The sequence below is a fragment of the Lytechinus variegatus genome, chromosome 4 (genome assembly GCF_018143015.1).
Source record: "Lytechinus variegatus isolate NC3 chromosome 4, Lvar_3.0, whole genome shotgun sequence".
Lineage (NCBI taxonomy): Eukaryota > Metazoa > Echinodermata > Echinoidea > Temnopleuroida > Toxopneustidae > Lytechinus > Lytechinus variegatus.
Genome location: NC_054743.1, coordinates 21198036 through 21306901, shown reverse-complemented (window position 1 = coordinate 21306901; position 108866 = coordinate 21198036). Strand labels below are relative to the sequence as shown.

Here is a 108866-nt window from a genome sequence, read left to right as displayed (position 1 = left end):
TTCCTAGGAAAAATTTGACAAGCAAAAAAAAAGGGTCTTCATTTTCAAAGGGGGGCACTGGGCACATTTGTGGTTTTAACGGCATTTTAACATTCCAAATTTTAATTGTGCCTCTCGAAGGGGAGGGTGCACGGCCGGCTATGACCCCGACCAATTTACGCTAGACTAAAGGATAATTTTGATTAATAATAACAATAATAATAATAGTTGGATTTATAAAGCGCTTTTTGCCTGATGATACAAAGCGCTGCTATTATTACCCCGGCTTTAGCTCGAGCTACATATAATGTAATGTCAAATTTATTACCATATTTGAAAGGTATTTGAAACATACAATATTAGATAATGAAATCATTTTACTCGCGTCCACCAGCCTCATAGCTTTTGCATGAAAGCCAAATAACCTAGGAATTTTAATTGAATTGAGCGCGGAGCGTAGGGACCGCACGATAAATTTTACGTGTTTTAATAGAATATAAACTTAGGTAAAAACTAAAAAAAAAAACGAATCAACGCAGTATTAACAGCTTGTAATAATTTTTTGATGAATAACAAATATAATAATCTTCTCTGTCTTGAAAAGTGTGTGTGTGTGTGTGTGTGTGTGTGTGTAGGGGGGCACCCCCGGGTTTACGCCAGTGGGCTCAATTTACGAGTACTACTCTGTGTTTTGTGGGGTTATGTCACTCAACTCTAGCTTTATGGGATAAAACCAAAATATTCTGGACTTTGCGGGGACCGGGGCACCGACCTGCCCCCCCCCCCCCCCCGTTTCTTACATTCATTCTTCTTCTATCATTTAATGCATTGTAATTAAATGTTTATAAGTCTTCAGGGCCGTGGCTCAATAATTTACCAGTGACATTCATAAGTTCTTAGTGTATGCGAAACATCCGCCTCCGCGCGATAGCCTCCAAATTCCAAAAATTCTAAAGACAGATGGATTGATAAAGCCGCCTCGAGCCTCAAGGCCGCCGATCGGCCGAACGACATTCCTGATTATGGCTCAATTCTCCCTACTCAAAGGTATTTCCCATAGTTCCACTGGATACCATCCGTGGGAAACAAACTGTGTGTAAAATAAACGGAGGTAATTTGTGTAGATTTTGCACATGTATTGTCTATGCGGAACAAGATCGATGGATATGCCGTAATTACGTGGAGGAAATTACTCCGTTACACAGTGAAGATCGGTACTTGACTTCTTTGGAATCCCGTGGAATCACTTGGATATAATATTTAACGGAAAATTATCTTCTATTGATATTCGAATTTGACGAAAGCGTCAAAATCTTATTCGGAGATGCGAGGAATGTGAAGCTACCTGTTTCACTTCAGTGTTTGGCGATCGTGTGGATTTCTGCGTGTCGTCGTACACACACAAGTCGCGTTGTGTGTGAATTCGAGTGAGCGGTGTGTGACACAACAATATGGCCACCGACATCTGCTGTGGAGTGGGAAAACATGCATTGTTTATGTTCCATACTCATCAGGCATCATGAATTTCAGAGCAAACTTGAGAGTAGCTTCTCCCTGGTTTCCCCCGTAAAGATTTTAGGTGCCTCATAGTTAATTCAGATGTAGATATTGATAATATTTTTAGGTGAGATTTAGGTCTTGTTTTAATCATTTTATTTTTTAAATTGGATCAAAATTGGATGTGCCAAATTTATTTTTTCTTAGGGGGGGTCTAACTTTTATTTTATATAGTTTTAATGTAGATAAAATGCAGTCATGTCAACGGTTCATGTTTATTTTCTCGGGTCTCAGTGCTTTCACCGTCATAAATGGCCTATGCCTAGAGTTTTACTTCGGAGTCTGGGACTAACAAATTATTTGCTCACAAAAGTGGTTGTTATGTTGTTACCTTTACGGTACTTATTTCATCTTCTTAGCATGTAACGCTGTGTTTTCTGAACACCTTGATTTCGCCACCCGAGGTAGAGGGGGTCCTAAAGCTACACACTCATTTTATCATGCAGAAAAATAGTATTCCCTGTGCCTTAATTTCTAAAATTTGTTCATATTATTATTAGGATAATAAATTAAAGCAAATATAACTCCAAACAGATGTGAGTTTTCTCTGCATTTAGAGATTTACTGCAGCCTCTGTAAAAAAATGGAATAGGAATCATTCATCGCTCTGCAGTCACAATTTCACACACAGAGTGCGCATTTGCCATTAAAAACTGCACGGGCGATGAGTGGTGCATAGCTTTTCAGGACCCGAATAGCCTTGGGGCCCCGGCCCCTACCATACCTGTTGTTTAATAGATTATCATCTAGCCCATCCCTCCCTCCAGGATAGGGTCCTAGGGAAGTGGGAGGGGTTATTATGGCAGTAGGATAACATATAAATTTGGTAAAGTGAATTGTTGCGCAGTCTTGGCACCATTTTCAATCTGAAAATTTTTTATGAGATTTTTGGCACACAAGAATATACGGAACATTAGCAGCTGGATTTTTTTTGTGAAATGAAATAAATTCTTGTTAAATCAGTGCTCCACACTTATCCTTTTTTCTACTGGTCCAACCCACTCATTCAATGAACGAGGTTATGATATAACCTTGTTCTCAGTTACATCTCCATGTGTGGCAAAACCTGTGGCAATGTTTGGCTCATTTTCTCCTTTTTTTATGGGACAAATGCTTGATTTTCTTACACTGTCAGATTTTATTACAGTTATTCATCATATAACTTGGCTCTTCTGTAAATTTAATTTCTTAAATTATTTTTTTCTTGATTAAAAATAGATATTGAAAAATGAAAATTTTCTTGCCATATTACTTTCCACCAATAGAGGGTGTTCACAAAAATATGCCCAAAATTCAAGTTTTTGAGCACTCTGGTGAATACAAAAATTATTCCCAAGTTACTAATGAAAAATAAATTGCAACTGTATGGAAATTAGTAATTTTAGTCACAAAAGTGATATTTTAATGATTTTTTAAAGTGTGTGCCAATACAACATTGGCATAACATAGTCCTACCTGGAGATTCTCCACAGGCAGGATGGTAGCAGTGAACAAGTGGTCCAACCTGATCATTTACCAGTACATGTACCCAGTTTTTACTGGACCGAACCTAAACCAAACAGGACCGAATACGAAATATTGAAAATTCAATTTAATTTGAGCAGGACCTTTCATTATAATTTCTATGCACACCCACTCAACTTGCTTCTCTTAAGTGTGTTCAACCGTAACCATCCAAATCTAACAAAGTTTCCTCAAATTTTAATTGATGGGAAAGAAATTTATAAAATCCAGACAGCAAAACTAAATCTTACAATGTAGAATAACATCAGACAAAATATTCCTCACTACTATAGATTAGACTTTTTTTGTTTAATGCAAAAGAGAATCATTAATTCCATTATCAAATTTTGCTTCTTGCTGGAAATATGAAATATGAAGTATTCACCCAAGTGAGCCAGTGAGGTGAATGGGTACCTGGCAGGATTCATTCCTTGATTGCATTGACTTCATGAGTGCTGCTAATGAAGCAGCAGTTGGAGTCAAGGATAATTATAGTTGCCCATAATATCTCCAATGGCAAAGCATTGCAAATCCAGCTATCAGTACTTGAAATCACTTACATTTCATTGAAAACCTATAATGTTTCTTCTTTTTATCTTTCAACAGGTCACTGCAGTGCAGTAGTTTCACTCAGCCGCACTGACACATGGATTTATACTCTGGAAATATTATAAAAAGTGACTTATATGTAATTTCTCATGCTGCCTGTGGATTAACCTTACACTCAAGAGAAGAAGAAGGAAAAAGACTTCATAAGACTTTTGCAGGTTTGTGACAACTGCGTCAATCGGGGCGCAATGCAGAAGGGGGCGGCCAACTCCAGGCCGCAGATTTTCGTAGGGAGCCATAAAAAAATGCTGCAGAACATCTCGGAGAGTCTACGTCACCTCCAGGTCAACCAGTCTAGTGATTCTAGTGGTAGCGGGGCGCAACCGCCCTTGCCACAAAATGGCAACCATGCCAACGGGAGCAACTCAGGGGGAGGGCAGGGTGCCCAGGGGGATGGGGTACGCCCTGGAGATAAGAGTCGGAGGGCATTTGGGGGACACAAAGAGAAGCTGGACAGAATTAGAAACAGTCTTCTTCAGGCCCATGAGAATGGATTCGATGGGGAGACAATAAAGACACAGTATCACCATCAGCAGCCTTCACCTATCCCATATGATGAAGTAACTCAGGTAAGTTTTATGTAATGAGTTATTTAATAACCACACTTTCAATTGAACCCTTTTGATAAGTTGGTTCAGAGATGACTAAAAAAAAAGTCTTCATCATCAGGACATCAACTCATTTGACTATTTGATGTCTCAGTGATCACAGAAAGGTCTGATATGTAAATGGAATAAAACTCTTGAAATCATTTAGATTGTCCAAAAAAATCGAAAAATCATACTATCTCACTCTTTTACTAACTACATACAGGTGACTGTTACTGTACTTACACACATGCCACCCTTGTTCAAGCATTTACATGCAATTCTCCTTCAATGATTCATAACCATTCATGTATGACCACCTGTGTATGACTGATCACAATTTGAAACTACATGTAGGTGAAAAGTAAAGGTTATATTTTTCTTCTCATATACATGTATACACGTTGCCAGGATAGGAATTGTTTATTCCAGTATAAATATTCCTTTTTGTTTCCCTTTTTACAGCTGGTGCATGAACATTGACCTGTTTTTTGATTTCTCAACTCTGAATTTGTTTACATGTACACTGAAGGTAAACTCTGTTTTAAAGTTGTGGTTTAACTTTGGCCAATTTGTAACACAAAGCTCTCAGTCTGTGACACTCAAGTCGTGCATAACTGTCTTGGAATTTTAATGTTCTTCTCCAAATCCCCAATACAATACATGCAGAAAGAGCACAGTTACTGTACATGACTAGCATGACAATACATTGTAGTTACAGTTGTACAAAATATTGACATTTTGGGCTTCTCATCATCCTAGGGTTTAGCAGAGTTACAATGTACATTGTACACTAGCCTACTACTGCACACATGCTGATCTCCTATCACTTAGGCAAGGCACCACAATAACTTTTTTCTTGGTGGCCCAATTACATGTAGTCCATCAAAATCATCAAATTCATATTTTTGGTAGCCTGGAAAGCATATTTGGTGGCCCTAAAACAATATAAAACATTGCAATTTGTAAAAACGCTTTTTTTTTAATTTTTTATTTTTGGTTGCCCCGGGCTACTGCTAATGTCGAGCCCTGCTTTAGGCCCTACATGTATATGTTTGACGTACTGCCTCTCTGCCATGTCATGTTGTGGCTGGCCCATTTTTAAAAATATGAAATTGAGTAAATAGCAGACCCGACATACACATTACATACTGTACAGTGTATATTTGTACAAGTGTAATGCCAACAGAATTAAGAGTTTGGATATTAACTTTTTAAAGTGTACAGTACATGTACATGATGCTCAGTATACCAACAATTTTTAAGATGAATGAGGCTAGCCTAGGAATCAAAAGACTTATTGATTTTCTTTGACTTTTTCTAAGAGCACAAAAATTCCAAGAGGATTAGGATGATCAGATGAGCAATCAGCTAATCTTCTTTTGTTGCAATCTTTTCAAGCAGGAGGTGTTTTTAAGAAAGAAAGACAGCTTGATGAGCTGTTTTTACCTTGAATTGAATGACACAAATCTGTTTCAGTTTATTTTCTTATGATGTATATGTACATATACATGTAATTGTCCATCTGTTCCATTGCTATTTTAAATTTTTTAAGTATGATTTGATGTTGTCTTCAGAAGGAATGAACTTGTTTTTATCAAGATTGTTGAATCACTGCATTTGTAATTAAATATTCAGGATTATCAGGAATGTTTTTCTTACACTTGTACATTTAAAAAATTTACAAGTAGACATACATGTACAATGTACATTAATGTGCAAAGTACAGATATGAATCTGAATTACAATTCTTATACATGTAAAGTCAATGAGGGAACAGTACTGTTCATGTACATGTATACTAGTCAGAAATTAATTATTTCATTTTCATTGGGCCTTTACAGACATGTGCAAAATAAGTTTATTATGCATACTAAAAAATGAAATGATGTGACCACTTCACATACATTTAAAACATCCAGACTCTACAGAGTATGGTACATTGTACGTATAGATCTTATATTAGGAATTAGGATGATGTACAAATACATTGTAAACTGCTTATTGACACAGCAAGATCACATTTGTGTTTGATTAGAGGTATTTAGTTTGATGTGAACATGCACAGTTAAATTTACGTGTACATGTAGCTCAATTATATTGTGAAATTTTGTTTGACGCTTAATGAATCTGAAGTATGAATAAAATGGGGCAAATGAGGTCCTTTGATTAAAAACCATTTTGTGTTGCTATGTTCAAAGTAAAAGTAGTTCTGTTGGTTTGATACAATCACCGAACAGTTGCTTGTAAAAATCACAGGATTACTGTAATATTCAATTATTTTCCCAAAGGAACTGTCTCAAATACCATTCAAAGCAAACGGCAATCCCTTTGACACTGGTACATTGTACATGTATACTTGCGCAGCCAGCTTAAAACTAACTGGGACTTTATTTACCCCTTGGCCTCAGTTAATGGAAACCAAAACCCAAGAAGAGAATCAATCTTATTGGAAAGAGTAAAATGAGAGGAACAATTTACAAAAAGTTTCATCAAAATCGGTTATGAAATAAGCAAGTTATGGAAGATTAAAAAGTCTTGTTGTACTTTCTACATGTATGTGGATCCTCAAATTGGCAAATGTGCTTCAAAATGGCTGATTTTGTGGACAACTCTCCATTTGTTTTGTACACATATTTTCAGATTTTCCCCTTTATTTTACATATTTCACATTATCACCTCCTGACCTTGACATACATGTATATGGTGTGGATTATATTTTCCCATGACATATGTTGTGCTCAGAAGGAGGCAAGATGCAACTTGAAAGATAATGAGGAAAATCTGAAAATTTGTGTACAAAACAAATGGAGAGTTGTCCACAAAATCAGCCATTTTGAAGCACGTTTGCCAATTTGAGGATGCCCATAGAAAGTACAACAAGAGTTTTCAATCTCCCATAACTTGCTTATTTCATAACCGATTTTGATGAAACTTTTTTTTAATTGTTCCTTTCATTTTACTCTTTCCAATAAGATTGCCTCTTTTCTTGGGTTTTGGTTTCCTTTAACCTCACTTTCCCTTCAACATGTACATGTAGGAGAGAGTGGGGGTAAATACATGTACATGTAAGGCCATCTTTTTATAATTCCAATTTATATATTTTCAATGCACACAATACATGTACATGCAGCAGATGATGAAATATAAAATGAAACATTTGGAAATCAGAAAAATCAAAGAAAATGATCAATGAAAGGTTGAGAAAAATCTGACAAATAATGAGAAAGTTATTAGCTTTTGAATATTGTGATCACTAATGCTATGGAGATCCTCAAATTGGCAATGCGACAAAGATGTGTGATGTCACTTGTGAACAACTCTCCCCATTACTTAAGTATATATTTCACTTAAATTACCTCTTTTATTACATCAGTAGATCATGTGTTCTTTTATAGGAAGGCGTGTAATAACGATTTTTTTAAGAATACATCATGGATGAAGAATTTGTATCACCATAAGAAAAAAGAAAAAGAGATATTTTTTGGGTATTTTATAGTCCATCAAAGGGAAAGTTGTTCACATGTGACATCACACATCCTTGTCGCATTGCCAATGGGAAGATCTCCATAGAATTAGTGATTGTAATATTCAAATGCTCATAACTTTCTCATTATTTGTCCAAATTTTCTCAAACTTTCTTTGTTCTTATTCTTCGATTTTCCTGTTTTGACACAAGCCTACTTGTTCCAAAGGTTTCATTCCCCTTTATTAAGTAGACCGACATTACAAACTCAGATGGCCTTATTTACCCCACTCTCCCCTATGTCATCTCCCAAGTGCCAACCTACTCTGTTGTATTTGATTTGAAATGGAATATGAAATTAAAAATTAATTTTTTTTCTTTGATTTGTATTTACAAATGTACATAGGCCTGCAATATAATGTACTCTCTCACTGCACAGCAGCCGTATCACAATTCTTTATGATGACACATGCAGAAAGAATGTACGGTAGTTACAGATGGTACAGTGTGTGTATAGTATGTACATGTGTAGAAACAGAAGTTGATAGTCTGGGTTTGAGGCTACAGCCCAGGGAAATTGAAAGTGTAGTCTATGCATGTGTATGATACATGTACTAGGCATTCACGCAAGAAAAGAATATTGCAGTAATTGCACCTGTAGAAAAAATGGATACACTTCAGTCCATGAAGCTACATGTACATGTTCATTTTATACTGTATGTAATTTCAGTTTAGAATTTAAGAAAATGTGATATGATTTTTTTGTCATTTGTTTGGGTGTCTGTGAAAGTGATGTTAGGAAGCACATTCTTAAAATGTTTCTCATAAAATTGGGATACAACTTTTTTTTTCAAAAATATACATTTACTTGAGCCTACATGTACATGGACATTGTACCACTGTTCAGCAAAGTTTGTTTACTTTCTCTATTGTACATCAAAATTTGTTATTTCTTTTTACGCTACATTTACATTCCTAGGGTGTGAATTATGCAAAAGCCACTTGAGCTCATTTTTTATTCTGCACATGTAATTACAAGTAGGTCATCCAATTTTTATGAAGTTTTTTCAATGCTACACTGTATGCGTTGGAGTTGAAAATATTAACCGATACACTGTACATGTATATCTAACTACATGTAGATAGAGTAAAATAGGCCCCTATTTATAAAGATACTGTACATTATAAATATTTTTTGCCCAAAGTATCCCTTTAAAAAGTTTAAATCATATTTTCAGCCTGGTGCATTCTGTGCTGTACCCTGAAATTGAAATGTGACTCTGCAGCAATAGGGTAGGGAACTTATACAGTGTTTACACAGTGACACGGCTCGGGGGTTTGACACGCGAGCCGTGCTCAACACGGCAATTTTATGCTGTGTAAACGCGATCAGTGTGATCCGCGAACACGGCTTTTTTGATCCGCCAAAATCGTAGGTTTCAACCCGCGAGCCGAGTCAGACTCGGCAATTTTTTCGTGTGTAAACAGAAAGCCGTGTCGAACTCTCTTGACCAGGTCACTGCGCGCGCTTTCACTTTTGGCATTGTTGTTCGCACGGACAAGATTCGATTCCGGCGGTGAATTTCCCGCGTTTAATTTGCGACGTCATAATTCTTCTTCCGTTCGAGATCCGCGAGCTGTGTTGAACTCGCCTTTTTATATGTACGTATAAACGCGATCTCTGATCCCTTCTTCGCAGTGTTCAACCCGGCTCGCGGATTCAACACCCGAGCCGAGTCAATGTGTAAACACGGTAATAGTGAAAGTGAAATACCTCTATTGCCTCGAGGGAATATGAACCCTTGACCAGGTGGTTGCAGACATGAATTCAAGACCAGGGTCACATCAAGCATTTGACCCTGATAGGCTGATAACATGTACAAGATATGGTATATGCCTACTTTGTTTTTACCTGTTCAGTAGTAGTACATGTCCATGAAAAAAGGCAAGCAATGATTTTACATGTGTACAATGTATGCCTACTTCTTGAAGGAGTGAGCTCCTTGTGCTTTTGGTTTTCTTTGTTATCACAGTGGCTATATGTTTATGTATCTTCTTTTTCTTCTTATTTGTTTTCATTATTTTCTCCTTTTCCTTATCCTCCTCCGTTATCTCCCCCCCCCCCCTTCTTCTTGTCATCTTCTCTCTTTCTGTCTGTTTCACTCTGTCTCTTCCACTGCTTCTTTCATCTGTTTTGTTAGTTCTATTGTTCACTCTTTAACAATAGATCTCTCTTTTGTATTGGCAGTTGCATAGCTTGGTGAGGGGGGTTGTGTAATTCTTTTCTTTTGAGGCATCAAACAACTTGTAGCTTGGGATTAGTCTGTGTAAATAGACTGTTTGTGTGTCCTCTTGTAGTGAAGATGCTTTAGTGCAATGTGCATAATAATGTACACGTACATTTATATTTGATTGTCTGTTATACACTGCAGTCCTACATGTCAGCCTACATGTATATGTATTACATTGATGATTGTACATGACAACTACATACATGTAGGCCTACATGTATTTCTTTTCTACTACACTGTAACTTCAAAGAAAATTTATGCCAAAGCCTGCATGATGATATGATTAAATTATTATGACCTACATGTATTGTATTTGTATGTACATGTAGGGCCTACGTGTAAAACCTGTATTTTCCTCATCAAGTATTCATTGAGTGATTAATTTACATACATTAGTATTTGTGGGGGGGGGGCTTTTACAGGTTAAAAGGGTAGGCACTATACACTCGAGGAAATTAAAAGAAAAAAGTGGGCAAAATTAAGGGGAGAACAACGTTGAAGGAAAAGACATCATTTCGGCCTAGAGTAATGTTTAAAACAAACTTAAGAAGTCATACATAGTTGGTTCTTCATTCGTCCAATTGTCCGATGCACCTCGGTCCAGCAGTCAGATGAATTTTCCTGGTTGTTTGTTCATCCAATGGGTCTCCATGATGTAGACTAGGTCTGGATGAAAGGGGTGCAAACCAAATAGGTTTGATCAAAGTCTTGTGGGTCACCATTGTCAACAAGATAATAGGCCCAGGAAACGTGCCACATTCTTGGCATTCTTGGATCAGGACCACTGAATCCTCTGTGTGTGCCCTGTGAGCGTGCAGGCAGTTTGTGTCTGGTTGTGATGTAAAGTGGGTAGAAAATAAAAGACCCATGAGGTCATTGGATTAGTAAGGTTTGATCTTCTCTGCCCATTGATTGAGAGTGCATTTTTGTATATGATTGTAAATAGAATATTCCCCTGATTATCAGTGATTGCATAATTCACAAACCTGTTATACATCTGCATAGGCCTACACTGTATGCTTTTTAAATGATAAAGCCTACATGTCCATGAGCATTGTAGGTCTGTATTTGCATGTTTTTTATGATAATGATGATTTTGAAGATGATGAAGGTGATGATCATGACGATGATAATGATATAAATGATTGACAATGTCAATAAGGCCTACATGTACATATCAGTCATCATTGTAATTAAATATTAAGAATACAGTGATTGTGGTTGAGGAAATATTTTTATGAATGATTTAAAGGCAATTTTTCCTTTCATATTGAGTTGAATTATTTTTTAAATTAAAGGTAACTACTCTTTTTAGCACTCTGCTGTACATGTACCGTATGTAGGCGTAAATTTTTGTATGTTAAATTGCAACATGTAGGCCTACATGTACCTTGTAAATATTTTGGAATATTATTTGTGGAAGATCTTGGGTTGATTCTGGGATAGATTGTGGCCTGAATGGCATTTGGGCTGTGATAAGGGCGAATACACCTGTACATGTATATGTATTACCCTCATGTTACGGTTTTTTTACTTTTTATACAGTACTACATGTGTACTCTACATGTAATAAGAATAAGAGGCACTAGGATACCTAAGGGGGTGCAGACTGATCCCTGACGTACCTCCTGTGAACTTGAAGAATTTTTTTTTTTTGCTTGTCAATTTTTTATTCCAGTAGAAATCCTTTATTTGTGTTTGTATTTGCTTGTCAAATTTTTGGCAGACGAATGAGGTCTTGTGCCCTTGCTGAAGCAACTGCAATGCAATGTAAATACATGTACATGTAGGCCTACTGTACATTTCATGCACTAAAGCAATTTGACATTCACAATCACATTGGAGAGTTAATATGATGTACATGTACATGTATTTATAATAGGCCTCCACTGTAAATCATGTGCATTACTGCATCATACATGTACACTACACTGGACTTGCATGTATTACATTGGAAAGAAGTCCATGGCATTCTCCAAATGTTTGGAAGTGGGTCACAGGCGTATGTGAAAAAGCTATGGCGGAGTGGTAACAACAGAAAGACGGCAGACACAGGATCTGGTCGTGCGCATTCCGGGGATTCCCATTGCATGTTTCAGCACCGTGAAATCAATGCCCCCACAGCCCCCTAGCAAATTCCGATGGGGTTTCTCGCTGGCTTGAGTGGCATCTATAGGGCTCTATCGTTCAAATCTTTAGCTCTTGAAAGGTTAACAAAGTTTTTTTTAATAATAATGATTCTCATATTACATTAGACCTACATTGTACATGTTCATCTGTACACTAGGCATTTTTCACCCCCCCCCCCCCTTGACAGTGCATACATGTACATGTAATCTCCTCATATAATCTAAATACCAGTACATGTATTTCTAAATATTAATTTTGAAAATATCATGCATGGATGAATGATGTACATGTACACCATGGCTGTACGCTGCGGTTGGGAATTTTGAAAACTAAACATAAAATTTACAGAAAAATTAACCAAAAGTCTATATGAAATTCTACAATTTCACTTCAGATATTGCAAAAGTGCCCCATCATCTTAAATGCATAATGTATGAGTTTTTTAAAGAATATTTTGATCCAGATTTAAAATAGAGCTAATTTGAATTTTTAGAAAATGTCTGCTCATGCTTGGAATCACCCACATACATGTTTAGTTGTGAACTTGTGATTGATTAATCTGTTCAATTGCAATTTTTGAATAGTCCGAGTCCGACTCCTACAAGTTGACTATTGGGCAACTTTCTTTGGTTTTGATCGGCTAAGATGCAACATTTGTAACTGTGGTACTAGTGACTGGCAATGGACTATTAAGCTGATGATACTGGTGGGTTTCATAAAGCTGTTCGTAAGATAAGAATGACTTTACGCACAACTGATGATCCTTTCTTGTGCTATGTGATATCCCTATGTAATTGATTTATGACCTAAGAACACGTTCCAGTCGAGCGTAGAGTTGTGCGTAACTTTACGATCAGCTTTATGAAACACCCACCTGAAATGTTAAATTTTTGTTTTAATATCACAAACATGGACTAGTGTGTTTGTTACTGAAAGGTCCTATATCAAACAGCTGTTGGATTGAATTGGTAACTGTCGGATAAAACATTTGACAAGTCCTTTCATGACACTGTGGCTCTCCTACTACATGTAGATCAGTAATCACCTGTGTATGTTTTCAACCCATCATTCAGTTAACAGCATCATTACATCAATGTTTTCATGTCGTCAAGTTCAACTAATTGTACATGATGCCTCATGGTTATACATACTAATAGTAGAATTTACTTTTCTCCTGTTTTGCTGTTCCCTAGCAGGAAGGTGGATTGAAAGTCTCCCAGCTCTCCAGGCTGTATCAACAGCAACAGCAGCCCAAGGGCCCTGACTCCCCAGATAGTAGCATCAGAGACAGTAGTAGCTACGCCAGCAGTACAGACAGTTCCTCAATCAGCAACGGCAGTGGTTTCCGCTCCATCCCAACAGGTGAAGATAAAAAAATTATATTGAAAACTGTATAATTCCGAAAGAGAAAGTTATGAAGATAGAGAGCCCTGATATTAACCAGGCAGGGCTTCATTATAAACAAAGATGACTTATAATGTATGGAAGTTACCTGAATCAATCTAAATACTGTACGTCATAGTCACATCTACAAAACTGACTTCAACCTGACCAATGGTACGTATGTATGCCTCTGGAAATAATGTAATAACATTGTTCAAATCCAGAGTGTGCCATAGTAAATCTAGTAATGATATTACTATCAATAGGTATTTTGGCAGTCTGATGATTTGATATGGTATGAATGATGCTGTTTCTTATATCAATAGATCCTTGTAGAAAAATAAAGAAATAATGGAGAATTTAATGAATAATAGATATGAACAAATATTGCTTTATTAGACGAAGCTCAGCAGTAATTACACAGAAACATACTGAAATGGTACAACTTTACTTATTAAAGAAATCATCAACATTATATGACAGTCGTCTTGAGGTTTAACAAGTATTTATCGAAGTACAGTATGTGACGGGTTATATTTTATTTCCTTGCCACAGGTTATGGGTTGAAGCGGAAATCTAGCTATGATGACAGAGGACAGCCAATGATACAGTCCAACCCACCCGGGGAGACCTTGCAACATCCATCACCCTACGGTCAGCAGACTTCCCGTCAACAGATCTACTTAGCAAGTGGTGGTGACAATGCCCGCAGTCTTTCATCCGTATCTTCAAACAACTCCTTCAGTGATGGCAGGACTTCTTCCATTCAACAGCAGCAGCCACAGACTGCTTATACAGGACGTTCGTACACATCCACGATGGCCCATGGTGACAGTTTGGTAACGAACGCGCAGGCAATGCCTTATGTGAAAGCTGTCGCTCCTGCGGGTGACAGTAGACTTCAACCGCAATGGAATGCAATGAATTACAGTGGTTATTCTGGACATTCAAGAGATAGTAGCGGGCAAATTCATATAACAGCTAGTAGGGCGCCATCAAGTAATCTGCAAAGCACAAACCCTAATAGGTCTGGTGCACCTATGGAAAGGACAAATCTAGCAAATAGGCTACACGTAGGTAAGAATGGTGATGTGATTTACCAGTCGTATGTGAATCCAAATAGAGACAGTTCAGGGTATAAATCTAGCCTGACTATGAATAGGGTGCCAGGGGCAGCTGATACTGGTTATAACCAGTTAACAATCAATCCAGAGGACAGAACTATCAAACGTCAAACTGTTATCACAATCTCGACGACGTCATCGACGACATACTCAACGGGGAAGACGTTTACCGTATCAGATCCTATGTCATCACACAATCCGCCTCCTTATCCTCAAGGAAGGACTTATAATGTCCAAGCCGCAACGGCAGCTGCACAAGGTCAAAGCATTCCCCAGTCCAATGGATATGACTTGGGACAAAGACATGGAACAATGACGAATGCCACCTATGCAGGGCAAGGCACACATGTGTCCAGTCAGTTGGCAGTTCCACGTAATCCACCAACTGGTTTGAATGCAGCCTACAATGGACAGGGTACCAACATGTCAAATCACCTAAATGTACAACCTAGTCCTACACCTACAGAGCAACATCGAAGCTGTGCACATATAATGATATTACCCGCAGACAATCAGCCTAGCATTTACAGTCCAGATATGATAAGTGCTATGATAAATAAAACTCAGCCTCCCCCAAGTTATGAATTCAGTACCCAAAATCGGCAGACCCCAAATTCAATTCAGACTCAAGCAGGTCATGTCGGTGGGCCTCAGCAAAGAGGAGGCACACCGACCATGACTCAATCGCAGTACAATACAGCAAGACTCACTCCGCAGAATAGTCAGGGTCCTAGCAATAGCAGTACTGTATTCAAGCCAATCCCATCACAGATGGGAGGCAACGTGGTACAGATTCAAACCCAACTCCCGCAACATCATCAGCCTCAGCCGGCAGTTGTGACAATTAGTCGTTTAGAACCAAACAATGATTTACCAGGAAATAGCAAACCACCGCCACCATACAGGCCGGCAGCTACTGTGCAGAATGTGGAGACGAAGGCCAAAGACTTGCATCTCAAGGTTCCAGTTGCTGCTGCAGTAAGTTCAACTGCCGTGCCAGGGCCTGGTTACTCCTCACCACCTTTTCTTCAGTCTGTTAGCAGTACCCCAGTGGCAAAACCTGTCCTTCAGAAAGCTCATGGACCTGATCAGCCACCACCTGCAAGAGGTCCATCACCAGACACGATCAGCACTCAAAGCACTAGCACACAGAGCTCTTCCGCAAGATCAGAATCCCCTCTTGTCAGACCTCCATCTCTTATTTCAGAGATTTCAGATGGTTGTGATTTGGAGAGTGCATCTAGCGATTCCCAGCCACTCGAGAAGAGCAGGATCGAATCTCCTGTGCCTGAGCGTAGGAACAAGGGTAGGCATAAGGAACGGTATGAGCCTCGTGTCAGGGTCTACAGACCGGAAGCCTATAAGTTTTACATGGAGCAACACGTTGAGAATATCCTCAAGTCGCATCGGCAAAGAATCAAAAGGCGGATGCAACTTGAGCAGGAGATGCAGCGTGTTGATCTCACCCCAGGGGATCGCGACCAGATGAGGCGGATGCTTTTCCAGAAGGAGTCCAACTACCTCCGCCTCAAGCGTGCCAAGATGAACAAATCCATGTTCAAGAAAATCAAAACCCTTGGCATTGGAGCCTTCGGTGAAGTGGCTCTTGCCAGGAAAGTTGACACCAATGCCTTGTACGCTGTGAAGAAGCTACGGAAACTAGACGTCATACAGCGTAACCAGGCAGGCCATGTGAAAGCGGAGCGGGATATCCTGGCAGAAGCGGACAACGAGTGGGTAGTCAAACTATACTACTCCTTTCAAGACAAGGAAAACTTGTACTTTGTGATGGACTACATCCCAGGAGGTGACTTGATGAGCCTCTTGATTCGCCTTGAGATCTTTGAGGAGGACCTTGCAAGGTTCTACATTGCGGAATTGGTCCTGGCCATAGAAAGTGTGCATAAGATGGACTTCATCCATCGAGACATCAAACCAGATAACATCCTGATTGATAGAGATGGTCACATCAAGCTCACTGACTTTGGCCTTTGTACTGGCTTCAGATGGACCCATGACTCCAAATACTATCAGAAACGTGAGTTTAATCATTTTATACCCGGCTTTCTTTTAAGATGGAATAATGCTACACAAATTTGAATTTGATGTAATAAACAAATGTCTATTTATAGTTGCCTACTGTATTTGTATTAACATTTTCTAAAGTCCCTGTAGCCAAATGCTGTAATGCATTGTTACTAATGCATTACAGCATTTGGCTACAGGGACTTTAGAAAATGTTATTGCTAATGATATCAGGAGGACGGAGGGACAATTGTGAATATGTTTCATACATTTATTTACCAATATCCAAAGATCAACTCCCACAAAAAAATGCCCCTGGCTTGACATCATTCTGCCAATGACATGTGACATGAGAAAACATTCTTTGTTCTTACAATCAAACAAGTGTTCCTGTCATCACACCAGTCAGTCAGATTAAGTTTTTAGGGGTTAAGTGACATAATTTGCATTATCACTCTACTCCATAATATTCTACAATACAAAACATTGAAACGAATGCATGAAATCCCATTGACATGACCAATTTATTTTCATTCTAGCTGATTACATGTAAGTAGACCCAAAGTACCAACTTTCACACAGCTGAAGTTCCTTTGAGTGGTAAAGTGGTATTTAATGCTGTGTTCAATACACTTTAATCACGTAACTTCAAGAGTGAATATTTGATGTAACTGCTCTTGACAATTCAGCTATCGTTCTACCATTACTTTTAATCCTACGCTACAGCTGGCCACAATAGAACGGACAGCATGGAGCCCTTTGACACCATGGACCGAGGAAAATGTGGGTGCAGTCACCACCATTTTGATGCCAAAGAGAAGGAGCATGACCGTGCCTCTCATGACAAGCGCCCTCTGAAGACCCTTGAGAGGAGAAAGAAGCGTGAGCAGGAACGATGCAAGGCCCACTCCCTGGTTGGAACCCCCAATTACATCGCCCCTGAGGTTCTTATCAGAACAGGTAAGGCTTTATTAACCCATAGAATTTTAAAGACATTCTTTCATTTTCACAGTTCTGCATCCAGATTATCATATGTAAATACAAGTTCAGATTCAGGATACTGCAGCTCGTGTCATCATGGATTACCACCTTGATACAATCTGTTGTCTATCAATTATTCCATGCCCAGAAGGTCTCGACACTCATCAACATCTGGTTCCCTCGTAATTCTACAAGTCTTAAAGGGAAATGAAACCTTTGGAACAAATAGGCTTGTGTGGAAACAGAAAAATCAAAGAATAAGAATAAAGAAAGTTTGAGAAAAATCGGACAAATAGTGAGAAAGTTATGAGCATTTGAATATTGCAATCACTAATGCTATGGAGATCCTCCCATTGGCAATGCGACATGGATGTGTGATGTCACTGATGAACAACTTTCCCTTTGGTGGACTATAAAATACCCTCAAAATGTCTCTTTTTGCTTTTCCTTATGATGATACAAACTCTTTATCCATGATGTATTCTTAAAAAATATGTATTACATGCCCTCATGTAGAAAGAACACATGATTTATGGATAGATGTGATAAAAGAGGCAATTCAAGTAAAGTAAAGGGGAGAGTTGTTCACAAGTGACATCACACATCTTTCTCGCATTGCCAATTTGCTATCTCCATAGCATTAGTGATCACAATATTCAAATACTCATAACTTTCTCATTATTTGTCTGATTTTTCTCAAACTTTCGTTGATCTGTTTCTTTGATTTTTCTGTTTTCACACAAGCTATCTTATTCCAATGGTTTCATTCTCCTTTAAAAACTTTGGGTAAAAATTCCTGTGCTCATGCATTTCTGTGGAATAGCCTCCTGAAGACATCAGAAACTGTATCTACTGTATTTTGAGTCTTTAAAAAATCTCAAATCCTTTCTATTTATTTCTTTATGCTACTTCAGCACTTCATAGAGTGGTTTTAGTGGCTTATGTATAGGTCTTATTTTAATTATTATCTTTGCTTTGCAGGGTATACTCAGCTGTGTGATTGGTGGAGTGTAGGTGTCATCTTGTACGAGATGTTGGTTGGTCAACCTCCGTTCCATGCAGACTCGCCTGCCGAGACCCAGTTTAAGGTATGAAGTTTGTGCATTTTATAGTATATGTGCCATCACCAATGCTCATTATCACAAGCAGCTTGTGGGTTAACCACTTTTTTCTTAGACATTCGAGATAGCACTGGCCCTGAAAGGGGATTGAAAAATCAAAGCAATATCTAAGTGTATGATGAATCCCAATAGCAGGCAGGAATAAGGATTAGTCAGAACTTCCAACTGAATGCCTTGCCATCAAATTTCTACAGAGATAGTGCAATACAAATTGCTATTAATGTGTAGATAGGTACTGTATGAAGTGATTGTTCCCCTCCCCCCTCCCAAAAAAAATAATAAATGAAAATAATGAATACAGTAAAATGTTTGGCAGATTTAGGTCAGTTCTGAAGAAAAAAAATTGTCTTGCTAAAGGAAAGACCTTTCACGATGTTAATCAAATCATCACACAGCACTAGTTTATTTCCTTCGCAACTCTGTATATTACCTTTTTTTCACTAGAAGCATGAAGTCAATTCTTATCCCAACATTTGATTGTATTTTGTGAAACAGGTTATCAACTGGAAGCAATACCTTCACATCCCGTCCCAAGCCAAGCTCAGCCGTGATGCCTCTGACTTCATCCGCCGACTCTGCACAGGACCAGAGGAGCGCCTGGGCAAAAACGGTGTCCTGGACATCAAATCGCATCCGTTCTTCCAGACCATAGACTTTGACTCCAACATCCGCAAGATGAAAGCCCCCTACATCCCCACTGTCCGCCACCCGACGGATACCTCTAACTTCGATCCCGTCTCGCCGAATAAGCTAGGCTCCAACTCCAGCACAGACAGCTGGGACAGCAACCCTACCGAAGAGGAGAATCATCGGCAGCAGACGGATCATGCCTTTTTCGAGTTCACCTTCCGCAGGTTCTTCGACGACAACGGGCATCCGTACCCGCTGCCCATTGACATCGACTCGCCGCCTGGACCTGGTGAGATGGAGAGATCTGAAGGGGATGGAGCAGCTGCTCAGAGCAGCACCGACATGCAAGACATGGACTATGTCTGATAAAAATGAACAACAGTTCATTTCCTTCATACAAGATGACAGCATTTGATATGCTGTGCCTCGTTTGAATTGTCTTTTCGTGTTTTCTGTTGTATGGTATGTTTTCATTAGAATTTCCTTCCCCTCAAAGGGGTCATAATCTTGTTGGTTATGATTATTTTGACTTTCATGATTTTCAGCTGCACCGTAAATATGAAAAATTTAGTGAATTAAATTTAATATGCCAGTGTCAGAAATTTCACCTAAAGATCCATGTGAAAGTGGATTAAAGGCCTTGACAATTTAATGCAATTGCAGTAGATCCTTTTGAAAACTTCCTTCGAGCACATGTGGGTATATATTACTTGGTTAATACTTAAACCTCGCCTCTGAAATTTATATTGATGATCATTCTAAATGCTAGACCGTGTTTTGTATGTATTTTTTTTCAGCCCTTTGGTTAGAGCTACATTACACACCTTTATTGGTTGTTTGTTTTAAGAGGGAATCCATAACATATTCAGTTGCGTGACCTCCGTGCACATCCAAGATGGAATGTGGTGACATTCAACACGCTTGAATTGTCAGACCACGATCCTTGTCTCGGTGGTGTTCACACGGGGAGTTATAGCACTCTGAAATATGTTTTTAATTGACATTTCTGACATATTTGTGATTGGATTACTAAGGTGTGAGGGTTTCTCTGTGGGTTTGAAGACTTTGATGGGAATAAATTGAATTTATTAATTCCTACAATTTGATGACATGCACAGTGTATTTGAGTTGTTCATGGCTGTCAAGCACTTGTTGCTGATGCTATGCTGTTTTAATGGCCTCCTTAATTAACAATTTTTTTATTTTTTTGGGGGGAGGGCATGTTTAAAGGTGTAATTGTTCAATATTACGCATCATTCATGTTTCCAAAACAACAAAAATCAGAGGGCTATGCCTATCCTGATTACATAGTGCCTACGTAACCCTGTGTTATGGGTGACATCCAGAGAGCATATATTAACACGGCAGATTACAGGCATTAGGCATACAATTGTTATCAGCTTTAATGTGTGTATGTGTAGGAGGACACCATTGTCATGGTACATTCCGACATGCCTGGAATAATTGATATTTAAAGACAAGAGTTGAAGAGGTCGGGGAAGTAAGCCACCAGCCGAGTTCAGGGATAGTCATCTTACAAAACAAGACATGGTATGCATAGATATAAGAGCTAGAAGGCCGTTAAAGCAAATTCATATTGTTGGTTATTGCATTAATGAAGGGGGCAAATCCCTTTTTATTAGGTAAACGATATCAAGACAGCATGCAAATGAAACGAGCTAGAAGGTCATTATGGAAATTTACATTGTTCGTAATTGCATTGTAGGGTCTCAAGTGTACCGAAGACACGAAATACAAAAGCGGGCAAATCCCTTTTAAAATAAGAATTTTGTTAATGATATCAGTACATGACATTCAAGAGAAATAAGAGTGGAAACATTGTGAAAGGTTATTGTTAGTATTGGTATTAGGGCATTATGTGGTGTTAACTTGTACCTGAAAGAGTTTGGTGTCGAAAGGGGGCAAATCCTTTTTAAGAAAATTTGGTTAATATTATAAATTATTTCCTCTATTTGGAAATATTAACATTATGGGGAGTTTTAGTAAATTTTGTTACTCTGTCACTCCTGCTATCTGTAGGTTGGTGGGATATAAAAATACAGGATTGCCTCCCTCCCAAGAATTGTCACTAAAGAGAAAGTATTCAGCTCATCATTAGTTTTGAAATATTAACGCCAAGTATAATAGTATAGATTTTCTGGATCCATGTTGCTCATGGGCTACCAAAATATCGTTTCAGGGTGAGGGTTTACAGGGCATTATCATAAACCTACACAGATGTACTTTTATTGTAATTATCTTCAGAGTTGTATCATTGGCACCCCCCCCCCCCCCCCCACACTTTCCCCAGTTAAAATCTCACCAATTAAGCAAAATCCACAATGTCAGAGACTTGATGCTTGTTTAACCAAGTGAGATAAAATCAATGCAATTTACTGCCTCTGTTTTATCAAGGAATAATGGAACATTAGTTGAGTACAAAGTCCATTTCGATTAACATTCTTTGCCTGAAAACAAGACAGATAAATAAACAGAACCTGCTAGTACTTGTTGCTTTTATTGGAAATGAATGCATGGGGTTTAATTGTCTAGGTTTCATAAAGCTGTGTGTAAAGTTGCACACAACTTTAAACATGACAGGAACATGTTCTAAAGTGCTAAGTCAGCTACATAGGGTTATAACATTTAGGACAAGAAAGGACCACCAGTCAAGTTTAAAGTCAATTTTAACTTTATGAAACATCCACCAGTGTAGATGTGTTTTAAAACCCATTGTACTTGAGGTTAAGTTTCAGAGAAAATTATGTATTCATAAGTACTCTTCATACATGAATTCACTTAGTAATGTATTCTCCTTAACGTAGTTGTGTTTTTAAATCATGTTGAGTCAGAATTCAGGTGTATACTGATACTGCATTAATGAAATAATTCAGTTCACATGCAAGTAAAGGTAGAGTTCTCATTGTGAAGGAATAGATGTATTCAGACTATTCTTGTGCTGGAAGTTGAGCTAGAAGTGAATCAACCTGACATATTCAAAATTCTTGAGAATTTTATTTTACGAGTTTAACCGTTGTGCATTTTGAATTGTTTGCCCATCCAATTCCTTGTCTTACCAGAACATTTTTGTGTCACTGCTGTCCAGTGAAGCGCTCTCTGTATATGTTTTTATACACTCAATGAACAGTGGCTTATTTTTAGTAAAAAACACCCATTCTCACTGTAATGATTACCCTCTGGTGTAAATGGGGGTGGGGACATCGAGTTTTATTCAAAAGGGGAATGCCTCGTCTTGTAATGCAGTACTTGTTAACAGTCACTGATCAAAAGGTAAATTATTGAAACTCTTTATTTAAATACAAGGTCAAAAGGCACATGCCTACCTTTACTCCATGATATATCATTTTGGGCATATGTTGAAAACAGTTGTGTGGTATGGAATGGGTTAATGAATTGATGGTAATCTCTATCGAACAACATCACCATTTGTGTCCATCATCTTCAAGTACAAATAATTGTGTTTGGTCAAAACTTGGCAATTTCATAGCAAGATTTTAATGTATTTGTGAATAAGACTATGGAAGATGAGATATCCATTTTGGAAAAAAAAAATGCTTGAACTGCTGATCAAAAGGCCTTGTTTTCACCAGATCCATTCACACTGCAGATCAATTTTGCGTTCTTGTATGTTTTTGTGTCACGTAATAGTTGTTTCAGTTTTGCAATATGGCTGTAGTCACAATCTTAAATCAGATTGTACTACTTTGCTCATCCTACTGTGCGTCAACATTTTCCTTTGATGGCTAAAATCAACTAATTCATACTTTTGGGTGTAACCTTCATTTTAAGAATGCAAGGAATTTATCAGAATACAGCCACCAAAATGGTTCAGAGCTCAAATTTCTGTATCATAATTTGATTCTAATTTACTTGAACACGAGGCAAGTTTTTTTGTGTTGCACGTTTATTTTGTTGGTTTCATGTACGAGTGTGTTGGGTCTTTTGAGATTAATATTGATGATTGGGGCAAATTTATTTCTGAATATTAGTGGATACTGATTGTTTTTGTGTGTTTAATTTTAATCTGGTAGATTTCCGTTGGAAAATTTGAAGTGTAAAGATTAAGCTTGCACAAATAACATCTCTTCTATATTCTGACTTTTAATGTAAAATTCAGTGACCCAAGGTTCTTTGAATATAAGAAGTAATGTATTTTAAAATCCTTACTTTTTCATCAGTTTTTTTGTTCGAGATATGCAGAATCTGACTGCACAACAATTTCAAGGTTTATTCTTAAATTTACCTATTCTCCTTTTTGGTGAGAATTTTCTAGGAAAACTATTCCTGACTTAAATACTCTCGGCAGTCATAAAAATGTTATTATGGGATTTTTTTTAAATGTAGATCTCAACCATTGATTATCATGAAATCATGAGTCATAAATTAGTAATATTGCACCCTTTGTGTCAGTGCACGATTTAGTTTGAAGTGCACCTTTAATATATTACTTACTTTAATAGTGGAAGCACATGGTTCTTTCCTTGCCGAGTCCTCTTTTCCTTCCATTCCTTTTCTCTTTCCATATTCACTCTTTTCTGTCTTCTATATTCAATCAATTTTCTTTTATATCACCCCCCCCTGCCCTTAAAACATATCAATCATATCTGTATATCTACTCTGTTCTTCCCTCCTCCTTCCTTTACAGGGGAGGGTTTCATGACAACAAACATTGATTTTCACTGACAAATTTGTTCTTAGCCAATCAGATGCAAGGATTTTGGTACCTTATTACAGTCGGTGAAAATCACTATTCACTTTCATGAAATGCTCCCCTGCCCACCCCCATTCAATTTCTCCTTATTGCATCACTTTTCAATTCTGCATCATTTTGCAATGTCTCTCTCTCTATCTCTCTTACTAATTTTGTGTCTCTCTGTACTTCCTATAACATTCATTTCACTCAAGAAATAAACCTATTGACAGATCTCTTTCCTTCTACAGCATAAATGCTGCTTGTTCATCAATGTGTGTTCAATTTCCCTTTATATAGGCCTTCCTTCGCACTCGGAGTGTTTCTATTCTATGTACAAGTAACATTTTTGAAAGCTTAAAGTTCTTGAAAGTATATTCAATTTTGATAACAAATGAAGAATTTAAAAAAAAAGATGAAATCTTTGCTGAAACTAACTAAAAAATGTACAATAATACTGAGCCAAAGATTTTCATGTTTTATAGCGATATGTAATTATGAATATATTTAAGAAAATTTCGCCAGAGGCCAAGAAGATCAGTACATACTACTTTTGTCAATAATGTAGAGTTTGTAGAATAAAATAATGAGAGTTTATATTTGTGAAATGTCGAGAACGCCTTGTAAATGTTTTTTAAGTATTCCTATCCCTGGTAGATCTAGCTCCTATCATGACCAAAAAAGAGAAAATAAATGTATATTTCTATGAAGATATATACATATTTCCCTTGCATAATATGAGCGTGATAGGGGTAAAGATGTGTTATATAATTGTGAGCCCCTGCATATATGGTGTTTTATATAATTCAAACTATATGTGCATAATAAAGTTTCTGGGGTCATAAATTGTATATGTGAATATTAGATGACCAAGACATGTTTTGTGTACATGCAAAGGAATTAAAATCAACATGTCCATTGAAAGTATATTTACATCTATGTTGTATTTTTTTTAATTTGTTGTGTTGAAGGAGAAGTTGAGTCTTTTTTTGGGGGGAGGCAGGAATGGCAAAATCAGATTTATTGTCATGAGGTTCCCAGGATAAAAACTCTGACTTTTTTCTTCCCGTTACCTAAGTGCAAAGAGGAAATTCGTGGAATATAATTGCTTAAAAGAAACATTAACATTATTCATGACACTTCTTTTCTTTCCTTCTGTTTTTAGTTTATTCATACCATAATCTGGAGATAAAATAAATCTACAAAACTTTCCAAATTCAAATAAGAATTTTTACAATGAAATAAATATTACTTTTGCCAATGCTAGAGAAATACATCTAATTCATTTGCATATATAAGTACAGTCATTGCCTTGCGAGGACACTGCAAGGCAGTAGGAGACACCTTTTCTCTTGCAAAAAGCCAAAGTTAATGTGAGAGTATGATTTTATAAGCCTTGCCACCATTTTTATGACGGTCAAAGATACTACAAGGGGAAGATCGGACAGCACATAGACCGCGTAATGAAACGCTCAGGAAGAGCGCCCCACAGCATTGAGGAGGTAACCTTTGCGTATTGCGAAATGGTTGTGTAAAAAACAACTGAGGGAAGGGGTGAAGGGAAAAGCAATTTTTACATTTAAGAATTTTTTAAATCAAATTTTTGGTTCCTTAATCAAAGATAAATATATATCAGAGGTTTCTGGGTGATAAAATGTGGAATTATTCCCATACGCCACCCTCGAGCCCTCACCAAAGTCCCCTCTCTCATTTTCCCTGTATGTTTTATACACAGCTGCGTGCCGATGTGCGATGGTTTACTTACTCAACGCTAGTGGGCATCCTTCCATATGAGCATTAATCGAGCGTTTCAAAAAATCGTTGAAGTGTTCGATCTTTCCCTTGTAGTATCTATGACAGTTTGTTTCATTTGAGAATTGATGCATGTCATATTCCAGTTAAGCTCTTTGCATTTCATCTAATATCCACTTTGATTTAACACCACTAAGTCTATATATCAGATGAACGGTGGTGTAAAGAGCCAAAAATTTCGAGGGAGCTAGATGTTGCATAAAATCTAGAGTTGCAAGCGAGCAAAGCAAGCAAAATATTGACATTTTTATTTAAAAATCAAATTTTGTCATTGATTTTGACATAATATTCAGAAAATATCATATTTCACCCTTCTCTCCTTTTTTTTTTTGGTAGGTAGTGAATTTTTTGACCAAACCCCCCCTCTATACGCCACTGAGTATAAACCAAATATTAATTTCAAAAAGGTACCATATATGAAGAATTTTTAAAATGAAAATATCAAATACTGTTGTTTTCATACATTATTTGACATTGTTAATATATTCCATTTGAACATCAATGCCAATATCCATGATAAATTACAGTATTTTGATTGTTAAATGACAATAATACTGGCTGTTCCTTATGTGTTCACATACAGATTTAACAGGAAATAATTATCAGACCATACATATAGGAGCTTGGGAGGAAAGTGACCTAATAATTATTTTCCGAACTGTATTACATTCGGTTGCATGATGAATATTGCACTCATCTAGGACTCGTGCAATATTTGCAAGCTGAATGCAATACATCCAATATACCAATCAAGGGTAGCCAATATTATATTCATTTCATTATCGTATTTCATGAAAAACCATTCAAGATTAGAAAAGAATACTCTTTTTTAGTATATTTATCAATTTTCATGTCACAAAGTGGCATCACAGGGCATATTTGCTGACCATAGTCAAGACTGGTGTCCTGTCATCTCTCACACTCTGTTGGCAGTGAAGACACACTTAATACCCTGGTGTTCTTCCATCAGAGATGGCAGTCAATTCTTCAATCCCAAACATTTCAGTCACTAGGGTTACTTCAGGTGTTGGAAGATCATCAGCTGCCTTTGATGCGAGGGACATCCTTGCCATCTATGACCGGTATCACCTTGAAAGATTGGAAGTATTCCAGGATGTTCTTGGTGTCCTCTAGGTCCATCTTGAAGTCCTGGGCTAGCCTCTCTGCAGGATACTCCTGTAAATGGAACAAGAAGATATGATACTTTGATTAGAAGTATTCCAGGGTGTTCTTGGTGTCATCTAGGTCCATCTTGAAGTCCTGGGCTAGCCTCTCTGCAGGATACTCCTGTAAATGGAACAAGAAGATATGATACTTTGATTAGAGGTATTCCAGGATGTCCTAGGTGTCATCTAGGTCCATCTTGAAGTCCTGGGCTAGCCTCTCTGCAGGATACTCCTGTAACCAAAGGAGATATGACACTATGATTGTAAGTATTCCAGGATGTTCTTGGTGTCCTCTATGTCCATCTTGAAGTCCTGAGCTGGTCTCTCTGCAGGATACTCCTGTAACCAAAGGAGAAATGACACTATGATTGGTTAGAAGTATTCCAAGATGTTCATCAAATAGCCAATCTGTAGTCATAGTAATCCCATTTTTAAAATTATACATTTTGTATTCCTTGTATGATTCTCTCACACTGTCACCATTCTGCTTATTTCTCTCATTTCTTGTCCTGGGAGTAAAACTCAAATAATCAATGTGTTCGATCATTTCAACAATAACAGCAACCTAATACTACTTTTTACATTAATTGAACGTTCACTAGATGTTGGTTACTGATCTGAGCCATTAGATTATCAACAGTACATGGCTATAATCTTTGATATTTGACAACGAAGTGCAAGATAACGAATTAACCTTATGCTAAAATTTAATGAATTCCAAACAATGTGACTCTTTCAAGGCACATTATTGACTGCTGCAGCGGCTACCGTGCATCATTCAAGTGTGTTGATATGCATGTCATAGGCAATGTGCTGGGACACTCAACTGGGTTTGCTCATTCATATGTGTGACCACTGGTATGTCATGCAAATAGGTCAACTTTTGGGGGGATTTCTAATAATGCGGGTATATTGACTATTCAAACAATTTTGTTAACCCTGGTGAACATTTAAATAGAGACAAGGCAAAAGCGATTTTGTGTCTCGCCCACTCACAAAAATAACCAGAAATATCGTGATTTGCGAGGGCACGCAAGAGAATAATATCGAAACTACATTGTGAAGTGACTGGGATGGAATAACACTTGTCATAAGAGCCTTGCATGTAAACTTTAATGTTGACCTTAAAATGACCTTTGACCTTATCATGTGACCTCCGACTGCAGCATAACATGCAGGTCCCCCAAGTCCATCTACCCTCCAAGTTTGGTTGAAAAGTAACTTACGGTTGTGGAGTTATGTGTCATTAGGTTTGTGACGGACGGACAACATTTGGATCCTGAAGTCTCGCCTTCACCTCTGGTGGGCGAGACAAAAAGGGTACTCGTCCCAGGCCTAATCATTTCCTTGCTCAGGTCAAATTCCCCTTTTAAAGTAAAATAATAATAATGCCTCCTGCAACAACTAACAGTGGGCAGAGGTACGAAAACCACATTAAAATAAGAGCTTTGTTTTGCAACATTCTTTATAAGCTGGAACACTTTGACAAGTGAAGTTTATCAAAACAATGCACCACACAGGAGTTTGCCAGTGAAGATTTAATACTAACTTACTTTTTTGTTCCTTTTGTGTCTGGCTAAAAGTTCCAAGGCTTGTTCTACAGATAGTCTCCCTTCTGGTATTTCATCAGGTTCTAAGAACACAGACGGTGAGCCTGGATTGGACTTTCTATTCTGCGGTAGAGGGCGAGGTTTCTTCTTGGATTCGGCAGCATCAGCTTCATTCATCAAACGCTGTAAATACAAAAAAAAGTTACATTGTAAAGCTACCATTTTTATTTTTTTCTTTATCTGATAAATCAAACCTGTATGATGGTGGGCCCCAAGTCTGCGCACCTAACAATTTGAATTAAGATTTAACATGAATTTCTTCTTATTTCACAAAATCTTTCAGTTAATAATGTTCCTTATATTATTATGAATAAGTGTACCAAATTTCTCAATAAAAAATGAAAGAAAATACAGGATTTTCTTGAAAAAACCTCGGGCTGTCCTTTTCAGATTGAAAAAAAAATGGTACCCCATGTCTGCGCACTCATTCACTTTGCACACGATTCAGGGATTTTGTTGAGAAAGGCCGAATTTTGAGGCCTTCACACGAAATGCCCAAATTCATTTTTCCATCATTTTGAGTCGGATTTTTTTATGAATACTTGTCTATGTATTGCATGTGTAAAGTTCATGCTCATGCTTCTTTTACTAGAATCGCGCAGATACGCGGGTGCGCAGACTTGGGAGACCGCGCAGACATGGGGGAACTGACCATACTGTCTTTCCTCTTTGTGTTATATCACATGAAATTTTTCTCAATCAAAATGTTCCTTATGCTCCTCATTCAATATCATCCAATTCCAAAATTTGTATTTTAAAGAATATGTTTTATGATGATCACAACAGGAAATGATAGTGACTGTTTTTAGTTCCTGTATTGATATCCTTGTGTTGCAATAACATTTAATTTTGTTTTGCACTTTTGTTAGCAGAGATTGCATATTAATGCATGTTAATTTAAATGAAATAGAACCAATTTAGTTTTGAAACTCACAGGTTGAGTTTTCACAAACACTACCAGCCAAGCACCAAACAGTCAGTAAAATCAAATATTTGAATTAATTTATTTTACACAGAATCAACTTTTGAAAGAAAAAAAATCAAAGCTAAGATACATGCTTATCAGAGAAGGAATGATTTTTGATAAAATGACTGAAACAAATCTATGCAGAGAGAGCAGCGGTGACTTTCAATGAGGATTTAAATGTTGAAATTTCATTGAAAAAAAAAAATAGATAAATTTTGTAATTTTTCATTGAAATTCAATTATCTTTGGACCACAGAAATCTATTTGAAAATTTTGACTTACAGGAGGTATGCAACACTCAGGCCGGGTCTAAAACAATGGTCTGACATTGGTAAATTAAACTTCAATAATTATGTAAGTTAACCTTTACTCAAAAGGGATAATAGTGTAGCATCTACATATATTTTCTACAGTAACCTGCCATATTCTAAATAGAAACCGTCCATGAGTCATTACTGTTTATATGACACCTAGATACATCCTTGTGGTTTGATTGGTTGTTTGATATCGTTCATTCAGCCCATTTTGCAATCACGTCATCAACCATGCAATTTTGGATCCATACGATTTTGTCCATTGCACGCGTGCACCGAGACTGCTAGCTGCAGGCACCAGCAGTGCGCATGTTATAATGACGTAACAATCAACAGACCGACCTTGCTCTCCATAAGCATGTTTAATATGAACAAAACAAAAATCAATTTTTAGGTGTCATATAATCCAAATGTTTTTTTCATTCGTGCAATGGATTATTATTTCATCTTTCACCTCATGAAGTATTCTGTCCATTGTACTCATAAACATTCATCATTTGTTTAACAGTTTATTTCATTTCTAATTGATATTCCTTTTTCTCAAGGTGATAGCATAGAACCTCCAGGATTTTCTTGTGAATAATGCAATACACTTATTTTATACTTAACGATGTGGTTCCAAACAAATAGAATTAGTTATACAGTATTGAAAGAAGAGGGGGAGGGGGGTGGAACTGGGGTAGTGAACTGACCTTGCCTGCAACCTCTTGAGACATGACCTTGACATCTTTCAGCATTCCAAGAAGATTCTCATCTTTTCTCTTTTGCTGATCCAATATCTGAGGGTTTTCTGATTGAAATCAAGAGGAATATCTTGGTTTAGAATAGACAGGCATACACATAACAATAATGCTGGGGGCAATAATCTTGTACATGTGATCAATGTCTCCAAATAAAATTATTGATCCTGACTTTACGATATCACAGAAACTTTTTGGGTTTTTTTAATCAGGAGCCTGATTATAAAACCAAATCAAGCATAGGATGGGCTGAAAATTTTAATGTATGATCTTCAGATGAAATTTTCGTATACATCCAAATTGGAAGTTACCTCTCCAGTTACCTCACCATACATGTACATCGTTCATCATCTACAATGCAGGTAAATCCTGGACCTCGAACCTCTATAAAATATGTTGACCGCGCTTTTTCTATAATTGCCCCTTCCCTTTGGAATAAGCTACCATCTTACATTCATAATGCAAAGTCTGTGAATCAGTTCAAAACCTACCTGTTTAATAGATGATTCGCAGTTGTGGGTCGGTCAATTGGAGGTGCACACCAGTTTTGAGTTTTGATTATTACAATAGTTGTATTACCTGTTTCATTATCCCCTGCCACTTTTTTTTTAAACCCAAGTACAAACCATAAACAGAACACAGTGTGCTTAGAAACAGTAGTAAGCGCCTTATAAATGTTATTATTATTATTATTATTATTATACACAATTTTCTTTTCAGTATACAAGTAAAACTAGATTTTTAGAAAAATTAATATTTCCAAAAATCATCATAGATCTGAAAAAGATAATCACATTGACCCTTTCATGGCTTTATGAACCAAGGTCATGCAATGGGTTGAAAGCTCAGCCAGACAACTGAATAAAACCATGCAGTGCAACTAGAGTTTAAATGATTTCTTCTATTTTTTGGCAATGTTGCCCATACCTCAATTACAGTTGAATAAGCCTAGTCGAGGCTACTCCCAACGTAGACCAAAAGCTTCGGTCTCTGTTATGTTGGTTGTTCAGCTGAACTCCGTTGGCTTCACTCACCAAATACAGAGACCGAAGTTCTAGCGCGATCTGTACAGGGGACTCAATGGCCATATGTTTATGTACTTAAGATCGGATAAAACAGGGAAGTGAATTTGCACGATAGCCGAGGTAAGTCACTGTTTTTGTTCCTTTTAACTTGATTTTTCTCCGTTTTTTGGCAATTAATGGCAAGAGGGAATATTAATTTTCATTTTAGTCGCGTTAATTTTCAAAATTTTTATTTATTGAAGGCAAAAATTAAAGAGCCCCGACGGGGGGATTTTGCATTGCAAGTCCCCTAATGGTGGCTGCACGATAGCGAGCCGTCTGTGTACGAGGAGAAATTTTAAAAAATGTTTAAAAACTCCTCGAAACAGACGGCTGCCAGCTGTCTACTCCCAACGCAATATGCAAATATTGTGAACAAAAGCATTTTGACTCATGCATGCATGCATGTTCTCTCAAAAAAAATCTTGCCATTTTATTCAAACTTTGGTTTCTAAATTAATTTTAAATTTACTTTTTTAATTTTTGTGTTGGTTTTGTAAAGTGAACCTATGGAAAAAACGATGGAATCCAATGCCAATGGCAATGGTTTTTTCTTAATTTTATAAAAAGAACTAGGAACCATGATTTGATGAATAGAAACCTCTATGAAGAATCAACATAACGCAAAACATTCATTCATTCACTGTTAATATTTGGTAACAATTTTGTTTCTATTTCCCCAGCGATTCTTGACCATCCATGGTTGGGTCACTGAGCTGGGTGGGCTTCACCGTCCTGGGCCTCGCGGCGGGAGAGTTCTCCGGAACTACGGTACCGGTACTCAACGAGCGCTCGGACTCGGACGCAGGGACAGCCTGGCAGGGTTAAAAAATTAAGGTTTTTACCTCTCTGATACTGGGCTATTTTATCAGCTGTCTTGGGGTGTTTCGGGGCAGGTCTTGGCTTCTGCTGGTCCAGTAAACGATGTGCCCTGCTCTCCACATTGAAGTTTGTGGCAATTCTCCTCAGAGCGCCTCCCATTTTTCACAGATTTTAGTCTTCTTTTGCGTCAGGTACCGACACTGCAGCAGCATGACCGAAAATGATTACCCAATACATGTACAAAAAAAGACTGAAGATGGCGCTATACCACTTCAATCTTGCTCGAATTTCAAGTGTTTGACAGGTGTTTGAGCGTCCCCAAGCTATTTACTAGTAATTGAGTAAGGGCAGCTAACCGTATCTTTGAGCGTGTCAAATATGAATAATATTTTTTGAAATATCAGTTGGTACCACGGAGCTGGTCATATTTATCTACTGCAAACATTGCATCAGTCGCAAGGGTCATTTCATCGGCTTTTATTCTCTGTCTACGTAACTACAGACCTATAAAAGATAACTGTCTTTCGGTGACCATCATTTTTGTTGGCTTCAAGTTGGATAGAACATTGGTTGATCTATATAGGGAGAAAAAAAAATTGCCAAACATGGCTAATGGAATGTACTATCTCACATTCGTGATTGCAATTTTAGTGGTGACCGTTGGAATTCTCAAAGTAGCTCCTATCGAACCTGGACATGGTTTTATGGTAAGCATGATTATTATAGACCGGCTCATAATTCTCACAAAATCATAATTATTTATTATACGCAATGTCGTCTGCTAATACGCCTATACAATTAATAAGAAGCAAAATACTCAACCGTTATGTTAGTAATTATGAACGAAAATCATTCTATGGTTTGTGGTATGATAATCTGCTATACAGTGATCATGAACTACCGACGCGATCTTGTTTACATTATAGCTAGTCTGGGAATTAGACTTTGGAATCGCGCGACCGGGGGGGGGGGGGATAAAAGGATTGAAAGCAGGCTTACGTTCACAAAATTTGCCAATCTACATGTAATACCATAATTCGATTATGCAAGTCATTACACATTCCGAACAGATTGCACCCGAGATTGCAACGAAATGTAATTAGTGGAAGCTTCGGAATTTTGTCATTGGAAGCTAAAGGCCCTATAGTGAATTATGAGCCTATAATAATTATGATATGATAAGATTTTGAGATTTTACAGATATAATGTTACCGTGTTTTTTTTTAAAGATGGAATTAATTAATTACTGAGCACGGAAATTTCGTTGTCTATCTTTTAATCCAGCTTAAAGCTCCGAATACAAAAAAATGATTTGGACTCAACAGATTTTATGTGGTTCCTTTTTTATGTCGTTCTTATCTTACACATAATAAATATTTCAAACATTTACAAACGCCTCCGGCAGAAAACAACCAATAATGGTAATGACGTTATTTCGTTTTTAAAAAGTAATGATGAATCAAAGTAGTAATCAAAAGCAAATTACAAATCTAAAAAAGACGATAGTATTTCCCCTGAAAATCTTGTATTTGCATTATGATTAAAATAATATTATACTTGACAGGTATCTTTTTAAGATATGATTTTTAGTATTCAATGACATATAAAGGGGGTCAGGGGTCACGGGCGGTATCCCGGGGGTGGGGAGATGCATCCCCCCACACACACTTTTCGGAGAGGGGGTGGCATGTTAATGTGTGGATTTATCCTTAAACATGTTAAATGCAGTCAAAGTGCTTAAATTGGCCTACTTTTGCATTAAAAAAATTCAAAATTTCTAGCGCGGTCGCTCCACTACCTCGCTCAATCGATTAATTCTTACAAGAATTTGGTCGCGGCGACAGATCCCTCTACGTTTATCTTATAGAAAAGGTAATATCCATTGCATCATGGGAGTTTAGAATATAATAAGTCAATTAAATATGTGATTCCAATGACTATTAAATATATTCTAACTTATCATAACGAATCCAAATATCCTTTGAATACACTCTCGTGAATATGGGAGGGGGGTCATCTGGTATCTTTGAGGAAGCGGGGATGTTGTTTAAAAACAAATATTTGGCCTACCGAATTCTTCAAGTTTAAGTGTACAATGAGTCACTGATATTGATCAATCCAATGCCGTTAAAATGAAACACTATATAATCTTTGTTCAAATTATCGAATGTTGCATCATCTCCCAATATAAAGATTATTCGAAATCTTTCCTTTTCAGACACAATTTCATTGTGATATTGTCACTTTTTTGAAGTTTATATATAAGACCTGTACTGGCCTATGATCATTTCATGTATGGCACCCTTATTCCCGATAATCATGATTTCTTTTTCATTCTCATCTCACTTTAACCACTGAGCAAATGAGTTTTCATATAGAACAAAACTCAACTATCTATCCCTATTTGCTCATTTTTGTCCATTCTTCTAAAGTTTACGTTATTGATAATACCCTTATAAAATAATTTTAAACGACTGAAGCAACTTTTTAAGACGTCCTCGCATTTGATGAAGGCTTATACTCAATTGGAACAAATTGCCGCCAGATACATAATGTAATAATAACCCATAAATGTTCAATGTTCAAAGAAACATTGAGTGCTTATAAACTTTTGCTGTTGTTCTTGTAATCTATTTGCCTTTTGAGTAGGCGTTCCTGCATGGGGCGCGTAAGTGTGCAAAATAATTAATGTGCATGCGTTTACATATATTCGAAAAAAAATTTCTTCAGTATCATGATTGTATCATGCAAGGTTTTACAGTGATAGTGGTAGGACTACGTACCCTGTACAAAGAAGACCGATTAAAAACAAACAATTGCAAGATGTAAGTTGTCCAATTTTCAGGTCACTAAAAAAAAAAAAAGGTCGCGCTTTGCGCTCACATTCTTTGTTCATAGGTACCTCGAATGAATTCCTACAAACAATCCTTTTATGGATATGTTCAGAACAATACTGCAGTTCGCTCATGCCGAAGTTTGTTTAGTGAGATTCATATAATTTCCATCATTTTTTTAAAATGTCATCTTCATTCAAAACAAAACAAAGGGAAGTTACAAACAATGAAAATAAATCCAGGTTACTCGTTTTTTAGGACGAAGTACAGTTAATGAAGTAAAATGATTCTTAGAATGTTCCCATTTCAAGTTAGTATAAACCTTTAAAGAAATAAAGAACTCGCATGTTAGAACCAATTAAGGCTCAATGAGATACCTATTCTCTCCATGAAAGGAGGGATGAAAAAACTACTAAAAGGGACAGTCTTAGACACCTCACCCGGAATTTTGTTTCTTAAATTCGATCGGCCAGAAAATAATATGCTTTTTGCTGCCCCCCCCCCTCCATTCTGTATCTTCCCCTGGTGAACAACCGGTCCAAACCGTACCGCATCACTTTAAACTTCATTCCGACAAGCCTGGGGCCCGTTGCAGAAACAGTTGTGTTTAAACGCAAGTCAAAAAATCGAAGTCCCAAATGCGCCCTGTTGATTGGTTGAAAATCAAAATGCAAGTGATTTTTAGAGTTGCGATTGATTGCAACTTTTTCTGCAACGGGCCCCAGATCTCAGTCGTAATTTCCTTGTTCATTTCTATAGGTATCGAAGATGAACGAATATGCCACGGTGACCCCACTGCGATACATCGGGATTCAACTCTCTGGAACCGGATTTCGAACCCTCATCGCCATCCTCGAGATCGCATTCGGATCCCTCCTTGCGTTCGGCCGTAACGACTGGCCTGTCGTCGCCGGGTTCGTCGCCCTGGCGATCTCGACCAATGGCCTCCTGTGTCAGGTGGCGCTTCGCGAAGCAGCAGCAGATTTTGTGGCCCCCATTGCGATATTTATTGCGATTGTTGTGATGATCTTTGGAAGTGGTGGCCTGGTGGGTCGACGTGGTAAGGTGCATCTCTCTTAAACGTTGGACCCGGGCATTGGACTCTTATATCGTGATACCGACATGATCATCAACTTGGGATATATTCGGACATACTACGGAAGAAGGGGGCAATAGAGACCGCCCTTGTGATTTTACAAGTAGTGAAAAATGGGAATGGTATATAAAAGAGCACAAAACAAAATGGTATTAGTTTTGAAACTATGGCTCTGCAATTAAATTGAGAAAATTACCGCCCCCCCCCCATTCATCAAAATGTCCTAGTGCTGCTGTGGACATGCACCCTCTTCCCTCTGTTGAGGGGGGGGGGGGAGGGAGGTAACCCTAAACCACCATAAACATCATCTTTACAAATAATTGATTTCCGGATATTGAATAGTACCTCCCCCCACCCCTCCCATCTCGTCATGTCAATGTGAATTCCATAAATTGTCTTTCTTCACTGGTCACGGTGATTTTATAAGGCTACTTTTGTCTTATCTAGCGGTTATGAATGATGTCTGTGATATTAATGACCGGAATCAATGACTTGTATCAAACGCATGCATATTGTTCTTTATATAATGAGAACAATGACGTTTTAGGGGCATTATTACATTACTGCTGAGGAAGTGCCAAAAAACTCACAATGTAGAAATACTGTATTTTATTTAACACTGTTAGCATGGTTAGATGTAGTTTTGCCAAACCTTCAACATTTTTTTTCTTTGTGTCTATCTGTTTAAAACTAATTTGATATCAGGATATATGCCCACCCCCCTTTAAGAAAAAAAGATGAGTAGAGCATGGTTACTAACTCAAAAAATATTCCAATTGAATCCTCCGCACAAACACCCGATTGGACACCTATCAAATCGGACTAGACAATGGCCTATAATTTGATCCACTAAATCGATGCCTTATACGATGAAAAAATAAAGATGATAATGAGTGGTGTGAATATTAGGCAATAATTGTTTTGTATGAAATACATATTTTAACGATGAAGATAATGTTCTGGCTAAGATTGTTAAGGGCACAGTAAAATATCAAAATATTTTAGTCGTTTTGTAATGCAGGGTGGTAGTCTAAGTTATTAACAGGATTATATGATGGACTTACATCGTATGTAACCGAATGCAGGGTATACACATTTCTTTCAATTCATTGAAAAAAAAACATCTCAGAAAATTAGAGAGATAAATGAAAAGTGGTGTTTAATCATTCCGAAGAAGACTTGAAGTAAACAAAAAATAATAATAAAGAATTTTAATCTTGAATCTTTAAATATTTAACATTAATCTGTATCTTTTGTATAGAGAATATTTATAGCATGGGGTGAATACTAAAACACATCAATTGGAAAGTATAAGGTGATGATTCCCTCATCAACATGATGAATAAAACTTTTCAATATATAGCGATTAATTATTAGTGGATTTTTATGACGCATATCTTCAACATCAATGGGACCTTTATATAATCATAATTGATTTTAATTATATCAATATAATTAGTGCCTTGTCTATAATGTAGCGATGTACTCGTTGTGACGCATATCTTACACATAAATTAATTTAGATGTTACGCTGCAATTTTGTAAAACATGAACAACGATGCTTAGGCCTATCTCATCGCTGGGAAATATGGATTCGATCATGTCATATCGATTTAATATGAAAACACTGTGTTTACAATCTGATAATGTCAGAGGCCCTCCCCTTCTCTCTTTCAGTCACAAATTAATTTGTACGGACTATACTATGAAAAAAAATACAAATACAAAATCACAATCCATTAAAAGAAATTTTAAACATTATAGAACCATTAATTCAAATTTATGAAGAAGCACATTTTAATAAACTTCGTGATTATTATAATTTTGATACTGTTGAATTATATCCAAATTGGCTTTGATAAAATGCGTAGCTAGAATTTTTTATTTGCAAAGAAAGGGCGTCTTATTGAAACTCTTAATAGTTTAATGGAATTCTTATTACATCGTATATTTAATTTTTTTTCGTATAATTGATGAGGTTAGTAAAGGGCGTGTTTTAGTCATCTTTTATCACAAACAAATAATAAAAATAGACCAAATATCAGCATTTTGGGAACGATTTTAGTCATTGATGTGAAAAAAAAAGGGTCTATTAAATGTATAGACCTTAGTACAACATAATATCTCGACATTACCACGACAAAGGTCTATGATAGTCTACTCAAATAAATACATACGTTTTCAGCGCAGTATTTCAGAGGAGCACATTGTATAATTTTGATAAACCACAAGTATCTTGTCATTCAAACGACTTTCGATTCATTTTTAACAAAAATATTCTGATCTGTTCAAGATTAAGTGCGCCTTTGATTTGGCCAATATTCAAATTTGAAAAGAATGTTTTTTTATAGCAGGGAGTTGATTCATTTTGTCTTATGAGTGTATCATTGATTTGCCATGATTTATTTCATATAAGTTTTGTATAATAATACCATGACATGACTTAGTGTTGTACTTGTCATTATTCTGTGTTTTTTTGTGATCCTGCATTTTTAAAATTTGATTTGATTCTTTTTTAATTGAAACTGAATAAATTGAGATTTAATTATTGACAAAAACATTGCTAGTTGTCCATTACGTTTGTAATATAGGATTTTTGTTGATGATGGCATTGATGATAGTTGTTGCCGTTGTTGATGTTGCTGCATCTAAAGGCTCCCTCTCTCCCTCCGAGGGAGACGTGTCTGTAATGTTGACAAGTTGAAAAGCCCTAGTTCGAGGACAGTCACGGGGATGTTGCTGCAAATCTCCAAGTAGTCGTTGCAACGTTTCGGATTTTTTTTTTTTATTTGCAGCGGCGTCTAAGAGGCGTTCCGAGTAGACAAAAGTATAAGGAGCCTTCCCTCCATTGAACACCAACACTTCGGTGCAGCTCTTCATCGTGTTGTAATAATAATAATAATAATATAGGGTATTTATATTGGGCACATATCCACCTTGTTAGGTGCTCAAGGCGCTCCTATATTACTCGGCTAAGCTATATATGCGTTCATATATAGCGCACACAGATTTTTAAGGAATTACTTCCTACTGGTATCCATTTACCTCACCTGGGTTGAGTGCAGAACATTGTGGATCAGTTTCTTGCTGAAGGAAATTACTCCATGGCTGGGATTCGAACCCACGACCCTCTGTTTCAAAGTCCGAAGACTAATCCACTGGGCCACAATGCTCCACATTTGGAAATACTAATTGATTCAGTGGCGTACCGGTGGATGGAGAGCTCACCCCCCCCCCCAAAAAAAAGGCAATAAATAAATAAATAATAATGAATAAAAATAAGAAGGGAGACGGGTGAAATTTGACAATATTTTCTAAATTATCATGTCAACATCTCTATCACATAATCAGGTATTGGGATTTTTGTAATAAAAATGGCGAAATTTTTGCTCACTCGCTCGAAATTGTTCTCTCCCCACTGATTTTTTTTTTGCTCATTACGCCACTGAATATAAACAAATATTTTAACAATAATCAAGAACAGAGATGATCCTTAGTATGAACATGAATCATTTTGTTACTAAGGAATCTGCATCCATGCAATGCTAGAATTATTTTTAGCAATAATAATACAAATTTAAATGAAAATAATGATAATGGTAACGATAATAATAAAGTGATAATAATAATAATAATGATGATGATACATCTCTTCTATCATAAGCACTATAAGGTCAAAGATACAAAACTAGTAATAGGTCCATGGTTCAATGCATCTCGGAATGCATGTGCTTATGCTTCCATTTCGGAGACAGAATCGGCGTTTAATTTTTAAATGTCGTTTCAGGTGGAGCTCAGGGAGGGGGCAGAGGAGTTTGTGGCCCCTATATTTTGGGATTTATTGTTATCATCACGATGATAATATTCGGACAGAATGGATTACTGAACTGAACAGACAAAAACTACATCTTTCCTGAAATGACATTGGAACACATATCACCCCCACCCCAAGTTGTGCACACCTATTCCAATAAAGACTCATCCATTCTATCAATCGGGGTGTCAATAAAACGAAATGAAAGAAGCAAACAGAAAATTGTCAAAATTGTAAAAGTTCTATTTATTTATTTATTATTTATTCATGTTTTCTTTATAAAAAAGCAGGGTAGTCCCATTCAAGCCAGAGGCCTGCTTTACAATGGTGAGACAACGATAAGAATGCAAATTCATAACAATCGAAGGCATTAAGTCATACACTAATAAACTAATTTTTTGTTCATAATAATTCCTCACACGAAAAATTCATATTTCTATATTATTGTTCGTATTGGCCCTAATTTCAATGAGTACACCGAAAGGTGAACCTGTGCGATATTGTATCCTCATGCAGTTGGGTGTTGTTTTTTCAAGACGATTCCGGGCGTCTGATGCTGTCCACTGACCCCCCCCCCCTCGGTCATTTACATGTAAAGGCCCTAATCCACTTTTTAACAAATCAAGAGTTTATACATTATGCCTTGCCATTCACCCATTGTGATTTTTCGTCTTTTGTAATTGAGTTGAGGATCATGATATAATAGTTTCACTCCTGTAACTATGTTTCGGATCGCATTCTTTGTTCTTTTTCATTTATATGTTTTATTCCCGGTTTTATTGTGTCAACAACGGCCAAATGTAAAGAGAATACAACAAATCAAGCACAATTACAATATTAAAAAATAATCAAGTCATCAGAGAAAGAGAGAGAGAAAAAAATGAATTTATGACAGCGGCTCGCAAAAGTATCGGTCCTTGACATGATTTTTGTTCCACTCGAGCTCCTGCCATTCTCTGTGATATCTCTATTCTGTCGAGAGATGGCGCAATACCACCATTTTCAAATATTGATCCTGCAGCGGCGCGGCGGCACTAATCTGATTGTGAGCTTACCTGGGATTTTGAAGACTGCTTCTTTGCTTCTATTCAACTTGAGTCGGCTTTGAAAGTCAAATTCAATCTCCAAAGATGGGTAGTGCAACATACTATTTGGCTGTTGGAGTAGGACTTGCCTGTGTTGTCATAGGAACGTTGAAAGTTGCCCCAATTGAACCCGCTCATGGAAACCTGGTAAGAAAACACGTTAACGTGGTTGTGGAGCCCGATCCTCACTGCACTGGCGCAGCGCGCAGGGCCAGGCCAGGCTGTGCGTCCGCTAAGCTGCAGCTATTCTTTTGATAGTTTTATAATTAAGCCTGAGTCATATTGATTATTTTGAAAACCGGTGTTCGACAGCTCTAATTTGATCGAACATCGAATATTGAAGGCGGGGAAAATTTAGTCTTTTTGTTTTTGCGTCGATGCAATGCGCTTTGCATGTGCACTACGCACTGACGGTATGCGCTGGCGTTGTTGACCGGGTACGCGGGTGACCGTTGCACAAGCAGATGACAGCAAAGTTCGTATACATTCATAAATTATCTCGGCACGAGCAGACGAGTAAAACTCAAACTATGATATAAATAAAATTCAAATTAATGGTAAATAGCATCATAATTACTCAATCGGTTTCATTGTGGGGGCAATAGAAATCAAGTAAGTAGTAAAGTTGGACATAGTGATATTTTGATGATTGATTGTGTAAACCAAACGAATCGGCCGGCCGACGTATTTTTATTTATTTTTTTCGATGCACCGATTTTTGCAAAATCTGCACCGGTGTTCGATGACATCGATCGAACACCGCTTTTAAAATCGATTCGACTCAGGCTTATTTATAATTATGGGGCAAGGCCTATAAAACTGACAAACGACTGGTCTTCGATCTGATATTTGAACATTATCTAGGCCTATCTTGAGTAGGGCCTACATGTATTAAACAGATTTTGATGATCTTCAGCATTTAAATTCACAACTTGATTAAGCTAACCCAACGTTAATGTGATTATCTTCTTTCAATTTATTCAAATTTATCTACTTTTGCGATGGGGGGGTAGAATGGATTCCTTTTTAATCATCAAAATACTTAGGGACAGTGATTTTCCGCGATCACGGAAATTGGCCTTTTGAAGCGGAATGTGCCTTCCCAAACGAACCCAGGTCATCGGAATCCGAACCCCCTGCTCTACCGACTGAGCTATCACGCCTCGTATGTTAATTATGTTTCTTTAAATATTCTTTGTTCTCCTATCTCTTCCATTACAATAGACTTTAAAATGATGATTAGTACAGTGGGGCATTTTCAAGGTAACTGACGTTACACGGCACAATTTTACGCACTTTAAATTGTGTGTATGATTATCTCTAAAACAACAAACAATGGGAGTTTGCTTTAAAGGCAAACTCCCATCATTTGTTGTTTTAGAGGTAAAAATTTATTGGTTAAATTTAATTAAATTTAATTTATCGGTAAAATTTTGTACATATTTTCCACTTTCCAGACCTCTGGTCTGTATGAATTTGCATCAGTGACAGGTAACATCAGTCGAGCACAGATGGACTGGTCAGCTCAAATCAGCCCTAGAAAATTGTCATATCCTCATCATCCCAAGAAGCAACGTCTGTATTTAATTCCATTTCATCATTTTTTTTCTTTTCATAGGTGTCTTACATGCACAAGTTTGCGGGAGTCTTCCCACTTCGCGCTGTCGGCTTCCAGCCATCGGGTGCCATGTACTGCGCCATGACTGCCGTTCTGGACATCTTCTGTGGCGCTCTCCTGGCATATGGCCGCTACGACTGGCCCGTCATCAGTGGTTTCGTCCTCCTTGCCATATCAGCCCTCTACATCCACGGCATGCTTGCTCTAAGTGCACCGATGGTAGACTTCTTCTTTCCGGTGCTTCTCACCGTTCTACTGGTGCTGCTGTTGTTTGGACGCAACGGACTCTGGGCGGGACGCGGAAAGGTCCATCTTGCCTAAGCTCCCATCATTAGAGTGAAGAACGAGTGCCCCTCGTGGTCTTGTATGGGTGCACTTGTACCCCACCATCTATATACCAAAGTCTTGACGGGTTAAGGGAATTTATTTAAGCATCTATTTGAATACCGTGATCAATTATTGTATTTTTCATTTGCAGTGGATAAGGTCAGGTCTGTTTATTCCAGTCAAACATCTTGCACCTTTGCCCATAACACAAAAGTTACACTAGAATTGAAATTTGAAAGAACAATTATGATTAGTTGTTTGAGAGTATGGCAAATACTTTTTGCATTAAACAATGCTTTTGGTTGGGCATTGTCATTTACCAGAACTTTTGCAAGCTATTGTGTTATAGGGTCAGCTTTCTAAAAAAGGAAGGCAAAGTTGTGTATTTGCAAAGTTGATAAGTTTTCCAATGTATTCGTGCACAGTGTGTCAGTGTGTCTGTTATAATAATAATAATATCACCTTTGAATTGAGACAAAATTAATAGATGAATATTCTCATTTGATGAAATATTTGACTGAATTTATAAACACAGATTAGGGCTTCACTTTAAACTGAATAACATTTTGAAGGAATATAATTCAGATTTTAGAAATTCCTCATGGAATTATATTCAATAATTTGTCACTTCCAATTAGGCCTACTTCCAATGTATTGGCAATTTACAAAATCAATGTTATAAATGAAATGTTTGCAGCAAACCAGAATATTATGCTACAATGTGTGTAGTTATTATTCTGGAAGCATGACTGCTGCATTCCACTTAAGTTAGTATGTTAGTATGCACAATGTAGTAATATACAAATAATGCACAGCATTGAGGGCATTAGCAAGAAATATGCACACCTGGTACCTTTGGAACATAATATACATGTACGTTATAACCATGGGCATTTGGACTGTTTAAAAGTAGCAAGTGTGTGCAATTATTCTATTGCCTCTGCAAAATGATGTGCATTATTTGTTTTATAAGGTAGTAGTGTGGATACTTTGATACCATCCTCATCTCAAAATTAAACCAGTCAAAAGAACTAGTCATAAGTTCCATTATGGCGCAGTCACATGTCGCCTACGATGACTGTTCGGTGAGTTGAAAACAGCCGTTTTTATCATTTTTGTACCAGCTTTGTGTTTGTGGTTCGTACAGAAATCCGTAAAACCGCTGCTTTCAGCTCATCTGTGTTGGCACCGTAGTGGAAATGACTGCAGGATTAGCAACTTCTATAATATGACTGGTCATATGATTGATATCAGCCAATCATATTACGATTCACACCATCATTTTATAACAGTAGTTACTGAATAGAAGATAGAAGAAATCGCATATGATTAGAATTATGTGATGTGACAGTATGTGATGTGACATGTTTTGATTAGCAGATGTTAGCAAACCAATTTGTTTTAGCACATAGCAAGTTTAATGTAAGGTAGTAATTGTGTGTACAATGAAGTAGGACTTCATCAGTAATCTTGTATTTTGTTGGTTGATGTGTATATTTAGCATTCTTTATTTTTATGACTTTTTGATAAAGGAAATTGGACTCGGGTAACATTGAATTTGAATGGTGTTTATAAAACATCAAAGTATTTTTTTTAAGTACACTTAATCATGTATTGGTAATTGGTCATTGATATTTCATTTGAAGATCATTCAATCCTATTTTGTATTTAATACATAAATACTAGTAGTGTGTACCATTTAGAGAATGTGATTTGGACAAATTGAAATGGTTATAAATTGTATGTAGCTCATCACTGGACATATCAAAGCAATTCAGGAAAATTGTTAGAAAATAGTACAAGTCAAGTCAAGACTATTCTATACTACATGTATGTATTTCATTCAAACATAAGTTATGTCAATTGTTCTATGCAACATTTTCTATTGGTAAGAGTGCTCATCATTAAAGTATAGTAGAAGAAGGGATGACAGGGTTAATGTATTCAGTATTACTTTAAATCATATATGCCAAAATATTGCATTGGTTGTTCATACCATGCAAAACAGTAAAAGAAATTTGGTGAAACTGTACTTTTTTGTTTTGATTTTAAAATAGCCAGTGTTGACATGTAAAACAAAATCAAGGGTGGTACCAGGTTTTGTTAGGGGGGGGGCCTCAAGGTGAAAACTTTCTCTCAATTTAATAATTAAGGTAATTAGAAGTAGATAATTTACCTATACCTCTCATTTTGCCACTCTTTTTTCCCCTCCCCCTTTTCTTACCTTTTTTTCTTCTACATAGAGGGCGGTGACCCAGCAGTCACACCCCCCCCACAAACCCTCTGTAGTGCCACCCCTAAATTTGTGAACTTTATAAAATATGGTGCCTTCCAAGTTCCAGGTGATTGTTAGAGGGAAGGTTCAGTCTTGAGTGTGGCAATGCATTTTTCAATCCGACTAGAAGCACACAGCACCAATGGAAAGTCTCTGCACAAGAGATGAATGTTAATAATGTTCAAGTGATGATGATCCACAACAATATGCAAAGACTTTCGGTTGGTGCTAAAGTCTTGTGACTTCAAAGGATATGGTACTCTACAAGTGATGTGATAGGTGTACACTTGTATTTAACTGACATGTGGTGCAGAAGTCACCAACTGATTCATGGATCCCGAGTTCAAGCCCGGTCCACGTCTTTTGGACAGTGGCAAGTCTGTCCCAAGACCGTCAGCACATAAACAATCCACATCCATTGTTTGTCTCTCTACATCTTGGGAATCTTTTCTATTTTGTCATTTTGAAAAGTGCAGAGTATGCCATGCCCTTCTACATACAAATGTTACCAAGATGTGTGATATTAGTCTCAGGTTCAGCTGTTTTTGTATTTAACATTCCTAGCCTTGTGATCATTTTTATATCCCATTTTTCTACCATTTTATTTATACCTGTGTTTAGTGTGCTTATGGTGTCAATTGTATTTTTTTCCTAATAAACTATAACTTCCTAGAATATCGTCTGATTTCAATCCTATGTTCTTATTAGAATCACAGAGCTTTCCACAAGATGTTCCATTTCATGCAGTTTTTATATCAGCCAATCAAATTGAATTATTTCAGTAGCTTTAAAGTGTTATTGTAAATTTTTTATTGGAACAAGTTTTGTGAAATGGGGCCCCTGGTGCTTTATGTGTTAAAGAAGCTTTCTATTATGATAACTTATTCACCATGTGGTGTACTTCCACTGAATTCTTGATTTTGATTGGCTGTTAAGTGTAAAACATTGTTTTTAGGGTACCTTCATTGATTAGATGGAAAATGGCATTAGATGATGTTTGAAGGTTTGCATGGTGGTATGAACAGTCACGGAAGAGGTTAATGGCACATGTGTAAAGTCCAGGGGGGACTGAGATAAAAAGTAGATAGAAATGGAGGTGAAATGGAACTAGGCGAGAAAGTAGAGGTTGGGAAGTAGAGTATTCTTTTTAAACGAGTGTAAACCTTAAAAGGACTGTAAACCAGGAGGAAAGTGGAAAGCTGATTAGTAGACAGGGTGAGAGGCTTGAGTAGATGTGAGAAGGCTAGCTTCAGTCAGCAAATGGAGCAGGAGCTGCTCTTCCTCGCTTTTTCATTTCACCTCCATTTTTATCCACTTTCCATCTCAGTTCCTACTGGACTTTGCTCATGGTGTAACACATGTTGCGAAAATTGCATTAGTAACTTCTATGCAGCACAGCAGCAGGTCACTTGATCAGTGATGTGGTTCTAATTTAATGATTTAACTCATTGACTACTGTAATAGGTGGACCCAGTGCATGGCCTATGGGAATCACAACACCAGTAGACAATTTGTTAATGTCAAATGTTCATGTTCGCACAGGAGCCTTTTGCAGTGTAGCATCAGTGGTCAGATCAGGGGGCCTGTTGCAGAAAGTATCTAGTATCACTAGTGATGCATTTGAAAGCAACTCAAAGAATCAAGCACAAGTCCGTATCATATGCTTTTGATTCATAGAGATATAGATAGAAGGGGAGAGGGGAAAGAAAAGAAGGGAAAGGAGAATAAAGGAAGAAGAGAGATATGAAACAGGTAAGAGATGGAAAGTAAAGAGACTGAAAAGGGGATAAGGTGTGAGAATGAAAATAAAAGGAAAGGAATGTGAGAGGAAAAAAAATCACTAGAGAGAAAATGAGAAATTGAAGGGAAATGAAAGAATAAGTTAATACAGATAATGAAAAAATACCATTAAAATCCACATTCATGCCATGAATATCCCACATATAAAAATAAAGTTTCACTAAATGGTGTACTATCTTGAAGCAAAGATTAATGTTTTCAATAGAATTATCTCGAAAACAACAGATTTAAACTTAATTACATCATACATGTAAAATCAATGAAATAGAGATGGGCTGGCCACCTTGCAAGATCACATGATAAAAGGTGGACCAAACGCATCACAGAATGGAGACCATGGCTAAGATCACAAAGTCGGGGTAGACAGATATGAGATGGGGTGACGAGCTCAAAAAGTTCATGGGCATAAAATGGATTGCATCAGCACAAGACAAGCACCTTTGCCACCAACTTGAGGAGGCCTTTGCCTTGCAGTGGGCTGAACATGGCTGATATGATGATGACATTGTACAGTATGGTTGCACTGTTCCCATGCAATCTGGTTATTTGCAACATACCTCCAGTATTTCAACTACAATTTTGTTTGATTTGCTGGGTCAGTTATTCAGACACAATGGTATTAGCATTACTGTATAAATATTTACTAACTGGTTTGACCAAACTCCAAAAATCTTTGAATAGTTGCTGATTCTAGACTGGCTATAATTATCTTCAATCTACATGTCTACATAAGACTACAACTTGCACAGTATATGCCCTTGATAAAAGTTAATATGATATAATATATTGATAATAAAATTTATTATCAATTTCATTTTACAAGTGACTGCACTGACTGTAGAAGCCACTAAAATTGTGATATAGTTGACAACTATGTGTCCAAGCATTTAATATTTTATTAAGAAAAAGAAATTATATAAAATAGGAAAAAAAAATCAATTTATCAAAGCTAGACTAGAGGTGACTCACCAAATGCTGAAAATAATTTAGAATATGATTAAATTGTTTTCTAATTATTTTCTAATGATGCTGATTGGTCTATAGTGTTCAATAATCAATTTTAAACTTCAATTTTAGCCATGTCACACCACTCATTTTAATATCAGATTTTCTGATCAAAGAGGGTTCATCCTGATAACTTAATTTAATGAAAAATATAACAATAACTGAATCATATCCATTGGTGAATGTTTATCAAAAGTAGTCACCCAATAATGAACCAAGAATAGAATCTGTACTAGATGTTTTCTAGGTTGGTCTATTTGGTCATATATGGTGCCAATGGGACAAGTAAGAATCACTGGAAAGCTGAGGACTTCTTCCATTTCCAAGTAAATTTAAATCAACACATTTAATAAGCTATTGTTACATTAATCTTCTCATTTTTAGTTTACCTTTATTTTGATAAACACTAGCTACTCCATTAAAAGCCATTTAAAGGAGAAAGAACTATTTCCTATGCCTTCGATATATCAAACAAGCTCCAATAAAGAAATAAATTCAATTCTTTTCCTTGGACACCCGTGCATTTTGGGCTTGCATTCAGCTGCAGATTACCTGAACGCAGACAAACGCACAAGATCAATATGCAGACAAAAGCTGAGGTTTGCGTTCTACTTCACTTTAGCTCGCTTTAGCTTGCTTTACTGCCACAGCTTTGTAGTTGAAGCTCGTAAGCAAAAGTGTGATTGCAACCAAATATTTTGCTGCATAGTATGTTGCGTTAGTCTTTACATTGCTTTTGCAGCAATACGCCACTTAAAATGGAAAGGTGTGAGCCAGAATTTATAAGCATACCAATTGTGAGTGAGTGACAAATTTCAAATAAAACATTTTTGTCAAAAGTTTAGCCAAGCACACAACTGAACACATATTTCAAGTTTTTAAGGGCAAAGTCCACTCCAACAATTTGATTGGAATAATCTGAGAAAAATCATACAAACTGACAAAGTCATGAAATTTGAGCATTAAGTAATTTTATACTCCTAGTAATTTTATACTCCTTATAATTTTTTTTTAAGGTGGCACATAGACGTAGCAGATCGTATCACACATTCACTTATTCTTTTTTTGCATTTCATTTTACAAAAATCAAATATTTCAATTATTCCTCCAACATTGTAACACAAAGTTCTTCATTACTAAAGACAAACCATTCTCACTTAAAAGTATGATAATAATAATGATGATGATGATTATAATAATACTACTAATAATAAAATAATACTGATAATTGATTAATTTATCATTCATTCATTAATTCATTACTGTTTACCAATCAATTACTCAATATCAGTTATCACCATCATTATCATCACCATTCACTACCTTGTATCAGCTGGGGGAGGGGGTGGTGTGGCCTACCCCCCCTGTCCACCCCCTACACACACAAAATCACTTTATCACTTCAGGTTCAGTTTTAAAGTACAACCTCAGGAAAAGCTTGGTTGCTTTGCTCCCTCTAATTCAGAACATTACATATTTTTGGCTCCAAGGAAGATAGAATTACCATCAACATCATCACCACTTTCATCATCTAAGGTGGTCCCAAGTATTCTGATATGAGGGGGGGGGGAGGGCAGGGTAACTGGTTTTCCCCTCGTGAATTTCAACCGATACATCTGGGTTTTTTTCCACTCTCCTTTTTTCCCTCATTTTTTTCTCCCCTTTTTTCACTACTAAAAAATAACAAATGGGTGGCTGCCCCCTCCCCCCCCCTCTGTAGAACCATCCCTGACCATCATTCTCACCAAAGCCCCAATCATAATTATTTGTTGTTCAGGCTACAAAATGTACCACAAATATCTTTGAACTTACACTACAAAATAAATAAAACTCACTCTATGCAAATTAGCAAATTTGTAACCTTGATATATATTCTTTTATCATTCTTAAATCATTTCAAATACATTTGATTAAAATTCATAATGGATATTTATCATAAGAAAACTCAAATATTGGTGAAAAAGCTGGTGAAATGAGGCTTTAAATAAATCAATGTCAAAAATGAGTTGTAAGGTGTACGTATATATTCTCTTGCACATATATTAACCCGTCATCAGTTTAATCGAATTGTGATGAAATATATTTTTATTTCACTTTTCATCAAAGTCACTTACTTACAATATTCCTCCATCATAAGAGGAAAAACTCAGGGGGGCCTTTAATCTACAAAAAGGTATAGCAGGACTTAAATTAAGTACTCTAAATACTAAAAAATGTAAGTAACACCAATTCACATATTTCATCAAATTTGGGCATTGCTCACAAATATGCACATCCGCAACTAACACCGTCAAAGATCACCCAAAAATCTATGGTGTTTGGAATGGTCATCGAACATTCATCCCTGAAATACATGTACACAAATATGAAAAGTGCTCTGTACATGAATACAAAAACATGTCAAATTGTGTCTACATCATTCAACTGGATGAAGCATAACTACAATATTGAAGAATACAACCTGATGAATAATTAGGTTCTATCATGTATAGATAAATAAATTTATGCCTTATCCCCCACCCCCTACCCAGGCCCTCAAAAAATATCAAATTGACTACCATTTGATAACTAATACAAAAACAATCATTGTAATTAATTGGAGATGTACAAGCATTGAAAAAATCATTTACCTCTTTCAAGGTGTGGCACATATAGATTAATTCCAATAAATTTCACAGAAATGAATTAATTTCATTCAATTTTACACACAAAATTTTCTTTTCACAATTGATTTCCATATTGTTATTTTTATCAAAATAAAATTATGATAGAGTATCAAAATCCCTGCAATCTGATTGGTCAATTTTTGTGCATTGAATTGTAATGGACAGATGATCATTACTGATGTCATGTCAACCACTGATGCACTCCGGTCTGTGCATTATTTGCATTACTATTCAATATCAAGACAATCATATATACATGTAATAGATTAATAATAATTATACTTGCTTATATAGCGCTCAATACTTACTTTGTCAGAAGTCTCTAAGCGCTCTACAATATATGCAGCATAATTACCCTGGCTTTAGCAGGGTATGCATACATTTGAGAAAACATACAAAGATATCTAAATTTCCATATATTGTAGAGTCATACAAATATTCACTTTGTTAAACTATACATGTGAACAATTCAATTAACTGAATGTATTAAGTTAATTAAATTTCACACGCATAATTTTCTGTTCTTAGTAGAGCGTTGCGGCCTAGTGGATAAGTCTCCGGACTTTGAAACAGAGGGTTATGGGTTTGAATCTCAGCCATTGCATAATTTTGTTCAGCACAGAATTGATCCACAATATGCTGCACTCAACCCAGGTGAGGTGAATGGCAATGGCACAAAGTAATTCCTTAAAAAGCTGTGAGCACTGGAATCGATAGACTAGCTTAGCCAGGGTAATACATGTATAACAGCATCTTGAGTACCTATCAAGCTGGATAATATTATGTGGCTATACAAATAACTTAAATTACTATTACTAGTATCAAAATCAATTTTTGAGATCATATAATCATTCATAACAATTTAGAATCAAATGGCAAGATCAACTTTGAGATGCATATCATTCTTTTTATCAAAATGGAATTACTGTTGAATAAAAGACAATCATAAATTTTATATATATACATGTATATATTTGATGAATAAAAGATATCTAATTTTCATTTCAGAGTCATAAAACATATTCAATACAATTAAATCAATAGATTAATTTCATGAAATGTCACACACATAATTTTCTGTTTACATCACATTTTGTGATGATAGAATCCTTCATAACACAATCATATCATTTGGCAAGATCAAATTGAGTTGCATATCATTCCTTTTATCAAAATAGAATTACTGTTTAATATCAAGACAATCATAAAAGTGATATATATACATATATATATATATATATGTGTGTGTGTGTGTTAGTATGTACATATTTGAGAAATATATACTTTATTTCCATATACTGTACATATTTTCAATTCCATTTTATATGGAATTTGAATGGGTACTACAAACCTTAAAGAGTTAGGCCACATGGAGGTATTTCTTGTAAAGTCATGAAAGCCTGTAGAATAGATTCCGGCAGTGATAGCCTTGACGGCCTTTTCATTTACATTATGACACAGGATGATTTTGGCTATGACGGCCTTTTGAGTTGGCTATGGAAGCCTGCACATAGAATGCATCAGCACGTCTTTTCATGTTTTTTTTAATGTTGGAAAAAGCAAGGTTTAATTTCAAAAATTTTGGTGCTGTTCTCCCTACTATGTACAAACATTCATTGATGAGGACACTGAATAATACCAAAATAAACACGCGAAAAAAAAGCCATTACAGCATACTCTTGTGATCCATAGAGTTAGGCAGATTACCCACTGTTGCGATCCATAGAGTTAGGCAGGGATTACCCAATATTGTAATCCATAAAGTTAGGCAGAAACAGCCCACTCCAACCATTCCATGACTTCTTCTTCATAGTCCTCCATCCATCTGATGTTAGCCCTGGTCTGGTCCACTGCCTGAGCAAAGGCTCTAGAACCTGTTCCTTGGTCCGGGTGGGTCTCAATAAAGTCCAGGAGCTGTTTGGAGAGGTCAGACAATAATCATTATCATCATATTGGTAATCTTTTCATTTGAGCAAATTATCATTGTCATTATTATGATCATCAAAATGGACGATTACTTCATTTTCAAAATACAGACATAATGTAAAGTGATTGCATGGAGAGCAAAACACTGAAATGAAAAATGAAAATAATACTACTAATTTCATTCGACATATTTAGTAAGCAATTGCCAATGCACAAATGGCATTCTGCTTCATCATATCATGCTATTTCAATCAGTAAACCAATTCTTATCTAGAAAATTTAATTCTTTGTTGTAAAAAAATAAAAGTACAACGGCATACAATGGGTTTAACTTCCTGGGGCCCGTAACATCAAAGATAAGCGATTAATCACTAATTTGAAAGAATAATTCTGATTGTTCCTTGTCAGTCTATTGAGCAAAATGCTCATGCAACGATGATCTTGATTGGTCATTTTACTGGGTGATTGATGGCTAACCTTTGCGATACAGGGACCTGGGCCCCATAAGACAAAGAGTTACGATTGATCCGGTCAATCTCATCTGTCTGGAAATCCATCCATACCATAATTTTTTCTTCAGGAAATTTGCACAATGTCCTTAGTAAACAAAGAAAATCACACTGAATCTTCAAGAGCAAAATGAATATATGAATATACATCATACCTAGAAAATATTTTAAACAAGCATGCATTTTAAATGTTGACGTTGCTGGCTTTCCATAGTTGTGGGTGATCAGATCAATCATAACTCTTTGTAAGACAGGGCCCAGATGTGACGACAGTCCTTTTAAATCAAAGTTATGTATCTTAAGATGACAGATGCATCTCATAAATGTTTGCTGCCTTGATCTCATTCCGTTTTGTGTGTCTTCATATCTTATGAAGATCATGTATTCTAAGAATCAACCACTCTATGCCCTGCCCCTTCCATTCAGTGGGCTTTCGTTTAGAACTTAACTGCGAAAGGTGGTTGGTACTGTCAATCAATTTCAACAAGGGAAAACCTACCTCTTGTAATTGAAATTCTGTATTGAAATGAGCCGTCACTGATTCAATCAGATCGGCAAACTGGAATACACTGCTGCCATATCTGATATAAACAAAAAGTTATACAGGAGGCATGAAAATGAGAGATGGAAAAAATCACTGCAACCAACATGAACATATAGGTCCATATTCTGAAGTCATGGTCTAACTCTGCTAAAATTATGGGAAGCCAAAAGTGTCAAAATTTTCATCAAGTTGTAAGTTTCTTATGTTTACTGTGCTCTTTTCTCATTCAACGATGGTGAAGACACTCATCTATTTATACTTCCTACACAGTTATGAATGATTTGCGAGCCAAATGAGCAGAAATATGATATCTCTCTTGTTAGTGATTTATGTAACAATTGGCTGTCCATACTTAAACTTTAAACCTGAGTTTAAGATTAAGCTGACTTCAGAATATGGGCCATAATGTCAGGGTTTTGAAGGGCATTGTGGAGAAAAATGGTACTACATTCAAAACTGATGAAAATCATTTCATGTATATCAAACATCTATTATTCCCAACTTGTGTAAATGTACAATCAAGTAAAAGTTTGATATTGATTTTGGGAGAAATCATTAATATAGACTATTCCTGTTTCATAGACACTTGTACAGCATATAGAAAATGAATACATTAAAAAAAAAAAAACAAGGTCAGTAATTTAAAGTAAAGTTTTCTTTTTGTACGAGGAAACTTGTAAAGTATTTCAAGAATGGTAAACTACAGTAATCTAAGTCAATATTGAAAGTATAAAGGCATCGTTTATATCACTTTCCATTCTTGCATTTAACATATTTTCTTTAAAACATATCTCAACCTCCCCCTTAAAAAGAACCTACAATTAACAACATTCCATGAAACCATTTTATAAATTGCTGTGAGCTCAGTCTTTCACATTATTATTTTTATCTTTTTCACTCATTCTTTTTTTTTCTATTTCACTTTTTTTTTTACTTATATTCAATCACTTCTTGAATGAAAAAAATATACAATAGGAAGGGAGAAAATGAAATATGGAAATAATGGAATTAAAAAAATATTTACTCATTTCTGTAAAAGTCCCAGTTGACCCGGAAGAAGTCCCAAGCAAGGTCATAACCAACAGGATTATAGGCAACGTATCCTGCCACATTCTCCGCATCCTGAGATTTGATTGTCCCGTTGGGGGCGATGCTCATATCTAGGTACCTATGAAATAAATCATTGGGATTTCTCTTTTTATCAAACAAACTCGTAAAAATACAATAATCTGGAGGATAATTTAACTTACAGGGTACCTAAGACATACGTTATAATTTGTATATAGCTCCTAGAGATCTTTTATCTCGTTCATCAGATAGGGTGATATTAAGTCCAGTGTTGGCCTTGGTGTTTAAATTTGGATTGCATTCCCTAGCTCCAAAACTTATTCAGATTTTGTAAAACTGATCCATATCACATTATTGACATCTCAACAACTAGTAAGTAACTTTTTGGGACCATCTATATGTTATGGTTGGTGTTATAATCATGTAAAAATTGACCTAACACCATACCAAAAGGTTGACACTGAACTTGAAATCACCCATTGAATCAGACTATCCTACATACACTCACAGAAAACACATTCTCTACTCCCTGAGAGTATTCCAGCCTATCATCAAATGCCAACTTGAGCACTACCTACATCTATTAAAAAGTTCTAGAAATCTGTAAAATATTTCTGTAAGTTACATTACATGCACAAAAACAGATTCAATCATTAAGGGCTGCAATTCTTAAATTGCAGACTCTGAATTCATACATGAAGTGTACTCTAGCTCTCAAGAGCCAACATATGGCAAATTTTAAGATCCTGACCAATATACTTCCAGCTTTCACACTGAAATCAGTTTACCGAAATGCAGACAGATGGAACATTTAAAAGACTCCTCGAAGGTAATATCTGTGAGGCATAAGTAACTCGGAAATAATCTAACAATTAAGGTAGCAAAACTTACGATTTGAGGATCCACGGTTTCTTACTGCACCCCATGCCAGCCAGAAGGATGTTCTTCTCCGTGGCAACGGGGGTTCGAAGGTATTCTCTGTAAGCAAAGTCCCATTCCTCTTGGCCCCCTGCGGAGATGGCCGTGCAATACACGCGAGATTTCTGATTCGGAGGCACTCTGAAAGTCATGTATTATAGTAATATTCCATTTCAGTCAAAAATTATGAAAAGAGTAAGCATAATAATGATTCTTTATATATGTAGGAGAAATATCATATAAAATGGTTCGCTTTGTACTTCACTACTTGACATGGATCCGGCAAGATTAGACACATTCAATTTCAGGAGAATTACGACCATCGTGCACAAACAATATGGCCCCTGAAATGGTTTTGTATCCAACCAGGCTGGATTTGCCACTCTTGAAACACCTCACAAAGATGCTATGACAGGGAAAAGCTATATGATCATTCTGACTATTTGCAGTCCAACTAATTCATTTCTGTGCCAGTGCATGTGACTCTAGGATGCATCAAGTATTGGTGAAATCTTCTAATTACCTAAAACATACAGCAAGTTTTTAATATAAATGCCTTCCGCATCTGCTTTCAGACATGAGACATTCAATAACAAATGGTAATCTTTCTGAAAGGTAATTATACTTATGTGTACATAACTTTTCTTTGGCTAAAAATTTCAAACATCTCTCTTTGAATTTCAGAGAGAGAGAGACGATTGGTCAATAGTTACACTCTTGTATTAACCAACTGAACTGAACAAGGCACTGTATTTTGTTGTCTAGTTTCCTAATCCATGGCACACTGCAATCGATGGCTGTACTTTCTTGAAAGAAATAATTGGTCAATAGTTCCACTATCTCACTCCTAACCACAATAACAGAACAATACTTACGGATTGCTGTCTGAATCATTCATCCATGTTGCATAGTAATTTATAGCTGTGTTTACACAGTCTTCGTTTCCATATCCACAAGCAAGACTAATCGCTATCACACGGCCTCGTCTAAAAACAAAACAAATAAAAACAATACCAATAATAATAACGTAAAATAGTATAGGTGTACTTTTTAATAGGATTCATAGATTGCACTTGATTATCAACATGACTGTAATTGGTTGGCCTACTCGTTTACATGGTTAGCTAGTCAAAGTTTGCTTATTGACATGGTTGTTGTGGTCAGACATTATAACTAAGTATGGTTGAAGTAAGTTGGGCTGATTATCAAAATGGTTGTAGTTGACTGGGCTTGTTTATTAACATAACAGTAGTTGGTCGAGATTCATTGCCGATTTATAGTTGAAATTGGTTGGGTTTGATTACTGACATCATCAAAGTTTGTTGGGCTTGATTATTGATTTCTTTTATTTCATTGAAGTTGGTTGGACTTCATTGAATGACATGGTTGCACCTGGGTTTGATTATATACTTGGCTTGAGTTGGGCTTTGCTTATCAAAAATTGTCATAATTCTTTTGTAAGAAATAACTCACTGATCAAGATGGGATCCAGCGCTGTCATTCCAACCAACATATTCATAGAAGGGTTCTACTTGTTGTCTCATATAGGTCTGTAAGATATAAAGGAATTAAAATATACCAATATTAGAGCCAGAAGTGGATAAGGATAGAACTAAATTCAGGACTAGTTTACTTACCTCTCCATAAACTTCCCTCATCATTTCCTCTCTCCCCCATCCCACCTGGTTATTTGGTCCAACAATCACCAGTAATCTAACAGTCTTAATGATTTCCACTTAATCTAAAGTTATACCCATTTCATCTCACTGCCACTTTATTATAACTATAAAGTCTTGGATCAGACATAAGAAGTGGATAGGACCAAGAAAGTTTTACATGAATGGGACATTTCTAGGTTCTGGCTGGCACCATAAAAATTGGAAATCTTATTAGAAAGATGAAAATGATGATGATCATCATAATTGCTGGTGGAAGTAACAACTATCATTCACAAAATAACCTTACCGAAAACAATCCATATGCTGGTGACCTGCTGAGCATGAGGTCAACGTACCCCATGACCCTATTGAGAACACTCCATGGAACATACTCTCGTTCGTCCTCCAGGTAAAATGTCAGGTTAAAGGCCGTGACCTGACTGAGTTGACCTGACACAGCAAGGCTAAAGGCATCGCTGATCAGAGCCGCTCGACTGGAGATGGGAATAACCTACAGACAGAAATACATCAAGGAACACTTCTTCTCAATCAGGAACATTGGCAAATGGCAAAAACTGTAAGTACTGGGGCCCATCTCACAAAGAGTTGCGATTGATCTGATCCATCACAACTATGGAAGGCAAGCAATGTCAACATCTAAAATACATGTTTGTTCAAAATTATTACTAGAAATTATGTAAACTCATACATTCTCTGTTTTCTTGACAATACAGTATGCTTCTTTTTTTGTTTTCAAAGAACATCAAACGAATCTCAAAAAGAAACAAGTGGAATGCCTCTGGCCGTCTCACCTGCATCACGCGGTTCAATATAGCAGCAGTGCTGACTTTGAATACTACTCTAACTCGCACAAGATGTTCAGTGATACATGGTTACTCTTATGTCCACTTTTTATGAACTAGACCAATAAACTTACAGAGATATAATGGTTATTCAACAAAAAACCCCAACATGGCCAAAGTTCATTGACCTTACATGACCTTACATGACCTTTGACCTTGATCATGTGACCTGAAACTCGAACAGGATGTTCAGTGATACTTGATTACTCTTCTGTACAAGTTTCATGAATCAGATCCATAAACTTTCAAAGTTATGATGGTAATTCAACAGATACACCCAATTCGGCCAAAGTTCATTGACCTTTGACCTTGGCCATGTGACCTGAAACGCGCACAGGATGTTCAGTGATACTTGATTACTCTAATGTCCAAGTTTAATGAACTAGACCAATAAACTTTCAAAGTTATGATGGTAATTCAACAGATATCCCCGATTCGGCCAAAGTTCATTGACCCTAAATGACCTTTGACCTTAATCATGAGACCTGAAACTTGCACAAAATTTTCAGTGATGCTTGATTACTATCATGTCCAAGTTTCATGAATCAGATCCATAAACTTTCAAAGTTATGATGGGAATTCAACAGATATCCCCAATTCGGCCAAAGTTCATTGACCCTAAATGACCTTTGACCTTGGTCATGTGACGTGAAACTCATGCAGGATGTTCAGTGATACTTGATTAACCTTATGTCCAAGTTTCATGAACTAGGTCCATATATTTTCTAAGTTATGATGACATTTCAAAAACTTAACCTCTGGTTAAGATTTCGATGTTGATTCCTCCAACATGGTCTAAGTTCATTGACCCTAAATGACCTTTGACCTTGGTCATGTGACATGAAACTCTAATAGGATGTTCAGTAATACTTGATTAACCTTATGGTCAAGTTTTATTAACTAGGTCCGTATACTTTCTAAGTTATGACGTTATTTCAAAAACTTAACCTCAGGTTAAGATTTGATGTTGACGCCGCCGCCGTCGGAAAAGCGGTGCCTATAGTCTCACTCTGCTAAGCAGGTGAGACAAAAATCAGACGAGCACAATGCTGAAAATTTTCATCAAAATCGGATGTATAATAAGAAAGTTATGACCTTTCAAAGTTTCGCTTATTTTTAACAAAATAGTTATATGAACGAGCCAGTTATATCCAAATGAGAATGATGTCACTCACTCACTATTTCTTTTGTTTTTCATTGTTTGAATTATACAATATTTCAATTTTTACGAATTTGACAATGAGGACCTCCTTGCCTGAAGCAATGGAATTCCACGTGTTCAGGGAGGAATGAAAATTCATTTCACATGACAATGACGAAAAAATAAAAATATTTCATATATCATATAATGTAATACAAAATAGTGAGTGAGTGATGTCATCAGTTCCCTCATTTGCATACCGACCGAGATGTGCATATAACTGTTTTGTGTAATGAAGCGAAACTTTAAAATGTCCTAACTTTCTTATTTTACATCTGATTTTGATGAAATTTTCGGTGTTATGCTTGTTGAATTTTTCTCTTTTTATTCAAATCAAAGTTTTGTTGGGGTGGACTTGTCCTTTAAATACACATCTCTGACTCTCTCCAGGTGCCTCGGTGTGTTAAATGATAGGACACCACTTATAAAATGGAACCAACTAAAATGGAAGAACTTATTCCACTGGATACAGTGTGAAGGAAGCTATATTGTTTTTTTACTCTCTTGAGCCTTTCAATTTTTTGACAGATTTTGTATGCAAGCAGCAAAATGCTACCTCACCTCATGATCTGCTGTGAGTTGTTTACTGATAAGTTCCCAGTTCTCTGTGTCATAGTTCACCCTATAGAACCCATAGCCATTCACATTAGCAAGAAGCCAGTCATCGGCTGCCGTCCCATCATCAAAAGCAACAGACACTGAATATGATCAAAATAAGAAGATAAAACATGTACACACGATCAAAAAGATTTTAACATCTTTCAAACCAAACTGAGAAAAAATTCAATTTCATTATCTATAAGAAGGTGGATGTTGTCATTCACAGACTGCTCTACTTGAGCAGCATCTTCTGGATAACCTGTGCCAGGAGGAAAAAAAATGGCTTCCTCTAATATCTGATACTAAGGAAAGAACTCATGCCCCTTCTAAGTGTTTATATCTTATTTGGTTATAATCATTTTTCCTTTCTTTATTATATTTTCCTTTGCCTGCTTGTTTGCGCCTTTTGAAACTTTATATGTACTTTCCAAAAAAAATTTTGGGAAAGAAGAGGATGCTCACAGTCAAAACAAAGAGAAGTAAACAACCTTTGCTGATAATAACAGTAATCACAATATATAGGTGTACAGTATTTACCCAGGGAAGCCAGTTCTCAACACTGTTCTCCCAGCGGGCCCTGCCATTATTATTACCCCGGCTGATAAATCTTAATAGTTAAATATTTTTCATTTGAAACAAAAATTTTAATGAGAATTCATTTGAAAACTACCAACCTGACGCCATACTAGGTTCAATCCACTCCAACATTGGTTCAGTGTAGTTTCGAGTATCATTTGTGGTGTACTTAAAAGGGACATACCAAATGTATCTGAAAAGAAAAGAATAAGAAGGAATAAATTTCTTTATTCCATGATATCACTTGGATGCCTATCATTGATGCCAGTATGTTAAGTTGGTAGCGGTCATGGTGGTGGTGATGATGATGATGATGGTGATGATGATGGTTATAATGACGATGATGATGGTTACAATGACGATGATGATGGTGATGATGGAGGTGGTGGTGATGATGATGATGGTGATGATGATGGTGATAATGATAATGATGATGATGATGATGATACTGGTGGTGATTATAATGATGGTGATGATGATGATGATGATGATGATAATGATAATGGTGATGATGATGGTGGTGGTGGTTATGATGATGATGATTATGATCATTATCTCACCCCAAATCATCATAATCTGTTGTTGCATTAGCACCGGGGTTGATAAGAAACCGATCCTGACTAACTGTAAACCCTGTGGTATAATCACGAGTAACATTGATGCTAGGATAGTTCATCTGTTCTGTCCAGGTTCTCATAATATCCTCAACCTTTATGTCTTCTTTTCCATCTTCTTCTGCAGCCTGAGTGACGACACAGTAAAATAAGTACAAAGGTTAGTACCGGTACTTTGTCTATTTCAAAATTAAAATTGAAAGTCAAAATTTTCAAATTGATTCATAAAAGCAATTCACTCTAGATTCGTTTTTTAAGTTGAAATTAGAAATTGATTATTATAGATTTATTTGAACAACAAAAACAGAAAATTGTTCTCACATCCTAAGATGTTTTGTTGTTTGAGCCTTAACCCAATAGGTTCTTGATTCTATGATTTCCAAAGGCTTTATACAGGGACCTCCCGCATCAGTAGGCAATGGATTAATCAACATCTATATTGGTTCAATCTTGGTCCTGTATCGTACAGTACAACACTTATCCATCATTTGATTTGTAATAGTGCAAGAGTAGAAGAGCCATGGTGTAGTGGTTCTGAGTCTCGCCTTGTAAACAGAGGGTCGTAGGTTCGACTCTCACCGCGGACTAGCGTCCTTTGGCAAGGCGTTAATCCACACTTTGCCACTCTCGACCCAGATGATAAATGGGTACCCGGTAGGATGCGAAAGATATTGTATGTTTGAATTTGCCAGCGCCATTATCAGGCTGCAATGAATGCAAGGAATGCTCCCCAGAACTCAATGAAAAATTATATTTTCCTCATTCAAATGTTAATCTTTTTTTATCATCGAAGTTGTTACAGGTGTAACTTCCAAAAGAGTGCATTACAAAGTGACAGCAGGGCTGGTAGAAGAACAATATGGGGTGATAGTTACCAACACCACGAATAGTCTATCCCTCCCCCCTCTCCTGGTTAATCCCATTCTTCTCTCCCTAATAAGCCCTTCTGATCTTTTATAGTAATACCATCAAAATCTGTTTCTATGCATTATACATATTTTTCCATACACAAGAATTGTATATTTTTGTATGATACATTATTTTGGTATGATACACCATAGCTTTGCACATGCATTAGAAGGAAATAAAAAGGAAAAATGAAAATTTGTCTAATTAGGAGAAATTTGATCTATGTTTCAATTTAAATGAACAGAATACAATGTATTTCACTATCACTTACCTGAGTCAACACTCTCCATAAATCTGTGTTCTTTGCGTTAGAATATTCAAACTCCTTGAGGTAATTCTGATAAAGACAAGTATAAAACCAAATACATGACAAATACAGTTCATTGGATGAGAACATCATATATTTCATACCATATGCCTGCATTCCTACACTACTTGTTGCAGCATGTCTAGAGTTCCTTGATATTACAGAGCCTTCTCATACAGTAATATCCCTATCAATCAAGGAATGTTGACATTCCTAGGAGGTGCTTCACAAAGATTTAAGCGTGACTTAAAAACCCCGTTGCTGGACCACAAGACTTGAAATAACATATAGAGGCTGGCATTGAATGATGATGGAAACAAATTGTATTGCTTATTCCACTTCTGGACACCTTTTCAATGTTAATATCGGGTTTCCTTCTTGGTCTAGTTCTTCCTACTCTTTCTCTCAAATATATATCATACTGAGGATTTGGTAAAATTCAACATGACCAAAACAATTATTTGGCTTTTCTCTTCAGAATACATGCTCAAATTTGCTACAAATTCTATGCAAGTAGAGTGAAAATTCCTTCAAGTCAAGGTATCGAGATATCGTTTCATCAACCATGTCTTATCCAATAGACCAGTTTGTAGTTACTTCATGGACAATTTTGGTCAAATGACCTTTCATTTTTTTCATTATGATAGGCAGATTTCGAAGCAAGATATTACGTAAGCATGTCTTACATAGCAGGATGAAGAAATTGAATAGACCAGGTAACTATAGCACATCAATGGACACTCTATGAAGGTATTTGTTGCATTTCTACTTTGAATGCATATTATAGCATGTTGTACAATGTACTTGGCAACAAACTGTAAAATACCAGTCGTTCGTCGACGCATTGTTTTTTGTGGATGTAAATGAAAAACACAATTCAAAAGAATTATGAATAATCAAGACATCAAAGTTGGTGCTTATCTCATTAGATTTTAAACCACCATGTCGCTTTAGTACCAATGACCTTCTTCTGATCATGCGCCGAATCTTCAGATCATGAGCAGAATGCAACTACGAACTGGCTTATTAAAGACATAGAACACAAAATTCTAGTCACACCACCTAAACTTACTCCAGACCAGCTGATTTATAACGTTATTTTCAATGGCATACATGTATATCTTGTGTGGTGAACTTACCGCTAGTCCTTTCTTGAATGTCTCCTCTCCTAAGAAGTTCTGTAACATCCTCAGAATGGAGGCACCCTGAAAAATAGAGGATTGACAAGCCAAATGGGCTACTCAATGCTTATTTCAACTATACAAGGTATAGATACAACGATGTTCAACTACAATACAAACAGTAATTGTATCAGGTTTTTAGTGTAATTTGTTTTTTGTACCCGATGCTGATTACATTATTTGCAATGTGTTTATGATTTTGTCCACAATCCACTCAACCAAAGTCATGTGCAAATTAATGAACAGAGTTACTACATATTACTCACTGGGGGCAACATTAGAGGGAGCAGCGGGGTACCCCATCCCATATGATTTCAAGAAGTGAAAAAAATACAAAAATAAAAATAAACAAAGAAAGAAGGATATCAAAAAGAAAGATCTGGGTCATGTGACTCTATGACATCTATGTTATTCAATTGACAAAACAATTGTTACCTATAGGTCATTAAGCCCCCACCCCTCACAAAATATCTGGGCTCCGCCCACCACCAGCCTCCCCCCATCCACCCTCCCACTGATACTCACCTTGTTATAGGAGATGGTATCAAACTGTTGATTGATATCGTCAGGTGTTTCCACGTCAACAATGATTGGCCGAGAAGTGATGAGGGCATCAGCGTCAAGAGCGGTTTGGAAATCGGCCGCAACAAACTGATCTGTCTATGGATTAAAAGTACAATTGAGCAAACAAGACAATTCAGAATAAGACTGGTGACATTCAGCTTCCCTGTGGTTTCTGTGAACATTATTTCAAATGCTTTTCTGTTCATTTCTCATATTTAACACAAATTCTTGTCTAAAGTTTGTCTAGTGGGTTATTAATTTTCTTTTTTGTTTTTTTAGCAAGCATATAGCACATGACAATAGCATTAAGTGGAACGTAAAACCCTTCTACAAAACTTCAAATTTGAAGCAATTTGAAGAAGTCTACTAGCAACATTTCATAAATTACTTGACAAGTTTGTTTGGCAACGTTATAAGGCATGAATATTTGTGATGCCCAGGCAAAATCAAGTAATAATGATCGACATATAAAAAAAGTATTAACTACCCTTTTCTTTGGGAAACAGTAAAATTCATCATCCCTCAATGATGATGAGTACATGTATAAGCTTTCTATTCTACATTGATATTCAGGCTCCAGAAAATATTAGGCATAGTTCCTAAAAGCAATAGTTTATACCCTTATATGCAACCATTATTTGTACATCAGCTGTTCATACAAATACTCAGATTTTCATTTTCATGATGTTGGTTTGTGTTCTGAGTCAACTGTGTGATTATCACAAAAACTGGAATTTATATGTGATATTACATACCATTCCCCAATCTGGTTCAGCTGCGTCAGCTCCAAGATACTCGACGTAAGAAGCAAAGCCCTCATTGAGCCATGTATCATCCCACCACTCTAGTGTAACCAAGTTACCAAACCACTAAAAGGAGATTAAACGGTTTATCATCACATAATAATTTCTAAAGTGTCTCATGCAATTTTCAAAAGAATCAAGGCATGTATACATACTTCTTGAATATACAGACTTATAAAATGTCATACTACACAAAACTAGATGAAAAATCAGTCTTAAGAAGAAAAACTTTTGAATAGCAGACACGAAAAATACAGATTAAAAAATAATTAACATCAACAAACTTTCACTATATCTCTGAATTAATGTAAACAAAACAATAAGATAACAGATTAATGACCATTTAAAGATTGTGTATAGTTTTGGTAAATCCACCAAAATGCACCTATCACTATTCCAATTCATTGCTAGCTAATATGAATGGATATGCCCTATAACAGTTATGATGTGGAGGATATGAAATGAAAATGTGTTTTACAGGATAAATTTTGCGATTTTACATGGAAATTTAACTTGATCGGGTCACCCGATCAAATTAAAATATCTGTGTTTTTGTCTTTCAATTAAATCCTATTCCAAATCATGGAATGGGCTGAAACTTTCAAGATATGTTCTTTGTCTGTAACTTTTGGATATCTAATCACTAAATTTATAAGATAAGTGCTTGAATGCCCACTTTTTAATTTAAAACAAGCATCGCCGAGAGAGGGCGCTATATATCCAAGATTTGAATATTTGAAATTTTCTCAGAGAAGTGCAGTTGGAAAAATATCTAACAGTCTCTACGCTTCAGTAAGACTGTCATATTAGATGATATTCGATTATCAATCACATTATTGACCCTTTACCAAAGCTATACACAGGCTTTAAGCTACTGAAGTGATATGATTTGATTGGAGTATTAAAAAATTTGCTACGGAAATTGTTGATTTGTTATATCAGGTCTTTATAAAACAGGTCCCTGGGCCCCGTTGCATAAAAGTTACAATTACAGTAGCTTTGTCATCCAATGATAATGTGCATGAATCCTTGATTCTGATTGGCTGTCGATCAGCGTTACCATGGTAGTTACCATTAGTGGGCAAAGTTAACATAAAATTAACTTTGTGAAACAGGGCCGTGGTATTGAAGTTACCTGATGGGCAAGTTCATGAGCAACGATTGCACAGACCCTCTGTTTGTTACTCGCTGAGGATACCCCAGGGGTATAGAGAAGAGCCGACTCACGGTACGTGATAAGACCCCAGTTCTCCATGGCTCCAGCTGCAAAGTCTGGTATAGCTATCATATCTGGGGAATGCATGATAAATAATTACAATTAATTGCAAATTGAGTAGTAGAATTAACCAGTTGTCTCACGATGGATCATACTACTAAATTCTTTGTCACGATGAACCTCTTCCACATCATCTAATGGCAAATTCTGTACATGAATTTTCATAGACTCATAGTAGCAGTGGTGCTAAAAACAAAAGTAACAGTGGTGCTAAAAAGTTACTGAACCCCACCAGAAAATGTACTCCTTTATGCAGAGATGCCAAGTTCAAAGACCAGCTATGCGTGAGATTTTCTGTGAATTCTGAGTGAGATCACAGACATTGTGTACAATGTATATGGGGATAGGCTGTGATAGTTGCGTGAGACAGAGATTTGAGGGGATGAACAAGAGTCCAAAATGCTTGAGTATCACGCATAATGCGTGAGACTTGGTAGCTCTACTTTATGCCGAGTGTTCAACATACATAAAGACAAAAATGCTACAATGTCTGTTACCTAACAAAAAAAATTAGAATTTGAAAGCTTATAAATATGCTCAGTTTTTGGTGGGGTTCACAAAATTTTTAGCACCACTATATGCTAAATTGTAAAATTGTCTTTTATCTAAAATGAACTATGGATGGTATATCAGAAGGAGGAGAACATTGTCATCTATACAAATGGAAACTACCAATATATCCTTGAAAAGGAGAGGGAAGGGGAGCGATAGAGAAAATGAATATTGAAGGATGGACATGGGCAGGGGGAGAGAATCAGCAGAAATGTAAGACAAGTTTTTTTTTAAGAGCGGTCTCCAAGTTTGTAGGAGACATAGAGAAAGAGAAAAAGGGAGGGAAGTCATATAGTGACGAAAGGATACGGAGGAAACAACAAATTCTTATAGGTTCCGAAGGATTTTGCTTGACTGATGGGCAATACATCATCCTAAACTTTTTAAGATTGATGACGGATAGAGTGATAGCTTGAGTAAAATGAAGGAAATCAGACAGGAAACATAGAGAGAGCAGTGATGGCATCAAAGAAGGGACAAGAGAGAAATTAGTACATCCATTTTATTGTAGTTTACTGTAAAGAAATGTCAATTGGAAATTAACATTAATGAATGAGAGGGAGAACAAAAGACTTAGAAGAGGAAAAATAAAAGACAAGGCATGAAACAAAAGAAGATTGGGAGAAGGGGGGATAGCGGAAAAAAAAAATATGGGCAAGTGAAAAGAACAGTAAAAATGTCACCAGGAAAACATACCCATCTTTGGAAGTGGAAACTTTGTTCCAAAGTAGCCATCAAAAAAGTCCAAAACTTGAGCACCCTTCTCGAGTGCATAGTCCAATGAATCGCTGGCATCTTCCCGTGCCCATACACTTAGCTATAGAATGGAGGAAAAAAATGGTTATTTAGTATAAAATTCCTTAGCAAAGCTCTCCGTAAGAATACTTTAAAGAAAGTTTTGAGATACATTTCTTCAAATTCAGAATTCACTAAATTTCTCTATTGATATTAAATTTCAAACCATAAATGATAAAAATCAAAAGACAATTTATGCACAAGATACTGATTCTTCTGCTAGAATATAACAGCCTCTAATATTGTCCTGTTTTCTGTAGGCTGTTATAATTCCTTATAATCACCCTTGCCCCAAGATGATGCTAGTTTAAGATTTTTCTTTTTCAGGTAAGATGGAAAAGCACAAAATAAGTCAAAGAACATCATTTTCCTTCAGCAAGAAGTTCATCCACACTGTGCTGCACTCGACCCAGGTGAGGTGAATGGGTACCCAGTAGGAAGAAATTTATTGAATGCTCGAGCGCCAGATCAAGATAGCCATGCTAAAGCCGGGGCAATAACATTATCTTAATCAGGGCCCACTAATAGGACAGTTTTTGGAACTGAAGTGGCTACCCTGGGTAAAATATGACATTATTATTATCAAAACCCACTCACCAAGACATCATTACCAGTTGTGGTGTTCTTTGCAACAAAGTCACAAACCACAAAACAGACCAGATATGTGGACATCGGGACGCTCTTGTCAAAGACAGATCGTGTCCATCCGGTCATCTCTGGAGTTGTGCTGAGGATGGGCATGTTGCCAAGGGCGAGGTAGCCATCTTGATGGATCAAGGTCAAATTGAAAGTGACCTTCATAGCAGGTTCGTCAAAGCAGGGAAAAGCCTTGCGTGCGTCAGTAGGGGCAAAGAATGTGGTTGCCAGGTACCTTTTACAAATAAGTGATGACAAGATTTTTTGAGGAAACTGTATGTGTTTAATACTCCTAATCTAAAAAAATGTTGTTGAAAACAAAACATACTTTACAAAGAAAATTTGCGCTTTGCATATAGGTTCCCTTTCACTTGAGTCAAATTTAACATAGGTCAAACAGACACATTGGGCAAAATGTTTTTAATAGATAGCTAACTTTTCTTGATGATAAACAGTGTCTGAAGATCAACAACATGTAGCAGAGAATGTTATCCTACGAAATGTGAAAGCTTGGTTCATATTTATTTAGCAATATAATTATACAGACAATGGACACAGAAGAAGCATATATCCTGTAAATTACAAAAAAAAGCGAAACCTACCTTGGCGTCCCGTCACTCGCCTGATAGGAACTCCGGTACAGTCCCACCAATCCATCTTCAAGTGGTGCTTTGAAGTTGATGGTGAAAGTGTAATTTTGTCCTGGAGTAAGCATCTCGTCAAGCTCTACAATGAGATACTGGTTGGCCGGGTACAACCGTGGAGCACCCTTCAGAGGCACGTCGGAGCCGTCAGCAACTGCCGTCATTGATCCAGTATCATCCACGATTTCCAGCTCCTTACTGTGCAGTAGGAGAAGGTCAGTGCTCTCGCGGCACTCCATGATGATGCTGATGGTGCCCTCAAACCTCTGCTGGTCATCGATGTCGATTTGGAGCTCAATATCATAATGGGAGGGTATCAAGCTTGTTGGCAGTCGAAGGCTCTCCCAAGGTTTAGGAGCACTTGTTGGGGAGTGGGTAGGTTCTGCACTTTCAGTGGTCACTGAATCCTTTGTTGTCATTAAGGGTTTTGTTGTGACTGCAGGTTCACTTGGTGGCTCTGAAGGTTCAGGCACTACTCTGTTCAGACAGAGCACACACAAAAAAAAGTATTCCATTACAGGTATTGACATAAATATAAAGTTAATAACCAAGCAATAGTAATTCCCCTCAATTAATACATAGACCCATAGTAATTTAAAGGACAAGTCCACCCCAACAAAAACTTGATTTTAATAAAAAGAGAAAAAATCAACAAGCATAACACTGAAAATTTCATCTAAATCCGATGTAAAATAAGAAAGTTATGAAATTTTAAAGTTTCGCTTTTTTTTCACAAAACAGTTTATGCTCATCTCAATCGGTATGCAAATGAGGGAACTGATGACATCACTCACTGTTTCTTTTGTATTGTATTATATGAAATATTTTGATTTTCTTGTCATTGTCATGTCAAATGAAGTTTCATTCCTCCTTGAACATGTGGAATTTCATTACTAATAACATTTTGTGCTTCAGGCAAGGAGGTCCTAATCATCAAATTCATAAAAATTGAAATATTGTATATTTCAAACAATAAAAAACAAAAGAAATAGTGAGTGAGTGACATCATCTACTCTCTCAGTTGGATGTAACTGGCTCGTTCATATAACTATTTGTTAAAAATAACCAAAACTTTGAAATGTCATAACTTTCTTATTTCACATCCGATTTTGATGAAATTTTCAGCATTGTGCTTGTCTGATTTTTCTCTATTGATTCAAATCAACATTTTTCTGAGGTGGACTTGACCTTTAAGACACACATTGAAGAGTGGAAGAGCCGTGGTGTAGTGGTTCTGACTCTCGCCTTGTGAACAGAGGGTCGTGTGTTCGAATCCCACCGCGGTATAGTGTCCTTTGGCAAGGCGTTAATCCTTACTTTGCCACTCTCAACCCAGGTGCTAAATGGGTCGCATCTGGTAGGATGTGAAAGTTATTGTATGTTTGAATTTACCAGCGCCATTATGAGGTTGCGATGAATGCAAGGAATGCTCTCAAGGGGGTGGAAATTGTGCACTTTTCGTAAAGGAATGAAATGAATCCAATGAACGGGTAATAATAAATTGTAGAGCGCTTTGAGCCATCATGGAAAAAGCACAATATAAAAACTAGCTATTATTCATTATTGAACCTTGGTAGTTTATAAAAGTTATGCAGCAAGAATGCAATTTTAAAGCCAAATTGTATTTCCTGTAAAAAAAAAGTAGTACTTGTTCCTAATTTGACCCTTTTGTTTTGGAGTGCCATATTCATCATACTCTTGGTTAGTTTGGTAGAGGAAGACCAATGATGGAAAGCATTTAAAGGGGAAGTTCACCCTGAAGAAAACTTTCTTGTAAAAATAGCAGAAAAAATAGTAAAAAATATTGGTGAAGGTTTGAGGAAAATCCGTTAAAGAGTAAGAAAGTTATTAGAGTTCAAAGTTTTGGATTTGTGACGTCATAAACGAGCAGCTGTCCCATGTGTTATGTAATATAAAATGCATAAATTTCAAATTTTGTATGGTTCCTGATGACTTAATTTTGTTTTCTTTTCATGATCGGGTGTGAAACGATTCGTCTATTGATATACAAAAGTTAGAGTGAAAACCATTTTCAATTTTCTGAGAAAATGACATTTCATTGATTTTTTACCATTCGCTATGTAGGAATGCTGCTCGCATATGACGTCACAAATCAAATAATTGAAATTCTAATAACTTTTTAATTATTTGATGAATTTTTCTCAAACCTTCGGCAATATTTTTCATTATTTTTTCTGCTATTTTTACAATAAACTTTTTGTCAGGGTGAACTTCCAATGATGGAAAGCCTTTAAGCTGTGAATCAAGATAGGCCTACTGTGGAGCGTTGTGGCCCAGTGGATAAGTCTTCTGACTTTAAACAGAGGGTCGTGGGTTCGAATCCCAGCCATGTCGTAATTTCCTTCAGCAAGAAATTTATCCACATTTTGCTGCACTCAACCCTGGTGAGGTGAATCGGTACCTGGCAGGATTAATTCCTTGAATGCATGAGCGCTGAAAGGCAGCTCGAGTTTAAGCCGGGGTAATAATAATAATAATAAACGCGCCTTGGAATAGAATATTTCTAGATACAAGTTAAAATTGCATCTTGCCTCCTTCTCAGCACAACATATGTCATGGGGACATATAATTCACACCACATATGTCAAGGTCAGGAGGAGATAATGAGAAATATGAAAAATAATGGGGAAAATCTGAAAATTTGTGTACAAAGCAAATGGAAAGATTGTCCAAAAATCAGCCATTTTGAAGCACGTTTGCCAATTTGAGGATCCCCATAGAAAGTACAACAAGGCTTTTTAAACGTCCATAACTTGCTTAATTCATAACTGATTTTGATGAAACTTTTTTAAAATTGTTCCTCTCATTTTAATCTTTCTAATAAGATTGCTTCTCTTCTTGGGTTTTGGTTTCCTTTAATCAGCTGTAGGTATGAGCTGATTTTCCTCCCTACATGACTCTAAGTGCAAATCTGATGTACAGAGTATTATTTTATGAAGCTGATAAACTGGAATTTTTCCATGGGCCATTTTTAAAATACAATTTCAAAGTACTTAACTCTGTAGTTCTGCAAAGTATGATGAACATGACCCCGAGTTTGAATAAATAGTGGAGTGATTTAGAATTTTTCCTCACTAGATACAGAGCATATGGCACATTTTTGTTGTTTTAAACAGTACATTTGTTCCAACCATAAACCCCCTTTTTTTATGTTTTCACCTCATAAGTATGTATACCTTCCTCTACAACTTTAAAAAGTTTGGTGAAAATGACATGGGTTTCGAATTAAGTGCATTTATTGTACTTCTCAAGTTTGTTATTGAAATTTCACCTTTTTTAGATTAATAAGATTTTATCTTTCACACCACTTTTAAGAACTGACAGTGCTGTTAGACTTTATTAGAGCAAACAAATAGCAATATAATTAGATTCTCCATCTTAAGGCTAGAATTATTAACTATCCAGTGAAATTTGGTGAATTTTTTTATGGAATTTGACTGAGTAATAGAGGTTTTAACTCATTGTAGTGATCTTGTGAGGTCTAAAAATGCCAAATTCGTTTGAATGCACAATTCTCATGAACATCCATTTGGGTTAACTTTGAAGCTCTATCACAAAAAATCAAGCACATGGACCCATGTTAATTTTTGCATACTTGGAATATATTCAGGTGCGTATGTGCAAAGGATATGGATTTCACTTAAACTGTGGAATGTCCTTAAACTGGCTTTGACAAAAACAGCAAGAACTGACCTTGATTTACAAGGATATTTATTTGCAGGAGAATACAAAAAGTACGCCCATTGCTTTCCATAGGATGACAAGTCTTGTTGACACAAAGACCAGTTTCCCTTTGAAAAGTATAAATCCTTTTTACTGAATAACTAATATCACTGGCAAATAAAGCTGGCTTTTGGCAAGAAATGAATAGGATTGAAGGGGAAGGGGGAGAAGGAGAAGAAAAAACTTTTAAGACATTGGAGAAAGGATCTTACATATTGCAGGACGGATCATCAGCAGGTAGAAGCCCGCACAGCAGACCGACAAGGAGGAGGGAACTACCGTATGTACAGACGATTAGAATGGCAGTATTGCGGGAGATCCTGATTTTACCATCCTTGTAGCCCTCACCAGGCATATCCATGGTTACGAAGTCAAAGGTCAATTGCTGGGTCAACTAGCTCTCAGATGTTGATACTCAGTTGTATGAATTCTGTTGACCAGTGCTTCAACTTCGTACAGATATTCTAAATGTATGAAGGAACAAAATTCATACAGTTGTAAAAAGGAAATATTTCGTGCAATATGTATCTATAAGGCCCCATGTTCTTTGAGAAATTATCACTTTTGCAGATTCAAGAATATGATGAATGCAGGAAGATATTCATGACAACAATCCTTGACTATATCAATCTACAATATTTAACGTTTCAATTGTTTCACTAATAAAACTCCTGTAAAACTATCATCTCCATATGCATGCTTTTTATAACAGAACTTGATAAAATTGGACATACATGTGCATGTATGTGTAAAATATTTCTGAAATAAAAAAAAAATGCAGCAAATATATTTCATACTTCCAAATAAAAACAGAGAAATGAACCCAATAGGAGAATATCAAGAAGTCTCTCCAATTTCTCACTGTTTCAAGAAATACAATGTTTCATTGTAAAACAGTTCTCCTTTGTTTGTCATCCACACAAGATTGAGTTATAATTGCTGTACCATGTAGTATACTTAGACTACTTTGACAAAAGGAAGTAAGTGACATATCAACCAAATTGGGTTTTTGTGTCTATATTCTTTAAAATGGATTTCTTCTTGCAGGCCAAATTTCACATCAAACTTAACGCTTCCCATAAGTGGTTTACCATCATGATAATGTAGCAGTGTCTGTGTATCACAGATCTAGATTTTGGTATTTCAAAGAAAATATGTTTTTATTTACTTGTTTCCTTTTGACAATTAGAACAGAGCAGGTATATTAGCTTGGGGTACTTTATCAGTCCTCATTATAGGCAGCTGTTTGAAGTCCCATCTAGATAAGCCATATCTATTGAGATACATGTATTTGAAGGGCAATCATTTACAGAAAGATACCAAACAGGGACGACTCCCATACAGTTCAAAGGTTCGAGGGATTGAGGATTTATTTCCAAATACTGAATTCTGAAAAAAAAAATATGGTTCTGATATATTATTATGTGTCATTGGGAGAAGTTATTGACTCTTTTTTTATCTGTGTATCCATCCTGCAGTTATATTAACCCAAGTTAAATATAATTTACTGAAAAAAACTTGCATAACCCCATTTTTATTGAATAATTTGGGGCTACTGAAAGATAGTAATATCAAAATCTTCAAAGTGATGTGAATGGTATTAAGTTTTATGTCTATCTGTTGGAAAATGTGTGTTGAGGAGAAATGAAAAAATGTGGCTCACAGAGATATGGTCCATATACAGTGTATGAAGAGGTGGTCATTATGGTGGACAAAATGGAAAAATGAAAGCTTTTTTGTTTTTGCAAGTATACAATGAAATTCAGAGAATGTACTCTACTTCATGTAAGATTCTTCAACAGTTCCTGTATTTTTCAAGGAGACATGAACTGAGTCCGTTTTCGAATTGGCAGTTCAAATAAAAATTTAATTGGAAATTTCATCATCAAGCAAAATCAAATTCATTCCTGTATACCAGGGCCCCCATTTCATAAAAAGTTGATATAAAAGCAACTCTTGCTAGAGCCAATCAAAATGCAGAATTTTTGTTGTAGCGTAGTTCACATTCCAGCAAGACTTGCTTTCTTGATCATATTCTTTCAAAATACAGCCAGGATTAATACAGAGGTATTATCTAAAATACACAAGTTCAAACACAAAATGATAAACTGATATTTCATCACAACTACTTCTGCAAAATACACCTTTGTATCAATATAACACTTATAAAATCACGCTCTTGCATTGAAGTATGTAACATGCAAACACACCACACTTAACTTTTGTTGAACTAGTTATTCACTGTACTCTCTGATTATCAACGTTGTGCAAAGAATTTGATATCTGTGGTACTTTTTGCAGATCTTGCTCCTCTCTCTTATTTCCCCATGTGAAATATATCATCAGGGGCCTGTTTCATAAAGAATGTGCAACTGTTGTAACTTTGCCATTATGGCAACTACCATGGAAACCTTGATTCTGATTGGCTGCTGAGCCCTGTTACCATGGTAGTTTCCATAATGGCAAAGTTGCAACAGTTCCAAGTCCTTTATGAAACGGGCCCTAGAAAAGGTTTTAGCAGCACTGTGGTGCTGGTTTTGTAAAAAAGCAAGCAAAATTGTATTTCTATTCATGTTCATTGTTGGAGGCATTTGAAAGATAGTTAATTGTAAATGTTTTAAAAGCAGTGTTTTAATTATACAATTTTGAGAATTGTATCTTAATGATATCAATTGGTACATGAATGACATTGTTTTTGGCATTTGAAATTTTGAATTAATAATATTGGAGATGATGAAAAAATGTATTTGAATGAAAATTTAAATGTTGAAATAATGTTCTTTGAGTATTCAAATGTAGTTAAATGGTGATATTTCAATGATATTAAAATGACACATGATTGGTGGTATAAATGATGATTGAATAATGGAACCATTAGTGCATAAACAAAGGTATGAGAGTATGTTTTCGTGGTTACATGTATATGGAACTTGAATTACCTCATGTTGTTCATATGAATGCTATTGTTGCAATTATACTAGGATATGATGATGAGTTGATTGATGGCATTGATCATGGTGGTATATGAATGAATGCTGGTATTTGAATGATCTTCATGATGGTATTCAAATTTACACACAACCCTAAAGATAATCAGAAGTAATATTTTCAAAGAGAACGAAAACAAAATTCATCACATTACCTGAGCCAATATTAAACTTATTAGTACCTTTCATTCAGTGGTTAACAATGTTGAGTGACAGCAATCACTAAAATCCTAAAATTGGCAATGCAATTCAATTCGTGTAGAGGAGAATCACCACCTTTGCACGTTAAGAACCCACTGCACTATTCAAATAAGAGTAGGGGGAAACCCCGGTGTAGTGGTCCACCTGCATTCCCCAGTTGACCAGTTATCGGGAGGAGAGACCTGCGGGTCACAGTTCTGTGCGCGCGCCCTTCTAGTCGACCCAGATTGGCTGGCTCCTCTAATGCGCAGGCCTTTGAATGTCTTTGACAGATATATGGCGCTATACAAATGCTGTGCATCATCATCATCATCATCAATTCAATCCTACAAACTGCTATTTTTTTACAAATGGCAAATTTTGCACAATAAACTTAGAACTATTGGTACTGGTATTGGTATTTATTTTCCATATCACAATGTTAAAAAAAACAATACAATGTAAATGTATGTACATAATTAAAATTGAAAGTGAGATGGCTGGATTAACCCACTCAGCTTTGTTAATGTAACAAAGCTGTTCTTCCTTGGGGTCCAGAAAATAAAAACAATCTCTTTGATGTGAAGGGGAGAAGACGGAGGAAGCAATAAAAGAAAAATGTAGCCAATATGAACAAAAAAAGGAGATCAAATACATGTGGGTAACAGAAAAGGGTTCAAACCTGTTTGGAGTATAAATGTTTCTGACATGTCTGAATAGGAAGCCTTCACAAGGGTCTTAGTTTACCACCTTCGTCTCAAAGTAAGAAATTCATAAAATAAATTAAAGGTTCTGCCTTTGTTTACAAAGTGACAAAAGACACTTTTCCTCTATATGCTTCATCATGTGATTGCAACTACTTGTCAGGGGCCGTGGAGATAGATTTCAAAGTGGGGGGGAGGGCCGGGAGCTGAGCCAAAAGCTGACCATGCAAAAAATCACAATCATATGGTAATTCTTATGTTTTTGTACAAGATTTGGGAAAAAAGTGGGGGGCTGAAATTCATCTGAAATACAGATATATACACAAGTCATGCAGTCATGTGCCATATTTCTTTCTGATAAGAAATCATTGCTTGTTTTGTGGGCAACATTGGCACTCCCCAATGCAAAGTCTGAGTATGTGAGAATGATGCAGTAGACAGATATAGACTATAGAAAACCGAAAGGATGACGTCAGTCACGTCACAAAAATATGTTTTTGCACTTTAGTATTTTTCGATAAACCTGACGTATCTTTTCGGAGCATAATGAAAAACATCAACAACTCAAATTAAGTGGGAATCAGTCCGTGGGGGTCCAAGATGTAGTTATATATCAAACCTACATAAACTATGCCCCAATGACTAGAGTGTGAATAGGCCTAATAAGCCAGTTCGTAGTTCCTTTCTGCGCATGATCAGAGGAAGGTCATTTATACTAAAGTGACATGGTGGCTTAAAATCTAATGAGATAAGCACCAACATTGATGTCTTGATTATTCATAATATTCTTTTGAATTGTGTTTTTCATTTACATTAAAAAAAAAAAAAACAATCCGTCCACAAACGACTGGTATTTCAGTTTGCCAATGCATTCAAAGTAGGAATGCAACAAATACCTTCATAAAGTGTTCATTGGTGTGCTATTCTATTCACCTGGTCTATTCAATTTCTTCATCCTACTATGTAAGGCATGCTTACGTAATATCTTGCTTTGAAATCTCCCTATCATAATGAAAGAAATGAAAGGTCATTTGACCAAAATTGTCCATGAAGTAACTACAATGTACGAACTGGTCTATTCCATACAGTAATGAACAAAGTCAATTTACAATCATTTCAATAGAGCCAATTAATTTGGTTGTACTTTGGGCTACCTTAAACTGATAGATTTGCTAAATGGCAGATTTTTCATCATACTCTAGCGAAATAAGGTCCTGAATGATAATGCTAAAAGAAAACTGATGGTGTCTCACTTCAGAACTCTATATTAAACCAATAGATAATCATAGAAAATAGTATTACTCAAAGATATTTTAAAAAAATATCTCGTAATAATCAATAGGCAGGGCTCAACACTAATTTGTGGTCATGCTGGTTTAAAGACAAGAAATTGAATAAAACCTCTTTTAAATGGTAAACAAAGAATAATGACATGCTGATAACGTATTGCATGATTGTAAAAATTTGGCCGTCTCAAAATCTCTTATGATGCAATTTCACAGATTCTTCCATCAAGCAATTTAAATATTTCCAGTTCTGTATCATAAAAAAATTTTTAAAAAAAATCACTTGTCTGTCCCAATGAACCTGCACGTTTTGCACTTTGGATATTACTAATGAATCATACGCCACTCTAGACAGTAATTTATTAACTAGTAGAAATATCACTTTTATAAACTAATAACAGCCATTAGTCTTCCTATTTGCCATCAAGATTTGCTATTGACAGAATTCACATATGTGTGAATTGTATCCTTGTAGGAATTTCATTAAAGGGCAATTCCAACAAAAATTTGAAGGCCAATAGCAAAATATCAAGCAAACAGATAGTTTGATAATTTCCATCAAAATCATATGTAGAATAGGAAAGTAACATGTTTTGCTTATTTTCAATATGAGTGGTAGGCAAACCAGTGAGTCGATGTTATTTGTAAATTAATGTTTTTTCTTTCTCCTCTTGAAATATGAACTATTCTAACTTTTTCTCCAACATGTATAATGTAAACATGGTTTCACTGCATGGATTGATTTAATTTGGTTTTTAATTATTGTGGGGAAGTATAAATCTTTAAAAGGGGAAGCAACCCCAATTTTCAACTGGTTGTGATAAAATGAAAACATATAAATGAAGATTTGACAAATAATCAAGGTACCAAAATTGAAAAGAATTTGATCAAACATTGGTTAAGGAGTTGATTCCTTGTTTGCTATCAATACCCAACTTTCAATTTTAATTTTAAAATGAAAGTTAAAAAGAAGCTGAAGGGAATTTTTTCCCGTTTTATCTTACTCTGGGTTTTCATTTGCCATTTTTGTGGATCTAAAAGTTTTGAACTAACATATTCCTTTTCAAATTGTTTTCACTTGTAAAAATATGAAAATTTACTCATCTTTTTTACTTCATTCTATGGAAGCTTGAAGACTGCCTCCTGCAATTAATTTTACTGTTTTGTGACCCTATTTAATTTTGCTTCATTTTCCATTCATCTACATCTTCTAAACATTTTTGTTCCTGTATCACCATGGTTTTTCTTTGTCCTCAGTCACTTTCTCTGTAATGTTTATTTACCCTTCATTCGGTCCCCTTTCCTACTATTTTTTTATCATCTCTTCCTCTTCTGCTATGATTCAATCACATTACCTCTATATATCCCCATATTTTGCTTACACTTATTACTAAGCTTTTCCACTTCAGACAAATCCCATCTAGTTTCTTTATTGCTCTCCCAATGAACTCATCCATCTTATATTTTGTTTGTATGAAATTAGGTCTCTTGTGACATATTAATTACTGAATGTGGTACATTCACAAATATAAAAATGAATGATTTTCAATTTTTAAATAAGATGGAAGAAAAAATTACATATTTCATCACATGGCATTTGTATCACATGAGATATGAAGAGTACAAAAATACAAATTTGTTGTTCTTTGCTGCTTGGATTTTCTGATAGGAAAATTAAGAAAATGGGATTAATGAAAAGCGAATTGACATTACATTCCCTGTTCTGTTGTAAATATTGGTTGTGTGGATCTTATTTTAAGTCTAGTATAAGTGTAATTTTGGTTGTGATGATGATGGAATAACTTTAATTTCAAATATAATTTTCCATCTTCTTGGAGGAAACTGTATAATTGATTAGGTGAGTCACTAATTACATGAGTTAATAGTGAGTAAGTCTGTTGTTAAGGCACTGATGACCAAGCAGAGTAATATGACTGATTATTGATGCGGCTAGGCCAGGCAAGGAGTATAGCCGAGCAGAGGTTGCTGCGCCGCCGGGGAAGCTCGGCGACAAACGAAATGGTGAGCTCGATGATGTGCGTCGATGGGTACTTTGGCCGAGACCGAGTTGCATGAGAAATCATCAATCTCAATAGAACTCATTATTCTTTGAGATTCCTGTACATGAAATTCAAACAATGTTTAAGCATCTATATACCCTCACAACCCCCTCACAATATACATTGAATAACAAACATGAGAAGACAAATTACATTTTAAAAAGTTACACTTACTCTTGTTTTGGCACGGGCGATCCGGAAACCTGCACCTGTGCTGCAATTATATCGCTTTCCGAAAATTATCACGTGATGATAATAAGGGGCGTAAATTTGCTCCTGAGTCCTGGACCACGCCCACAAAAGTAAACTTTCGTTTCAAAACTATCCCAAACTTTTCGCATGGCATAACGGAGACCAAGCTCCTTGCGGAGACATACAACGCATCAGTTCTTTTGAAAACTGCAAGTCAAATCACAATGAAGAGCTGAGAGGCTTTTACTGGGCTTTTGTCGAAAGTTGATTGACCAGGACAGCATTGGAATCTCCTGACTCCGGACAACGACATATTTGCAATGATTCGTCTGGCGCAAATCTTCGGATGATAGTCAGTCTACCAACTTTCGACAAAGCCTGTCAGCTCTCTGGACATTCTGATTTTAATTGCATTTTCAAACGAATGATTTATTTACTGTTTCATTTGATATATTGTATACAGAGTTGCCCTCCGGAGTTGCCCCCCCCCCCTGCAGATTTGTCCCTTTGTCCCCTACCCCCTCCCCTTCTTGTGTAATGTACTTTATATGGATAAGGTTTTTTATGTATTATGTCTTTTTTGATGATGTCACGGTGCACTCGTCACAAGCACTGCTTACTGAGTTGCTATACCTCCATTGTGTTGTTACATTTTTGAAATTGTATTTATGCTGTTATCTTTGGAAATAAATGTTGAATCATACCTCGGTCACATTTGCTTTACGGCTGCCGTACGGCGAGTCGAAAACAGCCGTTTTATTCATTTTTATTCAAACCGCACCTATAGCTGGTACAAAAAATGTTTCACTTTAAACGGCTGTTGTCGACTTGCCGTACGACCGCCGTAGAGTAAATGTGACCGATGCATAAATTGAATTGAATCAAATTGATACGTTATTGTAGAGAGTGTCTCCGTAGTCCGTAGTAAATGCGAAATCTGCTCTAGTGTGATTGGTGATCGACGAGCATTAATTTTCTCATGGACCACGCCCCCCCCCAAAAAAAAAAAAAAAATATGTGCGTATGGTGGAATTTTCAGGAAGATTTGTTTGGGTCGACATTACAAAAAAGGAAAAAGATTAAAGATCCATAAAAGGTAATACATGTATATCAGACCGGATACCAAACTAGATGCACTATATTGTTCACTCATTCATCAAAATTAATATAATTTGGAGCAAGGAGATATTACCTATATCTCCTTGCTATGGAGCGTAGTATTGCTATGTATTGACCTAGAAGTTATTTTAGGTTGGTTTAGCTTTGTTTATCAAACGCTTTGGGTTTTTTTTTCATTATGATTGTGGTCGATCCTTCCCCCCCCAAAAAAAAAAAAGCCCGAAAAGAAAAAAGGAGAAACCGCTTGATGGAGAAATTGAAGAAAGATATGGATATTAGCTTCGTGGGGGTTTCTTATTATCTTTCTTTTCTGAAAAGAATCAAAACCTAAACGAGAGGTTTTATGTATTCCTCTCTAATTTCATATGTTAATTGCTTTCGCGCTCCACTCGGAAAATGATGGTATTGCCTTTTCCCTTGTTTCCCCACACTTTCTCGACCATATAGGACGAGTGCTTTTTACTTTGAGCAAGTATACAAGTATATCCGGGTATGGATTGAGAGTAGAATTAGGACAAAGTATGAGAAGTTTTTTTTTTTCTTCAAAAATGATCACACAAATTTCTGCGCTTCTGATCAGAGCGGGTAAACTGTAATATTCTCTGCCTTTTCCTCATAGACAATGTCAGTATAGTAAAAAAAAGTGGGAGAATAACATAACTGTAAATTATCTTCAGATTGGATTCTGATATTAGATATGCCAGAAAGCTTCCTACCTTACTAATTTTTAGCACATTATTTTCATATATCCCATTTTAGTTTTGAATCAAGATACATTCCCAGATAATTATGAAACATGATTTTGTTGATTGATACGTCTACCAGATGTGAATACATTAAAAGTTTAGACAGCATTGCTTCACTCCCAAATAACATTTTTTTCCGTCATAAAAAAATGCATAATATATAATACATACAAATGGTTTTGTCATTTTGGAACTACAAACGGAGTTTATTTTGAAAATGTTGAACCTGGGTAAAAATCATGATAATGCATTCTCTATACATATACTGAGGGCGCGCATCCTCTTTGAAAGAAGATTAACATTAATTTTAATTCAATCAGCTATAAACTTCGATGACTTCGTGAGCTTTCAAACTGCCATTAATTTCTGGGACGTCCTACTTGAGATCTCTAAAAATAAGTAAGGTAGAAAATATTTCCCTGTGTCACCGTAAAACGACATTTGTACATTGCCAGTCATTTATATACAGTAGCATAATCAGATGACAAATATTCAAAAGTCCACACTCCCCGCCCCCCAAATAAGGAAATCAATCTAAGATAAAAATGTAGGATTTTCCATACACAAAATGCTAGAAGAAATTCTAAATTTGGTTCATAAGTTTTTCAAGTCACTGTATGTTTAGGCATGTACTGAAATAAACATAAAATAGTTTAAAAGCATCACAAACCATCATCCAGCCCCCTCCCCCCGCTCCTCCTCCCCTTCCCTATCTCCCATTGTATCACTGCCCCATTATGGTATCGATGTAACATAAAATATTCCTGTATATCAAAACATAACTGCCATGAATAAAATAGCTCAAAAACTATATATTATATGTAGATCATTATTTTGATGTCACAATTAAGGTAGTTCGATTTTTGTTTTATGTCATAACCCTTTTGGAAATGTCGCTTTCTTTTGTCCCAATGTGTTTTTAGAATCCCTTATGGTAATTGTTCCTTTATTCATGATGTAATATGCAGTTTATTCCAATTCTTCTGAGCTTCCAAAATATTGTTTGGACTACTAGCTTATTACTTAAGAGGCGATAAGACCAAGAAGTTAGAAGACGAATTGGCACAGTCTCACTTAAACTCAGATGAATGCAGCGATAGATGGACTGAGAAGAATTTAGACTTAAAATGGTATGCTTCGGTCAGAGCCAGAGGGGCGCGGAACCACAGGGGTTGAATCAGAACCCCCACCCACCCTTTTAACCGGGCCTTTTAGAAAAATGTGCACAAAACGTTGAAAAAATTAATGTGGCATTGTCAGCCCCCTCTCCCCACTTTCGGCTCAGCCCCTCCAATCTCCCTCTTTCAAATCAGGCCGGCGGCCCTATGAATGGGTGAAGATTATCTCTGAATGGGCTAAAGCGGATCATTATTACCCCCTCCCACACACACACACACACACAGTAAATTGATTATGATTTTATGCAACTAAAATTTCTTGATGACTTCATTTATTAAAAAAAAATATATATATATATAAGAAAAACCTTAAAATGTTACAAATACATCAAAACCTTTGTCCCTATATATTAACGGAAAGATTACTTTAATTTACAATGACCCACCCACTTTCTTGCATGTTCTTTCTGTCTGGTAATGCCCAATGGGCATTTTATATCACCACTTTGTCATGTTTATATCTTCTCCAATTTAGTATCCCGTCATCAAGTACATCAGCACAGCAACGGTAGCATGATCTATCGGGGCATATAAATATTCTAGTAGCTCCTTTGATAATTAACTATGTAGCGGGCAAAGGGCGTGTTTGTTCTGCCTCTCTACTTATCACTAAACCAAAAATGAACATCATCAACCCCCTTTATCCCTTGATAACTACATTGGTAACCATCTCTAAACACATTCCACATCAATGGATGTGCGTTGTGTATTATTTTCCGTACATTGAGCGTCATTTTCATGTTTTTCTATGCAACAAGCCACTTTCGCCGATATACGATTTTAGGATAAGGACTTAAAGCCAAAAAGGAATCATAATTATTAAGGTAAGTGGGTGACAATACGGGTTAATTTTCTGTCATTAGGGGCCTAACTTATAAAATAACAGTCTAAGGCTAATATTGATTGCGGTTACTATGATAATGACTATACCCGTATAATAATTCATTGTTAATAACAATGTCTATATCAGCTATTAAATTTGTTTTCATGCTTGAAAACAGACAAATTCATTTCAACCAATTGACAACATAATAGGCCTGTGAAAACAGTGAAATAATGTGTTTTATTCACTTTACAAAAATAGGGAATACACCTATTTACTTCTGTTACTTTTTTTTTTAAAAACAATCTATTGAAATAGTTGTATGATTATCAGTATTAAACAACGGTCACAATAATCATATTGGGAAGGATTTGGAAAATCCGCCCACGGATATAATTCAATTTGTTTAAATTTCAAAAATGAGGCCAAAACTAATGTTTAATCTCCGCCAAGCATGATCTATCATATTAGGCTGTATTATGGCCAATCTTGCCCTGTAATAACGTCAATTATAAAACATGGTTTTCATGAAATGGGTTGATACTAATTCGAATGGGGGTGCGATTGGGGCCCTAAAGATCAACCGCTGTATTATACGAGTCAAAAATCATTTATTTTTGCGTTGCACAATGCGGCAACTTATACCATGGTCACATTTGTTCTACGGCGGCCGTACGGCGAGTCGATAACAGCCGTTTTAACACATTTTTGTACCAGCTACATATAGGTGGTTTGAATAAAAAAATAATAAAACGACTGTTTTCGACTCGCCGTACGGCCGCCGTAGAACAAATGTGAACATGGTATTAATTATCATTTATCATTATCATAAAAGCTCGATATACGGTAGGTCTATATACCCCCCCCCCCCGCATTTTCATGTATTTTATTTATTCTTCTCCTGAGATATCAGCAAATCTCGTTTGAGATGTTTTTTTTTGGGGGGGGGGGGGCTATTATTTCTTGTATTGCAAGACGTGTTGTATTAAGATTTTCAATTCCTTTGTCTTGTATATTCATGAATCTCGAGAGAACGAGAGAACAAATTAAATAATCACTTCCTAAAACAGAATGTGGCAGCGGCGTACCCAGGATTTTCCAAAAGGGGAGCAAAATTTTTAGGAGGATATTTCGTCCTCTTAAAAATTTGACGAGCCAAAAAAAAGAAAAAAGGTCTTCAACCAACAAATAAAGGAGACTTCGTACGAGAAAAAAAATGGACAATTAAAAAAAAGGGGGGGTCTTCAGCCGTAAATAAAGGAGACTTCGTACCAGCAGGGGTACGTCCCCTGCATTAGTTGCGGCTCGTCAGGGGCAGTCTGCCCCCCCCCCTTAGGTACGCTAGTTGTTTAGGGATGCTTCTATAGGATGACGAGATACAGAAGAAAGCTTAGTTGACTATTTCCGAATTTTCCGACAAGAAAAAAAAGTGTCTTACAAAAAATCTTACAGACATAAACAGCCATGATAAGGGGAGCATTATTCTATAGGCCTATATGGGCAATGGCATTTTTCAATGAAAGCATAATAACATTGCTAATGAGAGAGAGACAGGGAGATAGTTAGGGGAGCAAGATTATTGTTTTTAATGAAGGGGAGATGGGTGCAACTCTCGAATCTCTCGTTACCCCCAGAAAGAAATTAGACCTCCCTATTCCCGATCAAATAACAAAAGCAAATCTGTCTTTTGCTGACTTATAATTCCATCAAAATTATGTAATTAAGATCAATTAATATAAATAAAGTCAGCGTCAGCTATTAAAAGCTCATAATTGTCGTAACTTGCTTTGACGTGAAAAAGTAGAATATGTACATAAAATATGACTAATAAATGTTAATTCCAAGCACTGCCCCGGCCTATTTTCAGCGCTAATTATTAACTCGCGGCGCCCCCGTTGGGAATCACGTGCAACATGATATGGGTGTCATTATACATCTAAACTCTTCAGCTTCCTGGCACGTCGCGAGATGAAATGTGAGACGGGTAAACAGGTTCTAAAGAACAGTTTCCCCCAAAAAATTGTTGTAAACTGATCGGTGGTGATATTAAATCGAAAGAATATTCAATGAGAAGGGCAGGGGAAGGCTGGTGACGAGATCGAATCCTCTCCCCGACGACTTGGTCTACTTTTTTACATGGCCGCGTTAAATTACGAAAGAAGTATTGACCATCGACGGGACACATAAGGTATTAGATTCTTAAGATATCTTTTGAAGAAGAAAAATGATCTTGCAAGGAACGAGGAATTTCTGACATAACTTTTTATGAAGTCGATAGCAGGTGCAAGTGTCTTAGTTCGCTGTTACTCGGTGTTATGGAACGGATAATTCTGAGACAGAATGAGTTGAAATTTCCTATTTATCGAAGATGATTTCAGTGTCGACCATAACTTCGTTCGATATTAAAGTAGAGTGATATTCTTCTGGAAAGTACTTTATAGCAACTGTTCACAACGTTGAATGTGGAGTTTATATACATCGGATATAACTTGTATTCAAGGAGGATATATTTTGTACTATTGACCGGTTAATATTCTATCATGAAGCTGCGTAAAGCCGTGAATGAATATGAAAATTGCACCGGGAATGTATTACCTTGTTTCGGGAGCGCAGCGGTCAGACCGCACCACGCCGGGAACGGATCGGCAGTCCCGATCGCCTTTCCCGGGAATGGGAATATCTATGTCAGGAATGCAGCGACTGAATATGTAGCCAACAATGGGCATTATATAGCAGCCTATCAGACGAGCTATGGACCCTACGGGGTCAGTCGGGACTCGATTTGTGTCCGGGATACCAGTGCCGTTTTCGGGAATACTTCATACGAGCTTCCCGATTTCATCAACTCCGAATCGGTGTCTATTGGATTACCAACAGAGGAAGGATTTATACATCCAATAGGTTTGTTGTAGAATATAGTTGAAATTAGAGAATTCCACTTTAATTCACTAGGGACTTGGGAACGATTTTTCAAGGGGGGGTACTGGGTTTTTTTTAGTTGACAAGCAAAAAGGCACAAAAAGGGGTGGTCACTCCAAAATGGAGGTGCTTGTGGTCAGAAAAAAAAATCGACAAAGACAAAGAAAAATGTTTTCGCTCATAATGAAGGTGATGTGGTAATTTTTTTTTACAGTCATGCTAGTATACCATTTTGATTTCCAAGAGGTGTTGCCTTTGGTGTATACGCAGCACTCAACAAAAAAAAAGGAAAACCTCTGGGGTGCTTCAGCACCACCAACACCTCCCCCCTCCCCGTTTCACAGAGGATGCAATTGACTTTATATCACAAGAGCAATCAGAAACAAAAACAAAACGAAATGGGGCCCATTTTGCAATATACCTTGATGTTACAGCTATATAGATATAGATGATATATGGCTATAGACTGACCATGGTCAATAATTGGGCCTGTAGGGGCTGATGGCGTTTATTAATCTTTTACTGATATGGGCCCATGCGAATAGAATATTATGATGACAGTAAAAGATTGCTATTTCTAAAAATACAGAAAATAAATTTATAATAATGATAATAATAATATTGTACTTATATAGCGCATAATATTCGTAATCTCTATGCGCTTAACAAATTAATTATTTATTACATAAGAAATCAAGCGAATTATTAATATGGTTTTCATTAAATCAAAATACTATTCTACATTCAACTAATTGTGCTACATTGAAATATACATTGAATTTACATTACACTGCATTATATTTGATAAAACTGCATTATATTTATTATAACTTTAGTTTGGTATTTCGCGAACTCTGTATTTAAACATGAAAAGAAAAGAAAAATCTATATGGCTGGTGAATCCATACAAATTACTGTTTGTACAATCGTATACAAACTATAGTACGAGTAAGTAAATAATCATGTTCTCATGCTGATAGAAACATGTAACTTTATCTGAACAAAGTAGGTTAAATTCCAGATATTAAGTCAAATTTTTAAGCATGAAAATCACAGCATCTGAATGAATATTGACAACAAGAATTATAATGTTCATATATTAAAATGCTTTCAGCTGGAGTGAATTGATAATCTGCTTTGGTACACATTTTGGGAACAAGTCCCAGTTGTTCTTAGAGTCAGGAGTAAATTTAATTATATAATTATTTTTACCAAACGTCCTCAGCCTGAGCATGGAATTCGTTTCCGTGCAGAGTTACTGGGGCACAGATGAGTGAGCACCCGCCCCAATATATATTAATAATAGTAAATAGCATTTACAAGGCCCTGATCTATCTAGTTGCCTATATATTCAGTGGCTGTAGCTCCAGCTGCTAAAGGCGCTTGGTGCATTCAAGCAATTAATCCTGCCGGGTACCCATTAACCTCACCTTTATATATATATATATATATATATATATATGACCATAAAAAGGATGAAATAAAAGGGAAAATACGAAATTATATTCTGGATTTTATGTTCAAATCTGTCACAAAATTACATTTTCATTTGAAAAAAAGATCACATATTTGCTCTTGACTACTAGGAATCCTCCCTCTCCATGCAAGCACACCATCTTCCGCCCCGCCCCCCCCCACCCTCTTCAAAAATGATTAGTCTCTTACGCCCCACAAATGTCAACCCAATCACAAAACCCAGACAACCATCAAAAGAAACTTGAAGATTTTTTTTTCTAAACACTTGGGTGCAGTCCTTGCAAATTAAAGAAATGAAAATTATTAAAAATACAATAAGAATTATTTTTATCATTCACGAAAACGTGACTTAATTCGCCTAACGAAAAGTTCGGATGAAATTCGAGGGGTGCTGGCATTACGAATCTTCTCATCTTACCTCGGCCGATCTAGTTCCGGAACAATTACATTTTCAACAAGTGTTGCTAATCCGCCGACAGATAGTTCGTCAGTCATCTAAATCCTATGAATTATTACACATCCCTCGTAATCTTTTAGCTCGATTATCCGCTTTTTCCTAAATCTACAAGCATTAACCTCAGAATATGTTACAGTCTGTAGTTTGTCCGTTATGAACATGACTTTACAGAAATTCTCAAACATATCAGATATTACTTTACATTCATTTTAGTGTTATAGATATCTTCCCCATCATCATTGCAGATATTCTTACAACAACAAGTGGTTGATCCAGGAGGGGGTTCAAGGGACGTACACCCCTTTATCATAATTGGTATTAATTGCCCATTTAAGCATACATAATTTTAATGTAATAATATTGCATTTTGCGCGGAGTCTCCTTTTTTCTTCAAATTTGTTATTATGCGCTTCCTCTTTAATTCAAAATCAATTTTCATGTTTCAATTTCAATTTATTTCATTCCGCTCAACTCATTTTAACAACATAAAAAAAACATACACAGATATATTATTATAACCATAAAAATGAACAAAATTATCATCTTGGATCGGCCACTACACAACCAAGGAACAAAGCCTAAATCAACAACTTTTTATTCTGGAAATAAAGATAATGTATAATCATGAAGCAAGAATTCAAGAAACAGATAATGACAATACACATTGATTGATCACTGGATTAGCATATACATTGACATGTTATGATAATCAACACTGAATTGAAATGAATTGAATAATAAATAACATTTATATAAAGCGCTTTATCAATCTACGACTGCTCAAAGCGCTTCACAGTTAGGCGCACACTTGCTAAACCAAGAAGATATCACCTCTAACTCCTTGGATAAACCAACCATAATGACGGTTGTTTCCTACCGGTACCCCATTAGCACCTGGGTGAGAGTGGCAAAGTGTGGATTGACGCCTTGCCAAAGGACGCTAGGCAATGGTGGGATTTGAACACACGACCCTCTGATTACAAAGCGAGAGTCAGAACCGCTACACCACAGCACTTCCATGCATGTAAAAAAAAGAAAGCTTTGAATAAAAGTGTTTTTTTTTAATACAAGATGTGTGAAAAGTATATCAGAAAATAAAAATATATTTCGAGAAAAATCGATCGATAATAGTGTATTCCATGCATAGTATTTGTATGAATCCATTTGACTATTTTGCTATTGTCATATAACACCTGTATGTTCTCATTAAAATGCACATAACAGTGGCGGATCCAGAGGGGGGCGCCCCGGCGCGCGCCCCCCCCCCCCCTATTTTCGCCGGATTTTTTTTTTTTTTTTTTTTTTTGATGGTTATATTTACTGGATTGGTACAATGAAGTCAATTTCAAGGGCTAGATCTAGTCAAAACTATATTTTAACTTACGCTCATGGCCTTTGTGTTCGCACAAATGCACCTCTGTCATACTCTTACCGTGTTTACACAGTGACACGGCTCGGGGGTTCGACACGCGAGCCGTGCTCAACACGGCAATTTTATTCTGTGTAAACGCGATCAGTGTGATCCGCGAGCCGTGTCGAACACGGCTTTTTCGATCCGCCAAAATCGTAGGTTTCAACCCGCGAGCCGAGTCAGACTCGGCAATTTTTTCGTGTGTAAACAGAAAGCCGTGTCGAACTCTCTTGACCTAGGTCACTGCGCGCGCTTTCACTTTTGGCATTGTTGTTGTTCGCACGGACAAGATTCGATTCCGGCGGTGAATTTCCCGCGTTTAATTTGCGACGTCATAATTCTTCTTCCGTTCGAGATCCGCGAGCCGTGTTGAACTCGCCTTTTTATATGTACGTATAAACGCGATCTCTGATCCCTTCTTCGCAGTGTTCAACCCGGCTCGCGGATTCAACACGCGAGCCGAGTCAATGTGTAAACACGGTATGTATTGCAATATGTAAATTCCGGAATTCCAGGGCGCGCAAGTCGATTGGTTGGAAAGTTGCACCACTTGTAATCGGGAGTTGCAGTGCAGTGACCAGTGTGAAGATGTTGGATTGGATATCATTATTTCCCGAAATTTTGTGTTTTTTGTAACATGCGTTTGTCCGTCTTTATGGCAAATACATGTAAATTGTAAGTAACAGATCGCGAGAGAAATTGTCAACGATGCGAATGATAATGTCTATCCCCGAGATTATTCTTCACTCAAAGATGAAGCCCTATATCGGGCGCCACGTGCGCAGCATTATCATTCTGCCTTGGTCATGTACGTTTTCACTGAAATGTATAGGTCAGACATATTTGTATTTAATGTAAACTAACTTTTACACTTTCTGGTAGATTCAGAGGCATATTATCCAGGGCGCCCCAACTAAGTTTCGCCGAAGCAATCATTCCAACGAATTATCAAGGAGCAAAATTGTATATTCTCAATCACCAGTCGACCCCACTCCGCGTTTGCTGTGTATAGGCAGCTATATGTCAGCGTAAGGAGCGAAGATTTTATGTGACGGGGGGGGGGGGGGGGGTGGGGGGAGAATAAAAATACTTTCGTGCTGGGGAAAAACGTCCCGAGGACACATTGTGTATTGTTAAAAAGTAGAAATTGTGACATTAACCCCCCCCCCCTTACCCCATTTTTAATGTTTGATAATCTATAGGTTTGCTGATTACAATATATCTTTAAAAAAAAATTGCCAGCAAAATCGAAAAAAAAATAGTTTTAAAAATCTAGGGGGGGGGGACGACCTCCCCCGAAATATTTGAGGGAGAACACGTCCCCCGTACCCCCCCCCCCCCCCGATCGCTGCATGTTGCCATACGACTAAACAATTCTCGTTTGAAACACACAATGTAAATACACAAATGACAATAAACAGAATGGATTATTCGGAACTTATCGATTACAAGTCTCAGTTTCGTATCATTTAAATTTGACGTTTCAATCACACGATGCAAGCAAGTGAAGAGCCTTTGCCAAATGTATGTTTTGAATGACCGCTTATACGGTGTGTGACTGGAAACCAACTCCTAAATGAGTCAGTGTCTTTTATTCATGAAGTTACAGTGATTTAAGTGTGCATTTTTCTTCTAAAGGTGCTCTCAAAATACGACTTGACATGATTTTTTGAAAAAGTCCTTGCCGTAGGAGGGGGGTATCCCCCTCCCACACCCTCCCCCCGCTCGGTCGCTTCGCTCCCTCGCTGCTGGCGCCCCCCCTATTTAAAAATCCTGGATCCGCCCCTGCATAACCAGGTGACGGTGACTATCATTGGATCAAAGGAATTAAGGATCGCGTTAATCATCCATCTCTTCATAGGTCCAGATAAAACGGTTCCCTGGATAAATAAAGATTGAACTTGAAACCTTTCTTTGTTCTCAAACACTGTGGATGTATGCTAATTTGTTATCATGATATATTATGTTAGTAAATATGTTCGCCCTACGTATTATGTTAATCCAGATAAATTATATCCATGGCCTTTATGTTTGCATCTAATCATTTCTTTCTAAATTTGATTCAGCTAAGATGAAATTTAAAAGTTCGATGGAGTATGATTTAATGATATTCAATAGAAATAAATTGGAAAAATATTTTAAGATTATATTTATGAAATTATTTTCGGAGGAACTCACCCGTCATCCTATACTCATTATGTATATAATAATAAATTTAAAAAATCCAAGTTAACACTTCGAATTAAAAACTGAAATTCAACCGAAGAGACAGAATTATATTATTACCAATCACTGTGATCATATACATTTTTATAGGAAAACGCAGTTGTCTATATGCAGGAAACAGAGGATGGTGCACTTTGGCGACTTTGCTATATAGTTGGCTATGTTCCATTTATTCTTAAAAACTGCAACTATCATAAATTATCACTGACATAATTAGGGAATTATTGTAAAGGGTACATGAAATGGGAAAATTATCCATGATTGATAAAACTATATTGTTTATTTTCCGTTCGAATCCCTGGCCACCCTCACCCGACTCCAGTTCTCTTTGGTCTATTGGCATCAAGATCTGTTGGATAACACCTGAATTTCGCGAAATAGATTCGAAGTTACGATTTCTAATTTGGTTCAGTATGCTATCTACGAATCATTAATTTCAGGGGATTTGTGCGACAAGTTGCAAACTAGATCTGAATTATTTAGTCATTCACTAAGTCTTTTCATAGCTTGTTACCTAGGTAACTTTTCACAATGACTGAGAAATTGTTTTCGCTCGCTCCATCTCTCCCTCTCTTTTATTTTATTCCTCTGTCAATGTCTCCATAACCCCTCCCTAACACACATAATCTCACCTGACCTCCATTCCAATCTCTATAACCAACCCCCCTCCTTTTTTTTCTTTTTCATTCTTCTTCTTCTCCACCTTTCTGTTTCACCCCCTTCACGTCCCTGTACCACCACTTCCTCTCTTCATTCTCTCTTCCCCTCTCCTATCACCTTACCCCCCCCCCACGCGCACACCCACACCTTTCATTATCTCATTTCAAACATTGTCTGTACCCATCTTTCTCTTTTCTCATTCGATTATTTTTCTCCATTTCCTCTCCTCCCCCTCCTCCACCACCTCCTCCTACTCCACCCCTCCCCCTCTCTCTTATCGCCCCATCATGCCTAGTTCTTTCTTCCTTCTATCTCCATAATACAGGGAATTACATCTCCATTTTCGCAGATCCAAGTCGCCTCTCCATCATGGCTACCGAGAAGAGTCCCGACCAGCCGGCCGTCATCACGACCACGACGGTCACATCGCATACGACCACCACCAAACAGATGAAATCAAGTTCGGGTGTCGGAATTCAATTCGATAAGTCTTTTGCCAAGTCGCCTCAGGGCGTCCTTGCCCTCATAGAAGCCGTAAGTTTCCCTTTGTTCCCCTACATTTCTCTTTAATTATACCGTTCCTTTTCTGTTTTGATCGATTCGTAATAAGTGAATATATATTGTTACATAAAACCAACTGTCTGAATATCCATCTTACCTGTTTTATTTCCTCTCCCTCTGTCCCTCTGTCCATCACTCTCCTCCTCCCTATCACCCCCCCCCCCCCCCCTCTCTCTCTCCCGCTAACACACACGCGGGTCGTGTGGTCCAGTGGTTAGAGCATTTGACTCATAATCGGAAGGTTGTGAGTTCAAATCCCAACTCTGCCATTGTCTCCACTTTGATAAAAAAGGCCCAAGGGTAATATCTGTCGTCTATAAGGTCAGCCACTATGACTGATAGACGTAAAAGGTTTCCTAGGAAATTGGTTATATATACCAGCTTGGCGTTTACCAGCAAAAATGCTGTCCTGCATGCCGAGTTCATATAAGGGAGTTACCATAAACAGAAACAGAAACACCCGTCTTCCTATTTCTCGTAGTCTTTCTTTTTCTCTCTTGTATACTATTTTAAAGTGTTTCCCATTTTCTCGGCACTGATATAATATGTCATACATATTTTCTGAAACTCTTCCTAAATTTATGAAAGAAAATATAAACATTGTGAAGTAAAAAAAAAATAGTGGGTTTTACAGCGTCATGCACGTTGCCTTTGCTTTAATCCTCCCTAAGAATGTTCATAGTACCATAGACAATTCTGAATTCTACTTACCTGGCTACAATATGTTCTTGTCTAAGGAACCAAAGCGTGGAGTAATAATTTATGTCAAACACGGATTGTATGCAAAACAAGTTGAGTTTCCTGACATGAACTTTGTGGAGAGTGTATGGTGTTCAATTGTAAATGACTCTGGTTCTACACTATTTGGCTGTATATACCGCAGTCCAAATAGCGATTCCAGGAATGATGAGGCGCTGATATCACTTATGAAGAAAGCAGAGAATTTAAGGTACGATAATCTGGTTATTACAGGAGACTTTAATCTTCCTACAATTGCTTGGGATTCGCTGGATGTTACACGGCCAGATCAACAATTTGCACAGAGATTTCTAGACACAACTTTAGACTTGTTTCTTTTCCAACTGGTGAATCAGCCTACAAGATTTAGAGATGGCCAGCAGGCAAACATTCTGGACCTGATACTGACAAATTCTGAAAATTCGGTGGATAATGTGTCATATAAAGCCGCACTAGGAAAAAGTGACCACATTGTGATTCAGTTCAATTTGAGTCTGGAGTTTAAGCAGGCTATGTCACACCCTCGATATGCCTATTTCAGAGGAAGATACAATGATATGAGAAACTTTGTTCAGGACCATCAGATTTTCGACTTTGAAGAGGATCAAGATGTGGAAGACAAATATAACTTGTTTAAAGACAATATTGACAAATTAACCGAGGAGTTTGTACCCAAGTCAACTGCATCTTCAACTACTAAAGCAGAACCATTATGGATGAACTCAGAAGTCAAATCTGCAATTAAGAGGAAGCACAAGGCATGGAATGTTCATCAAAGTCAAAGGTCGGCTCAATCTAGATGTGTTTTCAATCGAATTAGAAATGAGACTACAAGAGTTATCAATCAAGCCAAAAGAAAGTTTGAGTCCAAGTTAATCTCAGAATTGAAGACTAATTCCAAGAGTTTCTGGAAATATGTTCAGAGTAAACTAAAAATAAAGCACGACATCAGTCTTCTTTCAAGACCTGATGGATCCTTGACGTCTGATGATGAGGAGAAGGCAGTACTTTTGAACAATTTTTTCAGCTCTGTGTTTACGAAGGAGGATTTGATGACCATGCCAGATATTTCTGACAGAAGTTATGCCAAACCTTTGACATCTATCAACATTGACACTGACAAAGTCCTTAAAGTGTTACAATCACTGGACCAGTCCAAGTCTCCAGGCCCAGATAGGGTACACATCAAAGTACTCAAGGAACTCGGTGAACACGTCACCCCAATACTCTCAAATGTGTTCAATGCATCTCTAGAGGAAGGAAAAGTTCCCTCTAAGTGGAAGCTAGCAGATGTAGTTCCATTGCACAAGAAGGGAGATAAGACAGCTCCAGGAAATTACCGTCCAGTTAGTTTGACGAGTGTGGTGAGCAAAATAATGGAAACCATGGTGAGGGAAGAAATAGTGCAGCATATGAATGAAAATAGTCTGTGGTCAGAGCACCAGCACGGTTTTCGCAAAGGAAGATCTTGTTCATCTCAACTTCTCGAAGTGATTGAAGATTGGAGTAATATTCTGGACAATGGTGGTAATGTGGACTGCATTTACCTCGACTACCAAAAGGCTTTCGATAGTGTTCCGCATGAAAGACTGCTGAAGAAATTGCATGCTTATGGTATCCAAGGGAAGATTCTGCTTTGGATTAAAGCATTTATATCTAATAGGAGCCAGAGAGTAAATGTCAATGGATCATTTTCACATCATGTACCTGTTACCAGCGGAATTCCTCAAGGGAGTGTGCTCGGCCCCGTTCTCTTCATTATTTACATTAATGATCTCCCCGAGGTTATATCTGGTAACTCATCGACAGTCAAAATGTTTGCAGATGATACCAAACTCTACTCTTCTGTTAACAATAACAATGATGGTGAGGTGTTGCAGCAAGACTTGGACAGTCTTTCAAATTGGTCCAATACATGGCAACTCCCCTTTAATACGTCAAAATGTAAAGTGATGCACTTAGGTAGAAAAAGTTCAGACAGGATTTATAAAGTTATTAAAGATGGTATGATTTCCGACATTGCATCAGTATCGGAGGAAAAGGACTTGGGAGTTACTTTCGATGATAAACTCAAGTTTAATCAGCAAGTCGGAAGAGTTGTCGCTGCAGCAAACAGAAAACTTGGAATGATCAGACGTACCTTTTCATCTTTTGATCAAGAAGGATTCCTACTTCTGTACAAGACACTAATAAGGCCTGTCTTAGAATATTCCTCATGTGTATGGCATCCTATCTACAAAAAAGATATTGAGAAGCTTGAAAAGGTGCAACGAAGAGCAACTAAACTTCTGACTCCATTAAGGGACCTCAGCTACCCTGCACGCCTCCAAAGCCTGAAACTGCCTACACTTGCCTATAGGAGACACCGAACAGACATGTTGCAGATCTTCAAATTATTGACCGGTATTGACGACTTCTGTGCAGACCAATTCTTTACACTGTCTAGATCAGAGAGAACACGTGGACACAAATTAAAAATTCATAAGAATCGGGTTCGTTCAAAGCTGAGACAAGGTGTATTCTCTCAGAGAGTTGTTACTCAATGGAACAATCTACCAGATGAAGTTGTGAACAGTCAAACTGTCAACATGTTCAAATCACGTTTGGAAAAGGTGTGGAAAAGGTCCTTGAACATGTACAATCCAGATGAAAATTTTCTTTGTCCATGCTCTACCCATGCCACTCAACGCCAAATAAGTTTTAGGTACCAACGTTTGGATACAGAGGGGCAAATAAGTTGTGTATAACTTTATGCCTACTTCCAAGGTAAATTCCAAGGTAAATACTGAACGAGCTGATGTGCACAACATGCACTTATCTTGACTAGAAAGTTACGCGCAAAGCGCGAATAAGTCAGTAAAACGGGTACCGGTAGTTCAAGAAAATTCAAGAACACATATTTGGTCATCGAGGCCTGTGAGATTTCAGTAGTTTGAGTCTTGAAAAAGCGGGGTACAGACACAAAAAAAAATCAAACGCTGATTATGCAAATACAACACAATGGTTTAAAATTGCACGGTTTTTTTAAATGTAAGGGTATACTCCCTACATCAATTAACAAGTATAATTAAAAGTAGGGTGATGTCTGATACTATGTAACTCATCAAATTTTACTTGTGTATATACTCCCAGAAATTTTATCCGAGCGTTTTTAGAATGGCATTCCATTTTTATTCATTTTGATATAATCTGTAAATATACATCATTTCTGTATTTTTCTAATTTCAGTTCTATTCTTTTGTGGCGTTTGTCATCATCGCGGCGAGTGATCGCCAGATATATAAATCGGGTAGTTTTGCTTTCTTTATGACGGTCACCTTCATCGTTTTCTTTTTCACGATGTGCTACTACATTGGTGAGGTCACAAACCTACGATACAAGCTACAGTTACCATGGACGATACTGGTAATATTTAACTTCGATTCGATTATATCTCACCCCCCCCCCTTTCTCCACCCCCAAGAGTTTTGAAATACTCGACTACACAGAATGTAAATCACTGAAAATGTTATCATTTACGTGATTTTGAGTAATTCCTAAGCGTGTCTATTAGACACGTTATTTTGTGTTCGTTTGTGTCATGTCTGTATATTTCATTTTGGCAATACAATACAAAGAAATGACAAAAGGTCAATAAATTGAATATTGTTTTTAGTATTTCAGCTGAGTCTTATATTTCCATCTTAATTTAATTTCTATTGAAAAATAGTATACATATTTAAAACCTACAATGTGTTGCCCAAATTGTCTAAGTGTTTTTTTACATTGTTTTCAACGGATACAAATATTTATGTTTATATATGGTATTCAATTTGTTTTTGTTTGATGGAAATGAAATAAATAAATTTGAATTTGAATTATATGAATCATGCTCTATTCTAATTTGATAATCATCACATTTCTTTCATCTCACTCAAATCCCATGAACTATTTCATTTTTTTATATAGGATATGTGGATCTACTCCATATACATCTTAACCTTGTTGATATCATCTTCTTTGGTAGCAGCTAATGGATATTTACCCAACCACGGTGCAGGAGCGGTAAGTACAACAGATGTAGGGTTTTAAAAGTAGGAGAGAACGGTCTATTCAAATTTGAATAGATGAGAGGGCACTTAAAGGCCAAGTCCACCCCAACAAAAAATTGAATTGAATAAAAAGAGAAAAATCCAATAAGCATAACACTGAAAATTTCATCAAATTCGGATGTAAAATAAGATATGACATTTTAAAGTTTAAGTTAAGTTCGCTTTAATTTTACAAAACAGTTTATGCACATCCTCGGTACGCAAATGAGGAGACTGATGACATCATCCAGTCACTATTTCTTTTGTATTTTATTATGTGAAATATGAAATATTCTCATTTTCTCCTCATTGTCAAGTGAAACAACGATTGATTCCTCCCTGAACATGTGGAATTTATATTGTTTAATACTATATGTTTCAGTCAAATTGGTCCCTATTGTCAAATCTGTAAAAAAATTGAAACATTGTATAATTCAAACAATAAAAACAAAAGAAATAGTGAGTGATGGACATCATCGTCTGTCTCATTTGCATGTCACTGAGATATGCATATCACTGTTATATGAAAAATAAGCGAAACTTTAGAATATCATAACTTTCTTATTTTACATCGGATTTTTATGAAATTTTAAGCATAATGATAGTTTGATTTTTATCTATTCAAATCAACATTTATTGGGGTGGACTTGGCCGTTAATTTTGACAAGAAACTACATACTAGTAGTCCTTCCACGCAAGAAAGAACACAGTTTGTTCACAGTTTGTTTACGGTGTGTTTCCAGTTAGTGCGTTCCTCGTGTGTTCAGTGTTTGTTTAAAGTGTGCTCACAGCATGTTCCCCATTGTGTTCACAGTGTGTTCCCATTGTGTTAACAATGTGTTCACAGTGTGTTCACGGTGTGTTCACGGTGTGTTCACAAGGTATTTACTATATGTTCATTGGTGCTTTTTTTAAGTGTGTTCACAGTGTGTTTCACATTGTGTTCACAATGTGTTCACAATGTGTTCACGGTGTGTTCACAGTGTATTCACCATATGTTCATCGGTGCTTTTTTAAGTGTGTTCACAGTATGTTTCCCATTGTGTTTACAATGTGTTCACAGTGTCCTCCCATTGTGTTCACAATGTGTTAACAGTGACATCCGTGTTATTATCAGAATATTTGAAGTCAATTTTCTGCGTCAGTGTCTCAGTTAATCTTCAAATAATCAATTAATTTAATGAGTTTTATTCCAGGTTGTCATTTTTTCTGCCTGTAATGACAATCCTCCTTCAAATGGTAAATGTTAAAATTATAGTAGATTGTATTTGTCTAGAAAGAAATTTCATTTAGTCCATTTTAATCTATGATTCATGCCCAGGAAACAGTAACCAATATATTATTTTTGTTATGTAATGAACAATACATTATACGAATAATCGAGCTTGAACCATTCTTGCCTTTTCTCAGTTCAGTTTTTGGCTCTCTCGTTCAATCTTAGTTCTAATCTTAGTTCTAATCTTTTCATTGTACTTTTTTCTTCTTCCAGACTTTAGGTTTTGTTGTAATGCAGCTCTACATGATCAGCCTTGTCCTTACGATAATGCAATTTCGGGCAAACCAAGCTCTTAACCAACAGTCGACGGGGGCTATGGGGGTTGACAACACAGCTAACACAATAGGGGCAGGGGCGGCCCCCGACAATTTTTATAATGGCCCTGGGCCAGCATATTAGTTTAATAATCTTCTTTCAAATTTTTATACATTCAAAAGGGGAGGGGGTCATGACATTGTCATCTAAAGTTTTTAATTAAGTGATATGATTATATTTCTATGTGATTCGTCTTACGAATAGACTATGCAGATATTCTATCAGTTAGAAGAGATATTGTATATTATATTTTTCATATTCCATGTAGACCTATAAGAATTATCTAACAGCGTGACCGTCATGTTTAATGTGTTTGTGTATAGTCTTTATTATTGATCGTGTGCTATCCGTTTATTAGTTCATGCAATCTGTGCCACCTTGTTTTTTTAACTTTTAAAGTGGTCAGAGAGAAAGAAAACGGACCGTTCAGCGAATATTATTATTAATAATAATAATATAGGTATATTTACCCAGGGAAGCCACTTCAGTTCCGAAAGCTGTTCTCCCAGTTATACTGGTGGGCCCTGCTATTATTACATCGGCTTTAGCTGGGCTGCCTAGGCGCTCAAAGCATTCAAGGAATTTCTTCCTACTGGGTACCCATTCATCTCACCTGGGTCGAGTGCTTATATACGAACTTATCATGTTTATATTATTATCTGGGTAGATCAGCTCTTTAATCTGCTTTGGCATCAATATAAATTTATGATTTATTTACAGGGTATGCTTCATTCTAAAGTACATTATGATAATAAGCATTCAGTATAATTGTTATGATTGCATATACAATGTTATCATTGTATTATAACACAAAATGTTCATGTCAAGTGAATGAAGATTATTGATAGATTAAATTAAATTCATTATTGTAATGCAAAACTTAACAACTTTCAGTTAAATGCAAAGCATTTCTTCAAATTTCGTTACCATCTTAGTTGCTCGTGTCCATTTTGTACAAGCAAAAAACATGGTTTTCTATCAATGTGCAGCTGTGTTATTAATAAAATACTATATATTTCACATTTTTCATATATCTGTCTCTTTGAATTTCAAAATCGTATCACAATTATGTTAATGAAGCATGAAGTTTTGTAATCATGATAAAATTGTAGTAATTAATTCATTTAGTTATACATGTATTTCATTTTTTTACTATATATGTTCATTATTATATTACAATTCAATGCGTGTAATTTGTTATAACAAATTACACGGAATGAATTGTAATATTAACATTCGGGGCAAACGGGAATCCCCACTAATAAAAAAAAATATGTTTTCAAAGCTTTATGGTCCAACTGAAACAATAATTGTTGAAAAAAAAAACATTCAAATTAATCAGCTATATACCATGTTTATATTTCGATTTGTACCTTTCCTTTTCTATTTTCCTTTTAAGATGGTCAGACGGTAAGATCAGATTATAAAATAGTTTTCTTGGACATTAACAGGCTTTTACATCGAATACAAATTGAGTGCGGCGAGAAAGGTATTTGATTCGATAATGGTATTCACGTGAAATCTTGTACATTTCATTTTTATTGGAAAAATAAATTGACTGAGAAAAGTGTATCATGTTAGCAGTGATTTATTTTGTTAAACCCGACTCCCCATTAATATCCTATTTGATTTACTCCGATATGTTGTTTTCGTTTTTATTGTCCTTTCAATCGTACCTCCTTGTATATTTCCCTCTGTGCCTTCCATTTTCTCTGTCCCCCAAATATGTTGCCCATTATAGTTTATTTGTACTTTGTACTTTAGATCATTTCATATTCTGTTATTTTTTATGCTCACATGTCCATGTCCAACCAAATTACAAACATTTGCAGATCAGTTCGCTATCAATTGCGCAATATTGGCTTCATAAGAAAAATATCTCACTCGCTCAGCAACAGAGAAACTGGTACATTCACTCATTTCTTCACGATTCGATTTTGGTAATAGCCTCCTTTACAACTTACCAGATTCTCAACTTGGAAAATTGCAAAGGTTGCAAAATGCAGCTGCGCGTATTGTAACTCTATCTAGCAAGCGCAGCCACATCACCCCTATATTAACAACTCTTTAAAAACTCTGCATCATTACCAACCCTCAAGAAATTTACGATCCTCATCATCTAATCTCTTACAAATTCCAGTTGCTAAGAAATCATGCGGGGAGCGGGCCTTTGCTCATGCAGGACCTAGCCTGTGGAATTCTCTCCCACACAGTTTGAAAACCCAGACTTCAGCGACCACCTTCAAGGGCAACCTGAAAACTTACCTGTATAAAAGCGTTTTTTGATAGACATTGACTTATTGTTCAGACATGTATTACATGTATATGTAAATAATTTTTGTTGTTCTGCTCTGAAGCGCCTTGAGCATCTAATCAAGATGGAAAGTGCGCTATGTATTATTATTAATGTTAGAATAAGCCAATACCTTCTCTCTCACCCTCCCCCTCTCTCTCTCGTCTCCCCTTCCTTTCTCCACCATTCCTTCTGTCACCCTCTAAAAGGTTTCTCTCCCTTTTCCATCATGTCCATTCTCTCCAAACATAACATATTATGTTATAAAACAAAGAATGAAACCTGCGAGCTTAAACTGAACAATCTTTATTCAGATCAAACCAGTTACACTCACCATGATACTTGAATAATGATAACAATCATAAGTCACTTTTTCTGGGTTCTGTTGCAGAAAGAGCTGGTTACAATCATATGCAACTAAGAAACCCATACACACTTCCAATATGGATGCATCTGATTGAATGACATTGAAATTATGTTGGATTTTTGTTAGTTGAGATTGACTGCAGCTCTTTGAGAATCAGACCCGAATAAAACATTACAACATGTATGGTGCAATGAGCTGCTGTAATACATGATTAAATAAAGTATAAATGACACAGTAAAATGCATTCCAAATGCATGTATTTTGCTAAGTTTACATAAATCAAAGTTTCAGAATATTCACATTTTACATAATGTTCATTTTGTTGGTTCACTCATATTCTCATTATAAATTTCAAATAAAGGAAGAAACTATTTCCCTATGGCACAAACAAAAAGGAGCACAACATACAAGACATTCAGAGGTAAATGTAAACTGATTTCAAATAATTGATTTTCAACTTCTCTCTTGAACAGTTCGTTGTTTAACCCGATATCGTTGAACTATACAAATCAATGAAAAGAATTAGAATCTAAGAATTATTATTGCTAAATGATCGAAGGACATTAATATGCCAATAATGCCGGTCAAGTACAAGGATGCTAGATAATATATAGGGCATAAGGTTAATTAAATAATCATGGATTAAATACAAATACCAAAAATAAAGCTTAAAACAAAGTATAAATCAATTTAAAAAATGACCATGCTTTCCGAACTTATAGGCTCCACATGATATAACAATTGAGAAAGTACATAGAGAACATAATTGATTACCAGTAAAAGATCGGGGCAAAATTTTGGCTTGTACCGTTTGGCCTTACTATCAGTCTAATGTTATACCATAAGCTTCATATATTATGAATGATAAATATCATTAAAAAATGATTAAGAGATGTCTTTATCAGAAATAGAATTGGGATAACATTTAACATGATTAAACAAAATACTAGTGGCCTAAAAATTTGAATTTACAATTCATGATTTCATTTGGTAAAAGGTGTATCAAATCTATATTTCCAAATAGAGTTCAAAGGAGATATTGATTTAACATGATGTTGATTTCCTAAGTTATATAGATTACAAAATATACCAAATATATATCATTTGTAATATAATATGTTAAGTATAGTGATTAAATAATCATTATCAAGTAACCTGGGGCCTGTTTCACAAGACTTCCAACTATTGTAACTTTTACAATACAATAAATACCTCGATACTGATTGGCTGGTGAGCCCTGTTGCCGTGGTAGTTGCTATTATAACAAAGTCACCATAGTTGTAACTTTTTATGAAACAGGTTCCTGGAGTTAAGTACTAATATGAGAGCAAATTGATGCGAAAAAAAGAAGTAGTCTTCTATCAATTTTCTTAGTGATATCTATTAATCATTCATAAAAAAACACATGAATAATGGCAGTTATGAAAAGTACATATTTAATAAAAGGAAACAAATCTAACCTGATTAATGCAGACAATGCAGTCTACAGAAATTGATCATGTTTTTAAGCATCTATATTCAGTACCAAAAACTTAGTATATGTAACAGCATAGTTTAGCATGACATACATTTGTAAACCTTATAGTCTTTTTTGAAAGCACAATGCAAGTAATCATTCTAGAATTAGAGCAATGACAATCTACAGACAGAACTTGCTTGATTTGTCAGAGTTAAACAAACATCCAGCCAGAAAAAAAGAACAATGCATGTATGATACTTCTGCAGCTTATATTGATGCATATTATAAAAACATGTACATTTTATTTCTTTTGCTCATTTCTTTTCATTTGGCCCTTGAAAACGTGATATGAAACAAAATTTTAGGGCAGTAATTTTTTTATTATGAAAAAAAATTGTATGGATTTGTTTCAATTGTCATTTGAAATCATCCTAATAGTCATTTGAAATAATTTTCAAATAAATATAAATTGTAGTTGAAAACAAATATTATTTGTTTTGACATTATTTTGACCATTTGCTCATAACTGCCACATTCAACATATTGGTAGAACTGACCTTTTTGAAATTATGATACATTATATTGATATTCCAAACAGTTCATATCAAGAAATGTAAGAAATGATTTCTGAGTTTTTATGTGCTTTCTTTTTTATAATACTAAATTTGCCCAGATTCGACACTGAAATAGGAGTATTTATGAATGTACACAAAATGGATGAAATAACACTTATCTTACAATACTTGACATTAAGGTATTCATGCAACCACGCAATGATGAAACAATAAATGTTAACTCATATATTTCATATTAACGTACATGCAAGGAAAAATCCATAGAACTTACTTACAAGACTGTCCTGTTTTCTTTCATCATATGTTACAAAACAAATATTTGGCAAGCATTTGAACTATATTTACAAGAATATGTACAAAAAATGCTATAAATGCTATATATTATTAAGTCAGCTATTATCATACAATTCATGAAGAATTTGTGATGCCACAATATCCTTTTCTCTAATTTCATTCCACAGAAGAAAAAACGGGGTAGTCATTACTAATGAAAGTGGGATGCTCCGGGCTATTCGGGGGGGGGGGGGACCTAACAGTGACTTTATTTTTTAATTTTTATTTTGCTAAGTACAAAATAGAGGAAGTATAGACACTACCCAGCACACACTTTTAAATATAATTAAGTCTTTCCTTTTTTCCCCATTCATGATTCTCCACGGTTTTATTTTTTATTATCATTACTTTAATTAATTTTTTTTGGGGGGTTGTTATATTGTGGGGGGGGGGGGCATGGTGCCATCCCTGGGTTAGAGCCAAACTGAACCCATCACTTGCAATGCATGATCTTGTTGAATTGTGTGATTGTGTTTTACAGATGTTTATTAATCACGGCCCCATTTCATAAAGTCTTGTTAACAAAATATACACAACTTCCATGCAAGTGCACCATCAACCAATCAAATTGAATAGTTTCAGTAGCTTAAAACTGTTTTTAGAAATTAATTATAACAAGTTTCATGAAAAAGGCCCCAAGTGTGGGACAGTTTCTCTACATGTATCAAAGCTATGTGACCAGAGTCCTGTTTCACAATGGCTAAAGATTGTGGTAGCTTTGCCATTATGATAACTTTCCGGGGATACTTTAAATTGATTGGGTGCTAAGCCCAACTACCAAGGTAGCAGTTACCACAATGTCAGAGTGACCCTAATTGTATGGGGTTTTTTTCAATGAAATAGTACCAGGTTTTTTATCCCCTTGATTTGAGTAGAGAAAGCTTCTGAAATATTTAGCAGACAATGGCACTATCTCCAATTTAGTCACAAACTTATGGAGTGTTGCAAGAAACTTGCCATTGATTTCAAGTCAATTTTAGGTCCAGAACCAATCACAATTTTGACAATTAATTGCAAATTTGTAAATGGTTGCTGGTCTGCTTCTTGATAACTATAAATTGATTTGCTTTAGTTAAAATTGACCACCACTTAAAAATAACTGAAATGTGCAAATACTTGCTCTCATCACTCCTTTAGAATTGCGATGGTGTCGTGATACGGGCCCCCATGGACTAGCTGCACATACTAACCCAAGCTGAATACCTGCCTTCGAGTAATTGAAATATAAATCGTGATTTTGAGTGAGATTGACTACCGTATACAGCGTAAGACAGTGAAAGGCACCCTAAGTCTGCTATTGGAATATCAACTAACTTATCTAAGTGGGAGAATAGAAGGATTATTGGTACAGATAAATATGTACAATTGTATCTGCAAGATTGAAAATGTCAATTTATCGTAATTTTACACATTAAAAGTCAGGCCTAAACATGCAGTGTTTAATGGAACACACACACACACATTACTATATCAACTGTATTACATGCATAATATCTCAAATTCATTACATACATGTGTATATAATTATGTAAACTGTCATTAGCCAAAGTGTTATTTGTGCAGTTAATGTAAAATGAATGACATATATCAATGAAGTACTGTTATAACAATATGAAAGAAATGATTGAATATACACATTTAACATAATTTCATACAAAACATCACTTAGAGAATGAACGGATAGTTTATACATGTAGTTCTTGATTTTGTTAAGTCACTTCTTAAATAAAACATGGCATGTCTAAGTACTGAGTTTAACTGGGGAGTAAAAAGAGGTAACCAAAATATTAGGCCGAATTCCACTGAGAACAGAGTAAAGGCTATGAAAATGTGGCACAATTTTGCTTATTTAGGACCACCATACGAAAGGAGAGCTTTCCATACTACTTGACTCATGAAAAGCATAAACAATGTGTCAATTACCAAAACTTGAAATGAAAATAAAGGGGACGATGCCTGTTTGTTATTTCAGATCTTCATGCAATCTGATGTTTTAGTGTCATATAAAGAGGTGTGCATGAACACCTTCAGAAAAAAAAAATCACCAGCGCTGAAGAAGTTACATAGAAGCTTTCTATAAAACAAAGTTTATCACATACAAAACAAATTTCACTCCTGATTTGCAGTGAAAAAAAATCATTTGTATCTTGATTAGTTTTTGTTTTAACAGTAATAACATTGTTAAATATCTTACACAAGGTATTGATTTTCAAACCAAATTGTCAATATTTTAGTGTAATGATATGAAACCAGAGTTTAGGGGAGGGTTTCATTAACATGTTGTCAGATCTGAAAACTTTCCCTCATTTTGATTGGCTGAGAACCACTGTTACTATGGTAACTGTCACATAAAACAGGACTTGTATGATAAAAACTCTGACAAGTCATTTCATGAAATGCTCTACCAAATAAGACCTACGTGTATATGAGTAAAACACTCCATTAAAAATCACACACAACAAATGATCAGAAGTTTGGATAAGTACATTACAAAGCATTCTAAATTGAATACTGTTTAGTTCTAAATAAAGTCATTCTTCATTTCAGCGATAGGCAATGATACTGTTGATAAGTTATATGTACAGTGCGGTAGTGCAGTGACTAAAGTTAGCTGGAGAATGGTACAAGATCAAATTGCTACATTGCTACCTGCAATCCAAAAATAACATGACTATACCAAATCTTAAATTTGACAGTGATACCAGAACTTAAATGTAATCTTTTAAACAGGATACTGAGGCTAAAGCAAAGAGCGCATGTAGGATCACGTGCAGCAACAATCACTGAAGAATATGCAGAAGTGAATGCTGGGGCTCTTGTTGGAGCAAGTGTAAGGTCAATTCTTATTTCACAGATATCATTTCTCTCCAGATCTTCTAGAATTCTACGAAAACCGAGAGAAACAGGCATTTTATATCATTTTTCATCTACTGTTTCATAAAACTGTTTCATAAACACACACAATGATTTGATTTGTAACTGCTATGGCATTACTGTTGGTGCATGTTTCTGGTACAAAATAAACAGCGCCATTTATACTTTGGAGTTTCTATCATTGCTTGTAGGTAAACATGCAGCAAGTTTTGCAACTGACAAATAGTACAAACATCTATGAAATGACAATTGATGCCTGGAGCACTCCACATATAGAATAAAAGTGGTATATGGATATAATCAATATCTATGATTTGATTTCATCTATTGCCTATATTTTTTGTATAAGTACACATTTTCTATAAACCTCAATATACATGTATCTAAATAAACTAATGCCATAATGTAAAATATACAAATTACTCTATAAATGTAGCACACAGCATATAAAGACACTATTGAAGAATAAAGGGAGGATAGAAAGAGATGGGTGACATACTGAAACAGTCCAGTTGTATGATGAAATAATGAAATGTCCAATAAAAGGCCTGACCCTTTACTGAATTTTTATATAAAACCAT

At 36.3% G+C, this 108866-nt stretch overlaps 6 protein-coding genes across 14 annotated transcripts; 4 read left to right on the top strand and 2 right to left on the bottom strand.

Annotated features, from left to right (window-relative positions):
- The first annotated feature begins 1044 nt into the window (after positions 1 to 1044).
- LOC121413614 (serine/threonine-protein kinase LATS2-like) lies at positions 1045 to 21560 on the top strand. Of its 3 annotated transcripts, none has more exons than XM_041606513.1 (7): positions 1045 to 1558; positions 3646 to 4217; positions 13316 to 13484; positions 14061 to 16667; positions 17381 to 17614; positions 18617 to 18723; positions 19252 to 21560. In XM_041606513.1, exons 2-7 carry the CDS (start codon positions 3837 to 3839, stop codon positions 19750 to 19752), a joined length of 3999 nt encoding a protein of 1332 aa, XP_041462447.1. In that variant the 5' UTR covers positions 1045 to 1558; positions 3646 to 3836; the 3' UTR covers positions 19753 to 21560. The 3 variants fall into 3 exon arrangements, with proteins under 3 accessions (XP_041462447.1, XP_041462448.1, XP_041462446.1); XM_041606514.1 differs by having other exon boundaries at positions 1045 to 1603; positions 13319 to 13484; XM_041606512.1 differs by having other exon boundaries at positions 1045 to 1603.
- A 1076-nt stretch (positions 21561 to 22636) lies between these two features.
- On the bottom strand, positions 22637 to 32838 carry LOC121413612 (NADH dehydrogenase [ubiquinone] 1 alpha subcomplex assembly factor 4-like). Of its 6 annotated transcripts, none has more exons than XM_041606504.1 (4): positions 32616 to 32838; positions 30659 to 30756; positions 28625 to 28808; positions 22637 to 27085 (listed from the first exon to the last, which is right to left on the bottom strand). In XM_041606504.1, the coding sequence occupies exons 1-4, from the start codon at positions 32749 to 32751 to the stop codon at positions 26925 to 26927; spliced, it is 579 nt and encodes a 192-aa protein (XP_041462438.1). In that variant the 5' UTR covers positions 32752 to 32838; the 3' UTR covers positions 22637 to 26924. The 6 variants fall into 6 exon arrangements, with proteins under 6 accessions (XP_041462438.1, XP_041462439.1, XP_041462444.1 ...); XM_041606505.1 differs by having other exon boundaries at positions 28629 to 28808; XM_041606510.1 differs by having other exon boundaries at positions 27032 to 27196.
- Positions 32839 to 32951: 113 nt separating this feature from the next.
- LOC121413613 lies at positions 32952 to 38217 on the top strand. Its single transcript, XM_041606511.1, has 2 exons — positions 32952 to 33299; positions 36186 to 38217. Exons 1-2 carry the CDS (start codon positions 33198 to 33200, stop codon positions 36504 to 36506), a joined length of 423 nt encoding a protein of 140 aa, XP_041462445.1. The 5' UTR covers positions 32952 to 33197; the 3' UTR covers positions 36507 to 38217.
- Positions 38218 to 41347: 3130 nt separating this feature from the next.
- Positions 41348 to 46316, top strand: LOC121413611 (transmembrane protein 35B-like). The gene is made up of 2 exons (XM_041606503.1): positions 41348 to 41568; positions 43040 to 46316. Exons 1-2 carry the CDS (start codon positions 41467 to 41469, stop codon positions 43358 to 43360), a joined length of 423 nt encoding a protein of 140 aa, XP_041462437.1. The 5' UTR covers positions 41348 to 41466; the 3' UTR covers positions 43361 to 46316.
- A 6334-nt stretch (positions 46317 to 52650) lies between these two features.
- Positions 52651 to 80494, bottom strand: LOC121413610 (aminopeptidase N-like). The gene is made up of 20 exons (XM_041606502.1): positions 80392 to 80494; positions 73213 to 73464; positions 69215 to 69733; positions 68574 to 68847; positions 67878 to 67998; positions 66489 to 66643; positions 65306 to 65419; positions 64512 to 64646; positions 63945 to 64010; positions 62770 to 62835; positions 61536 to 61717; positions 61074 to 61168; positions 60361 to 60497; positions 58043 to 58246; positions 57551 to 57627; positions 56953 to 57063; positions 56051 to 56218; positions 55116 to 55259; positions 54047 to 54128; positions 52651 to 53026 (listed from the first exon to the last, which is right to left on the bottom strand). The coding sequence occupies exons 2-20, from the start codon at positions 73359 to 73361 to the stop codon at positions 52877 to 52879; spliced, it is 2949 nt and encodes a 982-aa protein (XP_041462436.1). The 5' UTR covers positions 73362 to 73464; positions 80392 to 80494; the 3' UTR covers positions 52651 to 52876.
- Positions 80495 to 84107: 3613 nt separating this feature from the next.
- LOC121413609 (MARVEL domain-containing protein 1-like) lies at positions 84108 to 101954 on the top strand. 2 transcript variants are annotated; one of them, XM_041606501.1, is made up of 5 exons: positions 84108 to 84276; positions 93774 to 93958; positions 97952 to 98128; positions 98672 to 98767; positions 100283 to 101954. In XM_041606501.1, exons 2-5 carry the CDS (start codon positions 93794 to 93796, stop codon positions 100466 to 100468), a joined length of 624 nt encoding a protein of 207 aa, XP_041462435.1. In that variant the 5' UTR covers positions 84108 to 84276; positions 93774 to 93793; the 3' UTR covers positions 100469 to 101954. The 2 variants fall into 2 exon arrangements, with proteins under 2 accessions (XP_041462435.1, XP_041462433.1); XM_041606499.1 differs by having other exon boundaries at positions 93750 to 93958.
- Positions 101955 to 108866: the final 6912 nt, after the last annotated feature.

Excerpts from the sequence above, each read along its gene's own strand:
- LOC121413614 (XM_041606513.1), top strand. The coding sequence starts at position 3,837 with ATGCAGAAGGGGGCGGCCAACTCCAGGCCGCAGATTTTCGTAGGGAGC. Across the intron at positions 4,218-13,315 it reads CATATGATGAAGTAACTCAG|CAGGAAGGTGGATTGAAAGT; the intron begins GTAAGTTTTATG and ends GCTGTTCCCTAG. Across the intron at positions 18,724-19,251 it reads CTGCCGAGACCCAGTTTAAG|GTTATCAACTGGAAGCAATA; the intron begins GTATGAAGTTTG and ends TTTGTGAAACAG.
- LOC121413612 (XM_041606504.1), bottom strand. The coding sequence starts at position 32,751 with ATGGGAGGCGCTCTGAGGAGAATTGCCACAAACTTCAATGTGGAGAGC. Across the intron at positions 28,809-30,658 it reads CTCAAGAGGTTGCAGGCAAG|CGTTTGATGAATGAAGCTGA; the intron begins GTCAGTTCACTA and ends TTGTATTTACAG. Across the intron at positions 27,086-28,624 it reads CAAAAGGAACAAAAAAGTAA|GAGTATCCTGCAGAGAGGCT; the intron begins GTTAGTATTAAA and ends TTCCATTTACAG.
- LOC121413613 (XM_041606511.1), top strand. The coding sequence starts at position 33,198 with ATGGCTAATGGAATGTACTATCTCACATTCGTGATTGCAATTTTAGTG. Across the intron at positions 33,300-36,185 it reads AACCTGGACATGGTTTTATG|GTATCGAAGATGAACGAATA; the intron begins GTAAGCATGATT and ends TCATTTCTATAG.
- LOC121413611 (XM_041606503.1), top strand. The coding sequence starts at position 41,467 with ATGGGTAGTGCAACATACTATTTGGCTGTTGGAGTAGGACTTGCCTGT. Across the intron at positions 41,569-43,039 it reads AACCCGCTCATGGAAACCTG|GTGTCTTACATGCACAAGTT; the intron begins GTAAGAAAACAC and ends TTCTTTTCATAG.
- LOC121413610 (XM_041606502.1), bottom strand. The coding sequence starts at position 73,361 with ATGGATATGCCTGGTGAGGGCTACAAGGATGGTAAAATCAGGATCTCC. Across the intron at positions 55,260-56,050 it reads AAACCGTGGATCCTCAAATC|GTACCTAGATATGAGCATCG; the intron begins GTAAGTTTTGCT and ends TTTATTTCATAG. Across the intron at positions 54,129-55,115 it reads TGGGACTTTTACAGAAATGA|ATATGGCAGCAGTGTATTCC; the intron begins GTAAATATTTTT and ends TGTTTATATCAG.
- LOC121413609 (XM_041606501.1), top strand. The coding sequence starts at position 93,794 with ATGGCTACCGAGAAGAGTCCCGACCAGCCGGCCGTCATCACGACCACG. Across the intron at positions 93,959-97,951 it reads TCCTTGCCCTCATAGAAGCC|TTCTATTCTTTTGTGGCGTT; the intron begins GTAAGTTTCCCT and ends TTCTAATTTCAG. Across the intron at positions 98,129-98,671 it reads AGTTACCATGGACGATACTG|GATATGTGGATCTACTCCAT; the intron begins GTAATATTTAAC and ends TTTTTTATATAG.